Here is a 135,765-nt window from a genome sequence, read left to right on the forward strand (position 1 = left end):
ATCATACTTCCAGTTCTTTTGCCAGGACAATTATATTCATTTACTTGTGTTATTTTCCCCGACGTACCTTCTTCATTTGTTTAATATATTAACGAATAAGCAGTACCACTAAACGGTACAGCTAGCATGGCGATATCATATTTTCAAATTGTAAACTCTCTAGTTTCTGCACGGCGATCATAACCCAAATGTCCACCTTCAATGAGATTTGTTTGCTTACTTAAAACTGGAAGGCATTTCCACTTAGACTATCTGAACTGGATGTGGTAGGATTAATAATTCTATCTCCGTTTGAGATCTAGATTGATTATAAATGGTTGAATTTTCGTTTTCTTCTATGGGTTATAAATTGACCCATATACCACTTCTTTAAGTGCTACTATTGCCCTCTTATCATGCATTCATCTATGGTTATTTTACTCATTGTACATGCATGGAAATCTTGAGTGAATTAATTCTTTCGAAAAAAAGCCACAAAGCATAGAAGCACTCATTATGCAACGAATCATTTAGTTATTATAGATTATGAATAGATATATTCAATGTGTCCAAGCCTTGCTACCACGTTTAAGCACGAAGCGTTACATTACTTTTTTAAAGATTGCAGTGTACGTGTATATATGCATTGGTGATTTAAGTGAAGGATAATCTACCTGTGAGTGTATGATTATATAGGTTTAACACTTAGTCTGGTATTGTGTAGACCAGGGAGTATATATATCAGTAGATATACACCTCAGTAGGTAAAGAAGGACCTAAGACCACATGCTGTTGACAATAGAAGTTTGGGTATTTATGTCATGCTTAGGTGATTACGGCAGTATATGTATAACACATTGTACTTTTTAGTGTATAATCCTCTAACGGATTATTTACTTATATTGACCGAGGCTCGGTGTTTGTAGTATCATACGGCTAGATTGATTGGTTTGTGTGGTGTTTTAAATGTGTGACACACTACAGGTATATGTACTGAGTTAGCAACAGAGGGGACAGCAGAGACTGGGACACGTTCTATTTATCAACTCTCTTAGCTACCGGTACGACAGGAGAATGATATGACCAACGGAAAGATGTCGGATAGTAAAGGTTGTTCAACGAACATATTTGGTGGCCAGATGGACTTTGCTGCCCAGAAAAAGAGAAATGCCATCATTAAACGTCTGGACGAACAGAAGGAGGAGGAGCTCATGCTGGAGAGAACGAAAAGAGAGTAAGTATCGAAGGGTTACAGCCTGTATCATTCAGTGAATGTTGATATAAAAAATTATTATCATATATGTGTTAAATTGATCATTTTACAAGCGAAACAAAAAACATATCAAAAAGCCAAAATCCATCTCCCATATTAGACAATTCCATAACTTGATAAAATAACCAACACATGACTCAGTTTTCACCTTTAGAACAGAAATACGTACGAATTTTATAGATAGGAACATGACTAAAACAATATTTCAGCAATAAGATATATGTTTATGCTGCCTGCGATAGGCGAGTGTTGAGCCCCTTCAAATTGAACCGTTGTGTGTTTTACCTACTCCATTGACTACTCTCATTGATTTATACCTACAGAGCTAGACAATGTTTATTCAGTCAGCACACGAGGACAATAGGCTTACCTACCAATCAAACGGGTAGTCTTTGTCAACATATTAAAACCTTTGGTGTAATTAAACGATTGGATATTGAACAAAAATCCTGAATGATTCAAAATCTGACTTTCACATTGCAGATTAATGGAGGACTGCAGCAGCAGATATCGTCGGCGCTATGAAATACGCAAAGACCTCGAGAGCCATTGGCGAGCCGCGAGCGCACAGAAGAGGAATCGAGAGAAATTTTGAGTGGCTACAAAGATAAAGATGTGACTCTAATAAGAGAAGTGGAATACTAATTACAGTGTCATGTCAACATTCGTTTTAATTCAGACTAATTGGTTATGGCCTTTGACAAACTATATACCTGAGAGAAATGTAGATTTCAGAGTTTAATCATCAGTTCAGTTGAATCTGTTATTGTATGCTTTATTATTTGATATGAAGGAGGAATCAGTGTAGTGTCTCGATCAGGTGTTTATATTTCACCAACAGATCGGATATATTGATCAGTATTGTAATTGTCCATTGATGTATTCATCTTTATAGAACTGTCTATGGTATATGGAAGACCTCAATATATGAAATCTAACGTGTATGATGTACATATGAATAAATAAGTATACGAGAAAGCTAATGGTCATTATCATTGTGCTTAATACATATGGAGAGTTTTTGTCATTCAAGTTATTTGTATTTGTTGTATATATTTTTATTTGGAGACGGGTATGGTATACATCCTTCGGACCAGGTGAGCTAAAATCAGGATACTCATATCCATAGGACCTATATCACCCAGGTGGGTATTTCAGCAATCATGGCAAAAACTTATCATTTATAGTTACAAATACTTCTGGAGATGAGCATGGCAAACAGTAAAATATTCTACTTTGGTCCCCAAACCTTTAATTCCGCCACTGGTTCCTGTCCCTATATGCTCCAAGGGGAACAAATCCTCTGTTGATACACAATTAAGTGCCCTTCACCTAACAATTCTCCATACCAATTTTCGACATAAATTGCTTTTAAAATCATATCTAATGCAGATGCATTGTAAACAATTTACCTCTACTCCCCTCTCTACTTTGTCCCACTCCTTTGCATTGTCCTTATGATCAGGTAAACTAAAATCATACATTTGATGTTTGTTTTGTCCCAAGCCTATTCAGTGGTACTAGAAAGAAGAATACTATCAAGGAGAAAAGATCGGTCTCAAAGACATAGATCAATCATTTGTGTATTCTGAATCACTTCTCGTAAGAATTTAAACATAACATACACGATTGCGGATTCTATTTTTCATCTGCTCTGGACATCCACGTTATTAGGAACAAGTCCTTGAATTTCTGATCTCTAGACTTCCATCAAGAAATGGAAATACTAGCCGAAGACAACATTCGATAGATAACGCCCAGGACAACCAATGTTAGATTTAGGATGGCCAGACAGCGAAAACTATCGATGAACGACAATTAATGGAGCTCTGATAAAGAAATATAGATGCGAGATTAAAACAAAATGACAACTTACCAAACAAATCAAGCAGAAGTTCCATGGATTCCATCAAATGACAAGGAGGGACGAAGTGCATCACTGAAAAATGTCAACAGCATTCGTAAAGTGTAGCAACAGACAATGAACTGGTATGAACGGCAGGTTAGATTAAAAGTTATAAAGATCTTTTAATGTGGACTGTTTTACCTAATATGACCTTTAGTGACGCATGAGGTGTATCTTCTATTCACTTACACAGGTTTTGCCTGGTTTCCTATAACACTAAGCTCTACCGCCGTACATCAAGCGACAAGCTAAGGACAGGCATTGACAATCACAGTGACAATGTCGGAGTAGACTGGTCAGAACAAGTTTCGATGAAAGCTTATTTCAAGAGATTTGAAGCAGATTGCTGTAGAAAATATATCGTGGAACAAGGCGATATCCTTGGGTTAATAAATTTGATCAAGAAAACTTAGGTCAGGATAATTGGTTTTGTTCTTGTGAAATATGAAAACTAACTGAACCAAACGATTGTTTTAATATTGAGTTAAGCAAAAATCTAATTCCGACAAACCTGTAATAATGGGACCAAAAGGAGCCAGCTTTATGAGAAACGAAACATCGCACAAAAAGGCACTTACCTAAGAAGCAATACCGATGGAGCAAGGTTCTATGTGAGCAGGAGCGACTCTCAGTAGTGCTGGTCAATCTTGGTCTTTTGGAAGGGGAAGGGGTTTAGGAAAATTTTGATAGATAACTGGGAAAAACCGTTGCGAGTAGATGAGGAAAATCCTATCAAAATGCCCCTTGAAAACAGCAAAATTCTGAAGGCTATTCAGTTATTATTTGGTGAAAGAGATTCTAAATATTAAACTCTCGAATTTCGCACTTGTAACCATTTTATTACTTTCAATAAATTGTAAATACCATAATTACTTCAGTGTTACACTGACACTTTAAACCAATCAGCCAGATTGTTTTGCAGAAAAAAATGTCATGGTACGGGGCGATATCCTTCGGTTGAAAAGATGGAACTAGAAAAGTTCAAATGTTGGATTTGGTTGCTTAAGTGGTGTGACAGGTGAAAGCTATTGCTGCAGGTGAAAACAGATCCGGATGGGGTCAACATCTTTTTTATTTGTCGACTTCACTGGATGAAAGATGCCAGTAAAATTATATGGTTGTATTAAAGTCCAACATTCAAAACGGCCTCTCATTTTTGTAGAGATAATTGATATGATTACAGCTCATTCAAAGCAAATCTTCAGAATACGCCAGAATTAACGTTCCCGATAAGCAAAACAGGTTTCAAACAAATTTGGTTGAAATTCGCTTAATGGTTAATAAGATGTCATTTAACGGGGAAATTAGACAGACAGGCAATTTCAACCAGACAAACAAATTTGGTTGAAATTCGCTTAATGGTTAATAAGATGTCATTTAACCGGGAAATTAGACAGACAGGCGATTTCAACCAGACAAACAAATTTGGTTGAAATTCGCTTAATGGTTAATAAGATGTCATTTAACGGGGAAATTAGACAGACAGGCGATTTCAACCAGACAACGGTCAATTACCAGGATATAAGTCACTTAGTAGTATTTTGTAATAAATGTGTCAAAAATAATTCTACACAGTTGTCTTCTTTTGATGTTTTATTGAATTATCACACACAATAATGACAACATATATGGCATGTATCTGTGCATGAGACTTTTTTGTTCTTGCATCTTGTATTATAATGTATCCCTGTCATTGCAAGTTGTTAACATGTTCATGTTACTATGGGTATACAGTCATGTACGTGTTTTGTATGTCCCAACCCTAGTTCAGATTTGAACTCTGATACACCCCACGTGTCGGATTCAACATTAAAATTGTTAATTTACCCCTAGTTACCCACATCAAACCTCAATAGAAATTTGAATCCTTTGGCCAGGATCTCAACGGTTTTATACAGAAGGGTCGGAAATCACAACACTTTTTTGGTTTTTACTGTAATCTAGTACTGAATTAAAGTAGCACCATTAATTCAAAATAATACAATCAGCATGAGGAGGTTCGGCTCCAGTAAGATGCCATACAAATTCAATATGGCAAAATGACGGTAACAAGCTTACTATGGAAGATTTTTTTGTTTCAAAATTTGAAAGGTTATGAACAATGTCATTTGACTAGAAATTTTAATGTATGTCTATGAACAACAGGACTTATATAAAGATATTGAAGAAAATAGTTTCATAGCAAACTTGTACACTATTTTTGAAGAAGTTAAAGAAAGGTGCTTTCCTTCAAAACGTTTATCTTCTAGATTTTCCTAAGTTTTGACAGAATCATGATCTTAGAGATACAAACATTTCAGGAGGTATATGCATCATAAAATGCTCCTTAACAAGTGAAAGGGATTTCTTGAAAAACGTTTAAACGTTTACCTTAAAATTTCCATCACATTTTGCTAGTTTTTAATTGGTACAACATTGTTATATATAATTTTATACAAAAACAACAAATTGTACACAAATATGTTATTTTTCAGTTGAAAGACATATGAGATCAGTTACACACTGCAACACTTGGCCATTAGTGTTAATATTCAAACACTGTCAACAGATAATTGCAAATAGACTGCCAAAATGTATTGCATTTGGTATATGTACATAGAACAACAATATACCCATCTTCGCTTTTAAAGCAACCTAACCCTTAAAAATCAAAGGAATTCTCCATCCTCTGATATTTTCTTTATACATTGTACTCTGTTCATTATCAATAACAGAGTATTTAAAGGTGCATCAATAAATCGCACAATATCATTAAGCCCTACCCTGTTTCACTTCTATGAGAATGTGTATAAAAATAGTCATGTAATAAAAAGTTGTGAGTGGACAACCAGGCTGGTTATGATATATATAAGTGTAAGGTACAGAATTTGTGTATCACAGTATCATCCCTCAGCAGACAGGGAAGCCCTAGCCAGTCTATATATAAATGTATATACATCCTGTGAAATATCATCCTCAGCACCCCTAACCATGTCTTCATAATATTTCTGAACTATTTCATCAAAATTGATTCTTAATTTTCAACATAGATGAAATATAATCACATTGAAAATAACACAAGTAACACAAATCATTATCATATATAAGAATAGTAGTTTTTTAAGAGTGTTAGTTTAAAGGAAATATGGTGTTTTACTTATTTACAAACACTGAATATAACCAGTGGTGAGGAATGATACTGTGCCTTTACATCACTTTCATGACATCATTGAACATGTGAAACAGTAAATCTAGCACAATGTTTTGAACTATTAAAGGAGAATATATACAATGCATAAATATCTACCCATAGTTCTGAGGTTTCTGAGGTTTGTTTAATATGTAACAAGAGCAACATCCTTATTCTGTGATTTAAGTACATGAAGCTCTGTTCACACACTTAATAACATATATACAATATGGTTTTAGTGTCTGGTGTATTTATATTTATACATTCTGTGCATGTATGTATTTGGACACGTTTTGTAGATTGGCAAGAATAAACTGGACAGATTATTTGAAAATAATTGTAAAATCAGTCAGAAAAATTAAGAAACAGGAAAAAAAATTATCGATATTGGAATTATTTCCACATTTCACTTCAAGTCATTATTTAAACAATGTCCAAAAGTAAAACTGTTCAAATTTTATTTCTATTAACTATCTAAAAAATCTCAATCAACAGGTTTATCTAGAAAAAAAAAAGAAAAAAAAAAAAAAAAATATCCAGACCAAATTTTACATACGGATTTCAATTTCAGCACAAAATTTCTGTCACAGTTTCATAACTATAGCAATATCAGTGAAGTTCACATAAATATAATGTGACAGGTAAGTATGGAATGTGTTTCAGTAACGTAACATATCAATGACCGTGTAGTTCAAAAGTGTAAGGTATGTTCCCTGTGCTGCCTATATGGTATAACCACTGTGTACTCTGGGATTACCTGTATCAGAAGGAAACGCCCTACAGTAGACTATACTGACAATTCTAGGGCTTGATGTCATGTTAATATTCATCTAATATGCCAACTAGGTTGCGAATTCCTGCATTTCACAAATTTAACAAAAATGAAATTGTACTGAAACAGAGGTAACAATCACTTTGGAGTTAAAAAGAAAAACAGCAAATGTATCAGGATCACAGGATACAAACACACAATATAAAAAAGGCATCTTATTACAGCTGTCTGTCTAACATAACATAATTTTCCAGTCACAGTAAAAAAAATATGTTTTGTTTTTGAAATTGACAAAAAACATATTCCACCAATTTTCACAATTCTAGCATTTTTGTTTTTTCCCAGCATACAGGATAACAGCAATATCCATTAGAAACCTTCACATACATGTTTATGCTTTGTATATTACGAGAAGCAAAAAATTGCATACAATGACAACACAACATAGTAGGAAGGCAATGTCTTAATTGGGTCTAAAACTAGCTGTAAAATAGACATTTTGACATCTAAGTTTCTTGATTTGAATTTCCTGTGGAAATCTAAATAATGCAAGATTTGTAAAAATTCAAAGGGTACAATAATCATCACAAACCTTGAAAAACCAAGCATACCAAATACACTATATATTAATCATTAACTGTTAACTGTTATGCACTGAATATTTGGTGTAGTCATGATCAGAATGGTTAAGATTTCTGTTTACTAATGTTTATGTTTAGTGCCTGTTTTGTATCATTTCTGTAACTAAGATGTCTTGGGTAAAACCCCAGCCTGATTATTGTACATTTATTATTACTGTTTTTGCAGGTTTTATGCAGTATTTCTTATTTAATTTGTATGCATGTTTTTTGTCCCTTGCAGTAGCTAGAACATACATCTGTTATTTTCCCATTTACTGTCTCCCACCATATCCTATACAATCAAAAACTGAAGGATCCACACTATTAACCTCCTCAGCAAACAATTCTTATTTATGGGACAGACTCTGGATTAGACCATTGAATTTGTCTTACTTTTCATTTGTAAGTAAACATAGGTATAACAATGGCTTGCGGAAACTCACAATAATAGTTTCTTACCATTAAATTACACCTGGTGATTTCATATATTATCTTTTCTTCAACCATAAGCTAACACCAGGTGATTACATATCTCTTAATACCTTTTTTTTTTCTTTTCTTTTAAATAAAACTTTCTTCTTAATAAAGAAATGTACATAATAAGTAAAAGTGAAAATGGTCCAGCTTTGTAAAATTGTAAAATGGTGTAATATTGAATCATCGATCATCTTTGTTGTGTACTGTGTACCCTCCTGAAGGGAGTCATATTATGTATACACTGCCATACTGCACATGGACACCTACCAATAAACAAGAATGACAACTATCTGAATAATAACTTCATAAACAGACCTACATTGTAAATATATATACATATAGGATTATGTTTAAGTGGCGGTAGGGAACACCTTAGCCCTCATGATTACACAATGATTCATGAATTGTACTAATTAAAGTGAAAACAAAGTTTCAATTAGGCAATATCAATGTTAATTTAAAATTATGTTTTTAATTACATCTGTAGATTTGAACAAGAAAAGACTCCCCAAAAATAAACCATTTTAATGAAATATTTCCAATCATCAAATGTACCTCACTAATTAGGTTTTCTGAAAATTGTTAAAAGTCCCATAGGTAAATTATAAACATGTCTTACTGCATATGTACAGTATAAATATATTCAATCTAATCCGAGTGCAACCTTTATACTTAATCACAGAGAAAGAAAAATAACATTGTCAGTATAGATCTAGAAAAAGAGTGATGTTTACAGCAAACTTGTTAAGTCTGCAAACTTGTTAAGTCTGTACCGACTGAATTTAACAAAATCTTCTGATATTATGTTTCAACAGCCTGACACTTTAAAGGGATGAGAAATTCTCAAACCGTTTTATGAAAACTTTTTTTTATGCCTTTAACAAATAGCATTACTCAATGTTTAAGAATATATCAGAATAAGGAAAACTAACATGTGATCAGAACCAGCCATTTGTCTATCAGACTTCATTCATTGACAAATACCTGGTATTTAATATATACTTTACAAAGGTTTCAAACTTATGGAAGAAACAACAATGAAGTAGGATATGAACTTGTGATTCCCAGGCTTTCATAGTCTTCCATAATATAATAAAAAAAAAAAATTGGGGATTTCAAATTCAAGGGCTTAACACAAGATTTGTAGATTGAATAAGGAACATTCAGTTGATCTAGAATGTCAAATCTCCATATAACTGATAACACAAATAGCAATATAAAATACACCCCTATTTGTTTTCACAGTACTAGTGGTAACGAAGTACATCCAATTCAATGACCAAAGCAAAATGAAAAGTAAAGATACAAGAATTAATCAGTTGGATATCTGGAAGGAATATGAGGAACAGATGTGGTTTTGTCACCCATGCGTAGGATGGGTGTCAATAAGCCAAACTTTAAAACAGTTGAAAATGTATAATGAAATACAAATAATATTTCATAAAAGAACCGATGATGCCAGCAAGTCAAGACACTGTCAAGTGTGTGTCCTTTTAGCTAAAGTAATTCTAATAGAACTTCATGCAAAAGCCAGTGAGATTTTTTCCCGCTATATCGTGCAAAATTTACTTTTTAAATTGTATTATGTAATTTCAGAATAGGAATTATCCAAAGATTACCAAGCAAAAATATTTAATATCAAAAATAAAAGATTGAATGGCAGAAAACAAATTCCAGATTTTCAGCAAAAAATTTTTGAAGCTATACTACGGAAGCACATATATGTAGCAGAGAAATAAAGAGTGAAGGTTAAAGTGGAACTGTCAAAATTGTTTCCTTATATTACAGATGTAGTACTATACCAGTAAAATCTATACATTACAATGAGCCAGCTTGGTGAACTATATGAACATTGGGTATGCAAAGAGCAGAAAACTTGAGAAACATGGAGATCTTTAGACTAACGCTAGGATATGTTTTAGACATTTAGAATTTACTGTTTTTACAAAAGTGTCTCTTACTTAAGCTACAAGAGGTTTCATACAGTCATTATTAGTTAAGGTTTGGTTAATGAAGAAGTTCTGAAATGGGATCTTCAGTAAACACTAAAAATATCAAACTGACACCAATATTTTGAAACATTCCATATAATAGCTTATTGTTAAATAAGTTGCATATGATAGCTAAAGGCTGATCAATATTTTTAGTCATCAAAAACAATCCCTAACTCCAGAATTTTGATATTTCAAGAAATGTCCTCTTCTCCAATGAGTCACAATTCATCATATTGAGCTTGTGAAAGTTGTACTGTTCATGAGAATATTGGAACATCTATTTGAGTGGCATATGCTGTATTAAAACTTATGAACAAAGCAAAATGAATGTATTTCAATGCAGTACAATAGGGCTGCTTTATATGAGAAATGACATTAACAGCTTTAATATACAGAATACAAAAAATGAAAAATATTGTTTTACTGAAGACCCATATACATTTATTATTGGAGACTTCATTTACTACAATAAAGTATAATTTGTTTAGAAATCCTGTGTTTCCAAACTAGATATTGTGTATTTGTTTGGAAGAATCAGACTTATAGAAACAAAAAACTCTGCTAAATACATTTTTTCTTCAAAAATCTAATGACATCAGCTGAAAATTCTAAAATATTGTGTTGCACACAATTCATTTTCAGACCAGAATTCTCATCTTTTGTTTTCAACTGTTCACATATTACCCAGAAATGCCCATGACCAGTAGAATCCATGGTAGTTAAATAATGAAAGTAGTAAGAATTGAGCCTCTTTCTTGAACTAGCTAGCTGGTACCAGTACATTACATAAACATTTTTAACAAAATTCAACAAGTACCAATTAAAAATGCATCTCCAGCCCAAGTGTTCAAGTTATTACCAAGGCTACACATATTCAATACACAAAGTAAGTTTGTTTGCAAATTCTAACACTTTAAACAAGTATATTTTAATATAAAACTCACACTGTTCCAAAATCAAAATAACCTTTGAAGTTCAAGATAATTAACACTTCATACATTTTTTTATTTTTATTCCCAAATAATATTTCAGGAACATTTAACTCTCTACAGAAGCCTACCATATTCCTTTTAAAGACAGAATTCATTAGAAGAAGTCCTCGTCACAGTACTCTTCCAAAGTCTGCAGACTAAACCCTTTCCAAAAACGATATAACTGAGAGACAGGACATCATTTCAGATGCCCATTAACCAATCACAATTATAACTAGGGAGAGAGGTGTATAAATAAGAACTAGATTAAGTCCCTAGCCTCTACCACCATCATTTATAAAAAGCAGCGTCCCTTTCCCTCAGGTAAGTGTGTTGAAAAATCTTCATACATAAAATTACAGTTTTAAGATTTATAAATCCATTACTGCTGAGGTTAAAAACAACGTCCACCCTTTCCCTCAGAACAAAGCTAGATATCTTCCAGATATCTGTATATATTTTCATTGTATTTGTAACATTACAGCACTTTATAGACATCACTAATTTGTCGTTAAGAAGAGAGTTGACTAAAAGTGATAGGAGCTGGTTAGTATTGGGGGGAATGCTAGCTACTATAAACATATCTATCGGGTAACACTTCCATGACCATCCATCATTCATATATGTCCAGTATTTCACATCCAATGCTGTTAAACTGAAATCTGAACAGAATGAACTTCAATTTCAATTCAACTGCTGATATATTTCTAGTTGTTTCATCTTCCGTTGTAAAGCCCACTATAACGTGAATGTTTTGAAAAGAAACTGCCATATTACTCTTTCCAACAAAATAGACCTTCAAGCAGTTGATACAAAGCTAGATAGTTTCCTATCCTTGTTTGTTACTTTATATTCAGTATAGAATGACCGACATTCACTCTATGACTGAAGTTTATTTTCCTGTTGTAACTGGAACAGAAACAAAACCTTCATGTGTTTCTTCAGCTTCTATATCGTTCTCTTGTGAATAACACATGATGGCACAGCAGTAATGAACTGCAATGGCAAAGATTTTCCTCTTTTTCTGATGTTCAAGCAATTAGATTTGAAGCCAATTTAGAACTGAAACCCATCCAAGGCAACGTTTTCTGAAGGGTTGAATTGAAACTGCTGTGAATTCTCATCAATTTGAGGTGCTACTGTCTTGTCTTCTTCTTCAGTGCCGAAATATCTTTCTATCATGTCGAATGCTTTTTGATATATTTCTCTGTTTTGATGGCTTTGTAGAAACTCTATTTTGTCCAAACCTGTAAAGAAAGAAACCATTTAATCAAAACAACTAACTGAACGATTTATAAAGAGCACTTAGATTTACAGAAAACATGCATAAAATGGCTATGTCTGACTACCAAATATTGTTAAAGGAATGGACTTTATAACTCCACTACCACTATAATACTCCCCCACTTTTTAAATCATTTATTTTCATTTTCATGTGCAATATATATTACCATCATTTGTTACCAATTAAAGCTCCACAAACAAAATGGAACTTGACAAAGCATTGCTAACAGTCCAAAATCTTCCAATTCAAGACAAACTGGTATCAAAAATGAATAAAGGGCCTTATTTTTGCAAAAAAGCGGAAAACAATTATTTAAGTACTAATCATACCAAGCTGCTGATCAATGAACAAAAGAAGTGTTCTGAACATAGGCATTGTGGTTATTTCTCATCTCAGAAAATACCTTGCAAACTATCACTGCTGTTTATCTCAAAGTTTTCCAGTGTTTGATAAAAACTAAATTTTACTATGCCTTATTCTATAAACCTGACCTCAACTTTTGGGCCTTATGTAAACTGAAAATTTGAACATTAATGAAAAAAAATAGCATTTGAAAAATATTGTTATCACTACATGGTAATTTATACATGTACTAAACATGCAATATAGTTCCAAATCTGCAGGTTGGCGCTAAAATATTGATCTGTCTATAAAGGTAACCTGTCTATAGTGACTGTTTATCTGTCCCCCTGAGAGCTGTCTTCATAGACATGTTTGACTGTACTAACTTCACACAAAATCGATTTGGTATAAGACACTCGGTCCTCACCCCTCTAACTCCTCCATCTTTGCATGTATATTGATATCTTGAATATACCTTGGTGAAATGATGTACTTGAGCAATGTCAAAGTGATTTTTTTTAAATCTAAAAATAGCAATCAACATTACCATAGCATTCTTCAATCATAACAGCATATGGGTTTGTGCCATTGTGTAGTTTTGCATCCTGTTCTCCAAGCTTCAAGATGTTTTCCAGACCATTCAAGGCCACCTGCACAATCTTTGCATCCATCACAGTCAAAAGATCACAAAGTGGGGATATGCAGCCTTGATCCACCAGAAACCTGTGTTAACAGTATGATAGGCAATATTAATAAAGATACACAAACAAAACCTTAAAGCACCAATGATGATGTGTTTAATGAGATGACTGACCTGTAAAAATACAAATCCCCTAAAAAAGATTGCAATTAATGACACAAGAAGACAAAGTTGTCTATATTCCCTGCACCCCAATCAAGAAATGGAAACTACCCTAATGTATTTCGGTTGATTGTTTAAAGTGCAATATTTAGGTTTTTTACCTTTTGTTTGCATGGCTTCAGAAAAATTATGAGAAATACAAGGCACTCAAAGGCACTAGACCACTAGAGCAAAGCATGTACTTGGTTTCATGAAGACCAATTTAATATCTCTAAGATAACCACATATTTCAGCACAGATACTTTATAGTGGCTTCCTATTGATCATGTATTTCACAGCCATGACAAAATGTCAGTATATCTTGTATGAAAAATGGAATGTAACGTCAATATATCTTGAATTAAAAATGAAATATAAAGTATCATGAGATTAAGTGGAAAGCATTAATTCTTTTCTGTTTATTGCATTTAAAACAAAAGACACAATTTCACATCATCAAATAAGTACTGGAATCATTCCTCGAATTAACATTGCTTTGGACAATTTTATGCGGTGATGCAATATGCTATTCTTGAGATAGAAAAAATACCGAAAATGGAAGGTCCGCAACAGCAAAAGGCACAACTAGGGCACTAGTCTGTTATATACAGAAAGTTTCAAGGAGCTGCGTCGAACGCTTTTTGAGTTATAGCCCAGAAACAGTAATTTGGTATTTTTGACCAAGTTTCCATGGTGACAGACAAATACCAAAAATGGAAGGTCTGCAATAGCAAAAGGCACAACTAGGGCACTAGTCTGATATATACAGAAAGTTTCAAGGAGCTGCGTTGAGCGGTTATGGAGTTATAGCCCGGAAACAAAAGGAAACAGTAATTTGGTATTTTTGACTAAGTTTCCATGGTGATAGAAAAAATACCGAAAATGGAAGGTCCGCAATAGTAAAAGGCACAACTAGGGCACTAGTCTGATATATACAGAAATTTTCAAGTAGCTGCGTCGAACGCTTTTTGAGTTATAGCCCGGAAAAAAAGGAAACAGTAATTTGGTATTTTTGACTAAGTTTCCATGGTGACAGAAAAAATACCGAAAAAGGTCCACAATAGCAAAAGGCACAACTAGGGCACTAGTCTGATATATACAGAAATTTTCAAGTAGCTGCGTTGAACGGTTATGGAGTTATAGCCCGGAAACAAAAGGAAACAGTAATTTGGTATTTTTGACAAAGTTTCCATGGTGACAGAAAAAATACCGAAAATGAAAGGTCCACAATAGCAAAAGGCACAACTAGGGCACTAGTCTGATATATACAGAAAGTTTCAAGGAGCTGCGTTGAATGGTTATGGAGTTATAGCCCGGAAACAAAAGGAAACAGTAATTTGGTATTTTTGACAAAGTTTCCATGGTGACAGAAAAAATACTGAAAATGGAAGGTCCACAATAGCAAAAGGCACAACTAGGGCACTAGTCTGATATATACAGAAAGTTTCAAGGAGCTGCGTTGAACGGTTATGGAGTTATAGCCCGGAAACAAAAGGTAACAGTAATTTGGTATTTTTTACTAAGTTTCCATGGTGACAGAAAAAATACCGAAAATGGAAGGTCCGTAATAGCAAAAGGCACAACTAGGGCACTCGTCTGATATATACAGAAATTTTCAAGGAGCTGCATTGGACGGTTTTTGAGTTATAGCCCGACAGTAATTTAATATCCCCTGCAAACGCGTTTTGCGGGGGATAATTACTAATAATAATTTTTACATCACTATCAGGCTCAAGTTGGAAAGGGGCCCAGTATCTAGGAATGATGGTTTAAAGTTTAAGATATCTTAAGTAGACAGCTTCATCTCTTCAACAATTCTGGAGAGCTGGCCAATTAGCCACTCATTAGTAACAATTCTGGAGAACTGGCCAATTAGCCACTCATTAGTAACAATTTTGGAGAGCTGGCCAATTAGCCACTCAATAGTAACAATTCTGGAGAGCTGGCCAATTAGCCACTCATTAGTAACAATTTTGGAGAGCTGGCCAATTAGCCACTCAATAGTAACAATTCTGGAGAGCTGGCCAATTAGCCACTCATTAGTAACAATTCTGGAGAGCTGGCCAATTAGCCACTCATTAGTTACAATTTTGGAGAACTGGCCAATTAGCCACTCAATAGTAACAATTTTGGAGAGCTGGCCAATTAGCCACTCATTAGTAACAATTCTGGAGAGCTGGCCAATTAGCCACTCAATAGTAACAGTTTTGGAGAGCTGGCCAATTAGCCACTCAATAGTAACAATTTTGGAGAGCTGGCCAATTAATCACTCAGTAGTTACCTGATCTGTTCAGGGGAACCACCAGATGTTGCATTTGTTATCGCCCATGCTGCTTCCTTCCTCGTTTTGAAATCTGCTTTTCCTAATATATCTATTAGTACTGGGAATATATTTGAATCTATAACACACTGAAAAAGAATAAAAAAAAACATCATTATGAATAACTAAAGTGGTATAGAAAGTATGAAGAATAAATGGCCATTGTCTGTATAACTTGCTAATTTCCAATGCCTTTATAATATAAATAAAGATGATTGATTGGCTTGAATCCAAGTAAACTCTACACTCATCTTTATGCCTCATGGTTGCAAATACATCTGACAGTATTTTATGGACATTCATTGAACAAAATAACAATAGCCCTTCACCTTAACAACAGTATATGCCAAGTAATGACATATGACAACATCTGAATTAAACTTCAGTTCATTTTTGCAGATTTTTAAAAAATAGTGTATTAAAGACAAAATGAAAGCATGCAATTTGACTTTAAGGCAATAAATAGTCTGTATAAGATAGACAATTGCCCAGCTGTCCTAACTAACCTGTATTTGTACTCGGTTTCCTGCGGTTATATTTGATATTGTCCAACAGGCCTCTTTGCGTATTGATTCTTTGGAACTACTGAGAAGATGTAGAAGACATGGCAGTGCAGAACAACTCAAGATCACCTGAAAAAAACACCAAGTAATTATGATTCATTTTCTAAAGGAAGTTTTAAAATTATTCAAAATTACTTAATATAAATCCTCATTTTTGTCTGCCATAATCTTTTCTTATCTTGTAATCAAGAAAAAACACCAAATATGTGGATAAATGATCGATACTTCATAACATCAATATCACTTTTTCTTGGAGAACAACTTGAGTAAAAAAGAAGCACGAAGCCCCACCACCACATGTATGATCGATAACAAAACAATCTGAGAAAACTTTAATTGATCAGAAGATTTACCTCCCTTTGATCAATGTTTTGGAATATTAAGACATGTAAACATAGTGACCTACCTGTGTTTGGTAGTCATCACCCGTCACTATGTTTCCCACTACACGCAGGGCAGCAGATACTACACTCTGATGGTTGTGCCTGGCAACATGAAAATGCATGCAAAAATGTCAAAATATGAATTATTTGTTCTGCCTTTGGCTATTTTTAATCCAATATTCGCAACTGAAACTTGGTGGTACACTACTTCAGATGAGATTGACAGGTATCCTGTATTAAATTTTATTATGACTTGAAACTATTTAAAGAATATATCAAATTTTACCTTCTGTACATACTTTCCCAGATGGTGTTCTAGTGAATACAGTTTGGTAACTATAAAAGATTTTTTACTACTTGGAAGGTTATTCTCATACCCCTTATTGAGGATTTATATTTATAGAATTGTTTTCAAAATCTAAATAACAAATAACTTTGTCTACAATTAAATATGAACATTATCAAATATCTAAATGTGTATGTAGTGTTTTTACATTGATAACATGACCGATGTGAGCGGATGTCTTACATGAGGAGTTCTACCAGTCTCCGACATACACCAGAATCTATCACAGCTTGTATTTTCTCATTTGGACCATCTGACAGGTATGAGAGTGCCCAACAGGCATCTGAAAGGACGTCTTTGTCTGTGTGGAAGAGGAGCTTTGCTAATACTGGCAGGGATGGTAACACCTAGGAAAAACAGAAAAAATATTGAACAAGTCAAAATTAAAAGCAAAGAAGTATAAAAGGAATTAAATTTGTAGCATTTATTCATACAAAATAACTTGGCATTAATAGCAGGGATATTTTACTTGCATTCAGGACACAAATCCTAAGACAGAATTCAGAAGTCTCAAGTAATTGATAGTGGCACAGCTATATAGGCACAGTGAAAATCTATCATGGATGCATTATAAATAGTGTCTTCATGGCTCTATTTTATCAATGTTTTCTTAAGGTAGACTAGGCAAGAGTCTTAGATTATAACAATAATTGAATATCAATGACAGAGTAACAGTCATGATCCAAGACACACTCCTGTCAGTGAATGAAAAATGACAGGGTGGTGTGGATCACGTAATCACTAACAAAAGGCTAAAGTTCAGAGACTTGTAATCAGAAATTGGGCAACATGTTAGTGTTTATAATGATGCATTCTGAGCAGGACATTGACAGATGTAAAACATGAATAGTACAGGATTTATCAACACTATCAACCAAGTCTTACCTTGCTGAAGTCGGGAGGTGGATTTTTCCCTCTACATAAATTGGACAGACACCACACTGCATTTCTTGTCATTGATAAACTTGTTTTCTTGCTAAGTAACCTAAGGAACAAACAGTAAAGGATGCTAAGTAAACTAAGGAACAAACAGTAAAGGATCATCACAATTCTTTTAACAAGATCATCACAATTCTTTTAACAAGGATCATCACAATTCTTTTAACAAGGATCAGCACAATTCTTTTAACAAGGATCATCACAATTCTTTTAACATTCCTTATGTTTTACAGTAAACAAAAGAGTGCCAGCTCGTACTGATAAGTTGCAAATCATACGCATCAGCTATAATCAACTATAAAATGCTTGGGTGCATTTGACTACGTAAATAGGGTTGGTTTTAGGCTCATATGAAATGTTCCTGCATATGAACTCAGGATGAACATATGATTCTAAGACATGTGGATAGTTTCTCTGTGAATGCATGTAAATTTCCACGACGATCAATCTGATAGTTTTACTTTCGTTTTCAAGGCAGGATCGAGACAGAACTACGTACTCCTACGCCAACAATATTGCATATACTGACGAGGAAAATGTTTATATTTATACACTAAAATAGTCTAGAACACTAAATATTCATATTTCATTTTAGATAATTGCAGTAAACACGGTTTACATCAGTTAAACCGTGTCAATAATTGCTATCAACAATGGAACTATATTAGGCTGCGGATGTATATCATTTGTATGACAGAAACCGGAAGTTGTTAGCCAGAAACATAAGTGTCACTAACAACATTTTCCTACCACGACTATAACGGCAGGTGCCAAAGGCATCCTGACATTAATAAAAGATCAGAGGGATCTTGGCACCCACCATTGAATGACCCATATCAGTCAAATGAAAGACTGATCTTTGCTTTTCTTTTCCCTTCTTTCAAAACATTTAATAACTTTATAAAACACGATGGAGCAGAAGCAACCTGCAATGTCAAAATCCAAGATGGCTGCCTATCGGCCATGTTGTTTTCCAATTGGTCCTAAAATGCAATATGCATAACTAGGTACCAAGGGGAACTTACATATGAAATTTGAGAAAGATCCCTTCAGTACTTACTGAGAAATTGCTAAACAGGGTGATTTGAATAGCCAACAATCTGATGATGGTGGGCTAAAAAGGATAGTAGTTCAAGTAACTTACTGTAATAGGGGAACAAGAATTCCCTCTCCCAAAACATAATCTCGACACTCTGGACTGTCACCAGCAATGTTTCCAAGAGCCCACACAGCCTGAAAATATCAAAGATCAGTATTTGATTCAAGTAAATATTTCTAAAGGCAAAATTTAGTGCAACAACTGTCTGTTCCTGGTTACCTTTTTACTGAAGGTAAGCAATCTGGTACAGATTTCCAAAGAGGATAACAATATTAATGCAATTAATCATGAATGTTCTGTTTAACCAAGTTTCATCAAGGCCTGGAAGCCTCAAGTAGCTGATGGCATCAAAGACTGAACAATGTTAAGTAAATATGTATATGATGTCAAATAATTAAGGAAAAACATGATATGTCTAAATTTGTTAACAGATTTGTCCATTCTCTATAGATATTGATACTACACTGCTATATTACATTGACAGTCAATGTATTGTATTGTATGTTATAGGTTTTGATGAGCTGTAAAGCTCAGTCAATAAATGAACAGAATTGAATTGAACTATCAACAACATCAAAGGTTCATTTATGTTCAATTGGTCTGGAAATGAGAATATTGTAGGTTCTCAGCAACACTGTTGACCAAAAACACCATACAATCAACACAAGCTGAGCAACCCTTTATAATCAAACACTTGAATTCCTCTGAACAGTTTTAATGTCTGCTAGAACTGATTGTGTTCAACAGCTCTATAATACTGTTTCAAAGTAGGGTTCCTTGGTTACTTGTATGACACTTGGTTTGTTTGCTGGGTTAACGTTTCTTGTCCCGTGAGCAGCCTGTGTCATTTTGAGGCACAATCTCCTTGTAGTAGTTGTTGACTACTTCACTGAACAACATACCCATCGCATGCCATCCAGAGCAATAAGGGTGAAATATCTTGCCCAAGGACACAACCTGGATAGCAGAGACTAGCATGTTTCTCAACTTTCTGAGAAACACAAACTGACACGGGTAGGGAGCATCAAACAACATACCTCGGAACTTCACCATGAGGTTATGTGGCTGGCACTTTAATATAATTAATTGACTGATCTATCGCTTGGTGTAAATACTCAAATTATAAGAAAGCTGAAAGTAACACACCAATGTCCATTATCTAAGTTACCTAGCCCTATGCTACATTCAAAAATTCATTTCCAAGATTATAGAAAATAGATCTTACCTGTTCTTGCACATCCTCTATTTCTGATGCTAAAAGTCTGATAAATATAGGAACTGCACCAGCTTCAATGACGATTCGTGTCTGTATGGATGTACCGGAGGCAATATTTGTTAGTGCCCATGCAGCCTCAAACTGAAAAGACACAAATAAATACCTTTGTTTTCATGTTTCTCAACACAAAGATATAGATTTTCTATGAAAATATGCTGCTCATTACCTACTTTCCTCTACAAGAGTCAGTCTTTGAGTAACATTTGTATTATTTATATTTCTCAGGCAGAATTAATCAGAGAGAAATAAAACTTGTCCTTTTATCCTCTATTCATTTACTTTGCTTTGATTATATACTAACAAGCTCTGGATCTTGATGACTTTTATATTACAATTGCAAGTTGCTTTTTTATCATCAACAGATCCTAGAGGGATGTTGGTGCCCACCCTCCAATGATCTTTATTTTTTCTATGAGAGACAGATCTTTTCTCTACTTTTTCCTTCCTTCCCCTTTTGCTTTTGATATATTTGATAACAAGGGGGATCCTACATGTTAATAGAATCTAAGAAGATCTGTGAAAATTGGTCATTTTGTTTTTCAAATCAGTTTCAAAATAAATTGCACAGACACAACTTGGGATTGAGGGTAACCAACATATCAAGTTTGAAAAATAGCCTTCCACTACTTCAAGAAATAGCAATAAAACTTTCAGACAAACTTTAACTGTCAAAATTGAAAATGTCTGCCTTTCGTCCATTTCTTTTTTCCGATTTGACACCATATTGAATGGACACAACAATTAAGGACCAAGGGAAACCTACACTTAAGGACCAAGGGAAACCTACACTTAAGGACCAAGGGAAACCTACACCTTAAGTTTGAGAAATTTCAGCCCAGTACCTCTCAAGTTAGGTGATATAAATAACCCACCATCTGATGATGGTGTCCTAAAAAACAGTCAGAATCTAAAACCATACAAGGAAAATCAATTCAATGTATAAACTGAGTGTGAAACAAAGAAACTCATTTCAATTAATAAGCAATCTCCAAATATATACTATTAGTGTTGATAACTTACTTGCAAAGTGCAATTTCCATCTTTCTGTAAGAATTCTACAAACTTCGGTACAATTCCTGTTTGTATCACTTCATCTATTGGAGGGTTTGGTTCTGAAACAGAGCAGATCACTTACAGCTTCATACTAGGATTATCATTACAATCATTTTCCATATATTTCCATATAACATAACTTTTCTTGTCGATTCAAAATTGTTATGTACAGATTTTTATTTTTGGAATAAAACTCTTTAAGCTCTAATGACGACATATGGCATTCCTGCTACTTCCCTACATTTAAATTTAGGTCAAGCCCTGGAAAATTAAAACTAATTGAAATTTGTATTGATCTAACTTCAAATCACTGTAAAAGATGGATTTATTGTCCAGAAGATGATTGCCTTTCACCATAATAATGATCAAAATTTCCAGAATAAGATTCTGAGTTGAATATGAAAACTTAAAGTCACATATCCACTTTAATTAACAGGTGAACTGAATCTCAGGTATCATATGTCGTCATTAGGTGTTGGAGGATGCATTGTTCCAGGTGGTAAAGAAGTAAACAAGAGGCCCATGGGCCTTAACAGTCAGTTTTGAAATATTTTTTTTCAGTTAATTTGACCCTTTTTGGCCCCACCCATAAGCCCCTAGGGATCAGTCAGGGCCAACATGTGCATACCATCAAGCTGTCATCCATATTTGATAATGTTAACAAAGTTAGAATGAATTCATAGAGAAATCAAGCAAATGATCGAAAATGTGATGTCCCTATATAAACTATATTAAAGTGTACCCCTCTCCAGGGGCAAATGTGAAACCCCAGGGTCATGAAATTCACAATTTTGGTAAAACACCTTAAGACACTTCCATCTATGAAGAGTAGCTGATTCTACTTTACTTGGGTCTTGAGAAGAATTATTTTTGAATTTCAGTTAACTTTACCCTTTTTGGCCCCACCCCTCAAGCCCCTGGGGTCAATCAGTGCCAATATGCACGTACTATTCAACAGACACCCCATACTGATAATTCTAACCAAGTTGTATTATTACCAATAGCAATCAGATCAAATAATGCTCAAAAGTGTTTTAATTATATAAACTATAGTAAACATTGGGCCCTTTCCAAGGGGAAACACGAGACCCTAGGATTATGAAATTCACAATTTTAGTAAAAGACTTTAAGACTTTTCTATCTGTGAAAAGTATTTGATTCAACCATAATGGAGTTGAGAAGAAGATTTTTTTTTTTTTTTGTTAATTTGACCCTTTTTGGCTATGTCCCTTAGGCCCATCGGGTGTGGGGACCATATAATTCACAATTCTGATTGACTTTTGGCCATGGGAGTTTCCTGCCAAATTTCATTGAATTTGGTTCAGCGGTTTTGGAGAAGTCAAAAATGTAAATTGTTTAGAGACAGTAAATCTGTAAATGAATACTTAAGTTATCAGTTGGGAACAAAATATCTCTGGAAAAAATTGATTACTATATTGCACCCATATCTTTGATACTGTGCCTTAATTATTTCATATTGATTACTAAATCTAAATGAAATCCCAAAATATGCAGCTTACTCCTGAAATTGCCATTCAAAATTCAACATTTCCTTCCTGAAATGAGACAAAATACCTCGGGGGAAATAATTTATGCTCATTTGCACAGGACACTGAGTCCTATCTGATTTTAGTGTATTACCTCTTGAAAGCAGTTTTCTGAACTTCTGAGTTGCAACTTCTTGCTCTTGTAAATTGTCACTATATAAAACTTGCACCATTTCTTGAGTTATTCCACCCTGGAGAAAAACATATCAATTCTTATTTAAATATAGCTGACTGTGTTGCTTGCTTACACTCTTAACTAAATAATAACAGTTGGACTGCCATATAACTTTATCTACATTCAGAATATGCAATATATGTATATCAAAATTAAAACTTGAGTCCTGGTTGCAAGGCTGACATAATAGTACATGTAGCTAGTATGCTCCCTACAAAATTCAGACATAAATAGAAAACGGGAAAGACACTGGTTGCATTTAGACATTCTGTTAAATATGATATGCATAATTTCAAAATACTAATTGTAGGTAATTTGTCAATGTTAAGCAGTAATGTAAAGGATTTGCCGTAGCAATGCAGTGCTTTGACATCAATAACATTGTCAGGTTTCAATAACCAGTAAACTAAATATAACAATGAAGAAAACTTTGCACAACAGAAGAATACAGTTCAACTGGGATTTGTTAGTATATAAAGAGTATAAATTTGATTATAAATCCTAAATTGATTTCTTAAAAGGTATCTAGCCTCAATTGTCTGTATAGCTGCCTTTTTATGATTAAAATACATATCTGGAAAAGCAGTACTACCCTTATATTTAACTCAGTGAGGAAAATAGAAATAAATGACTGGCTAGTTACACACTAAGATGATGACAAAGCAGATTTAAACCACGATCTTTGTATCAGGAACTTAAATGTAACCACTCCCTTAAAACCACATAGCACTAACAACAGGATGTGCTCCAGCAATGTATATATCATACATTTAACAACTAGCTTGAAATATCATTTTTGTATTTGAATTTGTTTAATACAGTCATACAGTACAATTTCATTTGCACAGATACTTAATAATGATAACTCTACCAGATACATTGATAGTTATTCTAAATAAGTATTTACCATATATGGAGTAGAGGATACGAAGTTGTCTTGGAACTCTCCAGCCACTTCTTCGGGTGATCCAGTAGGCATAGCAACATTTCGGCGTTTGAATAACTAAAGAAAAAACATGTTAACAACTTTGACAACTTAGATATGCAATCTATAAGTTTAGCTATCTTTTTGAATTTTGAGATATATGTCAAATAAGATTTTCATAGCAACTATTCCTTCCCAATGAAATGCACACTTTGAAACAGTCTGTGATAAACATTTTGATATGATCTCTGATATAATATTACAGCATCATTTTCAGCACATTTTCTTCTTATAACCTTCAACGAATTTTTGGAAAACTCTGTTAAACAATTTCAACCACTATAAAAATTTAAACAATTTGTTCATTTAAATAGGTTTTGATTCTGATGTATGACTTCTGTTACATCATACCTGTTGATCTCTCTTTTGTTTCCTAATTTGAATGCCTTCCTCTTCCCGTCGCCTTCGTAACTCTTGTGAATCCAAAGCCTTGTTTTTGTAAGCCTTCAATCTATGGCTAGCAGGGCTAGATGAATCTGCAGACATCTGGAGAAAACAAAAAGGTTTTGAATTTTAGAATAAATGAGTATTCTTATTGTATATCACTGAACATCAAATAAAATAGTAAGTGGAAATACATTGTACTACCAGTAAAACATATATCAGCCAATTAGCCATGTGTTATATTTGATGTTATATATGATCATGGCATTAGGTATACTATGGAGAACGTTGTGGGAAGTGCCGAAACGTCCGAGGAAGGAGAATCAACCAGATGATGGGACCGGCCAGCATTGGATTCAGTTATCCAGTGTATTCAAGGCATCATCGACAAACCGAATGGGCTACTCATACATACTAGATGTTGAACTACCATTTTCTACTGACCTAAGAATGCTCATCTTCTTATCTGCAAATAAAACTCCTACCAAATAAAATATAAGTCCCCTATGTAGTATTTGGAAACTAAACTGACCTTAGTTGCCTTTTTGTCATGGATCCGAGGGGGCTTATTAGTTGAGGATATTTATAGTAACCAATCATTTTTACTATTCTTGCCCAATATATTTGGTGAAAAAAATGGAAAAAAATAGCAAACACTGAATTTGTATGTTCAATCTGCTGTTAAATGTTGTCACCATTATTGTGTTTTGTGCAACCTACAACAGTGATAACATTAATTGATCTTCTCTTATTTTTAGGAGTATTCAAGTCTTGAAGTGGTGTGTGTTGCAGGTAATTTTGCATTCCACCAGTATCATAAGTTAACAATTGATACCCCTTTCCATCTTACAATCTCAACCATAGGAAACCGAATACAAGAAACCTCACTTGCCTGTATGCCGACAGTGATCACAGTCGTTAAGACAAAACTTAGCAAAAGATGGAATGATGTAGGCACTAAATCAGTAACTAACTTGCAAGCACTCCTTACACATGAAGAACACTGATTATAGACATCAAGACAAAACTAGCAAAAGTTGAAGTCATTTAGGGGCTAAAACTTGTGACACTGTGCTCCATATAAGCCAACCAAAAAGGCTGAAGGGAAATTCCTGTTAGTCAGAGCTAGTATATAGAGAATACATGGTCAGTGTCTTAAAATATAAGCTGTATTTTGGCGAGGGTAAAGAAAGACAAAAGTGGCGAGCCTTGGCGAGCCACTTTTGTCTTTCTGTCCCGAGCCAAAAATACAGCTTATATTTTAAGACACTGACCATGTATTCTATTTATCCTGCAACATACATCAAAATAATCATCAAAAATAATTATTTTGAAGTGAAACGGTGTCAAAAATGACAGAAATATATTCGCCTTTTAAACGTAGTTTCACTTTGAAGTAGGTCAGTCGAACTGACGCACGTGCTAAGATTCCAAAATACAGCTGTTTTCCGTCACTGCCGTATACAGCAAAAATATATACGGTGGGTGTATTCCGACAATGCGGTGGCAGTTGCAGGATAAATATATATATGGCGATACTTAATTTACCTACATTCATTTTCACAGAGGGATCTGACAGGTTATATTAATGCAAAACTTTTTGAATTCCATTTCAAATAATTGGGCAATAACTGCAAGATTCATGACCCAGGGCTCAACAAAAGCATTCATCTGCTTGTCCTGATGAGCAGATTTTGCTGATGGACAAGACAATTTCATTGTACACTAGGTCCTAGTCTTAGAACAATTTTTTTTTTCATGTTTTTCCATGTACTTTTTGAATAAAGCTGCCTACCTATCAATTGGTTGATCATGATATGCAAGACTATGTGCGCGTGATGTTGGGTACAATTGCTGTTAGTGAATTTTCCAGACTAGTGAATTCCGAGTCTGGACAAGAACCGGGTCACAAGTTTGACAGACTATTGCTTTTGAAAGTTTTAGTCGGGGCCCCAAGACCCCATTTTATGTGAAATAACAATCAGAAGTGAAAAGCTACATTTTGTATGCTTGGACAAACCATCAACAATGAACCAAAGCTCTGCATATATGTCGGGATTATGTTGATATGTGGGGCAGTTAAATGATGAGAGACAACTTGGTTACAGAGCCAGTATTCAGATTCAGTGACACATGTCATTCACTGTAAATGGTTAGCTCTATCTATATAATCAAATGGTTTAAATTTATTGAAGTAAAATCGTATGATCAGGTACCCAAGCGTGGTCCAGGATGTCAAATGTACATGTACAGTACCTGTAAGACACCATCGATCACATTTAATACTTTACTCGTTATTACTCTTATTAATATAACTTCTGAGTTGGTAACAATTAACTTGAACCATTCAAGATTATATCCGAAAATGAAGTTTTAGTTTCAGTTTCACATTTTTATCGAAATAATACCCTAACTGGTCTATCTACGAGTATGACGTCTCAAGTCTCATGCCAGCCAGATCCCATTGCTGTACCCGCTCATTACTTGGGTAAAATGTTAACTCTGAGCCATACAAGATAGCTATTCAAAACAAATGACTGGATGCTAGTACTGCATTGAATTTCAAGCGGAAATTACATTTTCAGTCAGATCGTGCCAGTCTTTCAGAGAAACCACTTGTTTGTGCTGTAATTTTGTATGACGTCTGAAAGAATTCTTCGTATCAGTCAGTAATATTGTCGAATGAAGTTTGCTTGAATTCATATACTGAACCAACATCGACCCCGTTACTCACTTCGATTGGCATTTATGTGTAGATTTCAGTTCCCAGTTCCGATTCTTGCTTTCTTCCCTTCCACTTCGACATTCACAAATAAAGACGAAGCGAGCATGCGTTTCCGTCAGATGTTATTTCGCGGAAAAATAAAATACGATTTATCAACGAAAATAAAATATGTCAAAGGAGACAATTTATATAAGGAAAATGTAGTTATGTATGCATAAATATAGAAAAATTAACATGAAATTGATATTTACGTCATTTGGAGATTTACCGTGATTACCGTTTCAACAATATGGCTGCCCCCATGAACGAGGAATGTGACTGCAGTGATTTTATGAAATTTCAGGTATTTTGAAAAGATGAGCATTGATAAGTGATTTTGTACCTCTCTGTTTTCAATTATTGAAAAGATGTATGGCATGTTGTATTACATACATGTAATAGATATTTGGTAGTTTAGATCAATGATATGACTTTCGTCTGTACCACGAGTTTAGCACTGGCCGGTTCAAGAACGATAACCTAAGCTATCAGGGCGGTGATTCTTTGAGTTGATATAGTTTTAACCTTAATTTTGGTATTGTAAAAAATAAGCGAATCATAACATTAAGTCGACTGATGTAAGTCTTTTAATATATGTATATGTTCATTCATATCATCATAGTAACGTTATCGATAATGAACAAATAATAATCAAGTACGACAACTCTGCAATTAATACACATCATGACCTTTGCATTTGCATCATCTAAGGTCATCATGAAAAAGATGTTAGTCCCTTATGATATGTTAAATATATGAACTACTTTACACATTTACCAAAAATTATTAATTGATTGTTATGGATATATATAGAGGCCGGCTTACAGTAGGCCTATCAATTATTTATCTTAATGTTAAAAACATTGTTTTTAAGTATAATTTCCCATCAAAAGATGCCCATTATATGCAACACTATCCCAGTAAGATCCGGGGTCCTCCAAAGTTCGGTCCTCAGGCCGAGCCTTTTTCTGATCCAATAATGAAATAGATTGGATGAGTATTTTCAGAGAAATGTTGAAGGATATAATTATATATTTCGATAATATTTGTTGTTTACTTCCAGCACTTAGAAGCAGCCATAGATAAAATCAGTGATTATTTATGCAAAATTTCAGAAATTTGCCCAAAATCATTTGCTACAATAACTTAATCAGTGCTGTGGAATTAATTCAGTTTTAACAAATTTAAAAATTGAAGAGTTAGGAATTTTTTGAGAAAATAAATTCACAATAAGTTAGTCTAGTATTGTTAACTTGTTGTCATCTGACAGTGTTGTTACTTATTTGCAGGTTTAGCTGTATACATGTTTATATCAGGTTCTAAAAGATTAACATTTGATATGAGTTTGTGCAATCAAATTCCCAGGTTGCTAATATTTATTTTTTTTCCCTTTCTTTCTTTCGCTTTCTTCCACCCTCTTGCTATCCAATCTAAACCCTTCCTTCCATCACCAACTGTGTATTAGTACCAGAAAATGTATCATTTATCATATATATCAGCTAAATTTCATGTGGTATTGAGTGTACCTGATTCAGATGAAAATGTTCAGCCGATTGGCTGATTTCAGCCTTTTTGAGAATATCAGTGTAATGTAAACTTGTAATTTTTCCCATTGAAAAGATTGAGTAATCTAATTTTCAGCCTTTTTGCCCTTAGTCCATTTTCTTCTCTGCTGGTTTCACTGGTTGTGTCGGCGAAGGTAGCCAAGAATACCTTTAGAAAGCAGAAGGATTTGTGTATGTAATGTTAAATGTAAACTTTATTTATTTTACAACAATTGCGAAACAAGTTATATCAACTTATATTAATCACGCTTGTTGGCCCGGATGGAATCGTGCAGGGATCTTCCTGTGGGAGGAAACTGGAGTACCCACGTGGTCGGGTAGGTGACTCGATACCTTTCACGTCCGGTTGGGGAATCGAACCCCGGCCACCTAGGTGAAAGGCAAGTGTGTTACCACTGGGCCACCCGACCACCAAGGATTTGTGTTTTAGAAAAGCAGTCTACCTACATCAACAAGACCAGATAGGCCACATACATGTTCTTCATCTTACAAAACTCCACATTCTGTTTTTGTTGGTGTTCCTTATTATCATTCTTCTTTCTATCTTGAATTCTTTATCCCTGTCTTCGTTCAAAAACATGATACCCCCTTGTTAAGAAAATGACATAAGTTGTATAACTTTTGTCCAATCCATTTGCTTTTATGTGCAATAAAATTTATTTAAACTAAGCATTGTTAATTACTTATGTAACAGATAGAGACGGTTTCCAATCCCGATATGTACATCCCTGATTAAGTATAGTCGATCAAATAAAATTAATGTTTTGCAAAAACAGGTGCTGTTTGAATCAAAATAAAAAACAACTGCCTTGATCTCTGAACTGAAGTTAAATGTTGGTCAAGGTGATTCTCCTGCAATCTGAAGTTTTTCTTCGATATCAGCTATACATTGTAGGACATCAAAGAGACCAAAATGGATCTGCTGGCAATTAACTGCCTCCATTGTAAAACTCCCCCTCTTCCTTTCTTTCCTGTCTGCTCTTTCCTCTCCTAGATTTGTTTCTTTGGTACATGTCTCTTTGACACCTATTTCAATATGACACTGGCTTTCTGGCTGTTGGTGACCACCCCTTGTCACCTGTCCTCATACGACATTGGCTGTTGGTGTCCCCCTTGACACCTGGCTATTGAAAGGATGTTTAATCTTGTAAAAACAAAATCTTTTGGTCACTTATAAGAAATCTGATATGTTTGAATGTCAAATTTGGAATAAAGGCAAAAGATTGTTAGACTGGTTTAGGCCTTTATGCTTTTTAGCTCACCGGACAGGTCTGGTGAGCTTATGTCATGGCACGGCGTCCGTCCGTCGTACGTCAACATTTGCTTCAAATCACTACTTGTCATTAAGTTCTTATTGGATTTGACCAAATTTGGTCAGAAACATCCTTTGGGGAAAGGGATCAGATTTTGCATAAATGATTACTTAGACCCCTAAGGGGCCAGAGGGGCGGGGCTCAATCGGGTAAATTGATACAATTCCTTGAAATCGCTACTAGTCATGAAGTTATAAATGGATTTGAACTTAATTTGGTCAGAAACATCCTTGGGGGAAGGTAAACAGATTTTGCATAAATGTTGATTGTGATCCCCAATGGGGCTAAAGGGACATGGCCCAATAGGGGATATAGAGGTTATTCCCTTAATCGCTACTTGTCATAAAGTTAAGAATGGATTTGAACCCAATTTAGTCAGAAGCATCCTTGGGGAAAGGGGAACAGATTTTGCATTAATGGTTGCTGTGACCCTCCATCCCATAACCATGTATAGCATCGTTGGATGTTAAGGGATAAACACTTTTCTGATCTAAAAATAGGCTCAAGGGTCTCCCCACTCTAAGGGACTTTAATAGTTTCTTTTAACACAATCATGTTGTAAAAACAATCCCTGAGGTCTTCTCACACCCTTAGAGAGTCTGGACTTTGTTATTTCTTTAAGAAGTTGGGATCCCCACACTGTAACCATGCATATATTGCATTGTTCGAGATTGACAAATAAAGCTACGTATTAACGAATTGAACATGAACATTATTTTGGCAGTTGGTCAAATCCAACTAGGTGAGCGATACAGGCCCCAAGGGCCTCTTGTTTGTATTTTGAACTAATGCAAACATTTGATCGGATTAAAAGGGTTAGAAATGAAAATAGGGTAGGTATTTTGTTATTCATTTGTACATTGTATCTTTTTTGTCTTAATATGTTTTTTAAGTAACATTGTTACTCATATCATGATCACAAACACATGTTTCATGGAGTACAGTAGAGACGCAATCTAAATTCAAAATGCCTGAATTGTAATTCTTTCATTTTCTTGAACCCAAGTTGACTAGACAGTGACCCCTATCACAAATTACATGAGTATTATGTATGTGGAATTTGCTAATGGCCAAAGGACCTTTTCTTTTTATGGCTCTTTATAGAAGTGGATGTTTTTTCTTTATTTTATAGGAGGGTCTGAAGGCTATGCGTATGGTTGACGATAGGATAATACATGGTTTGAACACTGCAATACCCACCAAATTATTTGCACAGAAAGTAGATGTAACAGAAACATGTAAAAATCTTTATGAAGAGGTAAGATCAGCTGTACATTATCTGGAGAGTTTTACATTAAATTTTATGTGTTACATTATCATTAATTGACAATTTCTGTATAGATATACCTATGTAAAAAGCTCTGTTTTAGAAGACCATATAAATATCTTAACTTTGTTGTTCCTAACCATCGAAGTTTCAGTAAGTTTACTTGAAATATAAAATTCAGTTTTGGTCTTTGCTGTTTTTATTTTTCAATCCTTGCAATATTTCATTGATGCTAATTTCTGTAATCAACAAAGGTCAATGCCCAAATCTATTATTGTTATTAATATTTTTGTACCTACCTTGAACTTAAAGCAGATAAACTGAACACAAAGTATTAACAAAACAAAGCACTTTTGATGGAGACCTAGAATAAAAACAGATTTTCCAGAAAGGTAATCATGAATTATCTAATTGCAAACACAAAAAGGACTCTGGAAATTATTATATTCTAGGTGTATTTAGACATTTCTAGTGTGAATGGAGTGTTTTAGACATTTTTCGTTGTCTTGATTAACATTAAAGTCAAAACAACATCTCTCCATGCAGCAGGATCTACTCTATGGGGAAGGATGAAAGCTCACAGGTTGGACTGACTGGTTATTTTAAGGTGCACTGATTCTCAACATCCTGCAGTGCCATTGATAAATTACTTTTGATTGCAAGGAAAAATAAGCAGCTAATCAACTTGGCCTGCTTTCCACCCTTCTTAGTTCTTAAACACCTCTAAGGATAGTTCTAAATACACATGCACTAAAATAAATTGTCAGGTCCCTGTGGAAAATAAGGTACAACCTGACAGACTACAACAGGTTGTCATCAACATCCATGCTTTGTAAGCATGTAGGTAATTTACTAATGTTTCAGTTAGATCAAAGAAAATGTTAATCATTATGAGGTGTATGCTGTTTATTGCAGATTATTAAATCACACCAGGGAAGAGAGCGAGCGATACGTAAATGTGTAAATGAAGCAGCAATTAGTGTCAAAGAATTAAGTAAACAACGTGATAATGACATGGACAATATGGAGTTGCTAAAAGACTTACGGAAATCGCAAACAAAGGTAAAAATATTGACAGGTTAGGGAAGTTGATGTCATTTTAAACTTATGAAATTTTAAATTTCACTGATACACATTGTAGAAAATCATTTATATGGAGTCTCACTTATCGGATAGGGTTATTCCAGAAATAATAATATGAGAGGAACCCCAACATCCACAAATTATGCGTAAACCTTTTGACTTGATTGGGAACTGCTGATGTGATGAACCTCACCACGCTGTATTTCGGGACTGTCTGGGTGTCAAGTAGCAGCGGGGGCATTTATGTCTTACAGACATTTTCTAGTTTTTATAAAATTTGCACAGAAGCATCTTCTTAATATATTTTCATAAAAATTATATATCTCAATTTGCCATATATCAAACATATCTTAATTTATCTGTAGAAATCCCATAATTATCTAGCTAGATTAATTAAGAAATGTTTGAGCCTTACAAAAGTAATGACATTGTGTTCCCATCAGTATCTTCAGTACAGATTTCCCAATGCACTAGGTGGTCTAGTTTTATATTGGCTATTCCCACCAAGTTTGCTTGTCCAGAAGAAAGATATTTTGATGCTGAGACTAGTTCTTATCATTTAAAGGCATCAACATATACAGAATACCCATTTAACATGATATCTAGTGTCATACACGATATTCAGAAATGAATTAATAACTAAATGAGGAAAAGCAAAAGCACAATTGGTGATGAAATCCATTGTTACTCTGTTAACCAAATCTTATAAAACATATAAAGCATAGTATCAATACCCATGATTGGTTGTTTGACTTAATGCTACCATCACATTTGCTCAGTGTCATGGTTAATATTTTAACACATACCGGTATTTGAAGTTTCTTGACATATTCCATGAATACATATACATGTGGTATTTTATTACCTTTTCAGTTGCGGCTAATGAAATCAGAATTTTATGTAGATGAAGTTGTGAATGACAGAACATTTAAAGTAAGTAAGAAATTATAGCAATACATGTAGTTGATATACATAGTATTCTCTCTACCACAATGGTCCTCCGATCACCCCATACTGTCCAATAGTTGATATAAACAGTCTTCTCTCTACCACAATTGTCCTCTGATCACCCCATACTGTCCAATAGTTGATATAAACAGTCTTCTCTCTACCACAATTGTCCTCTGATCACCCCATACTGTCCAATAGTTGATATAAACAGTCTTCTCTCTACCACAATTGTCCTCCGATCACCCCATACTGACCAATAGTTGATATAAACAGTCTTTTCTCTACCACAATTGTCCTCTGATCACCCCATACTGTCCAATAGTTGATATAAACAGTCTTCTCTCTACCACAATTGTCCTCCGATCACCCCATACTGTCCAATAGTTGATATAAACAGTCTTCTCTCTACCACAATTGTCCTCCGATCACCCCATACTGTCCAATAGTTGATATAAACAGTCTTCTCTCTACCACAATTGTCCTCCGATCACCCCATACTGTCCAATAGTTGATATAAACAGTCTTCTCTCTACCACAATTGTCCTCTGATCACCTCATACTGTCCAATAGTTGATATAAACAGTCTTCTCTCTACCACAATTGTCCTCTGATCACCGCATACTGTCCAATAGTTGATATAAACAGTCTTCTCTCTACCACAATTGTCCTCTGATCACCCCATACTGTCCAATAGTTGATATAAACAGTCTTCTCTCTACCACAATTGTCCTCTAATCACCTCCCATACTGTCCAATAGTTGATATAAACAGTCTTCTCTCTACCACAATTGTCCTCTGATCACCCCATACTGTCCAATAGTTGATATAAACAGTCTAGCTCTCTACCACAATTGTCCTCTGATCACCTCCCATACTGTCCAATAGTTGATATAAACAGTCTTCTCTCTACCACAATTGTCCCCAATCACCTGCCAGACTGTCCAATAGTTGATATAAACAGTCTTCTCTCTACCACAATTGTCCTCTAATCACCCATACTGTCCAATAGTTGATATAAACAGTCTTCTCTCAACCACAATGGTCCTCTGATCACCCCATACTGTCCAATAGTTGATATAAACAGTCTTCTCTCTACCACAATTGTCCTCTAATCACCTCATACTGTCCAATAGTTGATATAAACAGTCTTCTCTCTACCACAATGGTCCTCTGATCACCCCATACTGTCCAATAGTTGATATAAACAGTCTTCTCTCTACCACAATTGTCCTCTGATCACCCCATACTGTCCAATAGTTGATATAAACAGTCTTCTCTCTACCACAATTGTCCTCTGATCACCCCATACTGTCCAATAGTTGATATAAACAGTCTTCTCTCTACCACAATTGTCCTCTAATCACCTCATACTGTCCAATAGTTGATATAAACAGTCTTCTCTCTACCACAATTGTCCTCTGATCACCCCATACTGTCCAATAGTTGATATAAACAGTCTTCTCTCTACCACAATTGTCCTCTAATCACCTCCCATACTGTCCAATAGTTGATATAAACAGTCTTCTCTCTTCCACAATTGTCCTCTGATCACCCCATACTGTCCAATAGTTGATAAAAACAGTATTCTCTCTACCACAATTGTCCTCTAATCACCTCCCATACTGTCCAATAGTTGATATAAACAGTCTTCTCTCTACCACAATTGTCCTCTGATCACCCCATACTGTCCAATAGTTGATATAAACAGTCTTCTCTCTACCACAATTGTCCTCTAATCACCTCATACTGTCCAATAGTTGATATAAACAGTCTTCTCTCTACCACAATTGTCCTCTGATCACCGCATACTGTCCAATAGTTGATATAAACAGTCTTCTCTCTACCACAATTGTCCTCTAATCACCTCCCATACTGTCCAATAGTTGATATAAACAGTCTTCTCTCTACCACAATTGTCCTCTGATCACCTCCCATACTGTCCAATAATTGATATAAACAGTCTTCTCTCTACCACAATTGTCCTCTGATCACCCCATACTGTCCAATAGTTGATATAAACAGTATTCTCTCTACCACAATTGTCCTCTAATCACCTCCCATACTGTCCAATAGTTGATATAAACAGTCTTCTCTCTACCACAATTGTCCTCTGATCACCCCATACTGTCCAATAGTTGATATAAACAGTCTTCTCTCTACCACAATTGTCCTCTGATCACCCCATACTGACCAATAGTTGATATAAACAGTCTTCTCTCTTCCACAATTGTCCTCTGATCACCCCATACTGTCCAATAGTTGATATAAACAGTCTTCTCTCTACCACAATTGTCCTCTGATCACCGCATACTGTCCAATAGTTGATATAAACAGTCTTCTCTCTACCACAATTGTCCTCTGATCACCCATACTGTCCAATAGTTGATATAAACAGTCTTCTCTCTACCACAATTGTCCTCTGATCACCCCATACTGTCCAATAGTTGATATAAACAGTCTTCTCTCTACCACAATTGTCCTCTAATCACCTCCCATACTGTCCAATAGTTGATATAAACAGTCTTCTCTCTACCACAATGGTCCTCTGATCACCCCATACTGTCCAATAGTTGATATAAACAGTCTTCTCTCTACCACAATGGTCCTCTGATCACCCCATACTGTCCAATAGTTGATATAAACAGTCTTCTCTCTACCACAATTGTCCTCTAATCACCTCCCATACTGTCCAATAGTTGATATAAACAGTCTTCTCTCTACCACAATTGTCCTCTGATCACCCCAGACTGTCCAATAGTTGATATAAACAGTCTTCTCTCTACCACAATGGTCCTCTGATCACCCCAGACTGTCCAATAGTTGATATAAACAGTCTTCTCTCTACCACAATTGTCCTCTGATCACCCCATACTGTCCAATAGTTGATATAAATAGTCTTCTCTCTACCACAATTGTCCTCCGATCACCCCATACTGTCCAATAGTTGATATAAACAGTCTTCTCTCTACCACAATTGTCCTCTGATCACCCCATACTGTCCAATAGTTGATATAAACAGTCTTCTCTCTACCACAATTGTCCTCTGATCACCCCATACTGTCCAATAGTTGATATAAACAGTCTTCTCTCTACCACAATTGTCCTCCGATCACCCCATACTGTCCAATAGTTGATATAAACAGTCTTCTCTCTACCACAATTGTCCTCTGATCACCCCATACTGTCCAATAGTTGATATAAACAGTCTTCTCTCTACCACAATTGTCCTCTGATCACCCCATACTGTCCAATAGTTGATATAAACAGTCTTCTCTCTACCACAATTGTCCTCCGATCACCCCATACTGTCCAGTAGTTGATATAAACAGTCTTCTCTCTACCACAATTGTCCTCTGATCACCCCATACTGTCCAATAGTTGATATAAACAGTCTTCTCTCTACCACAATTGTCCCCAATCACCTGCCAGACTGTCCAATAATATTGGTGAACTGGTAGATCTCGTCACTTTAACATGTTAAACTCATGAACAGTGGAGCATCGACATGTCTGTTCACGCTGTCCTTGTGTTCCTCTCCATTTACCATATTGAAATATGGAGGTTTTTAGTATCATGTTGGAGAATATCAAAGTCATTGTATATGTACCTGAATGACGTTTGTTCAGATGATAACATCCTTGTTTGTATGCATCTGTTTACATTTCTTTTACAGATTATAATGTTTTCTTCAAAAAGTACAGAAATATAAACATAACAAAAAAAATCTTAGCTGTTATGAAAATAAATTTGAAGTATGAACTGAGTTGCTCAATAGCTATGTACACAGATAATTGAATTCTTCATTCCCAAGTGGAGTCAACATAGTACTTAATGTTAAATATTTACTTTATGGATATGACCATTCAGGTGCTTGAGTTTCAATTCTTAGATACTTTTTAACAAGAGTGGTAATTTGTCTTTTTTGTTTTTCAGGCTTTTTACGAGCGTTGTGGAACAGCATACAAGTTTCCAAACAAACCTATACTGTGAAGATTGTGATAGACTTTCTTAATGGCAATTGTGTGTAAGGTGTTTATTTGCTGGAGGAACTTTTGAAAGAGAGTTTTAGAATCAATACATTGATAAAGATTTATTGTATTCATACACTGTGATTTGTTTTATAGGGAACAAGAGTACATATATATGTTTTAAATCAGGACAGTTGTCTGATAAATAATTGTACTTTACATGGTACAGTATTCTACGTTATGTAATGCAGAGTTATCTGCCCTTGTGAGCAAGTATTGATTGTTTCGTCATTTGTTTGTGAGATTAATGTCACGAAATTGTGAGAAATCAACATAATTTTCTTACACTAAGAATGTATCGTCAATAATACCTGTTCACAAGGGCAGATAACTGCATTAAGATACGACAGAAAAATAACAATTAAGTAATGTATACATGTGTGTGATGGGATGGCAAATGACTAGATCATTGTTTTAAAGTAACAAATGATGAATCCTCAATTGTAAAGAGAGTTGGGTTGCTGATTTTTGACAGTGACAAGTCTCACAAAAAACATGTGCTTCAACCACAAAACATGCTTCTAGGTTTGTTAAATACTTTACCTTAAATTAACTTTTAACTGGACCCTATAAGTGAACGGTTATGTTTTTGACAATCAAAACCCTAACAGGTGTCATAGTTCATTAACAATTTCCAGTTGATCAGACTTTATTTGAAAATGTAATACAGGTGTATTATTTATGTTTGAATTATAGCACAAAAATGTAAGTACAATGAATATTTACACAAATACAATATTTCCTGCCGTAAGCCTTGGGTCCATTATTTAACCTCTGACATAAAGGCATGGAGTGGGCAGCATTGTACCTGTAGGTAGCAGTATGATATTAGGCATCAAAATTAAGTCTCTGACCTCAATTTGCCATTTGACCTTGACCTTAAGTATCATAATATAAGTTTACATATCAGAGCCAAAGTCCTGTGTGGATTTGGTATGTTTATCATCACGAGACCATTTTGTATTGCGCACCAAATGGGGAGCACTGCATTTGTTCTAACAAAATACAAGTCTCGTTTATCAACCAAAGTCCTTGCATGCAAATGTGCAAGACATTTTGAAAAGTCGATTAGGTTTTTTGCCCACCCATTTATCATTTTCTACACAAGATACAGTTAATCTGATGTGTTAAGCCATTACAAGTTGAGTACATTACAATTTTCTGTGGAAGTTTTATTGTTATGGAACAAGTTCTGCAGATACATTACATTGTCAGTCATCATGTGTGCTGAAACAAAAATATATTTGTTTTGATTAAATTGATTTATACTGTAGATCTAATGGTGTTGTATTATATATAGTAAACTCCACAAGCTTCACGAAGTCAATTTAACGATATATGTACTGCATTTCAAAAAATGAGCCTATATATAATCTTTCATAATTTATAAATGTGTTTACACAACTAGGGACCAAGAGATTCATACACATCAAGATTGAGGAATATCCTTTCTGTGGTTTTCTGGACATAGCAATTACAAACTTCATTCTGTCAATATCTTAAGATGGCCACCTGTCGGCATTTTATTTTCACGATCAGTCTCAAAATTGGCATAAGTAGGGACTAACACATCAAGTTTGAAAATATCCTTCAAGTGCTTCTCGAGAAATATTGATAATAAGAATGGTGGATGGACCACAAAAATGTTAAAAATGAACTATCTATAAGCTCCTAGAATGAGTCCTACTATTGGATAGGACTCCAAAAAAGCAGTAAAGTTCAATTAAGGCGTTATGGATACTGCCTAAGAATGAAGAGAAGTTTTCGTTGTTTTGCAAATCATTGCCATGGGATCTTAAATGATGATGTTGCAGGCTTGTGATGTCAAATATACCCTACCTGGTAGTTTGATATAAATAAGTTAACAATGAAATTTTGCAGCTGTGTTTTGTCATCTGTCCAAACAGATCACACTCCAACAATTCAACATATATTTACATAGTTCCTATACTTAAATATATACCGTCATGTTTCCTTTTATGCTGAATTCATCAACTCCTAACATCCACAAGGTTTTCACACTACATATTCCAAGGTAGAGGGGGAGATAATAATGTAAAGGTGGAACAGTTCAATTAATGTTTCCAGTGTCAATAGAAAGTAGTTTAAGAAATTTGATAATAAAACAACTTCTTAAAGGTTTCCATACTGCAAAAATAAATAGTAGACTGTTCTGTTGATCTAGAATGTAGTTGTTGTGGGCTTGGTTAAACTTCTCATACTAACAAAACAATTCAGCAAATTATAGTCCCCAACTGAAAGAACTTTTATTAGTCAAAGAAGAAAATATAGGTCAAAGTGACCTTTTTACATACATATGACATACAACCTCACCTGCGTGGACTCGTCTTCTGCATAACAATTCTAGTGACAAGTAGTTTAGGAAATGGAGCTCTAACAATCTTTTTATCAAGGCCAAAGTCCTTATGTCCACTTTGATCAAAGCAACTTGTTTGTGCTTTAAAGAAATCCATGTGACCTTGAATATATAGGTCAAGATCATTTATTTTCAAAAATTTGTTGGGGTGTCATCCTATCTTGATTCTAGGCCTTCGAGATAATCAGTTGAAGTTATTTATCAGACCATCGTGTCATATGACCTTGAATAAGATTCCAGGGCATTTCCTTCTGCAAATTTTGTTGGCCATCATCCAAATAAACTACCAGCAAAATATCTTGATTCATGGCCTTCTCATTTATTCAGAAGTCATTTGAGGGTTTTAACAACATCACTCTTTCAGCCAAACATTTTAATCAGATGTCATTTGAATATTTCAACAAATTTGACCCCTGCAACCTTGAACATGGATCACTGTCATTTTGTTTTACAAGCTTTGTGTGGGTTTAATTTTTGAAAAGTTGGTTAAAGGGAAAAGTTGACAATGAATTGATGACAGACACTGCACCATAACATGTACTCATTTGGCACTTTAGGGTAGGTGAGCTAATACAATTTATGTACAAGAGAACCATGGGCCTTAATGGTCATCTGAGTTCTGATATATACTGATGGATGCTTTAAACAAAGATTAAATGCCGTTTGTTTTACTTTCATAAATCAAAATATGTTCATTTCTGAAAATAAATCTGTATTACAGTTCTTTCATAAACGAACCTGGTGTTGAGACCGGCAGAAACTTTGGTTATTCATGGGTACCAGTATTTCAAGGAAAATTCTTTGAAATCTAATACATATATATACATTCATAGCCATGAACTGGTCATGTTTCCTGGGTTTTCCACATTTAATTATTTTTCATAGAATATGATTTCTTTCGTAGTTCATGGTTTATGTCAAGTACTGGTAGCTATATTTGTTTTGTTTGTTTGCTGGGTTTATCAACCCCTAACAGCCAGGGGCATTTTGAGGCAGGGTCTCATTGTAGTAGTTGGTGACTACCTCACTAGGTGCCTACCTCCATTAAAGAACATACCTGAGGCCCACTGCATGCCATCCAGATCAATTAGAGTAGTGTCTTGCCCAAGGACACATGCAAATATGACAGCATAGACCGATCCATTTCTGAACTTCCCGAGAAACACAAAATGACATGGGTAGGGGAGCTATATTGATCCTGAATGTTACAAATCAACCATGATGTAACACTAGCATTGTAAAATGTAAAAACAATTTGTATGAGAAATGGTATACCCAGTAGTTTTATTAACAGCAATATTTACTACAATTTACAATCCAACATTCCACTCTGCATATACAACAATTAACAATCTACAAAATTTATACTGATGATCAAAAAATCAATCCTGATGATGCAATTTATTTTTGTCCAATTCTCTAGATCTGTGAGCGTCATATTTTATATTAGTCCGTTCCACAAATTCCTTGGTCTTTTTCCTCCTGACCCACATAAACATTAAATAAATGATGAAAAACAATACATTCATGATGGTCAGAAACATCCTCACACGAAAAAAGTCGTGTGCTAGAGACACGAGTCCAGATCTGAAAAGCAAACAACCAAAGGTTAAATGCATAGAGAAACAATATGATAACATGAAAGTACAATTGTATACAAAACAAACAACAAAAAAACATGCAATACAGAATATTGTTTGACCTGTTGTGGTGATCTCCAGTTATCAAATTGACAAATTTATTAAAATACAGATCATATGAAGATCTGAAGGTGGCCTGTTAGGGATCATGTTCAGTTGACCTCATAATATATAGAGGATATCTAACAGTGTCTTCAGTAATACCAAATGTATTTCACGAGTGGGGCTAATATTTTGATATTTTTCACGAGTGCGCAGCACGAGTGAAAAATATCAAAATATTAGCCACGCGAGTGAAATATATTTGGTATTACTGAAGACACTGTTAGATATTCTGTTTATTACATTTTTTATCAACGAAAACCCTACCCCGTATGCTAACTAGGCCTACAGCGAAAGTTTGCATACAAAAAAAAAGTAGTTCCCCCTGTCCAGGTGCTGACATATATGTCGGGCTTTCTGATTGGTCAATTGTTGTAGTATTTTCTAATTATTAATTTGATTGGTCAAATCAGCAAAAAATGATATTTTTTCACTAGTGAAAAATATCACTTTTATAGAATGAAAATTTTTTGATATTTCACTGGTAAAAATGTAATAAAGTGTACATATTATAATTATGATTTGTATATTTATCAAATTGATAACTATGGGTCAACATCTGAGTCAGTAGATTAACCATACAAAAAGAGTGACCATAACCAAGTAACAGGAAAAATAATTCAGTTTCTCTTATACTGTACCTGATACATGTGGAGGAAACAAAAAGTAGCCCTCGTGGGCATACACCTCAAAATAAATATTATAATACCTATTAACAAGAGGCCCATGGGCCTTAACGGTCACCTGAGATTGGAAATATTTCAGTTTATTTAATTGACCTTTTTTGAGCCCACCCATCAGCCCCTAGGGGTCAGTCAGGGCCAACAGGTGTATAACATTAAGCTGTCATCCAATGCTGATAATGTTAACAAAGTTAGAATGAATTCCGATAGAAATCCAACAAATAATAGTCAAAAATGTGACTTCCCTATATAAACTATAGTAAAATCTACCCCCTCCCCAGGGGCAAACTTGTGACCCCAGGGTCATGAAGTTCATTACATTAGTAAAGCACCATAAGACCCTTCCACCTATGAAGAGTATTTGATTCTACCTTATTTGGGTCTTGAAAAGTCTATTTGACCATTTTTAGCCCCGCCCATCAGCCCCTGGGGGTCAGTCAGGGCCAACATGTGCATACCATCAAACTGCCATCACAAGCTGATAATGTTAACCAAATTAGAATGAATTCCAATAAAAATCAAACAAATAAAAGCCAAAAATGAGATTTCCCAATATAAACTATAGTAAAGTTTACCCCCTCCCCAGGGGCAAATGTGAGACCCAAGGGTCAGGAAATTCACAATTTTGGTAAAGCACCTTAAGTCCCTTCCATCTATGAAGAGTGTTTGGTTCCATCATATCTGAGATTAGAAAAGATTTTTGAAATTTCAGTCAATTTGACCCTTTTTAGCCCTGCCCATCAGCCCCTGGGGGTCAGTAAGGGCCAACATGTGTAAACAATCAAACTGCCATCACAAGCTGATAATGTTAACATTAAGACTTTGTCTCAGGTGACCTAAAAATGATATATGGTTTCAACAAACCAGCCATTCTGGTTGGACTAAACCAGGGGGTATGTGTAAAGTTTAAAAAACATCCCTCCTTTCTTAAGAAATAGCGATAAAATGTGTTGTTTACAGGCAGACAACAAATGATGAATAGCCCAACACCTAAAAATTGTCATAATAAAGAAATAGTTTCTTCTTGTATCTTCATGTAAAGTGTATTACTGCATCACCAGGTTTGTAGTCAAACAGGACATTTTTTCCCACAGGCAGCCCAAAGTGGCCACTCAAAAACTTGCCCAACAAAATCGGATACATTCAACTTACACTTATTTGCCGAACAAATGCTGGCACATGGTCAAATTAAGAAGACTTACCCAACAAAATCTGGCACATGTTCAACTTTCTTGAAAAACTTTGTGCGGACAAGTAGTTGCTTTATTTCCGGTGTTGTATAGGTCTGATTAGATATACCACCTCCAAATAAAAGGAAAACATTGTTAATTTTCTGTCTATAAAATACCAAATTTAATAAGCAATAACTTCAGACAATTCTACTTGCTGATCAGATATAAACGAAATTTGGTCTGAACAGATTGTATAAACAAGGAGTGGCCATCATTTTATAGCCCAACAATAATCATGTATTAATTGAGAGATATAATGACATGGCACAAAATACCCAACTTACAGCAACCAATTGGCAAATGATGGCCATCTTAAAATATTTATCAAACAATCCTATGCACAACTATGGTAGTTAATTACCTTTAACAATTATGAAAGTTGTATATGGATCTAATAATAGGTAATTCTTAAGAATAAGTGGTTACAAAGAAACTTCAAATATTGAAATTCAAATGACTGCTGGTTTAATTGACATCTTACATACAAAACTCATAAAAATGTGGGAAGTATATAAAGCACACATATACTTGTATTTTATAAAATCATGTTCGAGTCCAGTGTAAAAGATTTTAATATCCTGAATCAGAAAATTAAACGAAACTAATACATAATGTGTCCAGTGTAAAAGATCTTAATATCCTGAATCAGAAAATTAAACGAAACTAATACATAATATACATAAAGTGTTTAGATCTCTTTTTGTTGAATTTCTTGGGTTTCCTGCAGAAATGAAAATGGTGATTTTGAATGCTATATTTATATCTAGAATCGGTGTAAATCGACAGGAAAAAAAACCGATTTAACAAAAGAAGTGTTTGTAATGGCCAAATGAGACACGAAAACTTGCCTATAGGCACCTGGCAGTCATACAGGCGGTAAACCTGTAATTAACTAGCCAGAGTTTCCTCTGGCCCTGACACCATATCTGGTGTAGCCCAGAGTTTCCTCTGGCCCCTGACACCATATCTGGTGTAGTCCGAGTTTCCTCTGGCCCCTGACACCATATCTGGTGTAGCCCGAGTTTCCTCTGGCCCTGACACCATATCTAGTGATATGGTGTCGGGGGCCAGAGGAAACTCGGGCTAACCTGTAGGCTGTAATTTAACTAGCGTTATGATGACGTCAAATATTCAAAAATGTTGTTTTGTATGGCATACTCAATTGTAATATAAAAATGTTGTCTCGCAAAATTGAAATTGTCTCGATTTTCTGAGGGAGTTGGAGTATACTCCAAATAACATATAAAATCACATTGTACTGTACAGGACTTGAGTGCCTCTTGTTCAGTGTTCAAACACTTCCTGCTCTCCACTTGTGTTAAGACACCGATATTGAATTTCTGGGACCGTTTCTCATTTTGCGTAATAGCCTTTTATATCAGGATTTAAAACATTTGCTCCTAAAGCAATATGAATTGTAGATTTCAATTTCAACCCTGAAAATCAAAACACTGAACAGCTAAGTTCAACAGACAGTTCAAGCGCAGGCCTGTGAAGGTGATGTAGTTAGGCCTATCGTATAATGCGTGTACACGCAATACAAGGTATGTCATACCTAGATTTGGAGTTACATGGAATTCTCTCGCCACAACAGGCCTAACAAGCTGTTTAGTACAACAGTTCTGTCGACATATTAATATTCTGCCAAGTACGTTGGCACGTGAAAATCTGTGAGCCATGTTTATGCTTTGACACAAGTCCCTGTAATATTTTTCACGATACCGGAGAGGGGAAAATCCGGATTTACATCCCCGATATAAGCCGAATATTCTATAGAACCACTCATTTCGATTCTAATTCGGCATGTGAATTTGAATTAAAGTCATGTTTTTCCATTTCATTTTCTTGTTATGTTTTGTAAACGGTTTGCATCTGCGTTTGCCTCGAAAGAGCCTGTCCAATATGCTTGATGGCGTTAGACAAGTTATATGAGTACGCACACGTAAAGATGTGTATGCACGTGTTTCAGAATGAATATCTATAATGTACTTTAGCAATTTTGAATAACGTCCCCTGCATATTTTCCCCGGTATAACATCCCTTACGTATGTTTTCCGGTATAACATCCCCTACATATGTTTTCCGGTATAACATCCACTACATATGTTTCCGGTATAACATCCACTACATATGTTTTCGGGTATAACATCCCCTACATATTTTCTCCGGTATAACATCCCTTACGTATGTTTTCCGGTATATCATCCCCTATATATATGCTTTCCGGGATATCATCCTCTATATATTTTCTGTTATAACATATCCCCTACATATGTTCTGGTATTTAACATCCCCTAAATATTCCGGTATAACATCCACTACATATGTTTTCCGGTATAACATCCCCTACATATGTTTTCCGGTATAACATCCATGTATATGTTTTCCGGTAAAACATCCCCTAGGCCTACATATGTTTCCGGTATAACATCCACTACATATGTTTCCGGTATAACATCCCCTACATATGTTTCCGGTATAACATCCCCTACATATGTTTCCGGTATAACATCCACTACATATATTTTCCGGTATAAACATCCCCTACATATGTTTTCCGGTATAACATCCACTACATATGTTTCCGGTATAACATCCACTACATATGTTTTCCGGTATAACATCCCCTACATATTTTCTCCGGTATAACATCCCTTACGTATGTTTTCCGGTATATCATCCCCTATATATATGCTTTCCGGGATATCATCCTCTATATATTTTCTGTTATAACATCCCCTACATATGTTCTGGTATTTAACATCCCCTAAATATTCCGGTATAACATCCCCTACATATGTTTTCCGGTATAACATCACCTACATATGTTTTCCGGTATAACATCCATGTATATGTTTTCCGGTATAACATCCCCTAGGCCTACATATGTTTCCGGTATAACATCCACTACATATGTCTCCGGTATAACATCCCCTACATATGTTTCCGGTATAACATCCCCTACATATGTTTCCGGTATAACATCCACTACATATGTTTTCCGGTATAAACATCCCCTACATATGTTTTCCGGTATAACATCCACTACATATGTTTCCGGTATAACATCCATTACATATGTTTCCGGTATAACATCCCCTACATATGTTTCCGGTATAACATCCCCTACATATGTTTCCGGTATAACATCCACTACATATGTTTTCCGGTATAAACATCCCCTACATATGTTTTCCGGTATAACATCCACTACATATGTTTCCGGTATAACATCCACTACATATGTTTTCCGGTATAACATCCCCTATATATTTTCCCCGGTATAACATCCCTTACGTATGTTTTCCGGTATATCATCCCCTATATATATGCTTTCCGGGATATCATCCTCTATATATTTTCTGTTATAACATATCCCCTACATATGTTCTGGTATTTAACATCCCCTAAATATTCCGGTATAACATCCACTACATATGTTTTCCGGCATAGCATCCCCTAGATATGTTTTCCCGTATAACATCCCCTAAATATTCCGGTATAACATGCCCTACATATATATATTTCCGGTATAACATCCCCTATATATATTTCCCGGTATAACATCCCCTATATATATTTTCTGGTATAACATCCCCTACATATGTTTTCCGGTATAACACCCCCTACATATATATGTTTTCCCGTATAACATCCACTACATATGTTTCCGGTATAACATCCCCTATATATATTTTCTGGTATAACATCCCCTACATATGTTTTCCGGTATAACATCCTCTACATATATATGTTTTCCAGTATAACATCCCCTACATATGTTTCCGGTATAACATCCCCTATATATATTTTCTGGTATAACATCCCCTAGATATGTTTTCCCGTATAACATCCCCTATACATATGTTTCCGGTATAACATCCCCTACATATGTTTTCCGGTATAACATCCCCTACATATGTTTTCCGGTATCAACATCCACTACATATGTTTTCCGGTATAACATCCCCTACATATGTTTTCCGGTATAACATCCACTACATATGTTTTCCGGTATAGCATCCACTACATATGTTTCCGGTATAACATCCCCTACATATGTTTTCCGGTATAACATCCCCTACATATGTTTTCCGGTATAACATCCATGTATATGTTTTCCGGTATAACATCCATGTATATGTTTTCCGGTATAACATCCACTACATATGTTTCCGGTATAACATCCCCTACATATGTTTTCCGGTATGGCATCCCCTAGATATACTTTCCGGTATAACATCCACTACATATGTTTCCGGTATAACATCCACTACATATGTTTCCGGTATAACATCCCCTACATATGTTTTCCGGTATAACATCCCCTACATATGTTTTCCGGTATATCATCCCCTACATATGTTTTCCGGTATAAACATCCCCTACATATGTTTTCCGGTATAAACATCCCCTACATATGTTTTCCGGTTTAACATCCCCTACATATGTTTTCCGGTATAACATCCCCTACATATGTTTTCCGGTATAACATCCATGTATATGTTTTCCGGTATAACATCTCATGCATATGTTTTCCGGTATAAACATCCCCTACAAAAATGTTATTCGGTATAACATCGATCCCCCACTTATTTTTTCTGTATAACTTAAATTAAAGAAACAAGATTATAACGACATGTATGAACGAAACTGTAATTCTACCACAAAAAGATAATAAATTAAAATCCATTGAACTTGAACCACAAGCTAGGAAACTAAAATCAGGTCGGGTATTACTGAAGTACAAGCGCGCGTCTTCCAATTAAGATCCTTGAAATACCACGTTCTCAAAATGAGAACCAGAATGGTAACCATCCGAATGGAATCACCAGACACCGTGATCAATTTTGTTTATGTGTTTGTAATTTACATGTATATTAGTATTATATGCATGTCCATTCATCTGTCTTTTGGCCACTCTACCTCTTTGTGATTGTATTTCCTACATTGCCCCATGTGGGCCGGAATTCGTTAATAAAGAATTGTATTGTATTGTACATTTCAGTGAAAGAAGATATTTATAGATATTTAAGATATTAAACATTGTCAGCACTTTTTGTTATTATTTTTCTCGAACTCTTTTAACATGTGTATACCGGCGTTAAACCCGGAACAAGTATCCGGATTTGGCTTTGCACTAATTAATTAGTTTTTACATTAAAGTTTTGTTTTGATGGCAGTGGTTGGTGTGTGTCGGCTAATAAGAGATCGTCACTGGTTGGTTTATATTTTTATATTGATTACCTAGAATTTTTTGCTTTCACATTAGGCCAACCTCACAAGATTTCATTCAACGATGCTGTACCCCTTCTGTTTATATGGACCTACACATGCAGTCCAACTGTAATAGCACTACGCATTGAAGCGTGATATATAGTTCCAGGTAAAAAGGTATTTCTGATTGCCATGTGGTTACCGCTACTTTCAGATTCAGCTGCTGGACCGGGCATCGTCTAACAGGACCATCTGTTGACATGATGATTACTTTGATAGATGTTAATTAGATAGCAGTTACTTTTTTTTTTATCTCATCCGGAAGGTTCCGTGTAGATAAAATTTATTAAAATACGTGGTTAAGCTAACTCATTGCTTATCACAAGTCGTAGATAGTTAATGCTAATATTGACATTGCATCTTTTTATGTGCAGATCATACAGTATACAGTATAATTTATTTGTAATTTTCTATCTGTAAGATTTTAGCCCGAATTTATTGTATAATATTTGATGAATTTCACAGTCTGTAAAAAATCCCATGTGCATAATTCTATATAATATAACAATATAAGCACAAGATATATATACCAGAATCAATATAAATAATTGGAGGTTGGAGTCCTGAATACTAGGCCTACTGTGATATCATACAGCAATTAAAAGTTCATTGTCATACATGTGTTGTGAAATCGAGTGGTGTAATATGACAGGAGTGGGCATGAGTTATTGTGTCTGTATGACGATTATAAATAATCAGACAGAACAACAACGACAGGAATATACGTCTGTATTGCTTTGAGGTCTAACCTATGTTAAGGCACGAGGCCTTCCGGAGGATAACAACCTGGATTCATCAGAACTGTACGTAAAATACAATGTTTTTTTACAACAAGTATGTGAAAGAAAAGGGGAAAAACATATTCCTGTCTAGTGCCCCTGAGACGGGAATTGAACCTGGTCTCCAGCGTGATAACCATTGACAGCTCTACCTCCTGAGCCAAAGAAGCATGCTCTGTCAGCTGGGTAACAAAGACTAAGCTTATATTTAACTCTTGATCTACATACATGTACAATTGCTACTCGATCTAACGGTGCATTTTTCACTACTCCCCCTCTTTTTCTTAAGATTTCCTAAATCTCAAACTGAGACTCTCAATAGCACTACCATGAAATTTTGGTTTAGCGCCAATGTGAAAGAACAGGGAAAAACATTCTTGTCGGGTGCCCTGATAGAAATCGAACCCATTGTCTGGCGTGATTAATCCACATATCTACTTTTTGTTACTTGTTAGTCAAAGTAGCATATGCTTCATCAGCTGAGTGACAGAGACTGTATTTGGCACTTACAAAAAAATGTATAATGTACAAGCCACCCTGACCCTTTCCTTTTCAAGTACATTTTTCAAGCTTTTTGGCTGTAACACTTCTTGGAGTACCATTATGTTCTTTGTCCATTTGTACTTATTTGTTGTGATTGGTTTTACCTTTTTCTTTTATGCAAAACAATCTTGAACTAGTTGTTTTAAAACTAACCTGTGCAAGAGCGGGAAAAGAATATGGCTGCTATATCTGCCTGCATGTCATAACAGGTGACTCATTGTTGTTATTACTACTTGACAAATTACATATGAATACATGTTATCTGTGTGAGGTGGTATATATGTGAGGTACATTTAATTTCATTTTTGTGAGATTTTACCTAAGTTATATATATTTTATCACAGTTTCATGTGTGTGAATTGTATATTGCAGTGATGGCGGAGGGTGGTGGTGAAAAGATGGATTTAGATGATGATGCCCAGTTTACCTGTCTGATATGCGGTCAGTCAGGTATGACTGAGGTGGACATGCGGGCACACATCATGATGGACCATGTTGACCAGGACGTGTGCTGTCCGTTCTGTGATCTCAGTGGCATCACTCCAAATGAGATGAATCTACATGTTAACAAGGTTCATTTAGAGGAATACAAAAGTCCCAGTAAGGAATGTAATGGTAAACTCATGGATACCTCACCCGGTTCGTCTGGGGATGAAAAAGCTGAGACAGAATCACCTGAGAAGGAGACCCATATATCTAGATCACCAAAGTCTAAAGGTTTCGGCAGCTTGTTGATGACAAGTCCAATAAAGAAGAATGGAGCTAACCAAAACAGTAGATCTAATTCTCTAGAAGATTCAGGGAAACGAGCCAAATTAAATCTGGACATATCATCACCAGTCCAGATAATGTTGCCGAGACAGAGCTCTGTAGAAGGTTCCTCAGATGCTGGAGTGACAGCATCATGTATACCACTCTTAGCGCGACCTGACCCCCAAGGAATCCGTGCATCATTACAACCAAGGCGAGCAGAAATGCTCATGGTTCCTGACATCAACTACAATGTAGAACCAGACATCAATTCCAATGTCCCTATGGAGTTCTCTTGTCCACTTTGTCAGTTCAGTACACCGTCTGAAGGGGACATTCAAACACATGTTAATCGGGAACACATAGATATACTTAGTCCATGTAGAGCCAGAGATACACAAGAGAATAGTGAAAACCATAACAGTGGCTCCAGGTACATTATGGACTCGGCTAAGATATTGGAATATGCATGTCCATTTTGTGATTTGACTTTACGATCACCTGATGATCTACAGATTCATGTTAATTCCAAGCACTTAGATATACTTAGTCCCGACAGAGTGAACACAGAGAATGGTGGGCGTGGCAGTATGTCAAGCTCAGCTGACATGTCAGATTGTGTGACTTGTCCGGTGTGTGATCAAGAGTTCAACGATCCCATGGTACTGGAAATGCATGTCAATGGTCACTTTTCTGCAGAACAGACACCAGGTATACATTGAAATTGCATTTGCTAAAAAAAAATTTTTTTTTTGGGGCGTTTAATTTGCATATAATATATATTCGGAATCTTTAAAGTTTGTGACATATTTGATGGCATGTTCTGTAAGAAAACAAAATTCTTTGAAATGTGTAGAAATAATTATATTAAATAATATACTAATGAAGATTGTCAAAATGATATACCTATAAAACCTGTACATGTTTTCACAGCTCAGGAAATCAATGACCAAGCCCTTGCAGCAGAGCTGAGAAAGTCTGAGCAGGAGGAGAAAAAGCGAGAGATGCGGGAGTTCCAGGCATTGCAGGTATAATGATAATATATCCATTTGTGACTTTTAAGTATACGTACAGTTTTCTGATCTTAGGTGCTTACAACAAAAGTGAACTGTAGGTAGTTTTGTCGTATTCTGGTCTTAAGTGTTACTCAACACAAAGGAAATATCATATGAATGAGGACATAAAAGATTTGGAATATTTTTGTCTTTATTTTACAACAATTGGGAAACAATTATACAAACTTATATCAATCACTCTTGTTGGCTGGGATGGAAGTGCACGAGGGGTCTTAGTTTGGGAGGAAACTGGATACCCAGAGAGAACTCCATGTGGTTCGGTAGGTTACCCCATACCTTTACACATCTAATCGAGGAATTAAACCCCGGCCGCCTTGGGGAAAGGAAAGTGTGCTACCTCATGATCAGTACCACCCGACCACTCAACTCAGATTTCTAAGTAGTGTATGGTATTGCTGATATACTTTGGTATTGAAGTTTAAGTTAAAAATTAATAAAAGCCTCTTTTATTTAAATTCTAGGCAATGTATGGTATGGCTGAAGGCACCAATTACAAGAAACAATATGAGAAGAACTTGGAGAAAGCTGTTGCCAAGGGTGATCTGTCTGTCACAGAGTTCCACCTGAGGAAAGCTAATCTTAAAGGTCGTGACCTCAATGGTGTTGATGATGGCCATTCCTGTACTAAAGGTGAGATCAGATAGATATAATGGTTTGATAAGGTTATATTAAGAACAAAGACAACTTTTTACCAGGGTTTTGTTAGGACTGGATGTCAAATTTCAATCTTAGGGATTAATAATCTCGCCTTTTCTAAAAAAAAAAAAAAAAAACAATACTCAAAAAACTGGAAAATCAGCATAGCATTAAGACAGACTTCTCTTGGATTTGAGATTAGAATGATATCTTTTAAACACTGTTGAGATTTATAATGATAACTTTGAAACACTGAACCAGATCCAGGGTTCACCTACTCAGGTAGCCCTAAACAAAACTAAACATGTAGATAAACTTAAGTGATGCTCATTAATGTTCTTCTGGGCTGGTTTGACATAAATTTGTTTGACAGGTATAATTGGTTACCTTGACATAGTTTTGTTTGACAGGTATAATTGGTCACATTGACATTAATTTGTTTGACAGGTATAATTGGTCACCTTGACCTAATTTTATTTGACAGGTATAATTGGTCACCTTGACATAATTTTGTTTGACAGGTATAATTGGTCACCTTGACATTAATTTGTTTGACAGGTATAATTGGTCACCTTGACATAACTTTATTTGACAGGTATAATTGGTCACCTGGACCTAATTTTATTTGACAGGTATAATTGGTCACCTAGACATAATTTTGTTTGACAGGTATAATTGGTCACCTTGACATTAATTTGTTTGACTGGTATAATTGGTCACCTTGACATAATTTTGTTTGACAGGTATAATTGGTCACATTGACATAACTTTGTTTGACAGGTATAATTGGTCACCTTGACATTAATTTGTTTGACCGGTATAATTGGTCACCTTGACATAATTTTGTTTGACAGGTATAATTGGTCACCTTGACCTAATTTTATTTGACAGGTATAATTGGTCACCTGGAGGAATACTACAAGTCCTCCACAACCAGTGTTGTGAACTTCCATCTGTGTAACTCGGTGGAACATTTCTGTGCTTCCTATGGTGACAAGGGCTGGGGATGTGGCTACAGAAACTTTCAGATGCTTCTCTCGGCCATGGCAGCTAACCCAACCTACTGCAAGTTACTGTTTAATTGTAAGTATTCCTGGATTGCATTTGTTACATAGGATATGTTTAGGTGAAATATCGACAAATATTTCTGAATGTTGAAAAATGGTAGGCAGACTCACTATCCTTAAAAGATATAAAACTATCAGTTTGTAAGGAATGTTTAAAAGAAGATGAATTTAATTATCAGTAAAGCTGGAATTATAAAGACAGATTTTAATATATCGCTGGTACTATATCAATCATTCTTTATATTTCCTCCAGATATCAAATTTCATCATCTAATACTTACATACAGTTAGTCATAAAAGTAACATAATGTAATCATATGGAGCTAAACTAATAATTATGAAGAAATGTGTACATTAATTGCTTTTTGTAGGTGTTGTATGCTTTACATAACTTAACTGATGATCCGTCAGTCTCAGATATGACTCATTTCATTGTGGTAAACTATTTAGAACACCAAACTGTTGATAGGAAACTCTGAATTCTGAATATTAAGCAGTAATTCATGTTAGACATGAACAATGGAAGAATGTTTTCTTACTGACAGCAAATAAGGCCCAGATCCCTTCACTACCAAAGATACAGAGGCTGATTGAAGCAGCCTGGGAAAAGGGGTTTGACAAGCAGGGATGTGAACAGTTAGGTGGGCATGTTGTGGATACGACTAAATGGATAGGAGCCACAGAAATCGCTGCTACTCTTCTCTCACTCAAAGTCAGGTCAGTAGAATGTTAGAGACGTATTCATCATAGTGATATTTTCATTAGAAAATCATCATAAATTTTCATTATAAACATGGCTTCACATTGTTATGTCAAATGTGACTGTGCAGTGTGATAAAGCCATATAACATCAATTTTCTTTATTAAACATATGTATTATTACATTAACCACATTGGTTGGTTGTTATAGTTTGAATTATATTCGTCTATTTACTGTGATACATCATTAGGAATAACTTATTTTTTCCCTTTGTATTAATTACTGATGTATATATAACAGGTGTCAGTTACTGGATTTCCACAACCCTTCTGGTCCTCAGGGGACACACCCTAAACTGTTTCAGTGGGTTAAAGACTACTTCTGCCAGCCGTCTCCTGTCAAACTTCCTCTATACCTCCAACACCAAGGTAAAGCTTTCCTCCATCCTTCAGTTTGTCCACTGGCCTAATAAAGGACATAACAGTGAATGTTAAACCTGTTAATAATGATAATTAGTAATTCTTCTCCAAATCTCTAGTGATAAGTTTCCCATAATTCAATATATCCAATACCAAAATGAGGCATTCCTCTATACCTCTATTGTTTTGTTAGTACCCTACCGGTGAAAGCGGGGGAACTCTAGGTTTATTGTTTTGTTAGTACCCTACCGGTGAAAGCGGGGGAACTCTAGGTTTATTGTTTTGTTAGTACCCTACCGGTGAAAGCGGGGGAACTCTAGGTTTATTGTTTTGCTAGTACCCTACCGGTGAAAGCGGGGGAACTCTAGGTTTCCTCTCTGTTCCTTTGTACCATGTAGTCTACATAACACAAAAGTTTGTCAGCACTCTAGTACTTTCATTCCTAGAGGGATTTTGATTCACACACTGATAAAGGACCATAAATTCCATAATATCTCTGACAGAGTTGAGTTTCAGAGATGTTGGGTTAGGATAAGGTCACTGTTACCATTTTAATGGGAGGCGATAGGGGACATTTATTGCTTTAACGATACCCAATATGCTTGTTTCTGTAGATTTCATTTTTGTCATGATTATGGTTTTCAAACTATAATACAGAGAAAACACCAATATTGATATATTTCTCACAACAGAGGGTAAAAACTAATTCTAGAATTGATAAAAAGAATTTTTATTGATTTGTTATTAAGTGGTTGATTGAAAACCAATGCTCAGACCTTGAACACTATACTCACTAGTATTATATCTTTTTAAGACTTTTTTAATAGGATATCATTGTAAACTATTAACTTAAGATAAAATCTCCTTTAGGTCACAGTCGGACGATTGTAGGTGTGGAAGAACTCAAGGATGGAGTTATACGACTGTTGATCTTTGATCCAAGCACCTCAAAGAAACAGATGCAGCTGTTCAATGGCTTTATCAACTCCAACATCATGAGGATAGTGAGAAGAAGTATCCATGGACTGAAGGCGAAACAGTACCAGATTGTGGCTGTCACTGGGATACTGGAGGATAAAGCTTATGAGGTGAGATAGTCAAGGTCATAGGCAATGTAGCTTTCAAGGTCATAATTTGCCAAGGATTACTGTTTACATTTGCATATGATATTAAATACATCATGCTGTATATAGTTGTTTAATTTTGTGGGGCCAATATTTATTTCATGGTTGTCATGGTAGGAACAAAATTTGTTTCATGCATCAGCCCCTTGAACAGGTAAACAGAACTATATATGCATATACAGCATTGATAATGCATGGTACAAATATTTGCCTGGTGGGAGAATAATAATTATCCACAACTGTAGTATATTTATTTCTGAAAAAAAAACTATAATTCTTTTGGGTGGTTGTTAGTATTTGTAAAATAGTTTTGTCTTACTGCTATGCAATTATGTTTTTTATGTTTTCAAATCTGGCTTTAGAAAATATATAAACAAAATATTAATTTTTGATACTGACAGGAACACAAGGTGTTGAAATCAGAAAGGATCAGTTGACCACTAGATGACCCTAACTAATGTGATACCAATCGTCAGGCTGTGATGCATGCTGGGAAGGCCCTGCCTTGCTACTCTATCTGCGACCTCATTGTTATACACCTACCATGGACTGGTAGGAGAGTATGTTTATTTGCCCACATGTCTAAAATAATTTTAAGGCATAAATAACCATTTCATTAGACTTTGAAAATAGTATATATATATGTGTGTGTGTGTTTTCAGATTTTTGCCTGTTAATGTTACATATTATCAGATGGTTATTTGACTTGTTGCTGTAGTGTTATGGATTTATCTATAAAAACAAAAGTTAAAGTCAGCTAGATATTAGTGAACAGGCATAAATAGAATAGGAGAAGCCATACCGAATTGGGAAAATAATATGGAAAGAAAGCTGGACTATGTTAGATCACGGCTGAAGTTTATTTCCTAAAACGATTGTAATAGCTAGATATTATATAACTCTGCGTGTATGCTATGTTCAGCTTTTAATCTAATAACTGCATGCGAACCATTGATTTAATGTAACCTTAGTCTTGGTATAAAAAATATACAAATTACTATTTGAAATCATTGTTATATTTGATCGCCATCATCTGCTTAAAAGTTCTAAGATAGCAAAATGTAGTGATGCATTTTCATTGATTAAAAAAAGAAAGAAAAAAAGCTGCTGCAGACGTAGATTGGTAGAACATTGTAACTATATATAGCTTGGCAGAAACAATATTAGATGGGAAAACTAAAGACAATTCCAAATCTTGTGTTTAATTCTGTCCATTATAAAACTTTTTGTTTACTTAAATAAAAAGTGGAGGTGATTTAAAAATGTCATGAAAGTCCCTTTTTTGTGGTATCACTGTTTTAAAGAGCAATTGTCTAACAGAGTTGTGACTATGAAATGTAAATAATACTTCATTCTCAGTATATGTTGATGGTATTGACACTGAAATGGTTGTGGTCCGATTTGATTTTTTTTTAATGAAAGGCAGCCGCTTTAATATGTCTGGATCTCAAGGTAGTCTGTAAAAAATCAAAAAAGTAAAAAACAAGATCTTAGATTAGCAGTTTGATAAAGTCTTCCCAATAATGTAATACAACAGTTGGTCAAGGACAATGTGTGGTACGATTGTATGTTCTCAGATAGTACTGAATCATAGGTTGTCCTACAGAATCCACATCATTTAGCTGTATCACTGTCTAATCTCTAATGTCCTGTGTAGGATTATTAAGTAAGTTAGGCAGCAGTTCACATATTGTGAGGTGGTCAGTTATTGATCACATTTTAAATACCTGATACCTGGTAATATTGAGAAAAATCCTTATGAGAAATCCTAGAAGCTTTTCCAATGTTTTGAGTGTTCCCAGGGAAGGCACCTTTACAGTTACTATCAGTGATACAGTATACAGAATAAAAATGGCTAGTTTTTGGTGATCTGTTAATTCTTTGTCATGAGAATGTTTGATACTTGGAAGTTGTTAATCATGTACAGTATTTATTTTATTTGTGTTACCTTCATTACACAGCTGGACATTTTGTTCAGTCATTAGTGGTTTAAATTATGTGTATGGTATATTCTGAAGGATTTTGGTAAGTTAACTGTAATCTTACAAACTTGTAGAATTTTACGACGAAGTACTGGCTTGCTCAATTGAATTCCCTGTGATACAGCCACCATAATACAGTCATACTTGTAGTTCCCCTACATGTATAGCATTGCATTGTGGGTATATTTATAGTAATTATTATTACTATTTATGGGTTTATTCTCAAAAAAAAAATAAAAAAATAACACTGCAAAACTGTAAACAGTTTAGGTGTATTGAATATGATTGATGTTCAATAAACTTAATATATATTACAGTTAATATTATACTTTAAATATACGTCAGGGTATATAGCTTTATGTCAATGTATATAATTACAAAATCAAAGTATGTGCATTTTGGATATATTTGTACTTCATGTAATGAACCGGTAATATTACAACATCGATCTGTACCATCTGTTGTTTACAACACCTTTTCAGGGTACATTATGATGTTTGGTTTTAGACTTGATTGTACACTTTTGACCTTACTAGTTCTCTGTATCACATCAGTTCTCTGTATCAGCATTGACAGTGTTTTATTTTCCGTTTCTTTTGTGAAATAAGAAAGAAATTTTGATTTAGAAATTAAACTGTCACAATGTTCCTCCTCCCCAACACCATAAGTTACGTCAGTTGTTCAGAGAATGAAATTATACACATTTTTATGCTTGTTCCATATATCTGTACATGTATTTACTAATCATATATATATATATCAACACTACCAAGTCTGTTATACAATTAATCTAGTCAATTGATAATTATGATTTTAATTTTACTAAAATGTTACCTGAATGGAACGATGTATTCTGTACAGAAAATAGGTTGCATGAGAGAGTTCAACAGTGTTATATAACACACACTAATTACTGTTAATGGGACACAACACACACTCATTACTATTAATGGGACACAACACACACTCATTACTATTAATGGGACACAACACACACTCATTACTATTAATGGTACACAACACACACTCATTACTATTAATGGGACACAACACACACTCATTACTATTAATGGTACACAACACACACTCATTACTGTTAATGGGACACAACACACAGTCATTACTATTGATGGTACACAACACACACTAATTACTATTAATGGGACACAACACACACCCATTACTATTAATGGTACACAACACACTAATTACTGTTAATGGTACACAACACACACTAATTACTGTTAATGGGACACAACACACAGTCATTGCTATTAATGGTATACAACACACTCATTACTATTAATGGTATACAACACACACTCATTACTATTAATGGTATACAACACACACTAATTACTGTTAATGGGACACAACACACACTCATTACTATTAATGGGACACAACACACAGTCATTACTATTAATGGTATACAACACACACTCATTACTATTAATGGTACACAACACACACTAATAACTGTTAATGGTACACAACACACACTAATTACTGTTAATGGGACACAACACACACTCATTACTATTAATGGGACACAACACACAGTCATTACTATTAATGGTATACAACACACACTCATTACTATTAATGGTACACAACACACACTCATTACTATTAATGATACACAACACACACTCATTACTGTTAATGGGACACAACACACTCATTACTGTTAATGGGACACAACACACTCATTACTGTTAATGGGACACAACACACACTCATTACTATTAATGGGACACAACACACACTCATTACTATTAATGATACACAACACACACTCATTACTGTTAATGGGACACAACACACTCATTACTGTTAATGGGACACAACACACTCATTACTGTTAATGGGACACAACACACACTCATTACTATTAATGGGACACAACACACACTCAATACTATTAATGGTATACAACACACACTAATTACTGTTAATGGGACACAACACACTCATTACTGTTAATGGGACACAACACACACTCATTACTATTAATGGGACACAACACACACTCAATACTATTAATGGTATACAACACACACTCATTACTATTAATGATACACAACACACACTCATTACTATTAATGATACACAACACACACTCATTACTATTAATGGGACACAACACACACTCATTACTATTAATGGTACACAACACACACTAATAACTGTTAATGGTACACAACACACACTCATTACTATTAATGGTACACAACACACAGTCATTACTATTAATGGTACACAACACACAGTCATTACTATTAATGGTACACAGCACACACTCATTACTGTTAATCGTACACAACACACACTCATTACTATTAATGGGACACAATACACACTCATTACTATTAATGGGACACAACACACACTCATTACTATTAATGGTACATAACACACACTCATTACTATTAATGGGACACAACACACACTCATTACTATTAATGGTGCACAACACACACTCATTACTATTAATGGTACACAACACACTCATTACTATTGATGATACACAACACACACTCATTACTATTAATGGTATACAACACACACTAATTACTGTTAATGGGACACAACACACAGTCATTACTATTAATGGTACACAACACACACTCAATACTATTAATGGTATACAACACACACTAATTACTGTTAATGGGACACAACACACAGTCATTACTATTAATGGTATACAACACACACTCATTACTATTAATGGTACACAACACACACTCATTACTATTAATGGTACACAACACACATTCTCATTACTATAACTTGCAGTCAAACATAGGAATCCGCTTTCTCTTCTTTTCATCCTATACCCTGCAGTTGTGAATTAAATCATCTGTAGGATTTGGGGTTAACTTTCATCCCTTTGATATCATGGTGGTTTTCCACTGAATTTTCTTCTCATTTGTTCCCTATGTGACATTGTAGTAAACTCTTCTTCATTTGTTATGTACAAAGTACATGTGTGACATAAATTATTATTTTTATGCTGGGACCAAACTGATTTTTCCTGAAACACCACCAACACTATTACTGTACACTGGTATGTAGACATTATAGACAATGCTGTCTCTGTTATGTGTTGGAGGCGTGGCAGGAACCGTTAATTTAATGTAAAAGATATATTGTTTAATCATGTGCATTTGTTCAGCCAAATCTTTATGTTTAGAAATTTTCACTGACATTTTTGATAAAAGAAAAAGGTAGCTCAGAATTAAAAGAAAAATATATTCCTAAACTTTGGTACTTGATAGAACTGTTTCTTAAAAATGTTGACATGTTAAAAGAACAGCAGGCTCGAGTTCTCCGATCTTACCTATATATCCACACCATGGTCCCTATGTGAATCTGAATTCATGACAGCTATGTAAGGGTTGAAAAATGGAAATGTGCAATTATCCAGGATCAAATTCTGTAATAATGAAATGTAAAGAGTGTTCATTTCATCCCCTTTTAAGGACTAGCTACTATGATATAATGTTCATTGTTATGCCCTTATACTTGAAAACCTGTAATCTTGAGCGATGAAGTGTTCATTGTTACATATAACCCTCAGACACCTGTAATCTAGAGAGCGATAAATTGTTCATTGTTACTCCTATGGACACCGGTAATCTAATATGATAAAGTCTAACATGATAAAGTCTAACATGATAAAGTCTACTATGATAAAGTGTTCATTGTTACATGTACACCCTCGACATCTGTAAACTAATATGATAAAGTTACATGTACACCCTCGGACAACTGTAATCTAATATGATAAAGTTACATGTACACCCTCGGACAACTGTAATCTAATATGATAAATTGTTCATTGTTACTCCTTTTGTCACCTGTAATCTTGAACAATAAAGTTTTCATTGTTACATGTACACCTGTAACCTTGAGCGATAAAGTGTTCATTTGTACATGTACATTCTTGGATACCTGTAATCTACTATGATAAAGTCTACTATGATAAAGTGTTAATTGTTACATATACATCCTCGGACAACTGTAATATGATATGATAAGGTGTTCATTGTTAACCCTTCCATGCCTTGGCTTATGGCAGGTATAAACATTAAGTGCACAAATATAAAATGAATTCTTCGACATGTTTATGAGATCTGTTTTGTAATATATATAAGTCTTGTTTCCAGTTCCTTTTTGTGTTTGTGTATACATAACATTGTTATTTAAATTCTATTATGTTGATTGTTATTACTCACTCTTATCAGCATCTAATATCATGATTTATTTAAGGAATTTTGCATTATGAAATAATGTGTTAATATGATAGTGCCATCAGTGTATTAAAGATGACTATGATGTTTTGAATGATTGACTGGTGTGTTGAGGATCATTTACATTGTTTCAAGCATTATACATGTACAAGTATGGTACATTTACTTGATTGAATTCTTTGTAAATTAAAGTGTTGTTTTTACCAACACGTATGTGCTATAGTTTTGAGTCAAATTTTTAGTTTTGTTTTTGTAAATGTTGGCGTGGTTTGAATTTCACACGGACACTTTTCAATAAGTGTAAGAAATTATTTCACCAGTTATATTTTGGTATAATTAATCCACGTGTGAAATTTGCAATACAATGATAAATTCCTAAATTAAAGAGAATGAGTTGAAAAATATATTCTCTGAGAAATTTAAGTGCTTTAGATAAATTCCTCAAACCTTACAAAATTTGCTTTATTTGGTAAAATGATTGGACACTAACATGCAATGTTTGGATAGATGTTATAGTCCCCTCTAGTAAAAAGAAATGTAAAACAATACTATGTTGTGTAAATTATTGCCAAAAATATAAAATATCCTTGGAAATATGCATTTTCATCAAAATTTCATATACCAGCATTCCTATTTCATTTATCATTAAGTCATTTTCGCCAATAAACACAGCTAGCAATTGCCAATTTTTATGGATCGTTAGCTTCAATGTGTAGCACACAGCTGTAGATTGGCCAATGTTACAGTTAAGCTTGATGGACTCTCATCACTTATATATTTACACATTAGAAAATTTGCATTATTTAACCTTAAAAGGTCATGACTTTGAAATAAAGTGCTGTAACCACCCCAAGTCTTTTGTTTCTATCCTTACACATGACAGGTATCATGAATGCCTGGCAACTTATTACGTGTTTGAAGCACAGGTTATGTCTGAAAATTTCTCTTGTGTACCTGAAAAATGTATTTGCTTTTAGGGATTGGATGTATCAAAATAAGGAGATAAGATCTAATTAACAAGGCATCACTACAAACACTTTAAATCCTATCATTCGACATCAAACATTTGTTTCCTCATACTTTACCAATACGTGAAGTTTGACCAAACTCTGTTTTAAAATTAAGTTGCTAGAGCAATTACAAAGACTTCTATAAATAGTAACTTGTGACCTTGACCTTGACAACCTGAAACAGGGTAACAGTGACCTAATTTCAAAGCACCACACACAGGATATAGAGTCCCCTGGTCCTTAATTGTGAATGTTCCTGTTTAAAACTGATCAGTAAAACAAAATGGCCGACAGGTTGCCATTTTGAATTTCACAGTTAAAAGATTCCTCTTGCTATTTCTCAGAACATTCTGAATAGATCTTACTCAAAAGTTATGTAGGTTTCTCTTGGTACATAGCTGTGCACGATTAATTTTTGGACTGACCAGAAAATGAGATGGCTGACAGCTAGTTGGCCATTTGAATTTTGAGAGATGAAATTTGTTATTGATATTTTAAAAATATTTTTTATAAATCTTTCTAGAATTTGATCAGCTTTTTGCTTTTTCTTGGAGTTAGATCTTTCTCGGATTTCAAATGAAGGTTGCTCTTGCTTTCAAATAATTAAGAGGATGTAGAGAAAAGATCAGTCGAACAGAGATCCAACAGAGGTTATTCAATGTTAGGCACAAAAATCCCTCTGAAATCAAATCTTGTTTATTTTGTTAAGAGGTCAAGTGTAACCATAGGCTTGACTGATGACCACCAACATCTAATCAGATGTAGAACTTGATGCTGTGATACTATGTTTATATGAAATAAATTTTTCTAGCGGCTTACGAGATTAAGTACATGTACACAAGCTGTATTATTTTAAGTGGACAAATGTTACTTAAATTAACCTTGACCGCGAAAATCTTATCAGTTGTAGAACTTGATGGTGTGAATATGAACTTTATATCACATCCGGGGGTTCATAGATATCTTGTACACAAGCTGATCACAGATGGATGCACAAATGATTACTATATATGAACCCCCTTACTTTAAATGTATTGGATATGATTAAGATAAATTTGTTATTGTATTGTAAAGTTTTAAGTACCATATTTACCTAAAAATAGTCCTCCTCACTAGGCATTGAATTGTTTACACTTAATTGTCCATTGACCTGTAAATAATGGTTTTGGGTCAAGGCTGTAATGATCCAATGACAGCACTGCACTTTATCAGTGGTTGAGAAAGGTTAACATCAATTTTCAGTAAGATATCTTTTAAAGTTTTTGACTAGACAAGGAATTTGAAAAATTCCTACTTGTTTCACCTTTGACTGTCACAGCCACAACAATCCAATGTTGGAGCACTTCATTCCGTCAGTGAGTGTATACAGCAACTTTCATTTTGATATCTTTAGGAAAAGATTTCGACCAGACAAAAATTATTGAAATATTTGCACTTGCTGTACTTTTGATCATATGATCAAGGTCACATTGACCTAATGGCAGTGCACTGCACATCAACATCAGGTGATGCAAGTATACTGCAAATTTGATATCTTTCAAGTGTTCAGAAATTATGACCCATACAAGAAATAATTAGAAAAACCAGAACTAGAACCGTACTAAAAAAATATATTTTCCTTCATTCAAAGGGGAGACATGATATCACCTTTAGAACTTCTGCAGCAAATTACAACAAACTTTCAACAAATGTTCTTTAGAACTTCTGCAGCAAATTACAACAAACTTTCAACAAATTTAGAATTGCTGCAGCAAATTACAACAAACTTTCAACAAATGTTCTTTAGAATTGCTGCAGCAAATTACAACAAACTTTCAACAAATGTTCTTTAGAACTTCTGCAGCAAATTACAACAAACTTTCAACAAATGTTCTTTAGAATTGCTGCAGCAAATTACAACAAACTTTCAACAAATGTTCTTTAGAATTGCTGCAGCAAATTACAACAAACTTTCAACAAATGTTCTTTAGAACTTCTGCAGCAAATTACAACAAACTTTCAACAAATGTTCTTTAGAACTTCTGCAGCAAATTACAACAAACTTTCAACAAATGTTCTTTAGAATTGCTGCAGCAAATTACAACAAACTTTCAAAAAATGTTCTCTAGAGTTGCTGTACAAAATCATAAGCTTTCAACAAATGTTCTTTGGAAATGCTAAAATCACAACAACCTTTCAACAAATATTCTTAAGAACTGCTAAAATAAATTACATCAAACTTTCGACAAAATATTCTTTTTTTTTGGAAATTCTCAATTCATTTATCTTTTTGTGCTGATCCAAGAATCCATGATTGTCACTATAAGTCATAGAACAACTACAATGTATGTATATAGCGATTGCTGGAGGGTTAAAATATTTGTTATGTTGATTCACGAATTCAACTTCAGTCTCTGCCAATCTATGCCTAACTCCTCTCTAGAAGAGTTGGTGTAGGTAACTTCAAACTTAAGATAGATTTATCAACAAAAGAACAAGAACTAGTAAATATATGTTGAAGTAATTGTTTATTATAGAATGTACATAAGCACAAATTCAAAAAGAAATTATACCTGTTTTATATTGTACTAGCCTACAAGCTTACAAACAACCATTACTATTATTCAAAATTATGTGATTGACTTTTAACATCAGATAACAGCTACCTGCTAGGGTCATTAACGATGGCATCATTTATATAGTGAATGAGTACTGTCTGATGTCCAAAGTTCACCACATCAAATAGTTAGCCCTAAATCATGTACAGATCTTACTTTAATTATGGCAATGGAAGTGCATTAAGAACTACATACTAGTATGTAATTGACTTTTAACAAATGATGTAATACAGGGAAGGTTTGTGTATATAGGTACAATAACTAAAGTAATATACTAATACTGAGATTTAATAGTGTGGAAACATTAACTAAACTACTCTACTACAAAAGTATCTTGCATTGAGGTCACTAAACAAACTAATCAAATGTCGTAATCTCTACTGTATTTATCCTGTAATAAGTCTGGTAATGAGCCGTGTCTATTGTAGTTCAGTAGAAACAATAAGTCTGGTAATGAGCTGTGTCTATTGTAGTTCAGTAGAAACAATAAGTCTGGTAATGAGCTGTGTCTATTGTAGTTCAGTAGAAACAATAAGTCTGGTAATGAGCTGTGTCTATTGTAGTTCAGTAGAAACAATAAGTCTGGTAATGAGCCGTGTCTATTGTAGTTCAGTAGAAACAATAAGTCTGGTAATGAGCCGTGTCTATTGTACTTCAGTAGAAACAATAAGTCTGGTAATGAGCCGTGTCTATTGTAGTTCAGTAGAAACAATAAGTCTGGTAATGAGCCGTGTCTATTGTAGTTCAGTAGAAACAATAAGTCTGGTAATGAGCCGTGTCTATTGTAGTTCAGTAGAAACAATAAGTCTGGTAATGAGCCGTGTCTATTGTAGTTCAGTAGAAACAATAAGTCTGGTAATGAGCCGTGTCTATTGTAGTTCAGTAGAAACAATAAGTCTGGTAATGAGCCGTGTCTATTGTAGTTCAGTAGAAACAATAAGTCTGGTAATGAGCCGTGTCTATTGTTGTTCAGTAGAAACAATAAGTCTAGTAATGAGCCTATCTATTGTAGTTCAGTAGAAACAATAAGTCTGGTAATGAGCCGTGTCACTTGTAGTTCAGTAGAAACAATAAATCTGGTAATGAGCCGTGTCTATTGTTGTTCAGTAGAAACAATAAGTCTGGTAATGAGCCGTGTCTATTGTAGTTCAGTAGAAACAATAAGTCTGGTAATGAGCCGTGTCTATTGTTGTTCAGTAGAAACAATAAGTCTGGTAATGAGCCGTGTCTATTGTAGTTCAGTAGAAACAATAAATCTGGTAATGAGCCGTGTCTATTGTTGTTCAGTAGAAACAATAAGTCTGGTAATGAGCCGTGTCTATTGTAGTTCAGTAGAAACAATAAGTCTGGTAATGAGCCGTGTCTATTGTTGTTCAGTAGAAACAATAAGTCTGGTAATGAGCCGTGTCTATTGTAGTTCAGTAGAAACAATAAGTCTGGTAATGAGCCGTGTCTATTGTACTTCAGTAGAAACAATAAGTCTGGTAATGAGCCGTGTCTATTGTAGTTCAGTAGAAACAATAAGTCTGGTTACGAGCCGTGTCTATTGTACTTCAGTACAAACAGTAACAGAAAGCTATTTCATTGTTATGCAATAAACACAATCCAATTTGGAGTCCAAAGTTGGTATGTGTTGGTCCTCTGGACTTATTAAAGGATAAATACCTACAATAGGAAATGTAAGGGTGAGGACATGAAACACTACAGGTGTTATGTTATTTACCTTGGTACCAAGTGTTTCCATTAGACATATGAACAGATAATTACACAATTGTCATGTACTAGGCAAAAACAAAAAACAAAAAAAACCCCATAATTTCCTTGTATACATGTAGATACTATACCAATGCTGTCTCAATGTCTATTAGTTTTGATATGTAAAACAAAATAATGTTTATATACAATGCCCGATTTAACATTTCTTTGTTTTTTTTTACATACATACCTTTTGATTTGGAAACAATTCAAAAATCACTTAAAAAATCTTTAACGATTTTTCTAACAGATTTGAAAATAATAATATATTTGCCATTCATGGTATATAAATTGTTCATATACTGAAAGGAAAAAGAAAAGCTATTAGAAATTGCCTGATTTACAGAAAATGAAAATATGTATAGAATGTAATACAATTGTAATATTAATGGTGTAATTGAAAACCACTTTCATTTAGTACCCTTGTCAAATTTCAGGTTGATTTGACCTCTTGCCAATAGAACATTTAGGGGACAAGTTGGACAGAAGGATCAGATGTAGGCCGAGTCCCCAAATAAACATTGCTCAGTTGGCATGGTCACTGGATGAGGAATGTAACAGTATACCAATGAGGAGGGTCAATACCTTGATCAATTCAATGAACAAAAGAGTCCGTGTTACCACTCCAGTTCATTGGGTGTGGCAACCATGATACTGATGGGGCCCAGAACACTTCATTTTGAGAGGGGTATCCTTGCATCAACTTGAAATTTGACAAGGTACTAATTAAATGTACTTGGATGAAATTTTCACAGACAACAGAGAGTGGTTCCCTATCTTTTAATTACACCATTATTACATTTTAAAACATCTTTTTATTTCCTGTAGTAAACCAGGCAATTTCTAATAGCACTTCCTTTTATTTTCAGTATATATTCAAATGTAATATGATATATCAAAATAGCAGTTAGCTAGGACAAATACCTAAACCAAAAGGTCATTTTTAATTCAATCTTGAAGCTGATAAAGCTGATTAAGGGAAAAAACAAACATATTGCTGCACATCTTATTTGTAGAAACCATAAAATTATTGCAAATTTAACTATAATAAATACATCAAATTATGATATATATATATCAAGTGACAATTAGAGTTGATATTAAATTGAAAATATTGTATTATATACACTTAATCAAAGCTCAAAAATCAGTAAGTCACCGGTTTTTTCTTTTTGAAAAATTAATTTGTAGAAAATATCTTCTACATGATCAGAAAGTTGTTAACAAGCAAATTGTGGCACATAAACAGTTTAATACTGATCACACCGGTTTTGACATGTTATTTTTGACATGATAAATTTCTCAACGATGCTGAACAATTAGGTCCGGCCAGTGTAACAGTAATATGTTGATAGATTGTGTGTACTGTGACCTCCTAAATTTCCCTGAACAAAGACATATAAACATCTTACATGCTACTTGTATTTAACTTGACCTTGATTGTTGTAGACATTTTTACATCTCACAATCTGCTTGACCATGGTGTCTTTAATTTCCCTGATCATCATCAAACATTCTAACATCACATACAGACAAGTTGTATGTATAGCATGGCCTCCTAAATGTCTCTTAAGGAACATCACATATATACACGTATGTGTGACATGGTTGTAACACCTGAACCTGTCTAAAAAACATCACATATAGACAGGTTGTGTGTGTAGCATGGCCTCCTGAATCTCACGGACCAATCGTGCGCGATTTAACATCTTATTCATGGCTTCACTGGACAAGTTCTGGGTGGAGTACCACACTGGGCTATCTGGGACACACGACCTCTCAGGGGTCAGGTAGAATGCATCATTACGGTTCTTTATACTTTCAGGACTGTAAAAAATAATAACAGGTGAATTGTAAATAAAGTATTATCTTTGTTAAATTCTTAATTAATTACTAGACAATGTCTATAAGACTTTGATGTTCCTGCAGGTGTCCAACACAAAACAGACAACCAGAAAGTGATCAATGTAGAACTTGGTGTTACAATACTAAAGTATGGTGAACCATTAATATGAACTTAATCTGTTGAGGGATTCTCAAGACATGGTCAAACTCAAATGACCTAGAGCATGGTGGATATGGGCAGCACTGCAGATATATGCCCCTAAAGTTCCTCCCTAAAATTGCAGGAGTACAAAAATACATATAATTCATCAACAGTTCTTATAATAAAATTCCTTAATTCATTACTAAATACTTATCAATTCACCTATATACATATATATAGTGTTACTACTAGTCACATGTACCAGTATTTCTAAATCAGATTAACAACATTAATTAGAGTTGAAAACTGAACTATCTGAATGTCCAGAATTAGCTCAATATCTATCTAGGTAATGACTTATGCTGTATGTTTTTTGTTTTCAAAATAGCCAGCTTGATTTATCACACTTATTAAACGATCAGATATCATACAGAAAGGAAGTGTATGTGATAGGGAAAAAAATCATAGTACAAAGTTTACTTACCACTTTGAGAGATAGAACTCGTATAACTTGACAGGACATCTGAGTGGGTTGTCTAGATTTTCAGCCTGTTCATACACAGGAACCTCCTCTTTCTGTTTCTTCTTTTGGTTCATGTCATCTAGAAAACAGATTTTAGTTATTTAGTATATCTGGCACTAAACCTAAACCAAAATATAAAGATTTTAGGTTAACAATGTAATTTGACCTTGGTGTGGATATTAACATTGTGATGCTGAAGTTACTAAGGAAAAGTTTTATCAAAGTAAATATGTGTTGCTAAAAAGATGACTTAATTATGACCTTATATTTTCTATGGAGATAACCTGATCATGATATCGGTGTAAATAAGGACCTCATCATGATCTCAGTGTTACCTAAGGACCTCATCATGATCTCGGTGTAACTAAGGACCTCATCATGATCTCAGTGTTACTAAGGACCTCATCATGGTCTCAGTGTAACTAAGGACCTCATCATGATCTCAGTGTAACTAAGGACCTCATCATGATCTCAGTGTAACTAAGGACCTCATCATGGTCTCAGTGTAACTAAGGACCTCATCATCATCTCGGTGTAACTAAAGGACCTCATCATGATCTCAGTGTAACTAAGGACCTCATCATGATCTCGGTGTAAATAAGGACCTCATCATGGTCTCGGTGTAACTAAGGACCTCATCATGATCTCAGAACTAGGACCCTCATCATGATCTCAGTGTTACCAAGGACCTCATCATGATCTCAGTGTAACTAAGGACCTCATCATGGTCTCAGTGTAACTAAGGACCTCATCATCATCTCGGTGTAACTAAAGACCTCATCATCATCTCGGTGTAACTAAAGACCTCATCATCATCTCGGTGTAAATAAGGACCTCATCATCATCTCAGTGTAACTAAGGACCTCATCATCATCTCAGTGTAACTAAAGACCTCATCATCATCTCAGTAATACTTATAACATCACTTAGTCTTTAGCTCAGTATTATGTAGATGATATTGACTTTATCTCAGAATTATGTAGAAAATTACTTATATGATAATCTTTGTCCCAGTGTCATGTAGATGACTCAGTCTTTTGCTCAGCATTATGACTTACTTGGGACTTTAGCTGGGTTAGGGCAGTAGTAGCGTAGGTAGACACTGCGACCAGTTGTGTTGTTTTTGCCGATTGGAGTTTTCTTCCAATGCTTCATGATATGTGTGAAGGAGAGTTTCATATGGTCGTCAACCTCCTTGAGCATGAAGTACTTTGTGTTGAAGAAGACAAGGGTGTTTAGGAGGACGTGTGGGGAGTGAGCCCCCAACTGTTTACACTCCCAAAGATGTTCCTCCTCTATACGACACACCAGTTGACCTGTTTAACAATCATAAATCTCAGAAATACATTCAGAAACCATTCTACTCAAAATATACAGAACTTTTGTGTGAAATCAAGCATTTAACCAAATTCAAATTAAAAACACAGGAGCCATTCTTAACACATTGTCCTTGATAAATACTACCTCCGTTTAATACTACAGAAGCAAGTTTAAGATATTGATCTGGAAAGAAAACTGACACACCGAAACAAAATTAAGCATCATATATAAAGTTTCTATTTTATGGGATATCATATATAATTTATTAAATATCAGTTAAATCTGTCCATGACAATACTAAAATAAAAACTCATTCCATTTTGACTTTATCTCAACAATATACTAAATTCCATGCATAAATTTAACACCTATAGCTAGTTTTCTAAAGTAAAATAGTGTAAAAACAATTTATGAACCTGATATTGAATTTTTTAATAAAACTAGAGCATCATTTCATAGTCCATGAGATACCATCTGGGGTGTGTGTATGTCGTTTAATTATGTACATTTCCCTCTATCCTTCCTATGGTATTAGGTTCCTACTTTTGTAAAATATTTCACAGTGTATTATAAACCTAGCTATTTGGACACACCAGTTGCCTGTGTATCTATGTTTTCACTAAAGTTGTTTACCTGCAGTGTTGATCTTGGGTTCATATCTGTTCAGGACTTCATTCAAGCATTCTGTGAATTTCTCATAATACATGTCTGTGAAGATGTTGTCAATCCTACTGTTCTCAAATAGGTACTGCTGAATACCTATAATAAACATCAAAGTACCATGTAAATATTCAACAATGCTGAATCCCTATAATAAACATCAAATTCAACAAAGCTGAATCCCTATAATAAACATCAAATTCAACAATGCTGAATCCCTATAATAAACATCAAAGTACCATGTAAATATTCAACAATACTGAATCCCTATGATAAACATCAAAGTACCATGTAAATATTCAACAACAACATATCTTAAAATAATCTTGAGATACATATACAGTCATCTACATGCACATGTGGTATTTTGATAAAGTATTTTGATAGAAACAGTATTCATTTTTCTTATTACAAAAGCTGTTCCTTAATAAATAACAGGCACATCTACCAATAGAACAGACTACTATCCTTTTGATAATATCTACATAGGATATAAAAGAGCTTACCTAGGCAAAGGTAGTAAATACTGTCTGGAGCATACTCATCTCCATTTGGTTTTCGCACCTCCTTCACAAACAAACACAGGGAATAGTTTAGTTCATCTGCAGAACACCCCATCATGTCTGTCTTGAAGAGTTTCAGTTTTCCAGAGCCATGTTTCGACACTTTCTCTAGCTGGGCATTTTTCAGTACTACCCAGTGTTTCCATGCATTGACACCATATGTATACTTGAGGTACATGTTGGCATCCAGTGGGATCTCTGGTACTTCCTGCTCGAGGGCCTGTTCTGTCTCCATCTTCTCTTCCTGCTCCAGGGGATGTACCACCTTTTGTCGCTTGCTCTTACGACTTGCTCGTGACCCTGACCTCTTTGGGCCACGACCTCGTGACCTTGTCTCCCTTGCTGGGATAATGTCCTCTTCTTCTTCCTCTTGAGGAGGAGGTGGTGGTGGTTCTGTAAATAAAATTATTGCAACATTGCCATTTACATTGTTAGATTATTTCTGAGGCAAGGAATGTCTATGTATGAAGACTGGAAAACTTACTGCAAACTAATAAAAAACATTTTTTGTTGATTTCAGTAAAGCTGCAGTGTACGTGTGAAGAAATACATATATTTTTTACTGGTGATAGTACACACTTGAAACTGATTTTCTGAAATAACTTGAACATTTTCATCCTTTTTCTAATCAGTTCCAGTGCATTCGTGTATACCCTACCAAGATATATTAGTAGTTTTCAACTAAGATATGCTGCTATTCCATTTTTTCATTTCCTGAAAATAATCTGAGAATATGTGCAAGTTTTCATAGATTGAGATAGTATTATGACGTAATAATTGATGAAGAAATTCTGAAATATAACAATATGAAATACATCCTCCTTTTAACCAATACATTTATTCTAAATCATTCAACAATGATGCAATCTACAACTTACATTACTGCATGTTTTGAATGATTAGGCAGATGTGAAATTTGATTTTCTTCACTTTTGTAAATATTTATCTACAGGTATACAGGTGTAGGTACACAGGTGTCATCATGCAAGTTTGATATCAACTCCATAAACAAACATACACAAATAAAGAGAAGCATGCATAAACAAAACTCAACTAGTCTTTGGTCAACTGTTCAACAAATTTTATTCATACAAACTGGCATGAATTTTCAAACAAAAACATAACAGAAATGACAGTAATGTCAGGTGATCAGTGAAACAGACATGTCAGCTTTTTTGTAGTTATGATCAATTAAGGCTGAGTTTAATGTTACTGAGTATTCAGACACAGAAGACTCTCCAAGACCATGAGAGTTGAGTATGATCAGGAGAATATAAGGTTCTCCAACAAAATACCATTACACTGTAATATACCTGTATATAACAGAGTTTTAGAAATACTTCAGAAATGCTTTTCTTTGGAATCCCTTTCTGCCACTGTCATTTCAAACAATCGTACCAACAACTTACAAGTTGGTTCTGGTTGAATCAGCAGGAAACTGATAGTATCAGGATAAACGAAGGATAAAAAAGCCAGAATGTGTTAATGAAGTATCATTAGCAATGAATATAAACTGTAACCTACCTTTAAGTGATAATTAAGTACTACAAGAGGCCCAAAAGCCCTACATCATTCACCAGGATATTTCAGAAACCTTGAGAAAATATACTAATTTAAATTTATTAAATACATTTTAATACATCTTGAGCTGTCTCTCCTAACAATTGTTTAATCCAAATGTGGACCAAATTCTGTCATTCTTAAAGAAGACAAAGTATTTTGAAAAATTTGCCATGTTTCCTATGTTGGGCCCCATCTAATCTTATCATTATTATCATCTCTCTAGTCCCATGGGAGTCACAACTTCATTTACACAACATTGGATCAATCTGCTTTGCTCAATAATTCTCCAAACCAAATTTTATTAAAAACCATAATGGCATTCAGAACAAGAAGCTTTCTAAAGAATTTACCTCTATTTCTTCTGTTGGGCCCACCCTACTTCCAAGTATATAACATTGGAACTCCTTTGGCCAACAATATGCTCCAGACAGGATTTCATCAAAATCCACCTAATCAGTTGAGACTAGTAATGATTTAGAGGATTTACCTCGGTCTATTTATCCTATAGGGCCCTGTCTCTTTGGCCCCAGAGGAGCCACACCCTCTGTTTAAGTAGCAATGGATCTCTTTTGTCCAATTAATCACCATACCAACTTTCATCAAAATCCATTCAGGTGTTCAAGACTATTAATAATTTAAATGAAAGTTTGATGGACAATGGACCAACACTGCACCATGGCATAAGCTCACAGATCCTATTGACCACATGAGCTAAAAATTTACCTACCTTAGCTTGATGATTGCCTAAACAATTAACAAGAGATCCCCAAGGAATCTTGGCGGTCACCATTGTATTTATTGGTAATGCTTATCTTTCCTGTACATTTCTCCTCTTTCCTCTAAATAATTATCTATTCTATCAATGTGTTGCATTGACACCCAAGATTATTTTTCACTTCGATCCATCCAAAAACTGAATATGCACATCTAGGGACAAAGAAGAACCTACAAAAACTTTACATAAATTCAAAGATCCACAGAGAAAAAGCAATAACAAACTTCAACAGTAAAAATACAAGATGGTCGCCTGTCAGCCATTTCTGTATTTAATCTAACTGAATTTGACAATGCACAACTGGGGAGCATGGGTAATCTACCATTAAAATTTGAGAAATATTCATGAAATAACTCATCGAAACAGCAAAACAAATTCCATATATCTAATTCAAGATGACCCTCTGTCAGCCATCTTGTCTTTCGATCAGTCTCACAATTACAAATGGAACCTACTGTAAATTTGAGAAAAGTCCTTGTGATACTTCTCAAGAAACGACCGCAATGAGGATTATTTACAGACAGATGAACGACCGACAAAAGGCAGTTTGTAAAAGCCCACCATCATCAAGCCCACCATCATCAAGCCCACCATCATCAAGCCCACCATCTGAATATGGTGGAACAGAAAGTGATTACTCAACAAAAATTATTGAAATGAACTGATGATTTATGTAATTGAACTTTTGACAATGTTTTGATGACATTTCTATTTGTAATAGAAAAAGAAAAATGTTGACCTTATCTATTCAATAATTATTCAGAATGAATGTCATGATATTCCAGAAACACTACTCTAAACCCTGATTAAGGGGTCTAATAATGTAAACCCTGATAAAGGGGTCTAATAGAGTAAACACTGATAAAGGGGTCTCATAATGTAAACCCTGATAAAGGAGTCACACAATGTAAACCCTGATAAAGGAGTCTCATAATGTAAACCCTGATAAAGGGGTCTAATAATGTAAACCCTGATAAAGGGGTCTCATAATGTAAACCCTGATAAAGGGGTCTAATAATGTAAACCCTGATAAAGGGGTCTCATAATGTAAACCCTGATAAAGGAGTCTCATAATGTAAACCCTGATAAAGGGGTATCATAATGTAAACCCTGATAAGGGGTCTCATAATGTAAACCCTGATAAAGGGGTCTAATAATGTAACCCTGATAAAGGGGTCTCATAATGTAAACCCTGATAAAGGGGTCTCATAATGTAAACCTTGATAAAGGGGTCTAATAATGTAAACCCTAATAAAGGGGTCTCATAATGTAAACCCTGATAAAGGGGTCTCATAATGTAAACCCTGATAAAGAGGTCTCATAATGTAAACCCTGATAAAGGAGTCACACAATGTAAACCCTGATAAAGGGGTCTCATAATGTAAACCCTGATAAAGGGGTCTAATAATGTAAACCCTGATAAGGGGTCTAATAATGTAAACCCTGATAAAGGGGTCTCATAATGTAAACCCTGATAAAGGGGTCTCATAATGTAAACCCTGATAAAGGGGTCTCATAATGTAAACCCTGATAAAGGGGTCTCATAATGTAAACCCTGATAAAGGGGTCTCATAATGTAAACCCTGATAAAGGGGTCTCATAATGTAAACCCTGATAAAGGGGTCTAATAATGTAAACCCTGATAAAGGGGTCTCATAATGTAAACCCTGATAAAGGGGTCTCATAATGTAAACCCTGATAAAGGGGTCTCATAATGTAAACCCTGATAAAGGGGTCTCATAATGTAAACCCTGATAAAGGGGTCTCATAATGTAAACCCTGATAAAGGGGTCTCATAATGTAAACCCTGATAAAGGGGTCTCATAATGTAAACCCTGATAAAGGGGTCTAATAATGTAAACCCTGATAAAGGGGTCTCATAATGTAAACCCTGATAAAGGGGTCTAATAATGTAAACCCTGATAAAGGGGTCTAATAATGTAAACCCTGATAAAGGGGTCTAATAATGTAAACCCTGATAAAGGGGTCTCATAATGTAAACCCTGATAAAGGGGTCTAATAATGTAAACCCTGATAAAGGGGTCTCATAATGTAAACCCTGATAAAGGGGTCTCATAATGTAAACCCTGATAAAGGGGTCTCATAATGTAAACCCTGATAAAGGGGTCTAATAATGTAAACCCTGATAAGGGGTCTCATAATGTAAACCCTGATAAAGGGGTCTCATAATGTAAACCCTGATAAAGGGGTCTCATAATGTAAACCCTGATAAAGGGGTCTCATAATGTAAACCCTGATAAAGGGTCTCATAATGTAACCCTGATAAAGGGGTCTAATAATGTAAACCCTGATAAAGGGGTCTAATAATGTAAACCCTGATAAAGGGGTCTCATAATGTAAACCCTGATAAAGGGGTCTCATAATGTAAACCCTGATAAAGGGGTCTAATAATGTAAACCCTGATAAAGGGGTCTAATAATGTAAACCCTGATAAAGGGGTCTCATAATGTAAACCCTGATAAAGGGGTCTCATAATGTAAACCCTGATAAAGGGGTCTCATAATGTAAACCCTGATAAAGGGGTCTAATAATGTAAACCCTGATAAAGGGGTCTAATAATGTAAACCCTGATAAAGGGGTCTCATAATGTAAACCCTGATAAAGGAGTCTCATAATGTAAACCCTGATAGAGCGGTCTAATAATGTAAACCCTGATAAAGGGCTCTAATAATGTTAACCCTGATAAAGGGGTCTAATAATGTAAACCCTGATAAAGGGGTCTCATAATGTAAACCCTGATAAAGGAGTCTCATAATGTAAACCCTGATAAGGGGGTCTCATAATGTAAACCCTGATAAAGGGGTCTAATAATGTAAACCCTGATAAAGGAGTCTAATAATGTAAAACCTGATAAAGGGGTCTTATAATGTAAACCCTGATAAAGCGGTCTCATAATGTCAAGTTGTCTTAGTCCTCCTAACTTATCAGACTAAATCTTCCTGTTTAACAAGCGATTGGCAGCTATAAAACACTTGTCCTTGGTGACATTGATCACACGTCCTATGTCTCTAAAATGGCGATTTAGTCCACTGCGTATTATAAACAGTGAATTTTTTTTGTAGGTTGATAGTCGTTCCTGTAATATGTCCTGGTCCTTCTTCCTTCGCGTAGCTTCCATGTAAAATCTCTCAAGGATAGATGCTAACATATCTGGTGTCACATTCGCCAAATCTAGCTCTATTCCATGGTCACAACACCAGTCTAACAACAAACAGTAAAATAGGAAGATACTTACATATTTCAATATAGAGAATAAATTTTCGTAACGCAAATCTCAATTTAAGATGCATGTGTATAGCAACTCCTCTGGTGAACTCTATTCTACCAATAACTAAGCTTGTATCAATGGCTGTGATATGTACTACATACTTTATAAACACTAATCTTAAAAGTATTACATATATCATGATTGACTGTATTTGATATCTAAAATGGAAATGTAATACAATTTAATTCAGTGTGGTCCATAGGCTGCTAAACACTGGTATTCTGATGTCTTTTTTGAGTACAGGATTATTTCATGTAATAAGTACACATCCATGAATATCAAAACATGTCAGAAATCTTTCTCTCTCTCCTATTCTACATAATATGATCTACAGATGAGTATACCTTTAACTAACTTCACAGTCCACTTTGTGGTATTTCTAGTGGCATTAGTGGAAATCTTTTTCTTCAAACCATTTTGAGTGGCATTGGTCGATATCTTTTTCTTCAAACTTAAGTTTCTCTGCTGTTTCTTCTCTACACCAGACTTTAACATGCCCTTTATAACTGCATTAGCTCTTTTGAACTGCAAGTCCTTCACAATGTTTATATCAGTACGTCCAATGTGCCACAAGTGTCGTTTTAGGCTGCTTCTAATGTTACAGAGGGAATGTTTCTGGTAACTTAAACGCTGACACTTTTCAGTATAGAATGACTCCAGAGCCTCTGCTAGATCAGCAGGGGGTATGACTGACAAGTCTTTGCAGACACCTATCCTTACACACCAATCTACAAACATATGTTGGTTGACATTAACATTCAGTTCATATACATTCCAATAGCATCAAGAGGCCCAAGAGACCTGTATTGCTCAACTATTCATTAATTTGAATAACTCTTCACCCCTACAGGGAAAGTATTGTCAGTATTTTTTAAAAGGTGTGATCTTTTAAACACTCAAGAATACTATGTATATGCATCATTACCTCAAGTCTTACTTTAGGTAAAATTGATTTTTAATATCATGATCTCATTATAATATGACCTCATGCTGTATTGTCTGGGAGAAATTTTAAGACGATACGCCATGGTGAGATGGAAACACATGATATAATAAGCTGAGCTTTTTTTAAATACACTTCATTAAGGTAGAGTTTATAAAACCTCTTAGAACTCTTAATTATTTCCAGTTCAGCTTCAAGTAATTCAAGTAAATTTTCCTTTAAATCTTTAACGTATTTTTTTTTGTAATTAAAATCTAACAGTGCGAAAAATGATAACATAGTACATGTACCTTTGAACATTTTGACACCCCACTTAGTACTGCGCCTTGTATTGATGGTCAAGGATCTGTGTAAGCTGTGTGACTGTTCAGCAGTGACATCCTGCTTCATAACTTCCACCATGTGTGTGAAGTGTCCAGTAGCTGACTGTTCTAGTATTTCTGTCTTGAAATAACTTTCTGTCTCATTTGTCTTAATGTCTGTCAATTGTCCAGGATCTTGATAATTATTATCATAAATCTCAAAGTTTGACCACCCTGTTGGATCACAATTTTCAATATCCTGGCTTCTGTACTCTAAACTTCCTTTCCGATCCTGCATATTAAGAATCATTTCATTGCGTAGGTTCTGCAGTAGTGGATGTATAGGTATAAGAGCATGGTTTGTCTCCGTAGGTACTGTAGGCTTTGGTACAAAGTGAGTCATTTCCTCCATCTCATTTTCTGAATTGTCTGAGGGGATCAGCATATAATTGTACTCTTCCTGCGTCACTTCTAGGTCAAGTACACAGTCGCTGCCCTGGTGAACTTCCATGTCAATGTCAGACATGGCAACATCAGATTCTCTCTGATTCTCATACACACCTTGAGCATTACATATCTGCTCTACTGTGTCCTTTCTATCAGAAGAGGAGTCTCCTGATGAATTCGAAAGCTCTTCCAAATATTCCCTATCTAGAATTTCAAAAGAATTCCTGGAAGTTTCCTCGGAGTCTTCAACTATAACATGTGTGACAAAGTTTCTTGGATCTTTTTGGAAGTCTTCGATTAAAATTTTAGAATCATTTCTTCTGGGTTCATAATCTTCCCTTTCAAATACATCTGGCCACTGACATCTTCGTAGACCAATATTACCGTCCTTTGTTTGACTACCAGTAATTCTTTTACCATCCATAACTGTTACCACAGGGAAAATATCTTTGGATAGGTTTGAGAAATTTTCAATATTTCCCAAGTTTTTTACCTTGGATGGCCTTGAATCAATCTTCTCCGCGCTTTTTCTCCTCAGACCTATACCTAGTAAGTTGGTAGTAAATTTGTATTAAAGAGCACTCATTTTCTCTTGAGAAGCAACATCCTTTGATTTTACTTCATGGTTCATAATGCTAATCTACATGTATACATTCAATATTAATACCAATTTTTGTTGAAAAAATAGTAAAAAATTGGAAATTTATAGTCAGTATGTGGTTTGACTTTTAAGAGACAGTTCCTTGATATGTTTTTCCTATGTCCCAGTCATATGAAGGAATGTAGGATTCAGAATCAAAGCTTTACACTTATTCTTATTCGTCAAATTTAAGGCCTTTCCATTTTTTTGCACATGGCTTACATGTTTGTGAAGAGGTCTTTTGAGAGATAAAAACAGGGCATCGAAAACGATACAAATCCCCTCGCGTGCTAACACATGAACTCTGACGCAAAATGGGGGGTGGGGTTATTGCAGGACATTGAAATAACATCAGCTGTCATTTGCACTGAACTGAAATAGACATGGATGGGCTTATTATCAGGAATGGGCTCATTGCCAGATAAATATGGTATATATTGTTATGCATTCAACAGTATCTGGTTACGCATGCTGGACCAATATATGAAGTTTGGTCAGGATCCATTCAAAAATGAAGTCGCAACAACGCTGACAAAGATTTTCTATAAATAGTAACGGTGACCTTGACCTTAACCTTGGCACCCTGAAACACGAACTTGTTTGAGGTATTGCCATGCTTGACCCATATATGAAGTTTGGTCAGGATCCGTTCAAAAATGAAGTCGCATTACAGCGCTGACAAAGATTTTCTATAAATAGTAATGGTGACATTGGCCTTGACCTTGGCGCCCTAAAACACGAACTCGTTCGAGGTATTCCCATGCTGGACCCATATATGAAGTTTGGTCAGGATCCATTCCAAAATGAAGTCGCAAGAGCGCTGACAAAGATTTTCTATAAATAGTAATGCTGACCTTGACCTTGGCACCCTGAAACACGATCTCGTTCGAGGTATTCCCATGCTGGACCCATATATGAAGTTTGGTCAGGATCCATTCAGAAATGAAGTTGCAAGAGTGCTGACAAAGATTTTCTATAAATAGTAACGGTGACCTTGACCTTGACCTTGGCACCCTGAAACATGAACTCGTTTGAGGTATTCCCATGCTGGACCCATATATGAAGTTTGGTCAGAATCCGTTCAAAAATGAAGTCGCAAGAGCGCTGACAAAAAGTGAACATACGTACATACGTACGTACGTACTTACTTACGTACTTACGTACGAACGGAACGCTATATCCCCTCCCCGACTTTCATCGCGAGGAGATAATAAGCTCAAATCCCACCTAAATGAAAAACTTTAAACATTGTATTAATTCCAACTAACAGTAATTTATAGAGAGAGGACACTCAGAATCTGATGACCATGCATAGTTATAGGCATATTCCAGGTTTGGTTACAACAAAAAATGTACTTATAGAGAATTAAAGCTCAACTGCCAGCTAAGCTCAACTGCCAGCTAACAAAATTTGGTTTGATAATTAACAAAGTCCAATTAACCGTCAAGTATAGGTTAAAATAATGATAGAAACCTTACATGGCTATAAAACAGGTTTGGTGATAATGATAGCACCTGCAATTATTTAACAACTTTGAGTTTTAATACCACAAATGTGCACGCCATAGCCACTGGAAAAATAACAGCTGTCTCACTTCATGACTCCATCAAACGTGAGATGATAACACCCCACCCCCATCTCCCCAAACCCTCTCACAAATACAATAAGAACTTAGTAGTTCAGATCTGCGACCAGAGCCCAGTCACAATATCCTGACTAAGGTTAACAGGATGCTTAGAAGTAATAATCAAGAGGAAGTAGTGACTAAAGTCTAATCAACACATTGGAGACGGCCAGTGAACAGTCAGTCCTTTCAGTAGGTGTATGTATATAAAGTTTAATTTAATGATGTTATTTTAAACAAATTTGGAGAATTGTTCCGGAATCACTACTATAATCAATTAATGTGTCTACTTGTTTTCATGGTAACCAAAGAAATATTAAAACTGAAACCTACTTTATAGCAGAAGCTACTAGTAGACCATTCGATTGATGTGTGTAGAAAGTTTGGTGAAATTATCTGAAAGAGTTTTGCAGATATGTTCTGGATTTTGAAACTGTTTCCTTGACACCAAAGAAATATCAAAACTGGTATCTCCTCCCTAACAGAAGGCACTACTAAAACTGGATTGATGAGGGTAGAAACTTTTCTGGAGTTATCTAGAACAGTTTTGGAGATATCCTCTGTTAATGCTGAAATTAGTGACTTTGACTATTTATTTCCATGGTAACCTTGAAAATATTGAAACTGAAAACTGCACTATAGCCAAAGGTACGACAACTTGATTGATGTGTGTTAAAATTTTATCTTGATCATGCTACATTGAAAGCATTCCCACACACACAGAGACGAAGGGACAAATAAATACCCTCCTTTACTACTAAGGGGTTAAATTAACAAATGACACAAATCAAATGTTGGCAATAAGTAATTATATCACATCATGATCCTTTGAAATCAAAGTCTCTCAAAGCTGCCTCTCACTTTTCAAGCAATACATGCAGGGTACATAAGCTACAGGAATACGATGTACTAAAGGTGCATGTGCATGTTTAGTTTCTCATGTCTACTATAACTACCATGTAAATCACTTTTGCCTACCTGTATTTACAGGTACTGGGTCTATGGAAGTCTCCAGGTCCAGCACAGGTTCAGAAGTCATCTCTGTTGCCATACGGAGCGCCATCTGCAGCATGTCTTCCCCGAACTCTCCGTTAGGTTGTCCAGCTGTGGGTGTGACTTCAGGGACAGCATCAGGGATAGGAGAGGCCGATGTGGACACCGTATTTCCATCAGCTGGTGGCAATTCTGTCACAGTGAGAGAGAAAAAAATCATATGCAATTGTTATTAGAATTCTTAAATGAAATAGATTTCTAATAAGGGACATCTGCATGAAGTCTGAGTTTGATCAGCCCAAGGGAACTTGAGTTATTGCATGGATACAGATTTTCCATTTATAGTAAGTGACTTTGACCTTTGGATTTCATTTCTGAAAAGCATTCCCAAGCAAGCACTTGTAATAAGGGAGATTTGCATGGAATTTGAGTTAGATCAGCCCAAGAGGACTTCAGTTATCGCACGGAAACCTCTGTGCAGAAGCTTCCACCGACATAGACAGCGGAGACTAGTGATACCTGTATGTCGCCTGCTTTTTGACACAAAAATCAACCAACCAAAATATACTTTTAGGAATGAGTTCATAAACTTGTTCCAATATTAATTTTTAGAACCAAATACATTATAGTGTATGTTCAATGTTGAATAGTCAAAATGTCAAAACCTTGCTTGAAACTATTGAAAATGACAGGCAGCATATGGCACATCTGTATAATCGGTTCATGGATAGCTTCAAAGAAATTGTGTCTTAAGCTAGTTTCAGAATATATTGGTCCAACAGAGTTCAATATCAGTAGGCCATACTAACTAGCTGGAGGTAAAATATCCTCATTGTCAGATTCTGACTCCGAGTCAGGATCGGCCACTGCCACTGCCTCAGCCATCATCAGAAGCTCAGCTTCCAAGGGGTCAGAAGGAATTCTCTCCTGGATTTCCTGCTCACAAAAAAAGTTTAATCATCATTGTGCCTCGTGGAAAATATTTTCTATGACATTACATTCTATCTGTCCTATCATTCTATGGTAAGTTAAAGCGATGCTACAATCAATATTCCATTCTCAATGGACAATGAAGCTTATGACTTCTAAGAAAGGTATAAAAGTAATATTTCAGTCATATTTGTTCCTCTCATTTTACCGATCTTCCATATATATGCATTATTCTTAATTCCATTTTTCAAAGTACAAGTGAATATTTTCAATGTTTTGAAGATCATACAACAATGAGCTATAAATAATCAATTTAGACCAAATATGGTTTGGAAATGTGCTGTGTAAAACAAAGGTAAATATCAGGTAAAACAGATTATATCATGGAATTAGTACATCTAAGTCCATGGTTATATGAAACAGTTTATAATTGATTCCCAAGGAATAAATGACACGATATGACTGTCTTTATACTAGTGACACTGTACCATCAAAGTCAAAATTCACCTGTCTGACAGAGAAATGCTTAGAAGTATGAGTAATTATGAATAATTTTAAAGTGTCAATGTGACATGAAACCCAAGTCACATTAAATTACTGAGTTTGCTCCAGAAATTCCACACTACATTGACATGTAAATTTCTCTATATAACAATCAGGATCCCAACCGTTGCAGTCGTTATACTGGCAGGGGTACTCACCTTTATGTGTTTAAAGATGCTGCTGGCAGACTTCTTGGTAGTTGGGATGAAGCAAGGAATAGGAATTGGCACAGGGATGGGGAAGGGGTACAGGTGTGTACTGAGTATACATCATCATGGGTACAGGGATGAAGTAAGGGATGGGCACTGGTACCAGACACTGCTTAGGTGAGCTGTCACCCTCTACAACATAAAACAACGACTTTTAATTTTAAGTTTTAATTTAATTTCATCTGTATGTTTAATCAAGGATAAACAAAAGAGTGTATTCTTCTAAATCAGATTCTGAGATTCTGTCATTTCCATTTTCTTTTAAATGGACACACCTTTTGTTCCTGAGAATGACCATAAACAAGAATAGCAAGGCCAAACTATTTGGTCAAAGTAGTGTCTGATTTAGGCAGAGAGCATTCTATATATTTGTGCTCATTGAAAAGGTAAATATATGTTAAGTATCATACATTTCAAACCATCTGTCTGGGACTCCTTGGTGTGTGTGTGTCTACAGGATGTACATTGGTCTGGACTATAACTAACCTGTCAGTGTCCCTCTGGTCTGTGTGTGGGTCCTACAGGATGTACCTTGGTCTGGACTATAACTAACCTGTCTGTGTCTCCTTGGTCTGTGTGTGGGTCCTACAGGATGTACCTTGGTCTGGACTATAACTTACCTGTCAGTGTGTCCTTGGTCTGTGTGTGGGGCCTACGGTCTGGACTATAACTAACCTGTCTGTGTCTCCTTGGTCTGTGTGTGGGTCCTACAGGATGTACCTTGGTCTGGACTATAACTTACCTGTCAGTGTGTCCTTGGTCTGGGTGTGGGTCCTACAGGATGTACCTTGGTCTGGACTATAACTTACCTGTCAGTGTGTCCTTGGTCTGTGTGTGGGGCCTACAGGATGTACCTTGGTCTGGACTATAACATACCTGTCTGTGTCTCCTTGGTCTGTGTGTGGGGCCTACAGGATGTACCTTGGTCTGGACTATAACTTACCTGTCAGTGTGTCCTTGGTCTGTGTGTGGGTCCTACAGGATGTACCTTGGTCTGGACTATAACTTACCTGTCAGTGTGTCCTTGGTCTGTGTGTGGGTCCTACAGGATGTACCTTGGTCTGGACTATAACATACCTGTCTGTGTCTCCTTGGTCTGGGTGTGGGTCCTACAGGATGTACCTTGGTCTGGACTATAACTTACCTGTCAGTGTGTCCTTGGTCTGTGTGTGGGGCCTACAGTCTGGACTATAACTAACCTGTCTGTGTCTCCTTGGTCTGTGTGTGAGGCCTACAGGATGTGGCCTTTGTCTGTACAAAAGGTTTACACAGGAGTGACTTGTTCTTGACGGTCTTTGGTGGTGGAGGCTGAATAATGATCTGTTGTGGTGGTGTCTGCATGGCTGTAGTTGTCACAGATGCCTGTTGAGGTAAAAAAAATTATGGGGGAATGAAAACAATCAATGTGATATATTGGAAAACCTGAAGCACCATGAATAAACAAACAGATGTACAAAGTTCATCAGGTTTATTTTTTAATATAACCCCTGAAGGAAAATCTATTTGTATTCTAAACAGACCACTGTTTGAACTAGATCTTGAAACACAATTGAAATAGCTTTAATTGAGTCTACATCATTGCTTCTGCTAGTGTTTACAATTTTTATAAATACAACCTCCGGATTTCTGTGAGTTAACAAGTAACCAAATAGTCACAAGTATTTGATATGATACCAACCCTAGGCCGAGTCTGACTGTTGACAAGGGTTTAAAAGTTACCCAACAGTCATATATATTTGATATGATACCAACCCTAGGCAGAGTCTGACTGTTGACAAGGGTTTAAAAGTTACCCAATAGTCACAAGTATTTGATATGATACCAACCCTAGGCTGGGTCTGACTGTTGACAAGGGTTGGCATCTGAGAGTTCCTCATAATTGGTTGTTGTGGACCTGTAACATAAAGCATGATAAAATCACTTTTAAACAATAATTACATTACATCATTTGCATATTAGATTATAAGTTTATTACTGATGCAATATGATAAGGTCCTTAAGGTAATTTTACAATTCAGATTAAATCTAATATCAAAATGTTTGATCACTGTAATTATACAGATTAATTAAAATAAACTCTGAAATATCCAATGATTAATACCATGGTAATATCTTGTTCCTAATAATGTAATGTAATCATATAGAATAAACAGCATCAATTTTCTCGTGTTTAGTTTTCACTGAAGTATTGATCTGCAGTAATCTGATGGCTTTCGATGCCAGTTTTCGGGTACAGTACAGTACAGGATGATCTTCTGCTGAAGAACATATAATGATCTGATAAAATTATCTCCATGGTGTATCTGTCAAAAACTTTTTTTCACAGCTTGTTGGATTCCCTAATACATATAAAATGTAGCAATATTTCAGTTTCATGCTTATACGAATTGGACTCTCTGGATATTTGACCTCTTTGTGGATCTACAAAAGCCTGGCACAAAGTCTAGTAGGCATGTGTATCTATAACAGTAATGGGAAACACTTGGAAGATACAAATACTTAATATTAGCTTTGAACTTAGATGAAAGCTAAAAAAACAACCTGTGTCAACCAACAGTAGTATATATATCATACCTTACCAACATTTTATTTACAGTATACATATGAAACATGTAGCACATTTTATCTCCCATCAAACTACATTATATTAAGTGTGACAGCTGAAATTACACAACAAAAACATGCATTCAAATACACCAAGCTGCAGTACGTACTGTGCCCTTTCACCTAGAGTTAGATCTGTGGGGACCATATTGATATACAACACTACATATCTGAGCAACCTATCTCTGTTTACATGAATTCCTGCCCCATCCTGAAATAATTCTGTATCAGTTCACCCATTATGAAATTTTAAATCTGAATTTACATATTTAACTGAATATATTATGTGTCTCCTAAGTAGTTCTGATATACAGCATTTTATTATAATTAATGACATTAAAAAATAAAACTTTATTCTTGAACTTTGGAGTATCAAAAGTGTCATGTATACACCAGATTTTAGAAGTAAGACTTTAAAACAGAAATAAAGTCAATTTATTGTTTACTCAAAGATATTTAGAGCTTAGATGGAAGAGGGTTTTAGAAATGTGATGAACATAAAAAGCAATTCAATTTTGAGCAGGAAATTACTGAAGCAGCATTTCTAAGTGTCCTCAGACTAGTATACTTTTATTAATATGGAATATGTTCCTAAGGTTCTAGGCATCTTAAAGCCAACCTTTGTCTACATTTCTTCACAGACCACAGACAAATAATTGAAGTAATGATCAACAAATTTCTTAATCCAAATTGCATTAAATTATAGAATTAAGACACATTTCAATTGTCATCTTACAGATTTTAAAATCTAATATAAAAAATAAATAGCATTTAATTCACTTGAATTGTATGCAAATTAGGATTAAAATCAATTGACTTTGCTACTCTGTATAACAAAATAAAGCATCGGAGTTGGAGATCTTGGAATGGACCCTATAATTTATGGATTATCAGAAAGAATATTCCTTAGAGTATTTAATTTCCTTTGACAGCAAATTGAGTTAAGTCTGCAAGGCATATAAAGTAAAAGCAACACACAGATAATTCTAAAGCACATTTAAATATGGAGATTAAGCAAAGGTAAGTAGACTAAATTTAATCTTGTTCCAAAAAATACTGTAACATTATACTTATGACTATCCTATACAAGGAAATCAGTGTCCATTGTAAAGATACATGAATGAACAAAGTGGAATCTAGAGATACAAAATCATTTATTAGTTCTCTTGTTCCTAATGAATATGTTTAAGAGTTTCATTTAATAAAATTGATCAGAATCCATGTGCATGCCTGTCATGCAAAAGTGTATATCATATGAGATTGATCCCAAAATTAAAATGCAACATCAGTTGAATGGTTACAAATGATAAACAATCGAGTTGTTTGCCACATTTAATTAAGTGAACTCTATTAGTAACATTTTAAAAGTAATTTGTAAAATAACTTTAAATTAAAAATGACCTAAAGTATAAAAAATATATAGATATATATAGTTTTAGATATAGATTGTTAAAATATATAATTGGAAACAAGATGAAGTATTCTGTATAATATTAAAAAGTGCATGCGTTTTGCAAATAAAATACCTCGTAACAATGGGGCATTGTTTTTTTTAGCCTGGGTCTTGCTTGCATCTGCAGCAAGATATACATATATATTTACACTATCATTAGTTGATGTCATTAAAAATCTTCAATAATACAATAACGTTTAATAACCCTTTTGCTATATATCACTGGGATAAGATCTACAACAGGTTTAGTAGATAATTATGTAGATAACTTACTTTTAGTAACATACTGGTATGTTATAGGAATTGTTCTGTTACAAATTCATTAAAATAAGATAGAAAAATCCTAACTTCTCCACAAACCTGTAAAATGCAGTTTTGTAATTTGAGAATCTGAGAATACATAACACGTTATTTTTAAGGTAGGCAGGATAACAAATGGAGTTCTGGTAATGCTACAGATAACAAGTTTTCTAAACAATTACCATAACATATGACATGTATTTACCTGTGTTTTGTGATGCCAAGGAAACCACATTGGAGATGACTGGTACATGAGCCTGTTTCTGCGGCCCAGTGTTCGCTAAAATATATATACAGAATACAAATATATATACATTGTATCAAGAGCTGTTTCATAAGTAAAGTCCATGAAGGCATCTTGGGCCCAATACATGCTAAGTTACTTCTGACACCACCTTCCATTATAAGTGCCAAGATGTTCTCACTTTTTAGGCAAGCATTCCACAATCTTATCGAGTGTGATAAAAACAACCACAATGAACTTGATTTCATTGTTTTTCTCTGTGTTATAATTAGAGGTAGAACAAACTTTCATTGATTAATACATACTGAATTCTATATGAACCATGACTGAGTTCAACCATTCAAGACAGAGTACATGTAAATGTAAATACTAAACTGAGATGGATGATTACATAGCTACATCAATAATCTTTTGTTGTCACAGTATTTTCAATATCACTTAAATTAACGAATGAACATTATATCAAATTTTGAATTCATTGAGAATATTCTGCACATTCTTCCTCTTACTGATTTATAAGTTATAGTATGAAGTTTTGAAATATGTTTTCTTTTCATGTAGAGGATACAATAAAATAAATGTCATGTTTAAGAATCAATGCCTTTTTGGCTTTACCAGATATAATTAAAAGTACTTTTTCTTGTATACCTCTTGAGGATACTCTAGTTGGTGTGTTTTTAGTAGTGGTCCTTGCTGTCGTCGTTTTCTGGTTCTGTGGTGCAGTGTTGATTATAGGTGTCTGAGATTTATTGGTGCCTCCTGCAAACTGAGATTGGAATGTCATAACACACTGGTAGGAACAAAAGTTTCTAACAGATGCATCACTCATTGTGAGATGGTATTGAGCAGGTACAAACTTCCTACACTGGTCACAAACCACTGCTTGATTGGACGTCGCCTGTAGGTTGACACGGTATAATGAGAGACAGTTGAGTGAACAGAACAGCTGATATTTATTATTGGCATCCACACGCTCTATCATATCAAAGTTGCTCTTCTTACAGTTACACCAGGCACAAGATACAACTTTTTTGTTCAAAGTTTTGAATGTGTTCACACACATGAAGCTACAGAAACGTTTCTGCTGGCCTTCAAACTGTATGTACTGTGGTGCCATGCCCTCGTTGTAGCAGTAAACACCACAATTGTCACAAGTATTCATTGTTAGCTTGTTGGCATATTGGAAAGCTGAGAAGCATGGATCACTACACAGTCGGTTCATCTTCCCTTCAAGTTTAATCTCATGCTTCACAGGTCCTGTTTTCCTACAAACAGCACATTGGAAGTTCCCTTTAGGGGGTACCTGTGACTTCTGAGGACGGTCAATGCCAACAATCTCAACATCTCCATTAGCTTTCTCCTCATACTTCTGCAAACAACCCTGGCTACAAAAGTCCTTGAACAAAGCATCTTTCCCAACCGGTGCCACAAAAGCATCAGCTATTTTAGTAACATCCTTCTGACAAAATTCACAAAGTTTCTGTCTCTTTTTGAATTCATTATAACATGGACCTGAACAAAACTGTTTGACGTTGTTTTCAACTCGAGCACAGAATTTAGCCTTAGATGCCTGTGGAACAGTTTGACCACAATAGTTACAAGCAGCATTCAGTCCTGACTGAAACTTTCCCAGGCAGTCCTCACCACAGAAGTCCATACACTGCCAGTTGAGGAAAGGCTTGGATGTTTTCACATTCATCAGCTGACATATGGAGCATGTCTTGTATCTCTCTTGAGATGGAGGAGGCACAGTTGGAGGTTGGGCTTGAGCAGGGCTCTCTGGCTTTTTTGTCACCTGACTGTCAGTGGATGCACGCAGAAACATGGTGGGGTTGGCACGGAACTGTTTGAAGCAAATATCATCACACAGATGCTTGATGTCTCCATTCCTCACAATGTTATATTTACATTTACCAATCTGTAAAAGAAAATGTTGCATTAATTAGAACATTTAACTGTATTCATAACAGTCAAAAGAGGTGATGGCAAATCTTCAAATATTTAGCACCACATTTTGAGTGGTACAACAAATAAATGCATAAGGGACTCACTAGAGTCAGGTGAGTAATTGAACCTGGGGGAAAGGTATAAATTGTATTAGATATCCATCAGACTTTGCACCCATAACCAAATAAAAGATTAATAAAACATATCTCAATCAGAGATACACAACTATATAATACACAATATGACCAACTTCATGAAATAATAGATATTTATAAGGCAGTCCACCAAGTTAGCTTAATTAATGCATTATATAAATTTTCAATTAATTTTCATTATCATATATGTGCGCTATATTGATTTTATAAAAGTATACACTTACAATGCAATGAAATGGGGGGATGTGGAGAGGGTAGGGGAGGGGGGGGGGGGGGGGGGGGCATACTCCCAGAACAGGAAAGGATATATATAAAAGATTGTGATCTCTAAAAAAATAATTCAGGGCTCACAATAACTATTAATAACTATTAACCAATACATTCTCAATAGTTGAGACAATACATCAGACTTGAAGTTACTGAACTGATATGCTGGAAATATTGCTTGTAAGTTATAAACCATATGCTCATAGCTGGGTAATTCAAACCGTGTTTCCTGTGCCTACCTTCTGACAGACTATACAGGTCTGAGTTTTGGATGTGCTCTTCAGTTTTCCCTCCCCACTTTTGGGTTCTTGTTTGATGTCCTTGGAAACTGAATATTAGAGCAAAGTTCATAAATTAAATAAGAGAATGTCATTCTTAAAGATTGAGTTAATATATATAAACCAACATTTTTTTCTACAATCATTCTGAAATTGTTCAGTACTGATAGTATTATGCACCAATCAAAACCTTACCATGCTGTAACTTTTAGCAACTTATTTTTTTATTTGTTTTTGTTGAATAACTTTTTATCATTTTTAAAAAATCTTGATCATACCAGTTTCTTCCTTGATTTTAGTATCCTGGTCCACCTTCTCATCTTTCTTATCATCAAACTGCAAAATGTAAGTAAAACATGAATAAAAAATAGTACTTTTGTATAACCATTGTAATGTACATACACATTAGATTCCTAGTTTTGAATATCTCCTATAAAAGCAATTTGAAAAATATAAAATGTGGTGAATTGTGACATATAGGTAACTGTAACTGGTAGCACTCCATTGTTACCACCACAAACAATACTGATAATATTAAAGTTAAATAACTGACATAGTACTGATTAACCTCCTTTCAGTAACTCACATTTTGTTCTGGCATGTCCACCCCTCCACTGACCGAGGCAATCTGTAGACACATTTCTCCATTTTCCACCACAGACTTATCATCCTTCTTCTCATCTTTCACTTTCACATTTTTATCTTTGGGCTTTTCTTCCTCATCAGATTGAATATCAATTATTTTAACATCATCATCATCATCCTCTTCTGTAGATTTGGTACCTTTCAGGTTTTCTCTTGGTTCAGATTTTACTTTTCGTAATTCCGCTTCACTTTCATTTTGTTTGTCCTCATCCTGTTTCATTTCAATATCATCATCAGTATCTTTGAGATCTTCAGTGTCTTTCTGGGCATCCTTTTTGTTATCATCCAGCTGCTTTACCCCTTCATTTGTGACTATCATTTCAACATCCTCATCTTTCTTGCCTTCATCTGCATCAGTAGCCTTTTCACAATCTTCTTCCTTCTGAGAGGAATTTTGGTCCACCTCCATCACCTCAGCATCATCTGACATCTCTGCATTTCCAGTAACAGAGCCGATCTGTAGCATCATATCCCCAGGAGAACCCTGGCCTTCATCCCTTCGTGGAATCATCAGATTTGTTTTCATCACTATCATTACTTTCAGCATTATCTTCCATTTCAATACCTTCATTGTTTTCCACAACTTCCAACAACTTATCTTCATCAATAGTATCTTGTTCTTCCTGTCTTAGGTCTTCTTCTGTATCAGCTTTTAAATCTTTATCATCCTGCAGTAGCTTATCTTCATCATCTGTTGTCTGAATGGTAACACTGTTTTCTGTTTCTGCATTAACATCTTCATTCACCTCATATTCATCTGTTTTTTTCAAATCTGCTTCATCTGATAAACTGTCATTCATGTTACTTGCTTCATCAACAGGCATAATTGGATCTTCGTTTTCTGCAAAATTTTCAGCATCAGTACCTCCTAAATTTTCGTTATTATTGGTTTCTGCAGATGAATCCTCTACTACAGGAGAATCTTCTTCAACAAGTCTAATTGGGTCGTCTTTTGCTGGTGGTTCCTTTAATGCAGATGAATCTTCCACTGCTGATGAATCCATCGATACCAAATCTGCTATGACAGGTATATCCTCTACAGCCGATGATTCTTCTTTACCCTGTGTGTCCTCTATTAATGGAGGATCTCCTATGTCTGGAGTATCCTCTGCTGTTGATGAATCTCCTACACCTTGGGTATCGTCTACTGCTAATGAATCTCCTACACCATGGGTATCCTCTACTGCTAATGAATCATCTACATATGGGGTATCCTCTGCTGGTGATGATTCTTCTACACCGGGTGTATCATCTACAGTTGATGACACTTTTGGATACTCCAACTCTTGTTCCATTTTATTGTCAACATCTTCAGCACCAGTTGTTTCCGTCTCCTCTGTCTGTTCCTGACTTCTATCTGCATTACTAGCTATATCTTCAGATTCCTCATCTAGATTTTGGTCAATGTTTTCTTCTAAAAGATAAATAGTTATGGAATTTAAACTTCTAATTCACAAAATGTAAAGAAAAGTTTTAAATAGCAGGTATAACTAAAATATCAAATGAAGATAAATTTGAATCATAACTTCATCCAGTATGGATATATGATTAAATATGATATGATTGACCACAGACATATTGTTTTAAATAAAAACTTGAACTCAGAATGTTTCATTTTTAATTTATTATCTATTTATTACAGGAATGTAATTTCCTACTTTTGTCAGAATAAAATCCATATACCTATGTATGTATCTATGATCTTGTGTGGGAAGAAAATATGATTAGCATCAGATATATTTGAAGTTTATAATTTGTAAAATCAATTGATGTTCTCTCGTCTTGTTGTGGTATATACCTAAATTTATAAAACTATGAAAACAACAAGTTTTCCAAATGACAAATAGACTCATGATCAATATAGCAACAATTGAGAATATAATATTTTCTTTTTATTTCGTTGATCAATTCAAAAAGCTAGATAATCCTTGTTCTATCAACAATGGCAATGTTACACCATTCCTATAGTATCTTGCTGGCATTATTTTCTATTTAGTTTTCTAGCAGCCTGGGCCTGCATAAATTAGGAAAATAAAGCAATTTTTAATGAAAATCAGGAACATATTCTGTCTTTTTTCTCGATTTTGGGAAAATAACACTTTTTTCCTCAGATTTATTTTGAACAGTTTGGGAGATATGCTCCAGAATCACTGAAATCAGTGATTTTGGATATTTGATCTTTGGTAACTACGTATATACCTCTGTGAAAATATTGAAACTGAAAATGCATGGCTCTATAGCAAAACACACTACAAGACCACTTGCTTGATGTGTGTACAAAATTTTGCGAGGTTATCTCAAAATGTTTTGGATATAGATCAATCTATACTAATATAAGTAAATGCTGAAATCCAATTTTGACTATTTGTTTCCATGGTTAAAACAGCAGCACCTGACTCCATACCAACAGGAAGTGGTAAGCAAGTCTTACTCATGCATTTGGGCAATTGCAAAAACGACATCATGTGCCATATGAATTATGAAAGTAATATTTAGTTCCTTGAAAGTTGGTTGAATAGGATTAGTGAAAATTTAAACTATTAACTTAAATCTTTTTCTTCGCCAAAAATCATGATTTAATTTTAAAGGATTTTTTCAGAGTAACAATAAATTGACAAGCTTTTCAGCTCAACATGCATGTCATCATGAATAAATAAAGACCATTATTATTATAAATATTATAATCATGTACGCCATGTTCTGTAAATATACTGATTTGACACCAACCTGTTTCTTCATCAGCAGTTGGTCCATCATTATTCAGCTGCAAATATATATACAGTAATAATATTAATATTGCAAATATATATTCTAACAAGGTCATATACTTAGTCATCATCTCCTTCCATTGACCCCATCAAGGTGCATAAAAAACAAATTATTTATCAGGGACTATTTAATTTTGAAAAATTGAAAAACATGACGTGGCTCACAGTTCTTTACCATCACCTATAGTCTTAGATATCTAGCCATCTTCTTATGCATATATATATACATGGAATGTAATTCAAGTAGTTTGGAATATCAAACTGCATTAATTTCACCCTATCACCTGAGAGGAACATGAAGAATAGTCAGGAATAATGATTTGATAACAGATTCTGATCATCTATAAATAGAATATTTTTGAAGCATATCTTGGTCTTATAATTAATCATAGTCTCATAATGCCAATCAAGATTGAATTATTTTCAATAGGGAATTTTGAAATACACGCTGACCAAAAAATATCATCCTTCAACCCCTAATTCCCAGGTGCAAACTCTGAAATTTTGGGATAAAAAACTTGCAACTGATGGACATATTCAGACATCACTAAACATGTGGATGAAAGGATGCCATGACATTTGTTTGAGTTATCATATATACACGGTAATAATTCGGATAACACTGGACTATAGCATTCCATCATAGAACATTGCTTTGTACATGTCACGCTAGCCACTGCCTTTGGCCTACGCCAGCCAAAGTGTCCATGGTTGTTATTTCAACTACTACCAAAAATACTACTCTTACTGTATCTTATTGTATTTTCTAGTACTGTTCAATGTTCATGTATCATGTGATTGTATTTGTATTTCCTGTGTCTTGATAAAGGGGCGGATTGCCTCGAAAATTAGACATTTTTCATTGTCCATACTGTAAAAATTATTTCTTTGCCCCACATATATATATATAAACAATGATTACTTTGAAGAAATCTTCATTTAAAAAAAACAAACAAACAAACAAATACATATGCAAAACATATCTGCTATAGTAAAATAAAAAAAATCAATACTGAAGCCATATATTACAGTTACACTGGCCTACATCTTTGCCAATTTTCCTTATTTTTCACAGTATTTCTACAGTACTTCATGATCAGTAGCTGTCAGAAAATGCAAGTGAGGAAACTCTGGCTACTGGAAGACCTCGAATCGGAGTATGAATTCTAAGGTTACAATGTATTGAGAGGATAACTAAATACAACTTCAGAATTCTAATCCTAGTATTTTTTATTGTTTCATTTATCAAAGAGGTATCTATAAATAGGTAATTCTTGGAATTAACCAGTTACTATATGGGAAAGGCATTGGCCTACTGTACGTTACGTGTATGAGTTATCCCCCTTCTATTTGGGCAATGCTTCAGCTACTGTATAACCGATTTATCATCAATGTGTATTTATTGCTGGAAATAGGGCAGTTGTTTTCATATTTGCAATTATTTTGAAAAAAAGAAATGTTTATACTATGATACCTTAGTGGAATCCATATCAGCATCTTTGTCATCGTTCGGAGAGCTCTCGGATGGAAATCCCGCTTCGCTCATTGCCGCGATTTTTCAAATGATGTCCTCAATATGCTAGTCACTTACTTACCCAAGTAAAAGTTGCATAAACGATAGTGTTGAATGACTAGTACAATAGAAATTCCTTCAAATACCATAGATATTTATATTTATATGTATGTCAAACGAACATGAGGCCCACTAAGAAAGCCCTTTGATTGTCCCTCAGCCTCGTTTTCAGATCTTGCATCTGACGCAAAGGCGACCTGGCAGTGATATTTTCTTAAATTACCTCAAAGTGGAAATTTTATAATCAACGAAAAAAAGTTTTTCCATTTTCGTCGTATCCAAAACAAGAAATTAAGTCCATTAAAAAGAAAAATCTCCAGCTTTCCTATTTGATATACGGAGTTTTAATATAAAATTTGTAAGGAGATTCTAATAAATGATACGGATCAGGACTAAACAGATTTTCACGACGAGGCCAAAAGAAGGGAAGTTGTAGAAAAGTCAATACGGAATGTATTGCAAACTAAATCTAAAAAGCCTCTGTGTAATACACTACTGTTAGTATTAACACATACATAAGTCCGTGGTAATCATTATCAATATAGAAATAATAAAAAAAATCCATGTCGCGAAATAACGTTTGCTATGAACTTGAAAGCTTACAGTAGATTATAATTCTAGATCTACTTTTGTAAGTTTTGACGGAACTGCCAGTAATAGTGCTGAACTTACACAGTACATTAGGTATATCTACAGCTACTGTCTGCAAGGTCAGTTATCTACAGTATATTTTAGAAGACCTATTACATGCTGTCGGAGACTTGTATATCATATTATTGATATATACAAGTCTATGATGCTGTCTGCAGGGTCAGAGGACTGAAGTATGAAAAAACTCGCTACTGGTTTCATTCGCCGTCGATGAAAATTACACTTGCACTATCGCGATAGTGCATTTTTCACAAGGGGTCGAGGATGATATGAATATGGAAACCCTTCCTGTAAAATTGATCCTATGATTCCGGATTTTTTTTGTTTCCGCCCACTTGTTCTTTAGGAATTCGAAGGTACTTCCTCTGCTTCAAAATTGATCACGTGACTAATTAGCATAAGCACGCAGCCATTTTGGGAAGCAAAAGGGACAAAGACGACGCATTGGGAACCATTCTGTTTCAACATGTCGGAAAAAACAGCAGCTAAACCAGTAGCGCCTGCTAAGAAAGAAACAACTGAAAACAAAGCACCAACACCGAACAAAAACAAATCTCAACAGGACGGGAATAAACATCCGGAGCAACAAAACAGAAATCGTGGTGGTCATGGGCATGGCGGCGACCGAGGTGGACAACGCCGTGGTGGTGGCGGTGGAGGACGGGGACGATTTAACAATAACCGTAACTTTTCGCAGGGAGGTGGAGACCGCCATTCTCATGGGGGACACAGGAATGCGCCCGAACATGAATCCAATGAGGAACCGTCTGGACCAAAAGAAGACCTAAAATTCACGGGACGCTGTCGTCTCTTTGTCGGAAACCTGACGCCCGATATTACCGAAGATGAGTTCAAGGCGATGTTCACAAAATTTGGTGAAATATCAGAACTGTTCGTCAATGGAGCAAAAGGATTTGGATTCATTCGGATGGTACGAATACTATTGTAATATTGACCTGGCAATCGGGGGGGGGGGGGGGGGGGGGGTTGCAGCACTTTTACCAGGTTTGGGAAAACCGCTTGGAAGTTTGATGATACTTTATCAGAAGTATGGTATATTTTTGTTTAAAAGTTCAGCCTTGGTGAATGTACAGATGTTTCACTCCCTTGCCTATTCGCATTAATTTAAAAAGAACAACAGTTGAGGTACTAGTGCTGGGAATCGCCATGATATTGAAGATCGATTATCGGGCTGTCAAGATCGATCGATAATCGATTATCGGCTGGAAATGGTTTTTAATTAGGTCCGACCACGTGTTAAATAAATTCTGGAAAGTCTGGATTCCGTCATATATTAGCAAATTAGTATAGCCTTGTACAAAACGCTGCACCGACCACGATTACGTAAGGTAGCTACAACGCTTGAATGCCGGCGTGGTTCAAGCGAGACATAACAAGAACAAGCGAAATGGATGTTTTATTTTGGTTTATTGAAAATAAAAGCATTCATAACAACAGTACGTATCTGAATAACTTCAGCCATTCAAATTAGAAACATATGAAACGATCTATTCATAGCCAAATTTCACAATCGATCTTTTAAGTGCAAAATCGATCTTGGGTCCAACTCGATTTAATCGATGTTTCCGGTTATCGTTACACCACTGAGGTACACCTTCGGCTACAGTAACTGTATTCTTTATGGATGAATGTTAGATACATAACATTGTAACAGCCGTGACTCACGAGCGTGTGTTATTGACACGAGCGTGTATTATTGGAAAATAATACATGGTTTTAAACCAATCAAAACTGGCGTTGCATAGCAAACATGGTAGAATCTCCGCTAATTAGGGAACTGGTCGCTCGTGCTGAATGAGAGCTTTGATTTAATTCCTAGTTGTCAAATGTTCAACTGATGGCATCCAGTATGTTAGAATGATAGTTGTTTGGGGTAAAATTGTAAATTGAAATGGATTTTAATTGTCAGAAATGAAAGTCATAGAAAGTATTACAATTGTAGGTTAAATTCATATAGAATGTCTTGTATACTTTACTACAAAAGACTTTCAGTAGATTAGTGTTTTAGATGTCGGTCATGGTCAACAAAACATGACAGGTTGTCTAGATCTGAGTACCTTTCTTTCCATGTTAAGTTTTAGTCAACACTAGTGTAAGGTTGATTTTAATTATTTTTCCCCCTCTAGGATTACAGAAACAATGCTGAAGCTGCAAAGGCAGCCCTTGATGGGACACAGAGGAAAGGTCGCAGTCTGAGAGTACGATTTGCTAATCATGGAGCTGCTATCCGAGTTAAGAACCTATCTCCATTTGTATCTAATGAACTGTTGCACCAATCCTTCTCCCAGTTTGGTGACATTGAAAGGGCCATTGTCTGTGTGGATGACAGAGGAAGGTCAAGCGGAGAAGGAATTATAGAGTTTGCTAGAAAACCAGGTGCTAGCCAAGCTATGAAGAGAATCAATGAAGGAGTTTTCCTCATGTCTGCGTAAGATTTCTTCTCAAAGCACATTGCATCCAGTTGACTTGCAAAAGTCAAATCACTTTCTCAAAAATCTAAAGGGTGAAAGCATAAGTCCACTTATACTATCCATTTCAGGTTTTTTTTTCTAGGGGCTTTTTGGGACCGTTCATGGGCCCCATTCCCAATTGAAATTATTTCATATTTAAGCCAAAATTTGCAGTTTACTCCTGAAAAAAATGTTTCCCAATTCCCCATTTTTCTTCCCAAAATGAAACAAAAAGACCCTTTCCCAAATCAGTGAGAAAAAGCCCTGCATTCATTTCCAAGAGTAAATCCATAAGGGAAGTCAAAAACATACTTCAAGGTTTTACTGGATGCCCTGAATACATATTATGGATCTAGTGTTTTGGGTATATAATAATATACTATAGACTTTCACATTTTATTCTGACAGTTTCGCCATCTCCCAGTCAACATTCTATGGAATTATATTATAATGCAAGATACAAGGCATTAAATGTTTAATAGTATTTTCTTGGAACTACTGTACATCTATAACATTGGTCTTATGTTGGTAATTATAAGCCAACATTTCCATTATTAGCAATGTGCACATGACTCACACCTATAGCTAGTTATACCCCAGTACAAGATATTATACTGTCTCGTGGTCTAAACTTTTTTTTTTATGAACGGGGAAGTTTATGTGTGACAACCACTCACTTTGCTTTTATTTTATAGGTACCCAAGACCTGTGTTTGTGGAGCCTTTGGAACAAAAGGATGAAGAAGATGGTTTACCAGAAAAATTCTTGCCAAGAAATGAACATTGCAGAAAAGACCGTGAAAAAGAGCCTAGATTTGCTCCTCCTGGATCTTTTGAATATAGATTTGCACAGAGATGGAAGGAATTAGATGATGTTGAAAAACATGAACATGATAGAGTAAAACAGGAAATGGAAGAAGCAAGAATCAAATTGGAGGCTGAAATGGAGGGTGCCATGTACGAGTTCCAAGCTGAACAAATCAGAGCAGGTGGGGTTAAAATCAACTTGCATACAGTATGTATAGGATTTAAAGTACTTTTGAGTCTGATGTAAACTAGTTGAAAAATCATTTTGGATGCAAGCCTGACCTTGGCCATGACATTTGACCTACTTTAAAAAAGAAAATTCAGACTTGGCCATAGTATGTTAAACGCACAAGATAGGGCTTTCATATTTGATGTCATCTTAGCTAGCCAAGGCTTCTGATTGCGTTACACTCCACGAACCCTTGGCAGATATAGTAAATCGTGTTTAAACCGTCTCATCCTGGAATCCCAGGGCATCCAATCAAATCAAGTTTTACATTCAGGCTTGGTTTCACAGTAGACAAAAATTGCGGCGCCCAGTTCAGAGCTACCTTGTTGACTATGTCATGGCATTTTAACTAAATACAGAGACCTACAAACTTTGGGGAAAAATTCTCAGTGTTTGATCAATTGATAGAAATTATTGATCACAGATTTCCTCAAAATGACACAAGCCTTCATATGTGTCTGTAAACATCACCGATGAAGTAATGCTCGTTTTGATTGGTCGAAAATTTCATGCATAAATGGTGGTAATTTCTAATCTCCGCTAGAGGGCTAGAACTGACGACTATATCTGCCAACTGTTCATGTAGTGTAACGCAATCAAAAGCCTTGACTAGTGAAGATGATTTGATGTGTGATAAGACTTAACAATTGGTACTATATTTGTGGACCTTGACAGTTACCTTTAATGTAGTTTAAAAACAACGAATTTGAATTTAACCCATTGTCTTCCGACAACAACTGTTTGCACACACAGTTGCAGTGTTTCATTTACCACAACATATTTTCCTCTAATGTCATTGTCTTAATATCTTGTGTGTGCAAGACACTCTTTCTTTGGCACTATATTGTCTCCTTGTGAACTAGGAATTTCTCTGATGTGTTAAAATATCTTTCCCCTTTCTAACACTGCCAGAATAGCATTTTAGAATAGTTTGGCCCATTCTCGATTGTATTTGATGATCCACTGGTTGATGCAAGTGTTCAGTAAACTTTGATGTAAACATCCATAATTAACTATTGTGAATATGAGGAGTATAAAAACCCACTTAGTTACATGTCAAAAACAGCAATATGAACAGGCTGAAATCTGTTGGAATTTCAAGGTCCAGTATTAGGAAGCATCATTACAAAAATGGCTGTCAACATGGATTTGTTTTGCATGATCAATTTGGCACAAATGACTCCATATTATTCAGATTTATAGATTACTAGTAAGATTATTAAAAAGAATGTTTTAAAAGTGTTTCGGTCATCCTCCATGAATTGAATTGAATTTAAATGTTGCTCTATCTGCTAAAACTTCATGGCCACTAGCTCTGGGTTAGTCTGAACGGAGCCTAAACTGAAAATTTATTAGCCCCAGGCTTCAGGCAAGTGGATTTTTACACCCTTGATTCTGCATCTGCAGTACTCATGTTAATTTGTTTACCATTACCATTGAGATTTTCAGCTCATGTATGATTTTTTGTTGTGCAGATTTGTTAAGACAACAAGAAGAACTCCAAAGACTCGAAGAAATGAGACAGGAACAGATGAGGCGTAGACAAGAAATGGACATGCGGTAAGTCTCAATGAAATTTAAGTAAAATTTAGAGCTGCAACTGTAATCACTGAGAAGATATATCACAGTGTAAATGGCACATTTCAGTTGGTGGTATTTTTTTTCTCGCATCACAATGCATGCACAGTTTTCCAGATTAGACTGTGTTCGATTTTCTAACGCCTAAAACCAGCATGTCGCCAGAAGTGTTTTGTCGAGTGACTTTTTAGAATTGAAAGAACATATTTGAAGACATTTTGAGTTCTGTGTAACTGAAACGGATGGTGTTAAATTGGCAGTAAAAGATGTCGCTATGTGTCAAGTCTTTATTTGCAGAATAATGTATCATGAGAAAGTATTGCAATACGTATCACATTATGAGGGAAGCATATTGTTGCAGCACTTGTAGAATGAAGGTCCTGTAACAGAGGAGATATTACCGGAATAATCTAATTTAATAATTGGCAATCAATTTTTGTACATAGTGTAGTCACTATCTAGATAACTACTTTTCAAGTTTCACATCAAGTTATATTCAAATTTATTTGGTCAACAATGACAATAATTTCAGTCGCCAGGAAGATAACAGGATGGTAAGAGAAGAAGAAGATCGACGCAGAGAGATGATAATGAGGGGAGAAGGAACTGGTATGAGAGGAGGAAGGGGGCCAATGGATGGTCACCGAGGCAATCAGATGGAACAGGCAAGTACTTGCAATGTGACCTGTAGGTAAAGTAAAGTTAAATGAAATAGTTCATTTAAGTAATGAGTACAAATGTATTTTACTCTTGGTATATTTCAGTATTATATGTTGTATTTAAAGATTACATTAGAAGAATAAGGTTTATTTAACAATAACTGATCATTCTAGATTACGAAATGGCATTTAATAGAGCCTGCAGCTAACAAGGATATGATTGATTTGTTACAGCAGGGAATGCGCAGTGATGGAATGCGTGGAGAAGGCATGCGTGGAGAAGGCATGCGTGGTGAAGGAATGCGAGGTGAAGGTATGAGAGGTGAAGGACAACGGGGCCGCTCTGGTGGGCCTCCACCGGTACCACCACCCCCAGCACCTCCAGCTGCCATGGGCATTGAAAATGTAAGGGTTTCTACCACTGCATCGTGTGTATAGGACTTGTGATTACCTTTATATCATCCACTGACTATGCAACATTTCAAAATAATTTTTCAGATGGTGGGAATTTACATTTTATAATTCAGGTTTCATACCCATTTGTACCAAGTTATGGCCCTTTGTTCGCCATGCATATTTTACTATTAGCTGGTAGAATGTCTTGTATTGAAATTAGTCTTCTTGATAATTTTTGTCTAGGTCAACATGTGTTGATTACAAGAATCATTCTCAAGATTACAATTTATTAAATAGGTATAATTTCTGTATTGCTAACAACAGAGACAACAGAATGAGGGATCAATGGGTAGTGGATTTGGAGGATCTGGTGGAAACATTGGAGGCGGAGGAGGCATGGGTAGCAATCAAGGTTCAATGCAAGGTCAAAGCCAGGGAATAGGAGGCCAGGGTCAGGGAATGGTATGTATCAATTTATTTTATACTGGTTCTTTGTTATTAAATGGGTTGAAAACATACAGTGTGACCTTGTTGCACATAAAACTTGGCCTTTTTATGAATACATGTCATTCTAGTGGAGTTGCTGGAATGCATTCATATGGTATTTTTGCAAATGTTGGATGATTGAAATTTCAGAGTTTAATGAATTTACAAATATTCAGATCTTTCAACTTTGATCAGAATGTAAAGTAAGAAGCAGTGTCCATTCATGGACATTGTCTTTCCTGCATGATTGACATAAAAACCATTTACAAAATAAACCCATACAAATATTCTCGAGAAACCAAAATGTTTTTGAGATTGTGAATGTTCTTTCGTTTACAATCTGTTGTGGATTATTTTAGAGAAATTGGGTGCTGTTTGCACCAGTTATATTTCTGAAATATTTCCGTTGATATTTCAAGCTTGTTCTAGGTTGTGTGTCCCTTGCATCATAAATAATAAACATAATAAAAACAGCTATTCACAAAAAGATCTGTACTTCATCACTGTTAACCACTTTGAATTAGAAGAAAAAGCATGTTTCGTCACTGTCAAATACTGTGTTGATTTAACATAACAGAGGAAATACACTGTTTATTGAAACAAAATGATGATGATCAAAAGTTTCTGAAGTGTTCCAGATGTTTCCTAACATCTCAGTTAATCATGTCCGTGATACAACCATCACCAATTGGTACTACCAGACAGGACTAGAAATCTGTCCCATCTGCAAGTCAATCCATCAGTTCACTTTGTATGCAGAATTTTGGGATTGTTTTGATGAAAAAATCATGATTTGCGTTCCCAATATTACAGGGACTATTTTCACCATGTATTATTTTGCCTCTGGCATATGTTGTACCATTTGTAAACCTATGAACAGTGAACACTGATGCTGTTATGTGATTAATGTTATATACTATGTTCCGAGATGTGTTGCAGTCCCGTATATGAACAACATATTAGAGAGATGTCCATAGGTACAATGTCACCAATATTGTAATACTTCAAATAATGTATCCTTTGATAACGCTTTACTAGCTGAAGAAGTAGTTATGATGAGCTAGTAATGCACTGATCAGAATGAAGGTGAAATAATGATTTAGTCTTGGCAGTCGGTTGTATTCTATGAGCATTTTCATTTGTTTTGGCATTTCTCTGGCATCATCAAAGACATGTGATAAAACATCTTTGTTATTGTAAGACGTTCCTGGCACACACAAAAACAGGGATCAATCTGGATCCCTATTCTTTGATTATATGAAGCATCTCTACTTCCTTCTCATATATTTGATATTCACTACTTTTCTGCATGAGTGATTAAAGCAATATCAGCAATTTTTAAAGAAAGAATTTGAGGTAAATAATGGAACTTGATAACCTTGAATTTGAGAGGTTTTCAATTGGGGTCGTGTATATGAAATCATCATGCATTGCTCCCACAAGAAAGTTGGGGAGGAGTATGCTGGAATCAGCATGTCTTTCTTTAGACACAATTTTGTACTGCTTACTCATCCCAGGTCAATATACAAAGGTTTTGTGTAATGGTTGATATCTCATTAGTCCTTAAATGAGTGTTTTTGAAACATGATCAACTGATATGACATATTAATGCCCATTATTTAAGACATTGGGTGTTTCTAGAATCGTTACTATGGAAACATGGAATATTGTCCAGATGAGTGTGTCAGGGGTTTTATATAGCTTTTAAAAATGAGAAGTGAAATATTCTTGTGTGCTTCACTGCTTTAGTTCATATAAATATTCATTAAGCCTCACTCCTTTCGTAAAGTTTTAGTTTTAGATTTTGGTCATTTATAAGATGGTGAGCTCTTTGTCATACTAAACTTAGTTTAAAGAAAATAATTTAATACTATCAATTTGTCATTCATCAAAAATGGGCCTGTCGATAAAAAGTTGTATTATTTGTCCGATATAGACAATAAATGCTTATCTTTATATAGGAAACTAATGAAATATGAATGGTAGAACTTGGGATACTTTTTTCTATCACTGATCCAGATTTAAGATAAATCTTTGACATTGGTAGTCCATCTTCAATTGAACAATTTTTAAAGAAAAAAATTTGGCTTGGCTTAATTTAGTATATAAATGCCAAAAGCTTAATGTTGTTTGTCCACATTATCTTCACTTGTGACCATGAATAATCCGAAAGTGTTAACCTTTCCTTTCTTTCCCTATATCAGGTTTAGGTGATAGATGATGATAATTATATAAGATTTGCATGTCATAGTAGGGACACACCACATTGAATTGTACTGTATATGTTAATACTACAAGGCCTGATGATGTGGTCGAACAAAAATTGGATGAAGGAAGGCAATCTCTACTCTGTAGAAACATTTGATAAAAAAAATGAATATCATTTCAACAACAGATTTGTTTTCCTGAATAATAAGATCTATGTTGTTATATTTTGGTTTTTATGTCTCAACTGTGAAGAAAGGTGATGAAAGCGAGATTATGGTATTACTTTTCTTGCGAAGAATTAAACATCCAACTTTAAAGGTTGGCATTTTAGATCTGTTTCTCTAAAAGTGAAATATAACCTTAGCCAAACTTGGGATGTAGTTATTTAATGGTTTTCTCAAGTGTGAATTAATGCATAGTGGATATCTTAAGTCTGAATTAATGCATAGTGAATATCTCAAGTCTCAATTAATGCATAGTGAATATCTCAAGTCTCAGCAAACCTATCATTTACAGAATATATCCATAATTTATGATCAAGTGACTGGAAATTGGCAGGGTATTTTGTGTTCAGCTCAGTTCCTCCAAAAGTATCCAGTCTATAACAACCAAACATGGAATATGAAGTTGCATTGTCATATAGACATCTCAACACACCATATAGATTATGTGAATTTTATTTTTGAATTTTTTTTTCTGGGTTAAAAACCTCAAAATTTTGAGAAATTAGTAAACATCTTTATTGGTTTGCCATTTCATTTACAAATTAGCTAATAGTAAAATTGGAACAAGTTCTCGGATACATCAGGTGTATTTTGCTTCTCACTCATGAAGAATGATTTTTTGGGGCTTGAAATGTCATATTTAGATTTTGAGAATTAGTGATTTTGCAAAATTGTGCTTTTTCTTTTGCAATACATCAATATTTACTCGTTCCATAAGGTGTACAAGGTAGGTGTTAACATACCATACCATCACTTTATTTGGGGGGGGGGGGGGGGGGGGGCGCAGAAATTTTGGTTGATTTTGGAGTTTCCTTGCATACTATACTGATCAAGAAGGACAGGCAAGAAATATAATTGCTGTATGTGTATGTCACAAGGATGCATCTGGTATATTTCTCATGTGATTCAATTACCCTGAATTTAAAAGGATTTCATTGAAATATCTTAGCTGCTATTGATAAAACCCTGTAGTTCATCAATCATTTACAAGCCAGTCCTGAAATAATAAACAGCATCATCACAATCAGAAGTGCTCTTATCTAAATAACATTTGTATTATCAATGTATTGCAGACATTTATATAATGCTCTGCTATATGTGATGATTTTTACATGCACATTTTAAAAGGGGGTTGTACATCATATTTTATGTTCTATTTGAAAGATATGCGATGTGATAATATTTTAATGTATTAGATATCTGTGAAAATGAGAATATCAGAAAATATTTGGGGAAGCGAGAACGACCTTGACGGACTATCATATTGAAATGAAATGCCAGCTTACTTCAGAAGTTGATGGTTTTGATGTCTCATATACATGTGTGTATGGATTACAGATGATGAAACATGCTTTTTGTTGTTATTCTGCATTTTTATAAAATCCAAAGTAAAAAAGATGTTTTGATGATAAAAACAAGCACCTTTACATTGTGAAATTAATGTGATTTCGGATTGATAAATTAATGTGATTTTGAATTACACACAGTGATGAACCCAGTACAGATTCTTAAATATATAACTTGATGGAATTATTCATCATGATCAGTAACCAATGATAAAGGATAAACAGTACACCTTGCTCACAGCTTTGTATGTGCTTTAGTTTGCTGGATAAAATGTCAAGATACAGATAAAATAATGTTTCTGTTGTTAGATTCTGTGGATTTTGCTTCTGTCTAATGGTTCAGATTCATGTATAGAATTCTGTACTATTTAACAGGAATCCTTGATATTGTTCTTAAGTTGATTGTTAAGATAGTTCTATTTTCACCAACTTTCAGTTTAAACATTTTAATGAAGAGTAAACTTCAGTTGTTGATGATATCCATTAGCATTACCTATTAACTGACTGGTTTTGAAATTAATTTCATGTTTTAAACTAGTATGCTTCAAGTATTTTCAATTTGTTCATGTGGAATAATTTTCTTAAAACGTCCATAAAGAAATGTATGAGTTTGTGAAGTATTCGCTGTGATTCAGCATTACCTGTGACCATGAAAACTGAATGTTGTTTCTTTGTTTGAGAACATGGTGAACAAAAACAGTACAAGTTAACTGAAATAGATAAGGGTTTTAACCTTTGAAAGGCTCTCGTTGTATGAATTGTACTTTGTACATGTGGATTTGGAGTAACTACATTTGAATGTCAAATTTCATTGTGCTTAGGATTTGGATTAATTAAAATAGTACTCCTGACTGAGAAATGCGTTGGAATGTGATAAAACAAAAAATACATCCATGATAGAATAGAGTCCTGACAAGTAAATAAAGAAAAACGATAAGTGATTTTTGTTGCAGAAATATTTGTGGACACGGTACATTACTTATGCCTTAAACCATGACTATTTAACAAGATCATGATGCATATACATATATGTGTATACATGTATCTGTACTGTACAAAATACTCGCATAAAAATCTTTGATAAAAAACATATAAACTACCATTGATGCAAGGGACACAACCACACTTTGAAATGATTGAAATCTATGATGAGACTGTGATGGTCATAGAGAAACCTAAAAAGCAGTGTAATCTGCTGGCATGATGTGTGAACTTGTACATGTAATAATCTTGTACATACTTCATAGTTGTACATTATTTTTGTGTAAAGTTTCTTTCAGGATGATATGAAAATGATAAACCACTGTTATAGTTGATGAAGATGTGCAGTAACTAGTTACGCACATGATGATGTAGTGACATAACGCCTTGTGCTTTTAATGCTGTTTGGTAGGTATTTGATGGTGGATGTCTTCTATGGCTATTTTTGTAACTTTAAAAGCATGATAATGTTTCTCATCCTGCTCAATAATGATATTTTATTATCTTGTGTCTGTAGAAGTAACCTGTCCAGTTCTGCACTACGTTCATGTTTGTAGTGCATACTGGAAATATATGTATAAACTGTGATGGGATATATTGGAGTCCCGAAGAGCAGATATCCTCTACTACTGTTGTGTGTGATATTTGACCGTGAAACAAGATTTGTTACACTAAAAGGTATACAATGAATGTAGTAGTCACTATGTAAGACATTTTGTTTTGTAATCATGATCTATATATATATATATATATGTGGAGCTCTTTGACCTTGAAAATATGAACATAAGTTTGTTTGGAAAACATATATTGGGACAAGGGAGAAAGTATTGTAAGGCTCTTGGGACAGAATTATTTGTACTTACTGATAAGTAATAGTTGATATATATATATAGATGACTAGTCTAGTAATTTATTGTTCTTGTCAGAATTATTCATCAAATTACCAGGAGGAAATCTTTCTGATACCATCTTAAGGAATGGCATATTGCATTGTCTATTGACTTCATAAAAAGGTGATGTGCTCTGTCATGATGAATATAACGGTAATTCACATGGTACTGAAATCTTGTAAAGATGTTATAGGAGCTAAAGTATCTTGGTTTATGTTTTTGGCAGATGACTGTACATTCCAGGTCACATTTGCTTAAAATAGAAATTGTCAAACTGCGTATTCCATAAACTTTGATGATACATTGTAATTAAATTAATTGGTTGCAATTAAACAAGAAGTTGCAGGACTAAATACTTGACGTCACCAGGTTAGAGGTTAAGTTCATCGAGGTTATTCTGATACAAAGTGAGAGTGTGATGAGATATCATAATATGGAATGGTCAAGAGTTCAATGAGATATCATAGTATGGAATGGTCAGGAAAAGTTCAAAGGTCAAAGAAGTAATTTAAACATATTTTGTAATGAGTACCAAAACTGCTAATAATGTCTGGTGATTATACCACTGGTGTTTCTTATAAATGTTGAAATTCTATTCCCAATTCCAAGTACTGCTACAAGTACTTGGATCACCTGTTAGTAATAGTAAAACAAAAATGGGCCAAGAATACCTTCACAGATTGGTCACAAGGGAGGTAAGAAAGTTATTACTATATATATATATAGGTGTCATTATTTGTGAATCATGTAAAATCATTTCTGCATATAGAATGCTGTTCCTTCCACCAAATATCATCAATTTTACAGATTGACTTATCATTTGTTTTTGACACATTGCATAAGGAAGGTCAAAGTTAGTTCAACATATTTTGGTGTGTAAAATATGCATTTTGCATATATTGGAGCTATTCATTATAACACAATCAAAAGTAAAAGAGTAGCAGTTGACTTACGGGGGTGGGGTTAGTTTAAGAAATCAGTTAAAAATTATCATTATGGCATCATATCATGGACTTGATATTGGGCCTGTAGCATACTGGGGTGAAGGGCTACCAAGTTTGTTCAAATAAATGACCTTGACCTCCATTCAAGGTCACATTGGTGAAATAGGCTATAATCTTCAAACAACTTCTTCTCAATAACCAAGAGGCCCAGGGAATCTTCAAACAACTTCTTCTCAATAACCAAGAGGCCCAGGGACTTGATATTGGGCCTGTATTATGCTGGCGTGAAGGGCTACAAAGTTTGTTCAAATGAATAACCTTGACCTTCATTCATGGTTACATGGGTCAAATAGGCTATAATCTTCAAACAACTTCTTCTCAATAACCAAGAGGCCCAGGGACTTGATATTGGGCCTGTATTATGCTGGGGTGAAGGGCTACCAAGTTTGTTCAAATGAATGACCTTGACCTTCATTCAAGGTTACATGGGTCAAATAGGCTATAATCTTCAAACGACTTCTTCTCAATAACCAAAAGGTGAAGGGCTACAAAGTTTGTTCAAAGAAATGACCTTGACCTTTATTCAAGGTCACAGAGGTGAAATTAGGCTATAATCTTCAAACGACTTCTTCTCAATAACCAAGAGGCCCAGGGACTTGATATTGGGCCTGTAAAAGCATGCTGGGATGAAGGGCTATGAAGTTTTTTCAAATAAATGACGATGACCTACATTCATGGTCAAAGGGGTGAAATCGGCTTAAATCTGTAAACGATAACTTTGCGATAGCCAAGAGTCTCTGAAACCTGATATTAGGCAAATATTATGCTGGAATGAAGGACTAGAAAATTTATTGGTATGAAAAACCCAGCATACACTGATATTTGAATAAAGAGGTTATCAGCATAGTATGTGTAGAAATGACCTCAATCAACTTCAAAGTTGCGATAGAGCCAGGTGAGCGATACAGGCCCATTGGGCCTCTTGTAATACTATATCATGATTGCCAGATAGTATTTTGTATTTGGAACTAAGGATTAGTCTTTCTTGTTATTGATTGGGGAATATTGCAGTCAGCTTAAGCTTTATCAACATAAGTTGTAAGAATGTTGTTTGTGTTTTACTAAGGTTTCAGATTCAATACACAGGAATGAGTACTGATCATGAGGTTGAAAACATTGGGTTTTAATTTCTTCTTTTGACATTAGCCTCTGGCAGCACAGGTAGTGAATAAATTAAAAGCATTTATATGCTGAAGACATCTTTCCTAAACGCTAAAAAAAAAAAAAAAATTAAATAAAAGCTTTGTTGAAAAAACTACAAAATCCGAAAATGTATCTGGTGTTGATAACCATCTACTTGATTTTGATATTGCAGAAAGGCGTTATTTTTCATTTCATTTTGCATATTCTCAACATCTAGAATTTTAGTCGTGGAGCTTTGAAACCAAATTTGAAATATATATGAAGGCAGCTTATTGATTAAGGTTCATCTAAATAGCAAATCCAGTGATATTTTATAAGGCTGTAAATCACTACTGTGGTGCAATTCAACAGAAGTAACTTGATTTATTATTAGTATGTATCATTGCTCAGACCATTGACTTTACTGTTGATATGTAATTTGGGCTGAAATAGAAATGTACTGAAGTCTGCAAACTCATGTGCAAACCTGGTTTTGGTTTGGTCAGAAGTTTTTGGGTTTTTTTTGTTGGGTCTTTTTATATGTCTTGCCAAAAGTGAAGGGAAATCAAGACTATAAGGTGTTTGTTTTACAGAGATTTTTTAAAACATGGATCACGTGACAAAATGATTATTGCAATTCACTGATCTAATGTTTTGTGAAAAACATGAAATTATAGTGGATTTTGATATAATGTTCAAGAAACAATGTTAATATTATAATACTAACCAAAATCTTTAAAGATTTGGTAAAGATGAAGTGTTCATGATGAACAAGTTATTTCATTGCGAGAAACTGGGTATTGGTTGTTTGTCATAAAGCTATATAAAAGCAGTAGGGAAATTAATATGTACTTCAATGTTGACTGTTCTGAGGTACAGTTATCTGTATGTTTAAAATATACACCAGAATCTTTTTATGTTTATGTACAATATGTGGTTATTTTGAGACACAAGCTAATTTTAATATCATTTATTTATTCTATTGTTTTCAATGATTTTTGTTTTACTCAAATCAAAAGCCATTAGACTGAAGTCATCATATACCTGCAAGGAGCATTTTCCCAGTGCTCTTCTGAGCACTATGTAGAGGTAAGACTGCTTCATTGAACGAAAATCATTATTTCATGTTTGCTAATGAACCATTCTTCTTCCTTTTTTTCTTATGCCCGTGATGGATTAATCCTGAAAATGATGACCTCTACAACCATTTGTAAATCAATCCAAAAATTGATTGAAAATTGGTCAACTTTACCTTTGACCACGAATACTATACCTGCCTGAATTGTGATGGACATACACATTCAAATATGAATGTTTACCGTGACATAAAATATTGTAATTAACAACATCAGCGGCAGTCAAGATTTGATCAGCAAGGTGGTAACTACGGAAACGGAAACTTTGGGGGTCGTGGGGGTATGGGAGGCCAGGGTGGGGGCATGTCTGGAGGAAATGGAGGCAGTGGTATGCAGGGGGGTAACATGTATGGAGGTGGGGGTATGAGTGGAAACATGGGGGGTGGTCGTGGTGGTATGAATGAGCGCAGACGTCAGGAGGCTGGAGGACCCCGCGATGACTATGGAGACATGAAGAGAATGCGTCGCTACTAAAGCTTAATAACATTTTGTGGCTATGAACAAACTGAAGTCTAAGGAATATAAACTATGAAAATAGAGAATCTAGATTAGAGTTCTAGAAGACTGTCAGTTTTAATGCTGCCAATTGCAAACAGCAGTCATCAAGTGCAAATACTGGCTAAGTTAATGGCCGGAGAGTTAAGTGTGGTGAGGAAGGAGTATATTTAGAAACTTCAAAAACAGAAAAAAATAGTGTGTTACTGGAAAGAAGTAGTGTCAATGCCGTTTTGATACTTGTTCATTCAGAGATATGCAGAAGAGACTTGCACATTGATTTTAAAACATTAAATTAGATTCAGACCATGTTTTATGATAACCAATGATTCTGGATATTATCATATGAAGAATCATAAGTTAATGTTTCTGTGTGTCAACTTATTGGCTTTTCTGTCATCGATATCATTCATTGTATATAACCATTTCTGTTTCCTGTTGTGTCAGTAATTGTTTTAAATCCATGTTTCATTATATACATCTTTTGAATTTGGACAGGAATCCATAATCATGTAAAGAAATTTAAAGAAAAAGTATTGATTATGGTAATGTTCTACTAATGTCCTTTTATGAACTCATTACAATCGTTTCTATGTAAGCATATTCATATATTCACAATTTCATATTGATACCCTAAACAACCATATTTTTTTTTATTTGTGTATGTGTCCATTGGTGATGTAGAAAATTGTCAAAATGAATAAAATATTGTACTTGTAAACAACTTGCTGTATATTATAATATCACACAAGAACTAGATGAGTTAATATGGATTGTTGATTGAGACTTATAATGCCCCCTCTGTGTTAATGGGAAAGAGGCCAGACAGGAAGGGGTGTGGCATAGGTATGCATATATGTTACCCATGTCCGTCATTATCCATCCCATTCCAAATTGATGTCACCTCAGCGAATTCACTTCTAGGGGGATTTTTCGTAATTGCTACGGAATTTACTTTTAAAATACTGACTACGGATGTTTTAATTTAGCATGTTTATAACTTAATATCAACCCCCAAAAATGCATTCGTTACATATATTTCATGTTCAGTTTCTTAATTGAATTTCTGCATACATTTCGTGATCCGTTGTTAATCTGTTTTTCTAATCCATGAGCACTCCACTAATCTCATTCAAATAAATGCTTTAACAGACCAAGGCCAGAAACAAGCATTTTAAAGAATTTGCATACGGTTAGACATGTGTTGAAAATGGGGCGTTGAAAATGTGGAAACACATTGATAAAGGAACAGAATCGTTTGTTCTGTTACTCTAAAAACAGAAAAAAGCCAAACATTTCAAAGACAGTTACCAAATGGAATGGCCATGTCTGGGAGCTGATCAGGAAGGGAATTACGTTTGTACGCTGTTTGGTGTGTAGACTTTTCCTGTGCTCATGTAGATCGAAATAATTATCTATGGCAAGATAACTCTAAACAACACATTATTATGTGTCACCTAAATATAAGTCTTTGTTATTAATACCAATCATTTTCCCCAATACAATTGCCTAAAATTTCATCTCAAGAAAACTACAAATGCAAAATTTTGAGCTGCCTCCTGACTCGGGCATGCTGCTGCTGACAACAGCTCAAAACTACTGGAAACTACTGACAGGTACTGGAAAGGGTTCCCAAGTCTGGAAACAGTCAAATTAATTGATGTCCTCTTTCTAGCGATAACTTTTCTAAGAAATTTTCACCAAATTGCATATATGCAACACTAAAATATGAGCATACTTTTAATTAGTTTAAGTTTCCAAAGTTAGTCAAGGTCACTGGCACTAATTTGCATTTATGCAGGGGATATTGTCTGACCTGTTTAAGGTCTTACAGCAATCATACTCATAACTGAACAACTGTACATTTTATAGCATAACAAATACAAATTTTGTAGTTGTCTGTTAAGGACAATCATCTACAACAAAACAGTATATTTCTGTATAGTTGGGATATATTTGGGGTTGAAAGATTGGTTTTTGTGTCTCATGAGTGAACTTTATTAATATGAATCATTGACAGGGTGCATGGTGTCTTGAAAGGTACCTCAGTTTGGTTTTGATGCATTGGAAAGGCCTTGAATATGCCTTTCAGTTTTCCTTATACGTAAATTACAGATCTAGGAGCTAGACATAAGTAGGAGAAATGTGCTTCCCAGCCATATTGGGAGAGTCACTTCAGATTTTGGGTCCATGAATTCTAAGGTAACGGTTAAATGTGAATTGCGTTTTGTGTTACAAGCTGATGTCATGTTACAAAACCTGAAGAAAATGGATGAATTGGCACTGAAATACACTGAAGAATGAGACATTTACAAAAGATGGTGTAAAATGTCTTTATTATTCTGTATGACAAGCGTTCTTTATTTTTTTCTTTTATTTATATCAGAACTGTATACACCTATGATGATATTGTGCTATCATTTAAAATGCTGTATTAAAACTTGTTTCAGGTTAAATTTATCCATGTCAGCAAGTTTCTGATTTCCTCTGAAGATCTCTGAACAGATGCTATATCATATAGATTTTGGAGATAAAAATAGATCAAGCTTGATGTTCAATCAAAAGGAAGTATGGATGAGACTCTTTAAGAAGTTTATATATTTCAGATTTATAAGCACTACGGAATCATCATTATTTGATTGAAATCCAGAAAAAAAGGAAAAGATTCATGCCAAGTAGTATTGTAATCTTATTCCAAAATATTGTGAGATAATAATTTCACCTGTATATGCAGATGAGGACTCACCCCACTTTATAAAAACTACCACAGATATACTAATTATTGAAAGTCTCCTTTAAACTCATGTTAGAGCAGTAACTTATTTCTATCTAAAAAGGTCATTGTTGTCGTAAAGAATCATAACGGATAAAACCTTTTTACACCACTACCAGGGTAATTACCATTACTGATTATTGATCATGAATTGGATGGTCATGCGTTCATTGAATTCACTCCACGATTTAGTCCCCACCACAAACCAGGGGAGATCTAGAGGGCACTAGGATTGCATGGTGTCCTTCCCTACTTATTACACGTACAATTTGTTTAATACTGGACCTTCATATATACTTGCAATTGGGGAATGAGTTCACCTATGTTAAATTGTGTGCTGTGTAAACACAATACGTAGTTCACTATCTGGTTGGGGACTAATTTGCCTCTTTGCCTTCATTTTAACATCATTTATCAACAACCGTGTTGTACTATACTAATGGAACATTTTTATAATCCTTTCATAATATTTTACCAAATGATATATTCTCATGGCAGAAATTTCCTATTGTACTTTTAAATTTACCAAAAAGTGATTTAACACGGACTAGTGCTTACTGAGTTGAGTAATGGTTATGCAAAACTGATGATCTACGTTTGGAAGCGTAATTTTATAAATATTAATTGTAACCAGACTCAAGGAAGTGATGTCTTTTTGACACACATGTCAATTGGATTAAGTAGTTACACTGACATAATACATTTATATATCTGGCTATCTATAATATAATATGTCTTACATCAAGTAATTAGGATATCTGTGCATTTGTGAAAAAACTTGCATTTGGATGTTTGATGTTCAAATACATGCCTCCGAACCTAAAGAAGATGACCTTTTTATGTGACTGACCACATGAGAAAAAAAAGTAGTTAGGTTTCCTGTGCATTTGTGGAAAACTTGGATATTTGATGTACCAGTAGATGTCTCCAGACCCAAAGAAGATAACCTTTTACTGTATCTATGTGACTGACCACATGCAAAAAAGTAGTAATGCAGCTTATTATTTTGGACGACTGTATATTTTGAAGTCTGTCGGATGACAGTCATTGTAAGTATACTTCCTCAATAGAGGAATGGTAAGTATTTAATTTGTTCAGTCCCGATCCATATTTGTAGAGATGGGGAGGGAGCCATCTTGTACAGCTCAATGAGTGAAAGTCTTCACTGTTAATACTGAATTCAGCGTTTTCGAATTATTTTCCCCCTTATATATTTCTGTCTGGGTATATTAAATTTTGGCAAAACCAGCTATTTCATTGTTTCAAGAATGGGACACTTTTACCTATGCAATTCCTGTGTGTTGTGGTTATATTATGTCCTGTGAATTATTTGTGATACCTGGTAATTTAATAATTTCTAAAAAAAAATATGCTTTTGTGTTGAAGAAGCTGTGAAAAACGATAAAAACAACAGACACTTGCAGGTACTTCGGAACTTATTTTAAAATTGTTTACATAGGGTTTGTTTGAAACAGAAAACTAGGTATATGCTGGTTTTCGTGAGATGAAGGGGTTATATATACATATGCGTATTGACTGGATTATGAGGTGATGGTCAATCTTTTGGCCTACAATAACATTGAGTGTCGGAGCCGCGGGTTGTAGGGAATTACATTGATGATGATTATTTCACCCTTTTTGGGTTATTGTGTTGAACTATTGATCTCTTCAGTTTTATTTCAGGTGGTTTAACCCAGCAAAGACTTATCTATAAGCTTCTGACTGTAACTAGCTGCAGGAATAAGATCGTTCAAGAAACGGCTATGTGCAAAGATAGAGGCAGGCTTCACAAAACCATTGGCCTTTGCATATATTAGCGTTTCTGTATAATAAGCAGCGATGGACCCTCAAGAAGATGCACATGTTTTTCATCTCTAGAGATGGAGGATATTTCCTGTTATTGATATAATTAAGGTGTAGTTACTCTAAATGCAAGTGATAAATGCAAGTGAGAAAAATTCATTGATATCGAAAACAATGAAGCCTGTGTAGAAAATTTGTTGATGTCCTAAACAAGGAAATACACATCTACATTCTATCTATTGGAAAGGATTTCTGCTTAATTTTTTTTCAAGCAGAAATTTAAACAAGATTTAAATGACATGTTTTATCAACCAAATTCTTAATAATTGACTATTTACTTTTAAGTGAAACAGTTAAAAACAAAAACCAAAAAAAAAAACGTGCAGCACAATACTTCACGCTATCTTACTGAAGACTGAAAATATTGAAAGGATATATCACATGTGGAATTAAATAAGTTTGTATTTTTGCCAAAAAATAAATCATTGATGCTGTGCAGCATTACTTCATATGGTATGGTGTAAACTTTAGTGGGAATTATGGACAAATTGTGAACATGGAAACAAATATATAATGATGCCACCCCTGAAGTGCTGCTACCGTTTGTCTACTTCATTTAGATTCCAGATGATGACCTATTGATGGCTGATTACATATTTGATGCTTATTTCAATAAGTGCCTACAACGTTAACTTAGCAAGAGCTTCATTCCATCTGAATCATCTACTCATTCTCCATCGTCACCATTATATTGTGTACCCGATTAGGGGACTATTTATACTCCTGTCCTGACAATAATATAGTATGGCTCTGTACATGTCCAACCAGTGTTAACATTTGTTTACCTGGAGATCTCCTATCTATTATTTGACGGAACTCTTTGAAACTTAATATGTTTTATCTGATCATCATGATATATGTTTTTGTTGTTCCCTTATCAACAAAAGTTATTCCCCTTTGTTCATTTCAATATTTTGAATTTTGTCTGATCACATTTTACAAGCAATTGCTTTGAGTCCTTGGTAGGTTTTATATTCATATAAAATTGTATTTTCATGTTTGGCGTTTGATTCACCTTTTTTGGCGAAAGTTATGTTACCATTAGAATTAGACCTTTATCTATGTAGATCCTTACCCTCGGTGTTCACTGTTCAACCAATTTCTTTCAAACTTTGTAAACTTCGCAGCATCATAAAATTGTACTTTCTTGATGGAATTTTGATTCAGCAATCGATACTGCATTGCAATATTTGTATATATATTGTATATGTTCAAATAGAATTGTAATTAATAGAAATTGGCTTGGTCGCTAGATGAATAAACTTTTTTTAGGTCATGTGAAAATATGGTTAACTTCGATTTTGATTGGAAAATAGGATACCAAAAAATGCAACTGTTTAGTTTCTTTTTTAGTATTTTGTCTGAATATCGCCAATATATTCACACAGTATTTAAGATTTGTTGGGTTTTGTCCAGCACTTTCTGTTTAAAAACAAATGATATTAAAAATTGTCACAAATGTTAAGAAACAGTGATTCCGAAAGACATAAAGAAAGATGTGTAAACATTTGCTGTAATTTCTGTGTTCATAACCTCCCCAACAAACAAAAAAACATGAATGATGTAAAACTATTAATGTCAGAATGTATTGTCTAGAATTGCAAGAAGCAATACTGTCAGTATAACATTTAACATAATAGAATGTTGAAATATTCTTTGAAGCTTAAGTTTGCCTGGCAATGTACAGTACATAAAGTAGATTTCTAGGGAAGTTTTAAGACTGAAAGTTTCAAGCCATGAAAGTTTCAAGCCAATTTTGAGAGATGGTATCGTTTTACAACTTTATAATGGAAAATGTTAGTTAGGGTGCATGGATTGCTTACAATAACCATAATTAGTTACAAACATAAAAGCTTACTGGATACTAATAGTTGATCCTTATAGATGTTCTCCCTTCCTGTAAGTGTCCATGTTTATATGATTTCCACAAGGTGATGGGACATCCTTGTTTAATGTGTCATGTATCTAGTGTAGTATAAAAGGGAGAATTGACCACCAGATTGATGTTGCTTGTAACCGGAGCTCTACAGAATATGTTATACAAGTAATCACTCTTTGGAGACTAAACCTATGACATTTAGAGTCCATGGAAGGTATGTATTATATGAATTCATGTCCATATATTGTATCTATCTTGCTGCAAATGAGATTTGCACAGTAGATGTACGGTTAAAAACAAATGTGTAGGTCTTGAATATATGACCTTACTTTGCGAGATGTATGGAAGACACGCAGCGTAGATATGAAAGAGAAAAGAAAAATGTCCAATATGTTGTCTATTCTATCATTCCAAATTTGAGTTTTCATTTTACATGATTGGGGTGGATATATCTTATTTAAGATATTTAATGGAAGCAAAAACAATGTTGACTTATAAATGGCTGCATCAAGCAAATGTCAAGAAACCAGGAGTGATAATTGAGATTTAACCAATACATACTACAAAAATGGAGATCTTCTATTTCAATGATTCGCTTGAGGTAAATTAAATACAATGTTTGGGTTGGTGAAGTGAAACCAGTAATAGTCTATTCTGTAGGCTATCGTGCTCTTTAATATGTATACTCGTGACTTTGTAAGTTATGCTGATGTACACATGTACATTTACGATATAGTTCATGCTAGGAAAGCAATGAATGTTCTAATACGGCAAGACAAAATGTGTCAAAAAATGTTTACCTTTTGTCTGCTACGCCTGCAATATTGCTGTACTATATATATGTACCAAGAACCTTTGTTCATATAGTTGATGTGGGAGAAGGTTTATAATGTTTCTATATCACCGCAATGCCTCTCAAATGTCGGTATAATCTTTACATTGGCATTTTAATTGCTGCAACATTTTCATCCTTTGGCTGGAAGGTATAATTGCATATCAACTTGAATCAAGAATTTATTTGCATATATGGAGAAAACCTTTGTATTCCACGTTACAAAAGGCCCATGTCTTACGATAGTCACACATACAGCTATTTATCACAGATGAACCATTGGCCATTGTGATGGGTTACATGATCAGTGGACCAACTCTCTTCAGTATTTTTGATTAAATATAAGCAACTACCAGATCAGTATAAAATACAAAGATAAAACACATTTTGTTTAAATGAAAAGTAAATGTTTGATGATATTCTGATAAAGATAATAATTGAAACACTTTGTTTTAGAATAACATTTGTTTTTTTAATATTTTATCATGAGTATTGTATATTTTATATCTTATTTGTTTTTCTTATTTGTTTGATAGATGATTGCCTGCTGTGGATGAGGAACAATTACATGCACATTCATCATTAGAAAGGTACGCAATATTATTAGTTGAAAGATGATGCTGATTCTGATATTTATTTACAGTCGTTTTAACAACATTATTAGGTGCTGTGAAACAGCAGCCTTAAGCTGTCATCGCCAAATATCGCTAAATTCATTTGGAACTCTTGGAGAAATCAAAATGTTACTTATTCCAATGATAATGTTGATAAGTTCAGGATGGGGCCGAAATAATTTTTCCGAAAAACCGCTAACAACACACTAGCTTGTCTCCTTCCAAGAAGTATTTGTTTGTGATTAAGTAATATGATTCAAGCTTTTATATATTATATATTTGAAAATTAAGACATAACATTAGAAATGCTTGGAACCACATTTGATATAGAGTACTATATTTCTGTGATAAAGATATGTTTGGAGAAATTTGTTGATTGATCGTTTAGAATGATGAAATTAACCTGCATTTATGTTGTTTTATTTTCTAGACTAAAACTAAATATACCGGATAGTAACATCTACTGGTGATGGAAGGCTTGTTCATACTTTGTGACTCACCTTGATTCAGACAATGGTAATGAACGACTAAGTGACTTTTGTTGAATGGAATTCATAATCACCTTAAGTAAAACTCCATATCATAACAGTAATACAATATCATCCTCTTGTCTTGTGTATGTCTCTGATATGGACGTCACATAAATTTACCTGGTCAACCTATAGTTATATGGCTCTGATATGGACGTCACATAAATTTACCTTGTCAACCTATAGTTATATGGCTCTGATATGTGACCTATAGTTATATGGCTCTGATATGGACGTCACATAAATTTACCTTGTCAACCTATTGTTATATGGCTCTGATATGGACGTCACATCAATTTACTTTGTCAACCTATTGTTATATGTCTCTGATATGGACGTCACATAAATTTACTTTGTCAACCTATTGTTATATGGCTCTGATATGGACGTCACATAAATTTATCTTGTCAACCTATTGTTATATGTCTCTGATATGGACGTCACATAAATTTACTTTGTCAACCTATTGTTATATGGCTCTGATATGGACGTCACATAAATTTATCTTGTCAACCTATTGTTATATGTCTCTGATATGGACGTCACATAAATTTACTTTGTCAACCTATTGTTATATGGCTCTGATATGGACGTCACATAAATTTATCTTGTCAACCTATAGTTATATGGCTCTGATATGGACGTCACATAAATTTACCTTGTCAACCTATAGTTATATGTCTCTGATATGGACGTCACATAAATTTACCTGGTCAACCTATAATTATATGGCTCTGATATGGACGTCACATAAATTTACCTGGTCAACCTATAGTTATATGTCTCTGATATGGACGTCACATAAATTTACCTTGTCAACCTATAATTATATGTCTCTGATATGGACGTCACATAAATTTACCTGGTCAACCTATAATTATATGGCTCTGATATGGACGTCACATAAATTTACCTTGTCAACCTATAGTTATATGTCTCTGATATGGACGTCACATAAATTTACCTGGTCAACCTATAATTATATGGCTCTGATATGGACGTCACATAAATTTACCTGGTCAACCTATAGTTATATGTCTCTGATATGGACGTCACATAAATTTACCTGGTCAACCTATAGTTATATGTCTCTGATATGGACGTCACATAAATTTACCTGGTCAACCTATAATTATATGTCTCTGATATGGACGTCACATAAATTTACCTGGTCAACCTATAATTATATGGCTCTGATATGGACGTCACATAAATTTACCTTGTCAACCTATAGTTATATGTCTCTGATATGGACGTCACATAAATTTACCTGGTCAACCTATAGTTATATGGCTCTGATATAGACGTCACATAAATTTACTTTGTCAACCTATAATTATATGTCTCTGATATGGACGTCACATAAATTTACCTTGCCAACCTATAGTTATATGGCTCTGATATGGACGTCACATAAATTTACTTTGTCAACCTATTGTTATATGGCTCTGATATGGACGTCACATAAATTTATCTTGTCAACCTATTGTTATATGTCTCTGATATGGACGTCACATAAATTTACTTTGTCAACCTATTGTTATATGGCTCTGATATGGACGTCACATAAATTTATCTTGTCAACCTATAGTTATATGGCTCTGATATGGACGTCACATAAATTTACCTTGTCAACCTATAGTTATATGTCTCTGATATGGACGTCACATAAATTTACCTGGTCAACCTATAATTATATGGCTCTGATATGGACGTCACATAAATTTACCTGGTCAACCTATAGTTATATGTCTCTGATATGGACGTCACATAAATTTACCTGGTCAACCTATAGTTATATGTCTCTGATATGGACGTCACATAAATTTACCTGGTCAACCTATAATTATATGTCTCTGATATGGACGTCACATAAATTTACCTGGTCAACCTATAATTATATGGCTCTGATATGGACGTCACATAAATTTACCTTGTCAACCTATAGTTATATGTCTCTGATATGGACGTCACATAAATTTACCTGGTCAACCTATAGTTATATGGCTCTGATATAGACGTCACATAAATTTACTTTGTCAACCTATAATTATATGTCTCTGATATGGACGTCACATAAATTTACCTTGCCAACCTATAGTTATATGGCTCTGATATGGACGTCACATAAATTTACTTTGTCAACCTATTGTTATATGTCTCTGATATGGACGTCACATAAATTTATCTTGTCAACCTATTGTTATATGTCTCTGATATGGACGTCACATAAATTTACCTCGTCAACCTATAGTTATATGGCTCTGATATGGACGTCACATAAATTTACCTTGTCAACCTATAATTATATGGCTCTGATATGGACGTCACATAAATTTATCTTGTCAACCTATTGTTATATGGCTCTGATATGGACGTCACATAAATTTACCTTGTCAACCTATAATTATATGGCTCTGATATGGACGTCACATAAATTTATCTTGTCAACCTATAGTTATGGAGACCTTTAGATATCTGGGTATGGTCTAAGGTTTCTGGTATTCATATCAGATTTCTTTGTTTAGGGAAATGATCATTGTTGAAAATACCAAAGCAATGGGTGCAAGTACAGCCAATGTACGCCGACTTGGGCATGCAACACAGCCAAATTACAGACACGGGACATGCAGGATGTATGACATGGGGCGTGCAGGATGTATAAGACACGGGACGTGCAGGATGTATAAGACACGGGACGTGCAGGATGTATAAGACACGGGACGTGCAGGATGTATAAGACACGGGACGTGTATAAGACACGGGACGTGCAGGATGTATAAGACACGGGAACATGCAGGATGTATAAGACACGGGACGTGCAGGATGTATAAGACACGGGAACATGCAGGATGTATAAGACACGGGACGTGCAGGATGTATAGGTAAGCCCAACAAGAAATGGTAAAGATAACAAATACTGTCATAAATTATTAGTCGTCTCATCAACTGTTGAAATTATTATTTATACAAATTTATACATGAATCTGATTTTAGTAAAGTGATTCTGTAAATTTTAGAAAGTCTATCACAAGTTTTTCATTTTTCTGCACTGTCATCAAAGTAACATCTCTACAAGTCTCTTTTTATTTTTCCAGAATCTGATCTGGTTTGATGGGAGGCAAAAGAAGATGATGGAAAACAATTGGATCTTGATCTGACAATTTGAATTTGATTGTGACTTCAATGAATAAAACATTTGAAACTGATAATTATTTCTTTTGATGTATACTTCATTAACACCTTGTACTTTGTGACCTAAATGTGTGTTTAGGGCAGCAAACTTAAAAAGTTACACTAGTTACATGGAGTTATCTTTTATGTTGATCGAAAGTTTTTGAAAGAGAAAATAATGTTTTGTTTACATTAAAGTGAAAAAGCAATAACATACCTAGTAGACACTGATACTATTTCTTATCCATGCATACAAGCTTTCATAGGTTTTCCCAGGAAAAAAATGAGTAGATGCTTTGGTACTGATATTGTAACTAATTGGTATTTATAAATCTTTTTGCAACCATTTTGATGGTGTTATAATGGAACTATAAGCTAAAATGTAATTAATGTAAACAATTTTTCTACAAAAGTAGCTATTCTTTTTCGGGAGAGACATGTATGGAATGTATACCACACATCCCAGTTGAAAACTAAAGACTATCAAAAGTACTTTTTGTTAAAAGAAGAAAAATCTCACAATCTGAATGCTTATGAACAACCACATATACTATAGACATGTCACACACCGAAAGCTCCATTATATGTATCGAGAAATAAAAAGCCAAAACAAATAGTTAACTCCAGCGATCAGTCGTGGTGAAACAGCATTGTACTTTAAAAAGATAGCTTAATGATACGGCTTATGTCCAGAGACATCCAGGCTCTTTCATTTCTATGGTCTTTAGTTGGAAATTTGAGACTTCAGATGGGAAGGGGCTCAATGATTTTTAAGTTCATGTTGAAATTCCCAAAACTGGAGGTAAAAATCCTATGGAAAGGTTGGCATTTCCTGTGCTCTGACATACGTATGATTTTAGAAGTTTGCTGGACAACTGGATGAAAATAAGCTGTTTTAACTCAAAATACGAAAAGTTGTGTTCATAGTTTGAAAACCGTGACAACAGAACCACTGGCTAGGTATAACACCAAACGTCAAAATCATCATTCTAAAGTAGTCTTGAACAAAATTAAATATGTAGAATACCAGCATAGCAGAACTCTGACCAGCAAAACCTTAGGCAGCAGTATCTTGGTTCGCTATGCAGCATCATAGGAAACTTGAAAAAGTAGCAAGAGATGAATTATGATGTCACTGAAAGGGAAGTAGAAACCCTTTGTGTTTATTTGGTATAGCACAAGAGTCCACATTCTATCAGTAGAAATCCATATAAATTACCCTGTATATTGTACCAGGTAATGATTTTTAGCTCTTCTGGCGCAAAGGGCTCCTGAGCCTATGCGATGGTGCTGCGTCCGTTGCCTGTCCGTCCATCCATCCATCCGTCCATCAACATTTGCTTTAAACCGCTACTAGTCAAAACATCCTAGATATATTTGAACCAAAATTGGTCAGAATAATCGTTGGGGGAAGGGGAACAAATCTTGCATAAATGGTGGCTGTGGGGCCTAATACGGAAATAGAGGTAATTCTTACAAATCGCTACTTGGCAAAAAGCCTTGGATGGATTTGAAACAAATTCCGTGAGAAAGATCTTTGGAGGAAGGAGTACAGATTTTGCATAAATGGAGACTCTGACCCCTCTAGGACCAGAAAGCCAGGGCCCAATAGGGGAAATTGAGGTAAATCGCAAATGTGGTCAGAAACATTCTTAGGCGAAGAGGAACAGATTTTGCATAAATGATGACTGACACCACTGATAGGTGGGGCCTAATGGAAGCAAGTCATTTAAAAGCTTAATTGCTACCTGTATTCTTGAAACCGTTGAGATCCCCATCCCATAACCATATATAGCTTTGTTGGGCATCAAAAGATAAGCACAATCTTGATGTTAAAATAGGCCCAAGAGTATTTCCCCACCCAAAGGGACAAAGTTTCTTTAAACAATCACGTTGTAAAACAATCTCTACTGTCTTTTCACACCCCTAGGGAACCTGGACTTCGTTTCTGGCTTAAATTATTAAAGCAGCTGAGATTCCCCACGCGATAACCATATATGGCTATGTTGGACATCATCAAATGAAGCGATTAACGAATTGAACATTATTTTTATGTTAGGTCAAATCCAACCTGGTGAGCGATAAAGGCCCTCTGGGCCTCTTGTTTATACTAGTAGTTTAAGAATATTTTTGTTTGGGTTGTTAGATTGTCGGACTTCCGTGAGTCGAGACGAAAACCGTGAAACCAACCGACAAGATCACAATCAATGCATCCAGACAACAGCCCAAAGACGACTGGAGGAAAAATCCGCTTCTAATCACATATCGAGGCGTTTGAGGAATAGGAGACTGTCAAAGGTTTCAAATCTTAAACATAACCTGATGGTGGACTTGTTCGACTAGCAATCGGATGACAGTTCTTGACTCTTATCTATCCCTTATAGAACGAGCTGGAATAAAGACGTCGCTCAGTTGTCGTTTGTACAGGATGAGGAATAGCCCTGGCACCATGTCTGGTTGTAGGGTTAGCCCGAGTTTAGTACTACTATTAGACCTATACCAGACATGGTGTCAGGGCCAAAGGAAACTCGGGCTAGATGAGGAACGGAGCCGTATATCAATGAGCAGGGTTAATACATACCCTGGCAATTCAATGCACAAAAGAGTCCGTTCGATCACTGCAGCTGATGGGGGTCATACACGATGTCGGTTGGTCCAGAAAGCTCCTCATTTTGAGACGGATACACTCGGATCAGTCTGACACGGTACGAAACGTACATGGATGCAACGTCTACAGACGACACTAATTACATTCTGTAATATCTTTATTTGCCGTAGTAAACCGGACAGTTTCTAATTAAGTTTTCTTTTCTTTCAGTATAAATTAGCTTAATTATGTTTGAAATTTGATTACCTTAACCCAAATGCATTGCATTAGATCTACTTTTGTGACATAGAGGAACACTACCGAAAATGTTCTCATTTATATCTATAGGAAGTAATCTGTTACAAATGTAATCGTGATGCTTTGAATCACCAGAAAAAAAATTGACTGGACAATATGTATGTATACAAGTATAATGACAAAAAAGCCCTCAACGTCGAGCTGAGTAAAATCTATGATGTTTAGGAATTCGCATTTTACAGAATCTGGAAGAATCGTGAATGTCAGCCATGAAAATGACAGACTTGTGAACAGGAGCATTGTCCTTTAGTGAGCTTTCTGCGGCGCTGAAGTTAAATATTTTCCCACAACTGCCTCAGAAGTGAAGCATAATATCTGCATGCAGATGGTATTCTGCTGATAGATTATCTTCATAAGGGACATGCTAGGTTCTGGAGGTGAGGAAAGCCGGAGTACCCAGAGAAAAACCACCGGTCTACGGTCAGTACCTGGCAACTGCCCCACGTAGGTTTCGAACACGCAACCCAGATGTGGAGGGCTAGTGATTAAGTGTCCGGACACCTTAACCACTCTGCCACCGCGACCCCCTAACAAAAATAACAAATCGGTTTCTGAGTGTATGAGCTTCATATAGCTCTCTAATATGATTCCAAAGCAAAGAAGTGATGGAGACATTTGTAGTTAAAAATTGAATGATAATGACTCTACTAGGTAATTTTATTAAAATTGTTCAATTTATAAATTAACTTGAAAATATAGACTGACCTATTCTGATAGGTTTTTTTTTTTTTTTTTAAAACTGGCCTGTAATTATCATAATTTGATATTGAAGGCTGGTTAAAATATAACAATACGTCTGCCACTAGGTGTTTTGAAGAGAATATAGAATGTCTGTACTCTGCTGCAACATCTGTTGAGCGTGAACATATTATCGCCAGAGGCTGGATTACGGTTAGGAAGTTTGACAGACCATCCATTGGAAAGGACTTCATGTGTCGAAGTCATGGTACAGCTTGAAATAAGCTCCAGTATACCGGTACATCGTGATTTCCCAACTAGTGAGTTCTGTTTAAAACACACATTTTATAATATTATATAGATCTATTCAAACTTATAAGAATATAAAGTTGTTACTTTTGTTACAATGGAAATTTCAGATAGTATTGATACTATTGGACTTTTCAAGGAATTGATCTATTTCGTTCGCAAAATAATTCTAAAATCTATTCTCCAAATCTTTTTAGTAGGGATGAAGAAGAAAACTTAGTAATGATTGTTTAGGACACCACGGAAGAAATATAATTGACCACATCTGAATCTACACATTCCACGATTACCTAATATATACGATAACTTCCCCGATAACTCACAGAATTGGTAGTCCTACCGTGGCAAAGTTGATACATATATGTACCAACTTTGTGGTACCTGTGTTATAGCCTAAAACAAGTATGGAGGTGACAATATTTACAAAACGTTGATTTAATCACAATATGAATCTGCGGAAAATTCATTAATTATTTAACCATACCCTCATACAGCTATTGCACTCGAATACATACATGTAATGTCATGCCATTTGTCTTGTGCCGTTATGATTTATATTAACTGTCACTACCAGGTGCTAGTTTTATTTTAAAATAATAGGGATATATAAGTATACTCATTTGATAGCAGTCAAAGTCATTAGTGGAATACTTTACTCCCTGGCTGAATCAATTGACCTGATGAGGGCGTGTGTTGGACTTCTGCTGCTGGTGGTCATGGCTACGGTTACGAGTCGGACATGTACGTATACTCTAGTTATCTGCTGTACCTGTGGTGAGGAGTGAAAGAAAATGACGCCATCTTGTGTCGTTTTATAGAACTAAACTCTTATCTCGTTTATACACGAACAGATCCTGACAGAACCTTTATAATTTGTTTGCATATCTTTTTTTATAATCTGATTGAAATACAGGCCATCATTATACACTATGTTTTGAACGTAATGTATAGTGATGACCTGTAATCTAATCAGATTTTCCTATTTGTGTATATTTCATTTACAGTTCCAAAACTTCCATGTAGGTCCACATGCAGGAAATATTGTCCATTTGGTTTCCTAGACGACGGTAAATGTCCTAAGTGCACTTGTGTAAAGGCCCCTTTCAAAAGGTAATGTATCCATGTTTACTATATGCAGTTAATAATCCGAATGTCTGTAAACGTGACCTTCAGGTCAGATGTCATTCATACAACTATGAACAAACATAGCGAATATTCAAAATGCATGAACCGCATTATTATAAATGTTAAGGGTCATCTATATAGCAGAATAATGTTGAATTTCAAACACGAATAAATACACGTAAATAATCATGTAAAATGTTTGTTTGGACATGTACAAAATGTATATATCTTCTTACAATCACCAATAATTTGCTGTAGATGCTGTCAGTTTCTTCTATAGAGTTACTTTGTGGAAAGATGTAGCATTGAATAATTCTAAGTCGCGCAAATAACCAAACCTGAAGAAATAGCCAAGCTGTTATGTTCACAAGTGTCTAAAGCAAAGGGTAGGAACGTACGTATAAACACTTATTTTGTTTTGACCTTGAAATGCAAATGGCGGCTGTGAATGATATTACACATATTAATACTCCAACTTTTAAAACATCTTATCATAGTAAGAAGGACCTTTTCATGTCAAATTGTTAAACTGATGCGTTTGTGGCCTTTTTCAGAAATAGGCATATTTTACCCCAAACTCAACGGTTGAACTTTTTTTTCTAAAAGCAGTCTTCTTTAGCATTTCTAGAATTCTTTATTTTGTCTAATATGAGCATTTTTGATGTTTGAAATACCTCCTTATATGCCATATTGTGTGATATCATTAACGACCGCCATTTGCATTTCAAGGTCAAAGTAAAAACAGTGTTTATACATATAATAAAGTCAAATCTGGTCAAACAAATGCTCCTACTTTGTGCTTTTGACACTTTTGAGCAAAACGACATGGCAAGTTTGTGAAATATATGCGATACAAACGAGCTAATTATGTTCCCCTGAAACATGCATTTTTCGTATGTTTTGTTGAAATTTACAAACAGCTTAACAAATAACATGTCAACAGCAAGTCACATAGTTTGCCATGATACATACTAAAAGTTAATCATGTTACTTCTGTTAAATTGCACCATAGTAGGAATTTAAATGCTTGTAAAATATCACTGTTTTGACTGGATTTGCTGTTTAGATGCTACTTAAATCTTTAAAATTTTATCAATTTAGGCATTAGTCATTAACATAGGCGCCATATTCACGATTCACCAAGGGTCTACATTCATTTCATTCGGTTATATTGATTTGGACCTGGAACTAGTGATAATGTTTCTTTTTGATAACACCAATCATTGCTAGCAATTGTCCATTTAAAAGTCGTCCTGTATTTTATATAACCTATTAGGGGATACAATTAACTATTTTAAACTAAAACAATGTTTAATTAGTCTAATGTATTAACTTTCCCTATCTATTTTTTTCTCTTTCTTCTTCTAATCTCCTTTTCTAGCAATTAAATAATGCTGTAAGAGTTTTGTAATTTTGCTAATTAATTCTCTATTATCCACTATAATTTCTGCTAAGGAAACAGATTTATAAGTTTAATAAAAAAAAATTTTTTTTTCTGGATCCTATTTCATTGTATGTTATATTGCTTGGATGATATATTGTACAAACTGTACTCGTATTGATGTTTCATTGTTTTATATGAATTGTCTAACTTTGACTTTGTTTATATTACAGTGTTGACTGGTGGTCTTTAAAGTAAAGAGTGATGTGTTATTCAATAAACTTGGTCAATAGACCTATATATTCTTATTTCCTGTGTTGTGTATCATCTCAAACGCTGTTATTTTTGTGTTTGTCTTGTGAGGCATTATAAAAACATGTGATTTTTATTCAACATTTGATTTCTTTTTGATATCTTGTGATGTCATTTTATCTTTATTCCATATTTTCTCATCAGTGTTGTTAAATAAAAGTGACCCTCTTGTACAATATAAATCACACGAAATTGATTATAAATAACAAGGTTTATAGGATATATATTCCCAAGAAATTGATTCTAAATAAACGTTGTCGATACGAGGCAATTTATACCAAACACACCAGAAAGCAATTACACTGTAACTTGTGTAAGGCCGCCAATGTCACGCAGTACAGTCTCTTACATTTCTTTCACACGCAGTACTGTTGTCTCAACTCATCTCCAATGTTTCTTTTTTACATGAAGGAAAGGTAAGCTTAATAAACAGAGTACGCACGTTAGCCCGAACGGTAGAATAAGCTAAGGTGACATGTTGATGTACGGTGCTCCAGAGTAAAAAAGTAAGGCATATAGCGTCAATAAAGAGATACTCTTTTTTTTTCTTTTTTGTTGTTGTTGTTGTTGTTGTTTTGTTATCGCTTTATCGCTTCATTGTCATCAATTACGATATTGTCATTAGCGTCTACAACTAATCGTTTTCGTAGATACCTCTTGGTACCACCCCAAAATAAATTTGATTGATAATTAAATTTGCCTATTTTCTCTCCCAGTAACAAAGATCTGTATCTCAAATGAGCAGTATATAGGTGCTAAATCGATGCTTGATCTATCGAATCTGAACATAACTGTGGAGTGGTAGCACCGATATCTGTGCTGTCCAATACATTATACATATAGAAACACGGATAGATATATGCCAGACGATGTTCCATATCACAAAATGACAGAGTCTGCAGAATATCTTTGCTTTAACGGTACTTTATAGAATTTTGGAATACAAAGCAATCAAAATTACAACTGCTAGTAATATTGCGAAAATTGAAATGAAACTGCAAGGTTACTTCACTCTCGACCGTTAGATACTAGTACTTTACTTGGCGGGTTATAAATAGCACTGATTATATTGATGTTTGATACGCTTCTCGTTTTTTTTATATTACTGTGCATTTTGTGGCATTTGTTCACAAACAATATATGTTTCGGTTGACACGTCAGTCTCTGATAATTTTTACTCCTAATGATGTGAAAGGCGCTAAAGTAGTGCCCAAATCAAGCAATAAACAAAGAAAGGAATGCTAATTATTCTCTCTTTGTTTTCAATATCACTTCAATCCACTTTTGCATTCTGAATTCCATAGCAACAATATGTCTGACTGAAGGTAGATGAAAATGTGTGGTCAATATAAGTCAGAAATATGCATAAATTATGCCTGCTTTTTGTTGCCATGTTCGTTTCTAGGCCGCTTAATATGTTACTTAACCGCACATTACATTACAAAACATACAAGTGTTCTAGGACTCGTTGATAATGCCAGGGTTCAAAATGTGGAAGATTTCCAAAACAAATAGAAGCTAAAGAGAAATTATTAAGCAACAACATGTTGCTAAAAGTATATACTTTATTCATGATTTGGTTTAATGAAAAATGGAAGAAAAATCAATGATCACAAATACTTAAACAATCTCGCTCTGTTTCAAACACATTCACTTCATCTGTATCGTCACATTTACTCCAGAGGAAGGGAAAACACGCCTTCCTCTCGGCGCTGTAGAAATACCTGGTCATCCTGGGCCAGCATGAACCGGACGGTGGCCTTTCTAGACAGTCTGCAAGAGAACACAGTAAACTACACTCCAAGTTATATAAGGTAAACTATTGGTTGATACGGTTTTTGTAATTTTCACTAGCAGTTCGTCAATACCAATGTTTATCTGAGGGTGGCAGTAGATATTACCTGAAGCCTGTGAAATCCCCATTACTTCTACTGAGTTACATCATATGTACGTCTTTAAGGGTTTTTTGACTTGGTAATCAAGTATATAATAAGTTTGGTTACTTATTTCCAAGAAATGTATGCTATCCACTTTCAATTCAACATAGAAGAATAATACTGCTACATATTTCTAATGCGGTATATTAGAAACAAGGAATATCAAGAGCTAAGCGGAAATTACTATCAGTGATATAGTAATTGATATAACTGGCCCTTATTTGAGAATAATGGCTACTTGAACTCACCGCAAGGCTAAACGATTTCTTATATCTCTATTTGGATATTTAGAATTACTCATCTTTTGTTTGATATTTGAACCTGTACAGATTATGTTGGTAATAAAACTCTCATATCATATGCACATCTTTGTCTATTTTTCGGGAGCTTCGAAGAACATAATTATACATTAGAGTGTTTTGTTTTAATGTGTTATATTAATTACAAATTCCACTACCCATGAGTATAAGTCCCTGTACGTTGTTACTCACCTCCGTCGATCTTTCGCCGAAGAGCCGTCGTCACTGCCACCAGCAAAACACAGATGTAAATAAATGTAGTTTTCATATTTTTCCCGCACTTTGATGTGCTCACTGTTAATTAATCTGTAATTTAAAACATTTCACTTACTGTTATTATTGTACAAATGTAAACAAATGTTGTTTTTTTTCGTATTTGTATCGATAAGTTTATACAAAGTTAAATTTTGTATTTGGACACAACTTCAGCTTTCACAATGCTATCTGATGACGTATATTTAGACTTAATTAGATACAGATTTGGTCATTTAAATTACATCAAAACGAAAGAACCGTTGAGGTTTCAAATAACAAAATGAAATATATTTTAGTGAGTTGGAAAGGCAAGTTAAAATGAAAGTTTATTGGTAACATTACTGATTCTGAGTTCTATAGTACATCGCCGGGAAACAAATATTTGTATTAGTAGTGGGGTTTTAATCAACCATCTCAATATATTACTAACATACCGGTACATATGTTTAAAATCCAAATTATTTCCCTTTGATCGTTCTAACTATATTAACGAATTACTTCATAAACAGTAAATCGCATTCAGTTTTGGCAGGTCTTGAGACAGAGTTAGACATTTTACATTGTTAACAGTTAGACATCATATTGACCTACCATACTTAACATGTCGTTTACCAAATCAAACTTTCTATTAGATTATTTTTCACCTTTTGTTTCATTTTCCTAACAAAATAGTAGTTGATAATCAGTATAGACGAAATATATATAGCTATACCAATGGTTACGTCTAAAATAGATTCAGAGATACTTACAATTCAAGTCCGGTAGTCGAGTGATGTTATGGTGGTGTAAATCCGCCACGGAATAGACAGTTACTGTTGATGATACTGAGGACAGGCCAGTTTATATAATACAATGACCGACCCTTGGTGTAACATCTGTATATCGTATGTCCCCGAGGGGTTCGACGAGTGTCATTCGTCGTCAGCTTTCAGTAATCTATTGTGTCAACTACGTCAATCGACGATGCTTTTAATGACGAAGTTTCCAAATTAC

The 135,765-nt window shown here is 34.9% G+C and overlaps 8 protein-coding genes and 2 long non-coding RNA genes across 12 annotated transcripts; 4 read left to right on the forward strand and 6 right to left on the reverse strand.

Annotated features, from left to right (window-relative positions):
• Nucleotides 1-4,736: 4,736 nt before the first annotated feature.
• Nucleotides 4,737-27,551, reverse strand: LOC117327952 (importin subunit alpha-7-like). Its single transcript, XM_033885212.1, has 14 exons — nucleotides 27,434-27,551; nucleotides 24,667-24,801; nucleotides 24,238-24,333; nucleotides 23,250-23,346; nucleotides 21,576-21,667; nucleotides 20,505-20,636; nucleotides 19,325-19,413; nucleotides 18,127-18,226; nucleotides 17,425-17,588; nucleotides 16,919-16,997; nucleotides 16,456-16,581; nucleotides 15,911-16,038; nucleotides 13,336-13,511; nucleotides 4,737-12,408 (listed from the first exon to the last, which is right to left on the reverse strand). Exons 1-14 carry the CDS (start codon nucleotides 27,443-27,445, stop codon nucleotides 12,218-12,220), a joined length of 1,617 nt encoding a protein of 538 aa, XP_033741103.1. The 5' UTR covers nucleotides 27,446-27,551; the 3' UTR covers nucleotides 4,737-12,217.
• A 92-nt stretch (nucleotides 27,552-27,643) lies between these two features.
• On the forward strand, nucleotides 27,644-38,943 carry LOC117327953 (coiled-coil domain-containing protein 58-like). Its single transcript, XM_033885214.1, has 5 exons — nucleotides 27,644-27,767; nucleotides 31,474-31,599; nucleotides 32,524-32,670; nucleotides 33,565-33,624; nucleotides 37,576-38,943. The coding sequence occupies exons 1-5, from the start codon at nucleotides 27,714-27,716 to the stop codon at nucleotides 37,630-37,632; spliced, it is 444 nt and encodes a 147-aa protein (XP_033741105.1). The 5' UTR covers nucleotides 27,644-27,713; the 3' UTR covers nucleotides 37,633-38,943.
• A 2,363-nt stretch (nucleotides 38,944-41,306) lies between these two features.
• Nucleotides 41,307-45,427, reverse strand: LOC117327954. The gene is made up of 3 exons (XM_033885215.1): nucleotides 45,260-45,427; nucleotides 43,675-43,774; nucleotides 41,307-41,634 (listed from the first exon to the last, which is right to left on the reverse strand). The coding sequence occupies exons 1-3, from the start codon at nucleotides 45,381-45,383 to the stop codon at nucleotides 41,430-41,432; spliced, it is 429 nt and encodes a 142-aa protein (XP_033741106.1). The 5' UTR covers nucleotides 45,384-45,427; the 3' UTR covers nucleotides 41,307-41,429.
• A 3,515-nt stretch (nucleotides 45,428-48,942) lies between these two features.
• LOC117327955 (zinc finger-containing ubiquitin peptidase 1-like) lies at nucleotides 48,943-63,165 on the forward strand. The gene is made up of 9 exons (XM_033885216.1): nucleotides 48,943-49,090; nucleotides 50,676-51,764; nucleotides 51,987-52,081; nucleotides 52,591-52,759; nucleotides 53,657-53,848; nucleotides 54,378-54,549; nucleotides 54,833-54,960; nucleotides 55,822-56,039; nucleotides 56,477-63,165. Exons 2-9 carry the CDS (start codon nucleotides 50,678-50,680, stop codon nucleotides 56,510-56,512), a joined length of 2,097 nt encoding a protein of 698 aa, XP_033741107.1. The 5' UTR covers nucleotides 48,943-49,090; nucleotides 50,676-50,677; the 3' UTR covers nucleotides 56,513-63,165.
• A 2,649-nt stretch (nucleotides 63,166-65,814) lies between these two features.
• On the reverse strand, nucleotides 65,815-93,456 carry LOC117327956 (zinc finger MYM-type protein 4-like). Its single transcript, XM_033885218.1, is given in 17 exon segments — nucleotides 65,815-69,505; nucleotides 70,150-70,267; nucleotides 71,247-71,504; nucleotides 72,142-72,267; nucleotides 72,675-73,124; nucleotides 83,294-83,500; nucleotides 84,118-84,244; nucleotides 84,940-85,026; nucleotides 85,028-85,122; nucleotides 86,190-86,352; nucleotides 86,817-86,884; nucleotides 89,121-89,168; nucleotides 89,553-89,627; nucleotides 90,240-91,509; nucleotides 92,200-92,288; nucleotides 92,517-92,574; nucleotides 92,825-93,456. Coding segments are annotated over 17 exon segments (4,059 nt in total). The 5' UTR covers nucleotides 93,455-93,456; the 3' UTR covers nucleotides 65,815-69,315.
• Nucleotides 77,805-80,649, reverse strand: LOC117327957. The gene is made up of 3 exons (XM_033885219.1): nucleotides 79,592-80,649; nucleotides 78,703-79,086; nucleotides 77,805-78,291 (listed from the first exon to the last, which is right to left on the reverse strand). The coding sequence occupies exons 1-3, from the start codon at nucleotides 80,472-80,474 to the stop codon at nucleotides 78,020-78,022; spliced, it is 1,539 nt and encodes a 512-aa protein (XP_033741110.1). The 5' UTR covers nucleotides 80,475-80,649; the 3' UTR covers nucleotides 77,805-78,019.
• A 55-nt stretch (nucleotides 93,457-93,511) lies between the features above and the next one.
• LOC117328442 (protein starmaker-like) lies at nucleotides 93,512-97,197 on the reverse strand. Its single transcript, XM_033885972.1, has 4 exons — nucleotides 97,126-97,197; nucleotides 95,611-95,647; nucleotides 93,630-94,297; nucleotides 93,512-93,523 (listed from the first exon to the last, which is right to left on the reverse strand). Exons 1-4 carry the CDS (start codon nucleotides 97,195-97,197, stop codon nucleotides 93,512-93,514), a joined length of 789 nt encoding a protein of 262 aa, XP_033741863.1.
• A 1,047-nt stretch (nucleotides 97,198-98,244) lies between these two features.
• On the forward strand, nucleotides 98,245-125,609 carry LOC117327958 (non-POU domain-containing octamer-binding protein-like). 3 transcript variants are annotated; one of them, XM_033885221.1, is made up of 11 exons: nucleotides 98,245-98,806; nucleotides 100,023-100,324; nucleotides 101,042-101,334; nucleotides 102,857-102,941; nucleotides 103,492-103,624; nucleotides 103,856-104,023; nucleotides 104,339-104,476; nucleotides 113,628-121,843; nucleotides 122,298-122,383; nucleotides 124,926-125,282; nucleotides 125,496-125,609. In XM_033885221.1, the coding sequence occupies exons 1-8, from the start codon at nucleotides 98,342-98,344 to the stop codon at nucleotides 113,883-113,885; spliced, it is 1,842 nt and encodes a 613-aa protein (XP_033741112.1). In that variant the 5' UTR covers nucleotides 98,245-98,341; the 3' UTR covers nucleotides 113,886-121,843; nucleotides 122,298-122,383; nucleotides 124,926-125,282; nucleotides 125,496-125,609. The 3 variants fall into 3 exon arrangements, with proteins under 3 accessions (XP_033741112.1, XP_033741111.1, XP_033741114.1); XM_033885220.1 differs by having other exon boundaries at nucleotides 98,246-98,806; nucleotides 103,853-104,023; XM_033885223.1 differs by having other exon boundaries at nucleotides 98,247-98,806; nucleotides 103,853-104,023; nucleotides 121,790-121,843.
• A 4,460-nt stretch (nucleotides 125,610-130,069) lies between these two features.
• On the forward strand, nucleotides 130,070-132,277 carry LOC117328564. The gene is made up of 3 exons (XR_004532984.1): nucleotides 130,070-130,204; nucleotides 130,468-130,573; nucleotides 132,203-132,277. It is a non-coding gene; the product is annotated as an uncharacterized LOC117328564 (long non-coding RNA).
• Nucleotides 132,278-133,828: 1,551 nt separating this feature from the next.
• On the reverse strand, nucleotides 133,829-135,613 carry LOC117327959. The gene is made up of 3 exons (XR_004532758.1): nucleotides 135,522-135,613; nucleotides 134,710-134,823; nucleotides 133,829-134,054 (listed from the first exon to the last, which is right to left on the reverse strand). It is a non-coding gene; the product is annotated as an uncharacterized LOC117327959 (long non-coding RNA).
• Nucleotides 135,614-135,765: the final 152 nt, after the last annotated feature.

The sequence above is a fragment of the Pecten maximus genome, chromosome 5, assembly GCF_902652985.1.
Source record: "Pecten maximus chromosome 5, xPecMax1.1, whole genome shotgun sequence".
NCBI lineage: Eukaryota > Metazoa > Mollusca > Bivalvia > Pectinida > Pectinidae > Pecten > Pecten maximus.

Bases quoted from the DNA above. Each gene is read 5' to 3' on its own strand.
- LOC117327957 (XM_033885219.1), bottom strand. From the start codon at position 80,474: ATGGATGGTAAAAGAATTACTGGTAGTCAAACAAAGGACGGTAATATT. The intron at 79,087-79,591 runs GTACATGTACTA...ATATGTTTGTAG, and splicing joins GGGTGTCAAAATGTTCAAAG to ATTGGTGTGTAAGGATAGGT. The intron at 78,292-78,702 runs GTATACTCATCT...GTTTGTTGTTAG, and splicing joins GACTGTGAAGTTAGTTAAAG to ACTGGTGTTGTGACCATGGA.
- LOC117327952 (XM_033885212.1), bottom strand. The intron at 16,039-16,455 runs GTTAGTTAGGAC...ATTCTTTTTCAG, and splicing joins GAAACCGAGTACAAATACAG to TGTGTTATAGATTCAAATAT. The intron at 13,512-15,910 runs GTAACTACTGAG...CTGTTAACACAG, and splicing joins GGTTCCCCTGAACAGATCAG to GTTTCTGGTGGATCAAGGCT.
- LOC117327953 (XM_033885214.1), top strand. From the start codon at position 27,714: ATGGCTGCCCCCATGAACGAGGAATGTGACTGCAGTGATTTTATGAAA. The intron at 27,768-31,473 runs GTATTTTGAAAA...TTTATTTTATAG, and splicing joins GTGATTTTATGAAATTTCAG to GAGGGTCTGAAGGCTATGCG. The intron at 33,625-37,575 runs GTAAGTAAGAAA...TTTGTTTTTCAG, and splicing joins TGAATGACAGAACATTTAAA to GCTTTTTACGAGCGTTGTGG.
- LOC117328442 (XM_033885972.1), bottom strand. From the start codon at position 97,197: ATGAGCGAAGCGGGATTTCCATCCGAGAGCTCTCCGAACGATGACAAA. The intron at 95,648-97,125 runs GTATCATAGTAT...ATATATTTGCAG, and splicing joins CTGATATGGATTCCACTAAG to CTGAATAATGATGGACCAAC. The intron at 94,298-95,610 runs GTTGGTGTCAAA...TTTATCTTTTAG, and splicing joins AACTGCTGATGAAGAAACAG to AAGAAAACATTGACCAAAAT.
- LOC117327955 (XM_033885216.1), top strand. From the start codon at position 50,678: ATGGCGGAGGGTGGTGGTGAAAAGATGGATTTAGATGATGATGCCCAG. The intron at 53,849-54,377 runs GTAAGTATTCCT...TCTTACTGACAG, and splicing joins CTGCAAGTTACTGTTTAATT to CAAATAAGGCCCAGATCCCT. The intron at 56,040-56,476 runs GTGAGATAGTCA...TGATACTGACAG, and splicing joins TGGAGGATAAAGCTTATGAG to GAACACAAGGTGTTGAAATC.
- LOC117327958 (XM_033885220.1), top strand. From the start codon at position 98,342: ATGTCGGAAAAAACAGCAGCTAAACCAGTAGCGCCTGCTAAGAAAGAA. The intron at 104,024-104,338 runs GTAAGGGTTTCT...TGCTAACAACAG, and splicing joins CTGCCATGGGCATTGAAAAT to AGACAACAGAATGAGGGATC. The intron at 104,477-113,627 runs GTATGTATCAAT...TAACAACATCAG, and splicing joins GAGGCCAGGGTCAGGGAATG to CGGCAGTCAAGATTTGATCA.
- LOC117327954 (XM_033885215.1), bottom strand. From the start codon at position 45,383: ATGGCTCACAGATTTTCACGTGCCAACGTACTTGGCAGAATATTAATA. The intron at 43,775-45,259 runs GTATGACATACC...TTTTATTTGGAG, and splicing joins CCATGTAACTCCAAATCTAG to GTGGTATATCTAATCAGACC. The intron at 41,635-43,674 runs GTAAGTCTTCTT...TTTGCTTTTCAG, and splicing joins CATGTGCCAGATTTTGTTGG to ATCTGGACTCGTGTCTCTAG.